Source organism: Coenobita brevimanus, chromosome 85 (assembly GCF_032717465.1).
Source record: "Coenobita brevimanus isolate Jiangsu-jjx chromosome 85, ASM3271746v2, whole genome shotgun sequence".
Taxonomy (NCBI): Eukaryota; Metazoa; Arthropoda; class Malacostraca; order Decapoda; family Coenobitidae; genus Coenobita; species Coenobita brevimanus.
Window position 1 is genome coordinate 12,112,022 of NC_137038.1, and position 144,179 is coordinate 12,256,200.

The 144,179-nt window shown below is 44.6% G+C and overlaps 1 protein-coding gene across 1 annotated transcript; it reads left to right on the plus strand.

Moving 5' to 3' along the window:
- Positions 1-19,873: 19,873 nt before the first annotated feature.
- bonsai (28S ribosomal protein S15, mitochondrial) lies at positions 19,874-112,253 on the plus strand. The gene is made up of 5 exons (XM_080280497.1): positions 19,874-20,086; positions 99,914-100,100; positions 100,824-100,957; positions 110,713-110,908; positions 111,508-112,253. Exons 1-5 carry the CDS (start codon positions 19,978-19,980, stop codon positions 111,755-111,757), a joined length of 876 nt encoding a protein of 291 aa, XP_080136623.1. The 5' UTR covers positions 19,874-19,977; the 3' UTR covers positions 111,758-112,253.
- The last annotated feature ends 31,926 nt before the right edge of the window (positions 112,254-144,179 follow it).

The window sequence follows — 144,179 nt, forward strand, 5'->3', positions numbered from 1 at the left end:
AAGCGACCCTAGAGAGAGGTCGAGACGGAGATTAGCTTTAGAACAGAGAGAGAGAGAGAGATAGCGAGACAGGGAGGTAGCTACCCAGGACTTATACTATTATACCTGTTTAATATTTCCAAGACAAATAAAAATAGTCCCATACTATTCTTTACCTCTCCCGTCACTACATGACATCTGGTGGGGAAACTACTACAAGATATAAAAGCCGCTCGACCACAAGTCTAAAATATACTTCTCTACAATTAACTACAAAGTCCTTATGACATTGCCAGTTAGGTAGCCTAGATTTTTCTCGACGTTTCCTGATGTTTACGGTAGCTAGTTCCGGTACGAGTCAGTTGCCAGTTTGCCTGCTGTTTGTGAGCGTAGTTATTTCGTAAGTTATACATTAACTTTTGTGCTCTTTTTCTTTCTAATGTTTTACTCAAGTGATTGCTTGTTAAATTATGTAAGTTCGTATGGTAAATGATTTAGAGTGTTATATAATGTAAGAAAACTCTGGCATTTTTTATATCTCCGAGTTGGCAGCTGTTGTTCCCATAGAATGTAGAAGTTTCTTGAACAATGCTAGCTTACAAAAGGATGGATAGGAGACTACAACAAGTTCAGTCAGTTTTCAGTTCAGTTTGAGTGTAGTGCAGTGTCAGTGTACAGGTAGTGTAGTTTGTATATTTGCGGTACTTGTGTGATAACAGTGAAGTGTTGTCAGGCACTAAGTGTAATAACAGTGAAGTGTTGTCAAGCATTAAGTGTAATAGCAGTTAGTAAAGTTTGTATAGATCCAGTGATTGTAAGAATAGTGAAGTTGGCAAGCATTAAGTGTAATTACTTGGAAAATAGACAGTGAACTTTAAGAAGCCAGTGTTTAGTTTCGCCTCAGCTGATCTTGTCGCTGTACACCTTAACCCGAGGCATCCCATCAACGTATGGGTACGTCACAACGTTTTGTCACAGCTAAACCCGTCGACATACTGGTACGTTGCGCAATTGCATGGTTCATAATTTGCACAATTTTCAATTTTCGTGCGTGATTTTTGGTATGTATACACGGGACACCTTCTTCTATTCCTCTACAAGATGCCAGGCAGGGACAATGCCTTACACTGCATAACCTTCCCCCCCTGCACACCACTGTCTCGTCAATTCACCTGTTACCAGTGACCTGGCCAATAAAGACATTCAGGGCCAGAGTGATTCCCCAATCGATGACAGTGTGGAGGACAAAGTTTACATAGCATTAGAGGAAGAAACAGTCAGAAATGATGATCAGGTAATGTCACCAAAAAAGGTCAGATATGTTGATGAGTTAGTGAGTGAAACAATGCCTATATTACTGTTTGAAAACCAATATACTCTCGTACTACATATAAATTTGTACCAAATAAATAAATACCGTTTATGAGTGGTGTGGAATAGTTACCCTCGAATAGAACTCGTTTTCTTTGGAGCCAGCCTGATAGAAAACCCAGTAAGGTAAGGAGGTACTGCTACCTGTATCGAGTATTTTAAACCTCAGGTGAGCGATTTTTCTATGAATTTTTGATGTTTCTCACCAAAAGCGGAGGTTTTAGCCAATTTTTTTTTTTCCAAAATAGCTCGGGATTGGGGGGTATCAGAGGTGCGAAATCGGTCGGGACGTGACGGGTTAAGGCTGACCATAAGAAGAACAACTCACTGGGCAACGTCCTTCCTATACTGAACTACTGCTGTTGGAGCCTGTGGCAGTATAGGGTGGGGACATAACAACAGGAAAGAGAACTGCTACAAGTGGAAGAGAGAACAGAAGATCAGAGGAAGCTTCTGGTATTGTGAGAAGCCAGGACATCAGAAAATGGACTGCTACAAATGGAAGAGAGAATAGAATATCAGAGGAGGTTGCTGGTTCTGCGAGAAGCCAGGACACAAGAAAGTGGATTGTTACCAATGGAAGAAGGAGCAAGAACAGAACAGTGCAAGGAAACCATGATCGCAACAAATGGGTATTGGACATATGGTGAGGTGGGACACTTCATCTATGACTGTGCAAATGAGAAAGACAACAAGAAGAAGGATGCAGAAGACGAGAAGGATGAGGGCAAATTAGTAAAGGTTGGTGACAAGAGGCCACAACCAGCCAGATTTTCCCAAGAAGCCCCACCACTTAGGTAATGCAAGAGAACCTTGATTGATAGTGTGTGAGAAGACAAAGAACAGATAGCAAGCAGTGTAGCAGGAAAGGGAATCCTTGCAAGAAATGCTGCCATACTGTAGTGACAGGGCCAGTGTCTGCTGAAGAGGACCTGAGGAGGATGCAAATTTACAACCAGAGCATGAGTGGCTGCAGTGGAGTACAGTACAAACATCTTGGGAAGAGATTTCCAGGTTAAGCCCTGTGACTAAGAGCTACTGGAGTCAATGGGACCTTCTTCACTTGAACAAAAGATTACTAGAGCGTCAGTGGGAGACACCTGATGGCCTCAGCAAGTATTGGCAATTGGTGGTTGCAAAGAGAATGAGGTCCGAGATCTTGGATGGGTACTATAACCAGATCACTTGTGGGCACCTGGGAGTGAAGAAAACTCTAAGTCAGCTGTGGCAGAAGTTACTGGACTGGCATGCATCAAGATGTTGAAGAGTGGTGTCGGGCCTTTGGTGTATATTGTGCCAAGAAGGGACCCAAGAAACTTAGTTGTGCCCCTCTTCAGCTGTGCCAAGGGGTGCACCGGTGAAAAGAGACATTGCTGGATGTCTGCCTTTCACTGAAAGATGAAACTGCTATACATGTGCTGCCTTGGACTACATCACAAAGTGGTCAGAAGCCTTTGCCATTCCCGATCAAGAGGTTGCGACTGTTGGTAGGGTGTTGGTTGACAAGTTTTTCTGTCGTTTTGGGATGCCAAAAGAGCTACATTCAGACCAGGGCAGAAACTTCGAGTCTGGTGTGTTCCGTGAGTGCTGCAGGTTACTAGGGATCAAGAAGACCAGGACGACCCCACTAAGGCCACAGTCAGAGAGATGGTGGAGAAATTCGATTGAACCCTGGGGTAAGAACTGTCTAAGGACTGTGTAGAGGGCCAGAAATTACCAGCATTGCTGATTGCATATTGGTCTGCATCCCATGAATCAACCGGCTACACCCCTGCAAAACTGATGTTGGGCAAGGAGTTACGCTTACCAGTTGACCTGTTAATGAGGAGCTGCCTATAGACACCTCCAGCTATCTTCAAGAAAAGCTGGTTCGAGGTATATCATCAAGTGTGAAGAGCCCTCAAATTTTCAGAAGCGATGATGCACAAGTATGATGCCAAGGCAAGGACGATGACAAAGGTTGGCAAACTTTGTCATTATCCTCCCTTCTTCCTCTGAGGAAGAAAGGGCAGTCACTTCGGTGACTGTTCCTTCATCCTCAAAGGAAGAAGGGACAGTCACCGAAGTGACTGCCACCAAAGCTGCAGAGCCCGTGGGATGGACCTTACACTGTGATAGACTGCCTGTCAGACGGGACGTACCGAATTCGGGGAGGCCGGAAATCTCGCCCAAAAATGGTTCACATGAATCGTCTATGGCAGTACCATGGGCCAGGACAGTACAGCTTGGACGTCTCTGAGGAATCGTGCTCACCCCCAACCAAAGATGTTGAGGAGGATTAAGTAGCTGAAGTACAGGAGGATGGTGACAGTTTCCCAAGGGAAGAGGTGAATCGGTAGGAGGATCAAGACATTCCAGGAGGAGTGGACTGTGTGGAGAAGCAGAGACGTCATTGGAAGCGGCATAGGCGGACTTGATATGTTGAAGGATTATTTTGTCAATAATCAGATGTTGCATTAGGATTAATGATTGTTTGTAAGTACTGTGTAGATTTGTCGGGATGACAAAAGGACTTGGGAGGGGGTAGTGTTGAGAAGCAGGATTTGCGAGAGAGGAGGTACTGAAAGGTTCTAAGTGCTTCTCGTATTTTTCAGTTACGAGTCAGAGTTGCCAGTTAGCCTGTTATTTGTGAGGGGAGGTATTTTGTAAAGTTGTGTCAAATCTCATGCTCATTTTCTCTATAATGTTTTATTTATGCCATTGTTAAATTATGTAATTTTTTTTCAGTTTGTATGCTAACTGATTTAGAGTGTTATGTTGTGTAAGAAAACTCTGAAGTATTTTGAATGTCTCCAAGTAGTAACTGCTGCTCCTTCGAGAATTTACTAGAACTCTGGGGAAGTAGGGAAGGATATATAAAGAGGTGGAAGAGCCTAGGGGAGTCAGTTTCGTTTCAGTTTTAGTTTCAGTGCAGTTCAGTGTCAGTTGAGCGTTAGCGCGGCCTTGTGAAGATTGTATAGCTTCAGTACTTGTGAAAACAGTGAAATGTTGTTGGCAAGCATTGTGTAATTATTTGATTAAAAAAGACCACGGACCTGAGAAGTCAGTGTTTATTTACCACGCCTGAGCCGATCTTGTTGTTGCACACCGAAAGGCTGACCACAGGAAGAACACCTCACTGGGATATGTCCTTCCTATACTGAACTAATGCTGTTGAAGCCTGTGGCAGTGTGGGATGGGGATGTAACAGAAACCAACTTCACAGCACGACTTTCTAATGTCGCATATTAAACCATAATGTTCTTTTGTATCCTATTTATTTGTTTAATATCGAGGCTTTCTACCATACTTTCTTTGGCTGTTGATGTGGTATATGACATCTTAATATGCTGCTGTTATTACCAAAGATATTGTCCGAGTACACATCCCCCATCCTCTTAGTGCCGTTCTTCAAGTCAATCGATGGGACTGTAGTCCGGCAGATCTTCCTGAACATGGATTCTTCCTCATGAACTTTAAACTTTATACAGATGACTGCAACTCCCCTCCCTTATCCTTTGTCACAGCGACCTATTTTGAATTTTTCTCAATCTGGTAGACATAGACTTTTACAGGTCAGCATAACGTCTTGTCCGCAGAACTCTTCACCACACTCCAGCCCGTTTGCAAGGAGGTATTCCAGCCACAGTCGATCGTCTTGTACAGTCGTCAGCATAAATTCGCTGCAAGTCTACTAGTGTGATGCGAGTTCTTTTGTCTGGCAACAGTGTAAAGGGATGAGTTGCCACATACATTTTTATACACTTTAACGATGTGTTTTTCAAAAGTGGTATAGAGACTGCCTAGAATACAATTCTCTGCATACCGTAATTGATTAGCGTAAAAAAACTGCAGGAGTTGAAAATGTTATAGAACGACGTATGAGCGTAATACTCTGGTATTCTTCATTATAACAGTGTGTAAGCTCCCTTCCCGTCTCTCCCCCTTACTCCTGATGTCCTCCCCCCCACCCCTCCCTCTCCCTCCTACCCCGCACTCACTTTCATGCCTCTCCACTGTCTGCTCTCCCCACCCTCTCTACCTTCATTCATTTATCCACGGCATTAACCCGATTGGCGCAGCTCAATTCTCTCTTGACTGTTTTCTAAACCCAGTCTGGTTTATTCTCAGCTGCTTGCAGTACTACCAATTATATCCAAGGTTTATTATCAATATTCCTTCCTGTTCTAGTCCCATTCTTACCCTCCTCGTCTTCTTCCCACTCCTTTCCAGTTGTCTTTCTGTTGTCCACCCTTTGTCACTACCAACAGCCGGGAGATACAGGAACATTGAGGTCTCGTTCTTGTGATGTATTCCTTGCTAGTATTTGTTTGAGTGAGCCTGGAAATCTGTGCCTATTATATTAGTAGGTAAAATTAAACACATTTGTGCCCACTCCTACTTCTCGCCCTCACTCTTCCCTAGGAAAATGTTCCCATTCTCCTCATACTGTTCACTGAATCACGAAGCAGTATCAGAAACACTAAAGTTTCGAACTGCTGCATCATGTGTGGAGTACCGAGTGGGAGAAAGAGACTGTTGCATGGCATGAAACTCTCGAATGTTGAGGAGCAAAAAGGTTACAGGAATAGACAAGAAATAGAGAAGAGTGCGGTTTATTACGTAGATTAGCGTCGTGGGTGATATAAGGTAGACAGGGCGGAGAGAGAGAGGAGTGGAGATGAAGGATAGCGGGAGAGGGAAGGAGGAGGGGAGGGTGGGGAGGGACAAGGGATGGATACGAGGGAGATAACAGAAGTTTCCCCATTCGACAACATTCATCTGTCGTCTTTTGCACATTTTTACGCTAATCAGATATAAAGAATATTGTATTCTGAGTGATTTATAATACTAATTCTTACAAACACGTTTTTAAAGCGTATAAAAGCCTGTGTGGAAACTAGTTCCCATACACCGTTGCCAGACAAAACGACCCACATCACATAAGCAGGCTTGCAGCGAATTTGTGCTGACGACTGTACATACTCTCAGTCCTCCTTTACCCTGCTTTTCCCTGACCACCTATAGTCCCCTGTTCGGGTCGTGCATGCCATGCTCAACCATCACTTCTTCCTTACCTCGCTCTCCTGGTAGTTCCATCTTCAGTGGATACTGTTATACTAGGACTTTTCTAGTCTAATGGGGTTCTTTCAAACAGGGAGGAACACCAAAGCAGGACTCGACACACCTTAAAAGTACAGGGTAGACACAGAAACTCCAGACGGCAAACCAAAAGATTCATTATTTCGCTAGCCTCTATTTACGGCTTTACCTCCAAGATCGTAAGGTATATCTATAGGAAATGATTGATTTGGGGGAAGAGGAATTGGGAGGGGAGATCTGGAGTAAAGTGTCCCGGATATTACACTTAACACTCGCTGCTGAAGTACTCTCTGGAAAAGGAAGTGGGCTGGGTTTTGGCTCTACGTCTGTAACTGGTGTTGTGGTGTATAATGGATCAATGACGATAGGGCCAAGGGGGAGACAGGCTACGACCCAGGCTTCAGAAAGTGGACGCCAGATGTCTGGCTCCTCTCTCTTAGCCTGGCGTTAGGGTTGTGTGGTTTGTGCCCAGAGTGGGTCTAGCAGTGAAGTTAGAAGGGACCCAAGACAGTCGGGACAACAAGTTATGTTACTAAGCCCAGGATTCCTTTTCCATGGGTAGGAGGGCACTCTCTACCTGTGGGAGGGGCTGTGTGTGTGGGGGGGGGGAGGGACCTACTCCAGCTTCAACACCACGTTGTGGAAGTCTGCCGGATTCCTGAGGGTGTGTGGTCTGGAACTCCTTCTGCATTGGCAAGCCGTCTCTAGCAAGCTCTGTCATGCCTCATCTAGCAAACACACTGGAACTGCATTGCCAAGCCACCACTAGCAAGCACACGGGAACACTAGAACTCCTGTACTGCCAAGCTGCCTCTAGCAAGCTCGGTTGTCCGCATCTAACAAACACACTGAAGTGCTGGAACTCCTTCTGAATTGTGAAGCCGCATCTAGCAAGCTCGGTTGTATTGTCTCTAGCAAGCACTAAGTTGACGAGCTCTCGCCACTGCTGGTACTGGTGACTTGGTTTGCGATGGGAGTGGTGTGGCAGTTCCGTGCTAGAGGGACTTCCAGCCACGGGATGTGCCAGCTCGCTGTGTCCTTCTTGGGCAGACACTCGTATTCCCGCAATTCGGTGGTGGTTTCTCCAGGTGCGCATATTTTCTACAATCTCCTTTGGATGCGGGACTGCAGTAGGTAGATCTTTCGGCCTGTTAGGTTGGAGTCCCAGGTATTTTACCACCTCACCATCCTGTAAGCCACATCTCTGTGACAGGAGGTCGAATATTTGTTCTTGGCTGGTGACGCTGGTTGGTTTGAGCTTGTGGAGGAGGTGTTACCAGTGGTGGGATCACTCCTCGGGTTCTCTTGTGAGGTCTTTGACGAAGATCAAGAAGCTGGGGTGGGAATAGCTAGTTAGTAACCCAGGGCAAGTGTTGAGGTTTCTGAATTCTTCTTTGTTGTCTGTCCTGCGAGGCCCAGAAGGCGTATCAGATGAACATGGTGGCTTGGTTCAGCTGTAGTTGGAGAGAGGAGATGGCGGCGATGGCAGCAGCTGTAGTTGTGGCAAGGAGATGGATGATGACCTTTGACTCATGGGTGAGCTTGTCGTATGTGGAAGCTGACACAAAAGTACTGCTGTGAGGGGACGAGGTATTGATGTAGTCGGGTGGGTAGGAGAGTGTGTTTGTGAGAGACTGGGTTCTGGGTGATGGTGGTGTTGTGCAGGTTGGTGGGGATGCCAGGGGGTGGGATTGTGTTGTGGGGCTGTATCTGTTTGGGGGCCATGATTGTCGACCTGATCTGGTGAAACCTGGAATGCAACTCCAATGATTGATCAAGCGGGAGAAGGAGGACGTGGAGCTGCCGGTTGAGTTTGGGCCATGAGGGGAGGAGACGGGATTGAGGAAGGACCTGGGGGCAATGTGGAGGCAGGTGAGGCGGAACTTGTGGTGAGGGAGGAGGAAGAATCCCTGGATGGAAGCACAGAGAGGGGTGGAGTGGTGGTGTGTTGGAATGGGGATGAGGCGGAGCTGGAGGGGATTGGAGAGAGGTGGGGTAGGGGGGTGGTTGGTAGGGAGTGTGGGGCTGGGGATCTGGTGGTGGCTAGTGTGGCTGGGTGTCTGGGGTTATGGGGAATAGGAGAACTGGTTGGGGATAAGGCAGAGTTAGGTGGCGACCAGGTGGCAACCCCGGTGACAATGGGGTAGTGGGACTAGGTGTCAGTGGGGCAGATGGGGAGGCAGGGAGTGAGGTGGTGGTGGTGGTTCTAGGCAGGGAGGGACGGGGTGAAAAGTTGAGTGAGGTGTGGGGATCAGGGTCAATTGGTGACAGGGTTGGGTGACAAAGGGGGTTTTTTGTTTCATTAGTCTCAGTGTTGGTCTGGTCATTCGGGAGTGGATTGTATCGTCATACCTGCCTGTTGTGGTAGTCCCTGGCTTTACCGTGAAAGTCAGTGATGACCTGGTAACAATTTGGCACTTGTGTAATTTTGAAGCACCCTAAGAATTTGGTTTGTAGTGTGTGGTTGAGGGGCAACCTAGCAACCATGTCTCTTTGGCCTACCTAATGGAGATTGTCCAGTGGAGTCTCGTCCTTCCGTAGCTCCTGGCAGGATTGCATATGGCAAAGCCAGTTCTTAAGGTGCGAGAGCGGATCCTGGGTGGCGGAGTTGGTTAGCAGTTGTGCTAAGTGCTGGAATGTGAGTAGCAGCGGGGGCTCTCCAAAGATGAGCTCGTGGGGCGTGATACCGTCCACTTGGGGATAGGTGTTCATTCCCCATTGTATGATTTTTACTTGGGAGGGCCAGTCCTCGGTATCCAGGGTGACTAGCCGGGTCAAGAGTTGGTTTATGAGGCTCTGGTGGCTTCTCTTGCAGATGGCGTTTCCTTGGGGATGGTAAGGGGACAAGTGGGAGTGGTAGTACCTGAACAGCTGGGACAGTCGTTCTCAGACATGGCCTGAGAATTCCAGGGCATTATCTGAATGGAGGGCCTGTGGAAGGCCAAAGTAGGTAGATACCTTGGTGCTGAGAGCCTCCGTGACTGCAGTAGCAGAGTGGTACTTGGCGCAGCAGGTGATTAGAAATTTGGAACAGGTGTCTAGAAAGGAAATTACAAATCAGACAGCAGTCTTTGATGGAAGAGGGCCCATGACATCCACGGCCAGCAGTTGCAGGGTCGGGTGGCTGTTAAGTGCCCGGTGGGTCCTGGGGTTCAGGAGATGTTCCCCAGTGCACAGGCCCGACAAACTTCTATGGCTCGTTTGGCAACGGCCAAAGGGTGTGGCATCCAATAGATGTCCCTGAAAGTTTATAATAACGAGGTGGATCCCATTCCCGTGGTGAAAGTGGGTCAGGTTATCCACCTCTTCCGGCTCCACGATGATATGGCCAGAAGGGGTATAGAGGTGGTTTCCTATCCTTGCCAACTTGATAAAGATATGGTTGGGCAGCCATGCCGGTTTTTGGCTGGTCTCCCACTGTCGCAGTAGTAGTAGTAGTAGTAGTAGTAGTAGCAGCAGCAGCAGATGGGGCGTAGCCTTTGTATCAGTGTCCGCTCCTTATCCTTCTCAGTATTTTTTGTTATGCCGTGCACTGATCACTTATTTTCTTTTCTCTTAGTTTCCACAGTTCATATATTGTCTTTCTATTTTCCTTCACTTGTTTTTTTTTTTATTTTCTCCAAACAGAGATAGGGTTTTGGTTATATCTGTTCTTTTCCCTGGAAAGAACTGTTGCAATAGGTTATTTTTGGTTCTCACTTCACTTAACTCTTCACAATCTGGTAGAAAGTGTTCTAATGTTTCGTTTTCATATTGGCATATTGGACTTTGGTGCGCGGTGTCCCGTTTTCTTTGTTACAAGAAGAGTATTTTTACTTGTCAGCGGGTCATCTGGTAGATCAGGAAAGTCTGCTTTTTTAGGAAATTCAAATCCTGAAACTGTTCCCTGTCCCAGCCGGGATTCAATCCTGGGTCCTTTAGGACTGCAGGCCACCTCTCTACTGATTCAGCCACCGCCTCCCCTCTAGACGTGGCATGACCGAGCTTGCTAGTGCTTGGAGTTCCAGACCACACACCCCCAGGAGTCCGGCAGACTTCCACAACGTGGTGTTGAAGCTGGAGTAGGTCCCCTCCCCACACACACATCCCCTCCCACAGGTAGAGAGTGCCCTCCTACCCCTGGAAAAGGAATCTGGGGCTTAGTAACATAACTTGTTGTCCCGACTGTCTCGGGTCCTTTCTGACTTCACTGCTAGATCCATTCTGGGTACAAACCACACAACTCTACTGCCAGGCTAAGAGACAGAGGAGCCAGACATCGGGCGTCCACTTTCTGGGGCCTGGGTCATAGCCTATCTCCCCCTTAGCCCTATCGTCATTGATCCACTACACTACAACACAAGTTACAGATGTGGAACCAAAACCCAGCCCCCTTCCTATTCAGAGAGTACCCCAGCAGCGAGTGTTAAGTGTAATATCCGGGACACTTCACTCCAGATCTCCCCTCCTAATTCCCCCTTGCCCTAATCGACCATTTCCTATAGATATACCTCACGATCTTGGAGGAAAAGCTGCATGTAGAGGCTGTAATGCTAGGTGTTTTAGGGTCGGCCTCCCATCCCCAGAGCACCAAGTGAGTAGGTGGGTTCTTTTTCTAGACCAGAGCTTAGACAAATAAGAGAGAGGCAGGACACAAAAACTCAAGGCAACACCTTACATGTGTATTACTAAATCTTACACAGGAACGTGCTGATGTCACTAATACAAATAAACTGAACAGTTAGAATTCCTGGACTGCAGATATGGAATACTAGTATCACGCAGGATACTGTACAGGACCAGAATCATTAGGGTGAACGACACTTGAGCTAGACATTTATGTTGGTGGGGGAATTTAGATTTCCTAGGCTGGTGGTGGTGGTTGTCTGATTTCCCTGGTTAGTGTTAATATTTTACACTGGGCCTAAGCGTGGTCTTACCGAGATGTGACGTCATTGTTGGATAGAGTGTTCACTGTACCTCGGCCCGTAGATCACTATCACACTACTTCACTATATACCCGGGTGGAGCTAGCAGTACTGGAATTTCAACACAGGGGCCTATGTATGATCTCCACGTGATACGGCGGCACTGTTCACTATGGTAGACCCGTCCTTCACTGTCTCACTATTGCACTATCTTTTTCCACCACATTCTTTTACGCTTCAACCACCGGCTTACTTTAGTCTGTCACTCCTACACTGTCTTTATGCTGTGTGTATTCACTTTCACTCACTGTCAAGTTGGACGTGTCACAGTCAGGCATAAGGGGGGCGGTGGAGTCTCAGGCTCTCTACTGACGGGGCTGGGATCTGCCAGGGGCTGCTAGGTCTCGGGGGCAGGGGACAGTGCATAGGGGCATCCTCTCTCGTCCAGGGCTGCTGGGGGCGTAGGGGCCTGAGGCTTGTGGGCTCGGGGTGGGAGTCTGGCCTTCTGGGCTGGGGCTGAACAGTCGCCTGAACTTTTGAGTCAGGCGCCTGACGGAGGATGAAGATCTCCAGTGTCTGGGTGAAGGGAGGTCCCGCCTGGGAGCCTGAGGGGCGGTCAGGAGGTGACGGGAGCTGCGGTCCCCAAAGGTCGGGGACACCGTCAGGAGTGAGCTACAGTGTCTGCTGACGTTGGGGTCCGTCAGGGGCATCTCCACCGGCTGTAGGGAGAAGAGCCTGGTGGTGGTCACAGGGCCTCTCTAATACTCCTCCAGGCTGGGGGCTCCTTCCAAGTCGTGGGTGGGTGGACTGGGCTCAGCACCTGACAAAGGAGCGGTTTCAGACCGTCTCTGGCTGTAGTGCCCAGCTACTGGCCGTGGCTGTCTCGGAGCACCTTCTGAGTGGCTACCGGCTGTCTCCTGAAGGAGGGTAGAGCGGCTACAGGCCGACTCTCCGGGGGCACCTTCAGACTGCCGGCCGTCTCCTGACGAAGATGGGAGCAGCTACCGTCCGTTTCCTGATTGACCTCCGGAGCGGCTTCAGGCCATCTCCTGTAGGAGGGGGAGCGGCTACAGGCCGTCTCTCCAGGGGCATCTTCAGAGTGGCTCCCAGCCATCTCCTGATGAAGGCAGGAGCAGCTATTGGCTGTCTCCTGATTAGCCTCTGGAGCGGCTTCAAGCTGTCTCCTGTAGGAGGGTGAACGGCTACAGGCCGTCTCTCCTAGGGACACCTTCCAACTCCTGACGAAGGCGGGAGCGGCTTCAGGCCGTCTCCTCGTTTCCTCCAGAGTGGCTACAGATTGTCTCCTGTAGGAGGGCTAGCGGCTACAGGCCATCTCTTTGTAGGGCACCTTCCGAGCGGCTGCAGGCCGTCTACTGATGAAGGCGGGTGCGGCTTCAGGCCGTCTCCTTGCTTCCTCCAGAACGGCTTCAGGCCATCTCCTGTAGGAGGGTGAGAGGCTACTTGCCATCTCAGGGGTGCTGTTTGGAACTGGAGAAACAGTTCCACCTCGGTCTGATTGATTGGCAACTCGCCCGGCAGGTCGTCTTGTATTCCTGCTATGGTGGCGGCCAGCGAGGTCCGTGTCATAGGGACATGCGTCCTGGGTGGACTTAGGCCATTTCCGCCCGGAGCTCATTCGCGCCATGTACACTCCTCCGTGGGCTCCTTCTAGTGGATTGTTGCTGTCTGCTTCGATGTCCTGCTGCATTTTAGAAGCCAAGGCAAACATAAGATGGTTAATAAATGTGGGCTTGAAATAATTAAAGCAAAAAGCAAATTTATTATATTCAATATGGATCGGCAACCAGAAAAAAATGAAGATATAGAAGTAGTTACATCTATAACGCACCTGGGAGTAGAAGTATCAAACTCAAAAGACTGTTTCAAAAAACACAGGCAAACCATAACACAGGCAAACCATGATAAAAAAAGGCCCATAAACTATCCAATATATACAAGTTACTCAGTGATAGCAAAAAGTTGCAACAAGCTACTCATAGGTAAGACATTCTGGAAGAGCCTTGCATTACCTAGCATCTTGTATGGAGCGAGCATAATAACATGTAGGCAAGAAGAAATAAACAAGCTACAAAAAATTGAAAACTCGGTATATAGACCTTGTAATGCTAGGTGTTTTAGGTCTGGCTTCCTGTCCCGTGAACGCCTAGCGTGTAGCGGGGCTCTGTTTCTAGACTGGAGCTTAGACAAGTAGGAGAGAGGTAGGACACAAATACTCAGGGCAACAACCTTACAGGTGTATTACTAAGTTGGACAGGGGAACGGGTAGATGTCACTTATACAAATACACTGGGCAATTACAAGCTCTTATGTTTAGATATAGGTTATCAGTATCATGCAGGATACTGCTCGGGTCACTGTGAATAGCACTTGAGGCAGAGTGTTATTAATTATGGGAAGACTGGGTTTTCTATATTCGTGGAGTTATTAATCTTATTCCCTGCTGGTGAGTGTTTCATTGGCACTGGGGTCTGATTATGGTCTTTAAAATGCGTGAGCTACAGCATAGTGCCCCCAGAAACTCCCCGACAGGTAACATGTGTGAGCTACAGCATAGTGCCCCTGGAAACTCACTGACACCCCCACCCAGACCCCATGGAGGAGCTGCACCCGAACTGCAGGATGCAGTGCAATAACAGCACAAGTCAGCCCGAGCCGTGCGCCCCTATGACACAGCCTCCTCACCGTCACCCTAGCAGGAATTCAACGCTACCTTCGGGGAGAGGTACCGCCGGATCAGATCGGGGTGAAGCTGCCTATCCAGCTCCTCCACCTCCGACCGAGACATGAGCCAGAGATTTCTGGACCTGTTTGGCCCCAGCCCTGAGGGCCACACCCCTGTACCCAGCCCAGAGAATACGGGCCCTTTCGCCACCTGCAGCCCCGGACGAGAGAAGACGCCCCTGCTAGTTGTCCCGTGCCCTGTTGGCACGCCCTCCCCTGGCGGTGCCCCTGTCCCGGCAGAATTGTCACCGGTGTGTCTCCCCGCTGCCCCCACCGTATAAGTGACTTATGTTAAGTGTGATGTTGTCCCAAAGTTAGTGTAACAGTGATACAGTGACTTAGTATATGTCGAATAACAGGGCAAATGTTCAGGAGAAGATAGCAGGAGAATACGCAATATCACGGGGCAGATTAATAAGGACGAGTGCAGAGACTAAGTTCTAGTGAATTAGACTCACGAGTGACACCCTTGTATAAAATCAGTAAGACTCCCAACACGAGAGATTCTCCTCAGTAAAATATCCAAACTTCCTTTGCTACCAGGAAATATTGAAAAGAAAGTGTTAATAATACCCTCCCGCTTGTATTACCATAAACATAACAATACTCTCAGTGCTTTCCACCCTCCCTTAACAAATCTCCTCTCAGCAGTCAGTGCGCATGTAAAAACCCGAACTAGCAATATAATCAATTATCAAAACCCCCCTGCTACCAGAAAATACCAGGTCAGAATCTGTAACCTCAATTCTCACCTAATATTACTATAACTATAATCAGACCCTAAGCACGTCACCCCTCCCCCCCCCCGTGTGAGACCCACGCCTACTCTCCCACGTGCATTGCGACCCTGTGTTCCAAGTAAACCTGTGCACTGAATCTAGAGTTTTAGTATCAGTGTCTGTTAAGCTAGTATCCTATGAGATACTGATTGTCTAGTTAAGGTTTTATTCTCCACCATATATTTTGTTGTACTATCTGCTGTTTTTGTCCTGTATCTGACTGTCGTAATATACGTGTAAAGGTTATTGCCTGGAGTTTTTGTGTCCTACCTCTCTTTATTGCACTAAGCCCCGGTCTCGAAAGAGGACCCCGCTACACGTTAGGTGTTCTAGGACCGAGGAGTCGGGCCTTTTGCACCTAGCATTACAGTCTTAGTATTAGGATGTATTTTCTGATGGTAGCGTATTCACTCTGTTAGATTCGACTCTCACTGGGTGGCCGTATTTGGGTTTACACTGACGCTGTGACTCACTCCACCACTTGGGTATTGTTGCTGACTTCTTTGAGAGGGGTAGTTCACTGTCCCGTCTTTTTATCACTAGGTCACAGACACTGTACACTGTAGTTGTTGTTCACTCCACCACTTGGGTATTATCACTGACTTCTGTTAGAGGGTTAGTTCACTGTTCTGCCTTTACATCACTAGGTAACAAACACTGTACTATTACTGTCACTCTTGTCGGGTCTGGGCGTCGTGGCAGTCAGGTGCAAGGGCGGAGGGGTGTCACAGCTCCGCTACTGACAGGGTTGGGCACCAATGGGGGCCTCTATATCCAGAGGCCACAGGATCATGCACAGAGGCGTCCGTTCTCGTCCAGGGCTGTGGGTGGCAAAGGGTCCTGTGCCCTTAGGGCTGGGAACAGGAGTGCGGCCCTCAGGGCTGCAGCAGTCCCCAGGGCTTGGTGGTGCCGACAGGAAGGAGCTGCGGCACCAGTCTGTGTCGGGTTCCGTCAGGTGGGTCTCCTCCAGATCCGGTTGTAGGGAGCAGACGCCGGGGTAGACTAAGGGGCCTCTCCCGTGCTCCTCTAGGCCCGAGACTCGCTCTGGATCGTGGGTCGGGGAACAGGCATCAGCTTCAGACGGAGGAGTGGCTACAGGCCGTCTCCTGCCGTAGGGCCCATCTACTAGCCGTGGCTTCCTGGGGGTGCGGCTACCGGCTGTCACCGAGGCCCGGCTACTGGCTGTGGCCTGGGGGAGTGAGCAGCTGCCAGAAGACCCAAAGGCACCTTCGGAGCAGCTACAGGCCGTCTCCTGGTTCCCCTCAGATCGGCTACAGGCCATTTCCTTCAGGAGGGTTGAGCAGCTACAGGCTGTCTCAGGGAGGACACCTTCGGAGCGGCTACAGGCCGTCTCCTGACGAAGGCAGGAGCGGCTACAGGCCATCTCCTTACTACCCTCAGAGTGGCTACAGGCTGCATCCTTCGGGAGGGTTGAACGGCTACAGGCCATCTTGGGGAAGGCACCTTTAGAGCGGCAACAGGCCGTCTTGGGGAAGGGACCTTCAGAGCGGCAACAGGCCGTCTTGGGGAAGGCACCTTCAGAGCGGCAACAGGCCATCTTGGGGAAGGCACCTTCAGAGCGGCAACAGGCCGTCTCCTGACGAAGGCGGGAGTGGCTACAGGCTATCTCCTTCAGAAGGGGTGAGCAACTACAGGCCGTCTCAGGGAAGACACCTTCGGAGCAGCTACAGGCCGTCTCCTTATTACCCTCAGAGTGGCTACAGGCCATCTCCTTCAGGAGAGGTGAGCGGCTACAGGCCGTCTCAGGGAAGGCACCTTTGGAGCGGCTACAGGCCATCTCCTGATGAAGGCGGGAGCAGGTACAGGCCATCTCCTTCAGGAGGGTTGAGCGGCTACAGGCCATCTCAGGAAGGACACCTTCAGAACGGCTACAGGCCGTCTCCTGGCAAAGGCAGGAGCGGCTACAGGCCATCTCCTTATTACCCTCAGAGCGGCTACAGGCAGTCTCCTTAGCAAGGGGTGAGCGGCTACAGGCCATCTCCTTATTACCCTCAGAGCGGCTACAGGCCATCTCCTTATTACCCTCAGAGCGGCTACAGGCCATCTCCTTATTACCCTCAGAGCGGCTACAGGCCATCTCCTTATTACCCTCAGAGCGGCTACAGGCCATCTCCTTATTACCCTCAGAGCGGCTACAGGCCATCTCCTTATTACCCTCAGAGCGGCTACAGGCCATCTCCTTATTACCCTCAGAGCGGCTACAGGCCATCTCCTTATTACCCTCAGAGCGGCTACAGGCCATCTCCTTATTACCCTCAGAGCGGCTACAGGCAGTCTCCTTAGCGAGGGGCAAGTGGCTACAGGCTGTCTCAAGGAAGACACCTTCAGAGCGGCTACAGACTCTCCTGATGAAGGCAGGAGCGGCTACAGGCCGTTTCCTTATTGCCCTCAGAGCGGCTACAGGCCATCTCAGGGGTGCTGGCAGGAGCTGGATAGACAGCTCCACCCACCCCGAAGCTGGCTGGGGAAGGCTCGCCTGGAAGGTAGTCTAGTATTCCTGCTATGGTGGCGGCGGGCGAGTTCCGGGTCATGGAGGTGCGCGGCCCGGGCAGACTTATGCCAATGTTGCTCCAAGTCCTGGCATGCTGTCATTGCTCCTCTATGGGCTCCTTGTGGGGGTGTCTGGGCGCTTTTGGGGGCACTATACTGTATTTTAGATATATTCTAGGTGCAGCAAAATATATAGTACAGCAGAAACTGATTTAAGAGGAGAAATAGGAGCATCCCTAATGAAAGCTAAAATGATGAAAATGAAACTAAATTACATGCAAAGTATCCTGATAAGAGAAAACAGTCTGGTTTATGAAATAACAGAAATAATAAAAGGAGGTAAGGAGAACAGGTGGATGAAAGAATGTAAGAAGAGCTTAAAAGAATTGAACATAAATTTTGACAAGCCTAAAAACATCAGCAAAGATGAAATAACCAGACTACATGACCGGAACACTAAAGTGTGGAGAACAGAAATGGGAACAAAAAGTACACTAAGAATATACAGAAAATGGAAGACAGAAATGGGAGGGGAAGATATGAAGTATGATAACACACCAGCCTCTATCACTTTCTTCAAGTGCCGCACCAATACATTGAAAATAAATGACGGAAAAAGGCACTTGCAAGAAGAAACAAAGTGCACAATGTGTGGACACGAGAATGAAGATATTGAACACTTTATATTAGATTGTCAGGATGAAATGCGTGCTCTCGCCACCAGACCCCCCACCCCACTACGGAGCTGCAGCCCCACCCCCACCCCAGGAGGACACACAGTGGGCCAGGAGAGCGCGACGCCGGCCCAGAGTGAGACGGGCTCAGGTGCGCCCCAACCTTGTGTCCCTCTTACCCTCAACCAGCCCAACCACGACGTCGCAGGGATGCGAGACTACTTCTCAGCTGGACCAGCCCTCGTGAGGATCGGGGTGGGACTGCTCCAGATTCAGTCCCAGGCAGCACCGCAGTAACGGCCACAGGACATACCAGGGAGGGAATGGCCAATGTATGTCCCTCAGCTATTTCCCCCTGCAGCACCGCGAGTACCGGCCACTGTACACATCGGGGAAGGAACGGCCACTGTACATACTTCTGCTGCAGCCACATCTGAACCCCACCTCAATGTGATGGCCACTGTATGCACACAGACAGGCAAAGGTAGGAGTGGAACTGTGACAACGGCCACTGTATGTGTCGGGAAGGGAATGGCCACTTTACATCCCTCATCCACCTCCTCCTCCTCTTATGGGAGTTGCACCACGGTAACGGCCACAGGACGTACTGGGGAGGGAATGGCCACTGTACGTCCCTCAGCTACTTCCTGTTGGGCAGGCAGACCCGCAGTGACGGCCACTGTACGTGCCGGGGAGGGAATGGCCACTGTACGTCTCTCATCTGCCTTTTCCTCCTTCAGGAGCAGCACCGCGGCGATGGCCACTGTACATGCTGGGGAAGGAACGGCCACTGTACGTCCTTCTGCTGCTATCCCAAGGGCCTGTGGAACCACGACGACAGCCACTGTACGCGTCGGGGAAGGGACGGCCACTGTACGCTCTTTGTCCACAGTCCCGAGGGTTCTCCCAGAGGAGAAGGTCCATTGCACGGCCCACTCTCCACCCTGTGGCTGCGCGAGATGCCCCTCTGTCTCTCCCTCCAGGTGTAGTTCCCCGGAGGTGCTGCCATTCCAGGAGTGGTGGCGAGGCCTGGTCGCTAAAGGCAGGTTCCTCACCCTCCAGCCTGCCCCTGGACAACGCTGGGTCCTGACGGACGCCCCACGGACGAGGTGCCGCAGCCAACCTCTGACGGCGCCCCAACCTAGAGGCAACCGCAGTCCCAGGCCTCCCAGGGCCAGTCCTCGGACCCCAGGGCGGGACCGCCCTGGCCCCACTCACCGTCGGCCCTCCGCCCGGAGTAAGAAGCGGCAGGCCCGACTCCTGACGCTGTTTGGCCCCAGCCCCGAGGGCCCCTCAACAGGTCGAGGCCCTGACAGGAAAGGGCCTCCCCGCACCCCAGACCAGAAACGCGCCCGGGCCGTGACGCCCCTAAAGCTGTCCCGTGCCTACTGCAGGAGGGCTCACCAGTAGGGCTCCCTGCGACTCCCGGGCGCCATCTCGACTAAGCCCAGACCTCCGTGGCCCAGTGACGACACAGTGAGATCCCAGTGCCCGTGTATTCTAAAGACAGTGAGACAGGAATACCACCATTAAAGTGTCTCTAACCCAACGTACTCAGTGTGCTGTGTCAGTGCCCAAGTTCCCAGGACTAGAGCAATAAACAAGTGTGTGGCGATAAGTGCAATCCAGCCATACATAGAAAGTAAAGAAGACGTTTTAGGACAGCTATTATTTGAAGTGGAAGATTTTGAAAGACTAAAACAGTGCTGGAAAAAGAGAGAGAAAAGAATCAAGGAGCTCAGCAACGAATAAATTGGAAAACCAAAAGAGAAGGGCACCGCAAACCCTCAAAGAAGAAGAAGAAGTAGCAGTGGAGATTGGTGCCAATAACACTGCGGTGTCCATAATCGCGGGTGTCGGTGATACACGACACTGCTACCATGAATTGAGCCAAATTCACTTTTGATTAATGTGTTCATCAAGTTGTAGGTGATGATGGCATTGCGACTGGCTGGGTGCGTGTGTAGTGCTGCTGGGAAGGCTGTAGTGGCAGCCAACAGAACACTGCCATCGAAAGTTGTTTCTCACTCTGTTACTGGTGGTAAGCTCGAGGCTGTTACCGTATTTCCAGGTCATGCCCCACTCTTTTGGCCCAATTCAGGTTAAACATTAGTTTTATTTGTAACAGCTGTTTATGTTAATTTCATATACCGGTATGATTCTTTCCAGTATATATTAATACGGTATCTACCTGGCTCAACGTTTTTTCGGTTCTATTATCGTTTCAACCCCTAAAGGAATTCATTATTTTTCTGTTCGCCATTGGATAGTTCTCTCAATGACAAGAACTTTAAGTACCAACACTTACCACCACAACTCAGTAATAATGACAATACAGGCAGCCCACCACATTTGCGGGGATTAGGGAACAGACCTCCGCGAATGTGGATTTTCCGTGCATTGTGTGCCCTCCTGTAAATGCCTCTACAGCCACAGATCACCCCATGTGAGCAAGTGTGCACAAAGGCTATTGTACCTGATAAACCATATCTGGGACCTAAAATCAGCTTAAAATATCACAAATAGCCGATGACTTGACCACACATGTGGAATAGGCTATATTAACTTCATACAGTCATACCCATTAAAGTCAGTCATGGCCCCACAGAAGGGCAATCGGTGAATCTGCGAGACCCATGAAAGTTGATTCAGCAAATGTGGAGGGCTGGCTGTACAAATTTTTTTTTCTGAAATTTTGGTTGGAAGCTGGTCTTGTTGCAGCCAGATGTGGTGAGTTATGAGTGCATGCATACCGGTACTTTGGTTTCCATCGCGCTCTACCAGCCTTGAGCAGCGGCCAATAAACAACCCGATGTGAAGGGTGGTCATTTTGAATGAATCACGGATTATGGCCAATGAGTGACCTCCTTACAATTTCCTTTAAGCCAATCATTTCAAACCTAATTTCCCTAAATAGGAAAGGGAGGCCCTTCATATGAATTTGAATTTAGTCTAGCTATGGCAACTGTCCAGTGCAGGTGTCTGTGTTGTGACTATGTGTTTTACCAATACATTGTAAATTAAGGTTAGTTCACTTATACAGGGTTAGGTTTGATTGGTTAGGTTAGGCTACATTAATGAAAAAAAAGAAAAAGTTCAGTTAATACATTACAGCCTTATATACTGTAAAGGTTAGGTTTGATTGGTCAGATTAGATTAGGTTAATGAAAAAAACAGTTAATCAAATATACAATTCTTTTTTTACCCTATTTTAGTGATTTGTGTACAATTTTTATTGTCGATTATTTTGCAAAATGCCCATTTCGGGGGGTTGAAGTGGGGAAAGGAGGGGGGGCATAACTCGAAAACGAGTAATTTGCATTAAAATTGATAATCAAAATCCTACAGAAAACACTAAAATCAGTAGGTTTCTGAAAAAATAAAATTAAAGGGGAGTTGAGGCTTGCACAATAATTTTACCATTTTTTCTGTCATCCCTAGTACAGTATGGTAGTCCTTTCTATATTTTACTTTCTTATGTAGGTTCTGTTCCTATAAGTGCAGTGATGTGTTCAGCATCGTTTTTGTCAGCTTCAGACCCACCATAACTAACCTTATTTGGATAAATTTGCTGTTTAGGACAACACCTCTTTGGAAGACTATCCATCTATCGTCACATGCCCCAGTCCCATAAGGAGTGGCCACAAACAAATCGCCTCCATGTCGCCCTGTCAAATGCAATTTCACTGCCCTACTCCCAGCTCACACCCCCCTCTCTCATATATCTCTCCACTCCATCCCTCCATCTCATCCTTGGCTTCCCCCTCCCTCCCCCTACTCCACCTCACTTGCATAGCCTACACTGTCCTAGCTAATATCTCACTCATCATCCATGTTGGCCAAACCACCTCAGTGTATTTCTCTTAACGCTTTCACATCCACATACACTCCACAAAGTTCCTTCATCTCCGCATTTGTCAGTCTGTCTCTCCATGTAACTCAACATGCTCCTCGCAGATAACTCATTTCCACTGCTGTCACTCTTGACTTGTGTCCTTCCAACAGGGTCCAAGCTTCACTTCTGTACTTTAGGGTTGGTATCAGAATTTTGTCATGCAGCGACCTTTTTACTCCATACTCACTTCCCTGTTCTTTATCACTGCTTTCAAAGAACCAGCAACCACTCTTCCCTGTTGTACCCTTTCAAGCACTTCACCCTCTAAACTTCCATCCCTATTCATCACACTACCCAAGTACATAAACTGACTCATATTTTCCATTTCCTCCTCATCCAGCCTCATTGTACGTTCAGTGGCTTCATTTCTCTCGTAAACCATAACTTTACTCTTCCCCACATTCACCGTTAGATTCTGTTTCTTACACAGTCTCCCAAACTAATTCACCAAGCCTTGCAGTTCCCCCTCGTCTTTACCTAACAATACAGTATCGTGCAAACAACAGTACAGGAAGTTTCCAGACACTGCCCTCTTTCATTTGGGTCACTCCAACATCTACTCCTCTGCCTTGTACATCTTTTATAACCCTATCCATATACAGATTGAACAACCATGGGGACATTACACATCCCTGTTTCAATCCAGCATTCAAACAGAAAAATTCACTCAGTTCACTAACCACACGCACTGCAGCATTAGCACAGTCATACATACTCTTCACGGCATTCAACAATTTCCCATTTACTCCATATATTCTTAATGCTTTCCACATTCCTTGTCTATCCACCTTGTCATATGCTTTCTCCAAATCCATGAAGGCCCCATACAACTTCTTTCCCTTCTCCAGAAACTTTTCCACCAAAGACCTAAGAATGAATATCTGATTTACACAACCTCTTCCCCTTCTTAAACCTCCCTGTTCGTCTACAATTAATTCCTCTGTTATATCTCTAATGCTGTCAGTAGGTATCCTACTGTATACATTTCCTATTACAGTGCACAGATTATATTTTTCCAGTGGTCTTCGTTGTTTCAGACGAATCAGACTTTCATTTCTACCAGAAATCAGTAGTCCTCAGACTCCATTTCAACCCCCCATCAATCTTAACCCCTCAAGACCGATGCCGCACGATCATGCTTTTGTGTAATTTGACACGCCAGCCTATCCCACACGATCGCTAAAGACACACAAAAATCTGGGGGAGGGTAACTCCTCCCCTTTGGTGATATATATGGGATTAGACCAATGAGAACTAGAGTGTCTGGGGTGGTATGGCGTGATTGGCCTCCTAATGTGAGGGAGAAGGAACCCCCCCCTCCTGCCACCGTCACTTTACCTCCCTCAGCCCCACTGCGTCATCTCCACATTGTCCCCTCCCAACCAACCATACCCCCTACAGCGGTGTGTGTGCATGGCAACCCTTCTCCCCTCTCCCTCCTCCCCCTCCCTCCTCCCTTATCCCCTCTCCCCTATCCCTCCATCCTCCTCCCCCCTCCAGCCGTAAACGCTGCACCTCCACTTTTCGCCTGGCTTGTTTTGTTGCTGTGTGCTTATGGCACAATGATTTCATGCCTGGGGAACACTTCACATTGACATTAGTCTATCTATCTATCTATTGCCAGACGCCTCAATCCCGTTTGGGGTGGCCACAAACAAATTGCCTCCAAGTCGCCCTGTCCCCCACCATTTCATTGCCCTGCTCCCAACTCACACCCCCCTCTCTCATATACCTCTCCACCCCATCCCTCCATCTCATCCTCGGCCTCCCCCTCCCTCTTCCCCCCACCACCTCACTCACATGCACTCTCTTCGTCAGTCTTTCACCCTCCATCCTCTCCACATGGCCAAACCACCTCAGTGTGTTCCTCATAACACTTCCTATCACATCCACACCACAATGCTCCTTTATGACATTAGTTATGTACCGTATATATAATTATTTACTGTGAATAATGCATTTTCCGTACATATTCTATTTTCACCCATGGAGGATCAGTAACTTTTTTGCATCTTTGACGGGCAATTGTGCAGTAACTGTTTGGTCAGTCTGGCTGAGACATACATTTTCAGGTGTGTAAATTCAGTCTCTTGAAATTTGGAAGAAAAATTTTTACCTTGGTGAAAGTCAAAAAATCAACCCTTTGTGGCTGGAGGGACGGACCTGCATTGTGAAATGTGTACTTGAGGGGGTAAAACCTCTCTAAAGTGGGGAGGGCTCTGAAGATCAGGGAAAATGAGGGGTTAACCCTTTCAGGGCTCAAATAGGTCCCAAGGTCACGTTTGACAGACGCATTTTTTGGAAAAAAGTCAAGGCTTGCAAATAAAGAAAAAAATATCATTCATGCACAAGGAAGTAATACACATCTGCTTATAAAACATAAGAGCTCTACTCACCATACAAGTGCTGCAAAAATGATGGGAAGTTGCATAGCAAGTGGTGTGTGGTAGCGTGGTGAGTATTGCCGTCTCGATGGGTAGGTGATTTCTTGGTGCATAGGCGACATGATTGCATTGTTTATTTCTATGTTTTTCCATAAAAAACAGTGCACTAATATATGTACTGTACATTATATCTCACACGATATATGACCGATTCTTGAGATGTTTTCTTTACAAACAACAAACTAAACAGTTACAAGATCCTTATAAAACTATCACTTACTAGTTATTACTAATTTATTTTACTTTGCTCTCATCTTGCTTAGTACTGTCCAAGGCTGTGGGGGTGAGGACATGAGGGTAAGCCTACAAGCTTGCCTTTTGTATGTACATATGTTTATTTCATTGTTGCTAACTATATCATCCTGTGTACTTACAGGCAACCGTAGAGACAGTGATCAAATACTTATTATTTCTCAAAATTGACGGTGTTATAAGTATAACCAGGAAATGTGAGAAACTCATGAAATATAAATCAGAAAAAGGTAAGGAGATACGAACAATTATTTGTCAGTGAAAAAGGCAACACTTGCTGCACATGTATGTCTGCCTGGTAACAAATAAATGCATGGTACATGTATAAAAGGCTACAGAAACAACCTTAGAAACCTAAAATCTTAAATCTGTATATATTTTCCCTCAATCAGATACTCTAACACCCAGGAAATGAATAAATATTGCGACATACAACGCAGCAATCTCTTGCTTGCCTGTGATGGGGTAGCTACAGTATGTGCGTAAGCGGGAGGCAGGGGGTGGGAGATTGGAGGAGGAGTGGAGGGTGGAGGGTGGGAGGTAGAAGGGTGGGGGATTGGTAGGAGGCAGGAGTGTGGAGGATGTAGGGGGTGGGGGATTGGAGGGTGGGAGGTAGAGGGGTGGGGGATCGGTGGGAGGTAGGGGGATGGAGGAAGGGGGATATGAAAGGGAGGAGGGAGGTGAGAGCTATGTGTTCTCCAGAGCAGTAAAAATATATTGCAAATAATATCCTTTTGCTAAATGAACTGTCTGATACCAAAATAGTTAAAAATATTGGCAGATCAACAGTATAATAGAACCAATACGTGCAACCCAACCTCCCTCCATGATTAGCTCTTCCCAGACTGTGTAAACTGAAATATTGTGATCTACACATGCCTGGTAGAAGCAGAGGGGTCTGGGGAGCAGCTTGTATCCTTATTTCATTCACCAGCCTCATGCAACAGTTTTCATTCATGCCTGAATATGCTGCCACAGGAGTGGCTAGGAGACCCCTACCGAGAAGCCACTATAGTGGCCAGGAGACCTGAAAGGGTTAAATAATTAGAAACTAGAGGAACTGCCAACTCCCGGTAGGAATGAAGTTTAAAATTTGTCCAGAACACAACGAAAACCAATAAAAGAACATAATTTCACCTTGACCTAACATCACATATGAACAGAATTAAATTAACCAAACCAAAGTGGCGACCATCATCCACTCACTTGATGTAGTGCTGCCTACTCTTCCTTAACCTTTATCATTCTTTTTCTGTGCCTGCCCTCCTCTGTTCCTATTTCTCCCATCTTTCCTGTCACTACTTAATGCTTTTCTTTCCATTACAGGTGGCTTTACATTGAGTGACAAGCCAAATGGTTTCCTGTAAGCCAAGAAACCATTTACAACGCTGGGTGGTAACCATATAACTAAACCATATGTGCTCCCTACGTGTCAAGTGGGTTTGTGGAGGGTTAGTGCCCCTCCCTGTAAAACAAGTAACTCAGAGTCAAATGGCCACCCCGTACGGGATTATGGCGTCTGGCAATAGATAGATAGATAGATAGACCTAACATCACATATGAACAAAATTAAATTAACCAAACCAAAAATTTTCTAACTGAACCAGACTTAACCTAAAGAAATTGGAGATATTGTCCAAAAGCACAATAGTACTCTTATTTGTACAGTACAACATGGTTTTTCCTCACATTTACTACCAGATTTAGTTGTTAAGTTTTTGTCCATCCAGCTATCTGTGGTATTTCTTTACCAAACAGGCATGACGATTCCCCCTGTGTTATAAGAAATTCAAGATCTGAAGGTAAGTAATTATGGTACATAAGCAACGCAGACAGTTAACTGTTCCATTGTGATTGCAGGAAGCGACTGGAAAAAGACAAAATACAGTAAAACCTTGATGTAACGGACTTCAATAGACTGGAATTCGCTTTTACGGAATCGGGGAGCTACCAGACTAAATTCCTGTACTAGGTGTTCAGTAAATACTGGCTATGTAGGGTGTGTATTCCGGAGACGATACTGAATGCAAATTACTAAATGGGCATATTGCAAAATCTCAGTAGTTTGGGAGTTAAAGCACATCACAGATCTGATACGGATGTGTTGGAGTCAGGGGATTGTAAATGAGATGTCAATCATTGACAGTGAGATTTATTAACAGTATCATAAAACATGCTTTACAGCAAATGTTCACAACTCAGGACTCCTTGCTCAATGCATACTGCAGCCCGTTGCAAAAGTGATTGTAGCATACGTTCCAAAGCCCCGAGATTGTTGCTGATATGTGCCTCACTGTCCTGTGCACGACACCATATTTCCTCAGGGTTTGGAACCTCTGTTTGCTTTTAATGTGTCTCCATAGGTGCTCTATTCCATTATGCTAGAATAACAAGGGATTTCCTAAATGCTGTGTTTCCTGAACAATGGATCGGGTGTGGTGGCCCAGTGCTGTGGCCACCTCAGTCACCTGACATCATTCCCTTGGACTTCTACCTGTAGGGGCACAGTAAAAGCGAGGTGTATGTTACAGAGGTTCCAAACCTTGAGGAATTGTTGCGTTGTGTGCAGAACAGTGTGGCACATATCAGCAACAGTCCTGAGGCTTTGGAACGTGTGCGACAGTCACTCCTGCAACAGGCTGCAGCATGCATTGGAGCAAGAAGGCCGGAGTTGTGAACATTTGCTGTAAATGTGAATGACATAGCTGTGTCAAGCATGTTGTGCAATCTCACTGTAAATGTTGGACGTCTCATTTACAATCCCCTGACTCCAACTCATCCATAGCAGATCTGTGAAGTGCTGTACCTCCCAGACTATTGAGATTCGCAATATGCTCATTTGGTAATCTGCATTCAGTATCGTCTCCGGAATACATCCCCTGATTTTTGCAACATATTCACTGAACAACCTATATATCAGAAAAAGTCCGATGAAGCCAGAAGCAATCCAGACTGCCTGACCATATCAACCATGTTCACCACAATAAGGCAAATAGAAGACATGTTTAACAGTGTACAGTACAGTATTATTTTATATATTATACCACTTTATTATTGCACAGTGATTCCTCATATTTCGCGGGTTGGATGTTCCGCCAAAACCTCGCGAAACGTGAAACGTCGAAGTGTTAAGAATCAATGGGAAAAACAAAGGAGTGTTCTGATGAGACATGTACCAGCCCTATCAGAAAGTACTATAACACCAAACAGGCCTTACCCAAAGTTAAATGAAGAGTGTTTGCTAGTGCTAAAACAGCATAACACAATAAACATGTACCTGAAAAGACATTAAAACTGTTATAAAGAGCAATGTTAAAAAAAGCAATGGCGTGTGGGTCCGTAGTACCACCGCTGTATCGGTAAAGGGCAGAGTGGTCACAAGAGGGCCGCCAGCAAATGAGCATCAGTACACATTGTCTGCTGAGTTGCTTACTGCCGGCTGGGAGCATCAAAGTGCGGGGAAACTCGCGAAGTGTGAAACAACTTGGAAACTTTTTTTCTAGCATGAAAAACGAGACGTCGAAGTGCAGAGCGTCAAAGTAAGAGGAAATACTGTAGTGAAGGTATAATACAGAACAGTACTGCATTGTTCGTGAAAACAGTTTAAAAACTGTTGGTGTGATCCGGACTAATGTCTGATAAATCGGAAAAAGTCCGGATGTCGCTTTTATCGGAATATCGCTTTTTTCGGAATGGTTTGGGCCTCAATTGGTCTGTTATAGTGAGGTCTTACTGTATACCTATTTTGGGGTATTTATGGATATGGCTTGGTCGCCCACAGCAAAGTTTACTGACAGTCTCTCCAACTGGCCGTTTTGTTTACCAACCATCGCTCTGACTGGACGTGTCAGTGTATCCCGTGCCAAAGCAGTGGGAAACTTACCAAACCTAACCTAACCTAACCAAACCAAACCAAACCAAACCTATTCCAACCTAACCTCACTTGTATTTGACAGCCACCTTTCAAATTTAAAAATGCACATTAATATGGCCAGCTGCTGGCAGACGTCGGTGGAATATTAATGCATTCTAAATCCTCATTTATAGCTTTCAGATGTAAGGTTATGGAAATCCCCAGTAACTATGGTAATTCAGAAATAATAACAAGTAACCTGTGAAGGACTCGTTTCAATAGAAAATATGGAAAGGTCATACCCGTTTGGTGAAAACTTAATTCTTTCTATAGCCAGACGCCATAATCCCTTATGGGGTGGCTGTTTGACTTTGAATTAGTTGTTTTACGAAGAGGGACACTTACTCTCTGCCAACCCACTTGCTGACACGCAGATAACACGTATGGGTTGGTTATATGGTTACCTCCCAACAGTAAGTGGTTTACTGGCTTACAGGAAACCATTAGGCTTGTCGCTTAGTGTAAAGCCACCTGAAAAGGAAAGAAGAGTTATAAAAAGTGACAGGAAAGATAGAAGAAATTGTAAGGGAGGAGGGCTGACACAGAAAAAGAATGATGCAGGCACAAGTCTTCAAAATTTCGCATTCAAATAAGTCTTTCACAGGGTGATTAGGATAGGTTAGGATAAAAATTTTGGTCTGATAAGAATTGTGGGGTTCCAACATTAGGTTTAGTGGCAATCCTAAGGGTTAGAATCATAGGGGGTATGGGGAACAAAATCCCCCAGTTAGATTGTTAGGCTAGGTGTGTTTTTGCTTTCATTTTCGTTTTCATTTTTAAAGGCTCCAACATGCTTCCATGTGTCGGCCTTGGTCACCTAATGGTGGCTTTCCACGCTGCACGATCCATTGCAGCCTCCCTGTTCAGTCCCTTAACCCTGAGGTCACACTTATGACCTCGTCCCATGTCTTTCTCGGTCTGCCCCCCATAACCCCACCGCCAGTATTAATACTTCTCACCTTCCTCACCCAATTATCATCCCCCATCCTCTCCACATGTCCAAACCATCTCAATCTACCTCTCCTCATCACAACACCAATACACTCCAGTCCCATCCTACCTCTCAATTCTTCCATCGTAAACCAGCCCCTCCAGGCCTTGGACGCAAGGATGCACAGCACATCCACCTAATCATTGTCATTTCTGTATGTCTGAGCCGGCGAACATCTTCCTCCTCCACTGCCCAGGTCTCACTACCATACAGCATTACACTCCTAACACATGCTGCATACAAAGACCCCTTAGCACGTAGGGAGAGTCCTCTCAATGTCAGGAGAGGCAAGAGCTTCCTGAACTTCTTCCAATCACTTCTCACCCTAGCCACAGAGCTAGCTCCAGCCCCACCTCCAGCACACAACATGTCTCCCAAATAACAGAACTCTTCCACACACTCAAGAGATTCACCAGCAAGTTCAGTCCTTTCATGTCTGACAATCTCCACCTGCTCACCCAGACACACCATACACATAAAATCAGCATTATCTCGCAGTCAACCTCTGATACCACTACATCTCTTATGCACCCATTTATCACAAACACCGCACAAGATGGAATTACTTCCCACGCCCTTGTGGCAAACTGCACATGGCCACTCTCCCTTGTCTTTGACAGTACCGCCACCAACCCTAGATATCATCATCACTTTTGTTTTATCTGCATTTACCCGTAAACCCTTGTGCCCCATACCATCTCTCCACTTCCTAAACCTTTCCTCGCCTCCCTTTCGTTCTCTGCAATCAACACCAAATCATAAACATATAACAACTCCCACGAGAGTCCGCTTCTAAAGTCACGTGCAAGGGCTTCAAGTACCACAGTAAACAACATGGGACTTACCTCAACACACTACACGAATGGTTCACCACAAACAGGCTCAAAATAGCCCCAGCCAAATCTACAGTGACTCTTCTCACAAACTGGACAACAGAATACAGTCACATCCCACACCGCACCATAAACAACACTCCACTACCACACACCCAAAATCCTTGGTGTAACATACAATACATCAATGTCATTTAAACAACACATCACAAACATTAAAAATAAAATAACACCAAGACTCAATGCTTTGAGGTCACTTGCCCATACAACATTCGGACACAACAAAGAAACTACCACCACAGTATACAAACAATACATATTCAGTGATGAATTATGCAAGCCCTGCCTGGGCTTCTAACCTCACCAAAACACACTACAACACTCTACAGACCATACAGAACAAGGCCCTAAAAATAATCACAGGCTGCACAGCTACTACACCCACAGACCACCTACATCAAGAAACCAAAGTCCTCAAAATCAAGGATCACCTAGACATGAGAGGCACCCAGTTTCTTGCTGCAGCCTCCACAAACCCACAACATCCACTTCGGTACATGGCAACACATCCACCCACACCAAGGAACATCAAAACAACACCCAGCACACGATACCATACACAAATACTGTCATCTCTCCTCCCTCGCCCACCTCAGACCAGCTTCCAGAAGCATATCCACACACAGATCACTCGCCGCTCCATTCAGTCACTTAAAGACAACACACAGCTGCATGCACGGCCTCCTGACATCCACTCTTCTGAATCCTATCTTTCTCGTGAGGACAGGGTCCACCTGGCCAGGCTGAGATGTGGGCACCATCCAGCCCTCTTAACCTGCGCCGTCCCGGCGACGTGAATTATCGCGGCAACATTGCAAGGTCCCTAATTTGCACAATTTTCAATTTTCGCAAGTGATTTTTGGCACGTATACACGGGACACCTTCCTCTATTCCTCTACAAGATGCCAAGCGGAAATAGTGCCTGACACTGCATAACCTCCCCCCACCCCTGCACGCCATTGTCTCGGCAATTCACCTGTTACCAGTGACCTGGCCAATAAAGACATTCAGGGCCAGAATGATTCCCTAATCGATGACAATGTGGAGGACAAAGTTTACATAGCATTAGAGGAAGAAACAGTCAGAAATGATGATCAGGTAATGTGGGAAAAAAAAGATCATGAATGGTGATGAGTTAGTGAGTGAAACAATGCTTATAATGCCTATATTACTGTTTGAAAACCAATATACTCTTGTACTACATATAAATTCGTACCAAGTAAATAAATAAATACTGTTTATGAGTGGATAAAATAGTTACCCTCCCACAGAACTCATTTCTTTGGTGCCAGCCTGTTAGAAAACCCAGTCAGGTAAGGAAGTACTCGTACCTAAATCCGGTATTTTAAACCTCAGGTGAGTGATTTCTCTATGAATTTTCGATGTTTCTCACCAAAAGCTGATGTTTGAGCCAAAAAAAAAAAAAAAGGTCCAAAAATGTCGGGATGGGGCGTGTTAAGCTACCAGAAGAGGCTGGATGACTCCGTTGCTGATGCCTGTCCAGGATGCAACACAGCACCCCATACTGTTAAGCACATTATGGAAGACTGCATTGGACACAATCACCTACGCCAACAACACAACATACACTCCTTGAGAGCGCTGTGGGAAAGCCTGGTCTCGGCCATGGCCTTCCTAAGGGACTCAGGGCTGTTCAGCCAGACTGCCTAGGGAACAACTACTACTACTACTACTACAACATGGGACTCAAGACTGACCCCCTGATGCACACCAACATTCATGGAAAACTCATCACTCAAATCTCCATTCACTCTTACCTGGGTGTGAGCACCCACATACATAGCCATAACCACCCTAACCAGCCACTCCTCCAAGCCAACCTTTCTCATTGCCCACTTCAAGACAGGATTGTAAACAAGCTGCTGCATGTGTCCAGGCTGCGTCCGTAAATAGCTACCCTAAAAAGTTTTTTTTTTTTTTCTACATACATTTCATAGTCTAAAATCAACAAGCAACTTTCTGTGTTGCATATCTTACTATAAGGTGGAGGTGACCATCATCAGCTCATTTGATGTAGTGCTTCCTACTTCTTCCTTCACCTTTATCATTCTTTTTCAGTGTTTGCTCTCTGATCCTGTTTCTTCCATCTTTTATGTCATTTTTTATTACTCTCTTTTCCTTTTCAGGTGGCATTACATTGAGTGAATAATCTAATGGTTGTTGAAGGCCATGAAGAATATGTATGAGGGTGGCTAAGGCTGCAATGCATGTGGATAGTGAACTGAGTGAATTTTTCTATTTGAAGCTTGGATTGAAACAAGGATGTGTCATGTCTCCATGGTTGTGGAGTCTGTAACCTATATGGATGGGGTAATAAAAGAGATACAAGGTAGGGCAGTGGATGCTGGAGTGGCCCTAGTGAGAAAGGGCAATGTACTGTTGTTTGCAGATGATACTGTGTTGTTAACTGAAGACGAAGGGGAGCTGCAAGGCTTGGTGGATGAGTTTGGGAGTGTGTGTAAGAAACGGAATCTAAGGGTGAATGTAGGGAAGGGTAAAGTTATGGTCTTTGAGAGAAGTGAATGTACAGTGAGGTTGGATGAGGAAAGAATGGAAAATGTGAGTGCATTTAAATACTTGGGTAGTGTGATGAGTAAGGATGGAGGTTTAGAGGGTGAAGTGCTTGAAAGGGTACAGCAAGGAAGCAAAGTTGCTGATTCCTTGAACGAAGTGATAAGAAACAGGGAAGTGAGCATGGAAGTGAAATAGTTACTACATGACAGTATTGTGATACCAAATGTAACGTATAGAAGTTATGCTTTGACCTTGTTGGAAGGACAGAAAACAAGAGTGAGAGCAGTGGAAATGAGTTATTTGAGAGGAGTATGTGGAGTCACACGGAGAGACAAACTGACAATGAGGAAGTGAAGGAGCCTTGTGGTGTGGATGTGGATGTGATAGGAAACGTTAGGAGAAACACACTGGGGTGGTTTGGCCATGTGGAGAGGATGGAGAGTGAGAGACTGATGAGGAGAGTGTATGTGAGTGAGTTGGAAGGGGGGAGAGGGAGGGGGAGGCCAAAGATGAGATGGAGGGATGGAGTGGAGAAGTATGTGAGAGAGGGGTGTGTGAGCTGGGAGCAGGGCAATGAAATGGTGGGAGACAGTGTGACATGGAGGCGATTTATTTGTGGCCATCCCTTACGGGAGTAAGGCACCTGGCAGTAGATAGATAGATAGACTTTTAAAAGTTAAAAAAAATAAAAGCTGATTTTATAGTATTTTCCCCTTTTTTGTAGGTTTATAAAGGCTTTTATAACCCCCCAAAAAAAAGGGGGGGGGACAAAATAAATGGCAAAACAGAATTTTTAAATGATACTGGTACACAATATTAGTATTAAACTAAAACATTTATTGATATAGTGGCCATAAAGAAATAAAAAAATGAACAGTGAAAAACACGATACATACATAATTCCCGATGTCATTAACCAAGGAAAAACTGCCACTCTTCACCAGATTATTTAATTTTCGACATCAAAGTTGGTCTACTAAACTCCGTTCATTTTATGTGTCCTCTGTGTCACTAAAAGGGAGGGAGAAATTATAACAACATTATTTTAGTCACTGCTACAAGAAAAAGAGGCTGTATTATAGTCAAGGAAAATAAAGAAATGGTGGCCTGAGTCTACCATCTCGGTTTGGGGACGGTTATTATTCTTTCCTTCCTTAAATATTGATATGCTTTACCAGTATTTTACTTCCATTTCATGTATTTGTCAATCAAAACAATAATAAACCGTGTTATGAGAAACATGTAACGATTCTCTATTAAGAAATATTAGCACGACATGGCTGAAGATCGTACGTTATGATTATAAACAATAACAAACACGTGTTTCTACTGCCCCGCTGGACCTACAGTACAAAGATCATGGAAAACCGTTGCAGAGAAAAATGGACAGTGCCTAGACTGAAGTATTTCCTGAAGGCTATAGGAATACCCAGTTCAGGGTACACCACTGGCGTGTTGTTTTGACTTTTTGTATGGTATTTTGGAGCCCTTGGCATCATTGGATTTCGGCCGGAGGTCTCGCCTCTGCACGATTTCGGCTTGAAACATTGTACAATTTTCATATGAAAAACTTTGTAGATTTTCTTCAGCATTTTGGAGATGAAGTATTGTTCTTTTAGAATGCTAAATTATATGGGTTTCAAACAAAATGTGCACCTGGAGACTTGTAAATATGTGATGAATGCTGTCACACCCGATTTGCTTTCATGGCTTCTATAGCAACGTTTTCCTGCATTTACTGCATTAAAGCATATCTAGGAAATTAGTATAACTACTAAAGAATAGTATCATGAAGAGCTCACGTACGGTATATCATTAACCCTTAAAACGTGGATCGTCGCATTTGCGACGGTCGGCCCAAAGGGCAGAACGGCGGATCGTCGCGTTTGTGATTTGAGTTAATTTTGGATAACCGCTGGCAAGCAGGCTCCAGCTGGTATTGTCTATCAGTCCCGCCACCTGTGAGCTACGTTTAGCACACTTGACCTTTGTACCTCTGACCTCGGTTGTTGCCAAGTATCATTTTTTTTACCCACCCACGCACCGATGCGCGGCCCTCCCTCGTCGTGCGATATGGCAACGCACGGACGGCTCATACGTGTCAATCTGCGCCGTCATCTCGCAAGCACTTTCTGTTATTGGGAAACGCTTGTTTCCCCAGTTGTCAAACTGTGATTTTTTCGCGCGGTTTGCCCCTGATTAGCGTCAGTCCACGCGAATCTTCCACGGTGACACCATGTCCAACTCGAGCTCTTCCGAGTCTGTGCCTTCCAGCCCTCTGAAAAAGGGTTTTGTACCTCAACCCCCTTCAAAACCTTACCAGGAACTTCTAAGGGCCTAAGTGACTCTGCAATAGCCAGTGAACTGTTGAAAGCCTCGATGGACTATGGCAGTGACGTCGGTGTGTGGTCAAGCCTGGCAGAGTCTGACACACAATCAAGTGCAGAGTCCGGGCCAGAAGTGATTGTTTCTGTGCCTGAAGTGAGTGTGTCAGTGCCTAGCACCTCATCAGGGAAGGCTCCTGTGAGAAGGGGCCTTGAATATGGGAAGGGGGCAAAAAGAAAAAGGAGTGGTGACCCCAGCTCACTGCCATTGTCCCCTACGCCACGTCACGCCACCGCCAGCCCGCCACGTACTCCCAGCCCCATTCTCTCGTCCTCCTCTTCTGCTGCCCTGTCTCCTGAGTCGTCTGAGTCGCCTTCACCACCTCGAAAGGGAAGTAGACGTGCTACTTTACATATTAGAGGTTTTCGTAGGCCAAGTGTTCGTGTTGGTAGAGCTAGAACTTTGTCCCCTAGTGTAAGGCTAGCTCGTAAGGAAACTCGCACTAGGCAACTTGGCAGTCACGCCACCGCGAGTGACCTTGAACCCTCTGATAATGTCCCCACCACCACCACCACCACAACACCAACACGACCTGGGATAGCCTCTGCCTCACATACTGTCTCACCGCCTGCCTCACCCACTCCCACACGACCTGCCTCACCCCCCGCCGCCCCCAGCACCTCCCAGCCTAGGCAGGGCACGCTGGATGCCTTCGTGTGGTCAGAGGGATCAGATTTTGTGCCAGAGGATCTGCCCTTTGATGACAGTGGGTGTGGAGTTCAGGCTGACTTCCCTGTCGACGAGGATGGTGAATGCATGGACTACCTGTTGGCCTTCCTTGACGACGAGGTTATGGAGCACATCTGTACCGAGACAAACAGGTACGAGGGGCAATGTGCTCCAGTTCGCGAAGGAGAAGGTGAGGCGGCCACGCCATCCACGTCGCAGATGGCAGCATGGGTGCCTCTTATGATCAGGGAACTTTTTGTATTTATTGGATTGATGTTACTAATGCCCCACAACTGGAAACACAAGCTAGAAGAATACTGGACTTCCGACGAGCTGTGCCCAACACCAATTTTCAATAAATACATGAGCCGCGATCGTTTTAGGCAGCTAATGACTTACCTTCACTTCGCGAACAATGATGAGCCTTCCCAAACTGACCCATTATGGAAAGTGAGGGGAATCCTGAACTTGATCAAGGATAAGTTTACGAGGTTCCTGCGCCCTTTCAAGAAAGTGGTGATTGACGAGTCCTTGGTTTTGTTCAGGGGCCGTCTTCGGTTTGTGCAGTACATTCCAAGCAAACGGCACCGCTTTGGAATCAAGTTTTTCGTGCTGTGCGACTGCAAGACGGGGTTCATCTTAGACTTCGTCATTTACACCGCCAGCAATGTCGATTTGGATAAGACTGACCCCCTTGGATTCTCTGGTTCTGTGGTGAAAGTGCTTTTGGAAAAGTACTTTGGCGAGAATCATGTCCTGTATACGGACAATTACTATACAGCTCCTAAACTCGCCAAGTACCTTTCTGAACACGGCGTCGGCTCCTGTGGCACTGTCAGAAGCAAAAGGGCACATTACCCTGCCTTCCCTGAGGCTGAAAAGTCAAAGCGGGGAGACGTGCACCTGAAGAAATCTGACAAGATGCTTGCGATCAGGTGGCATGATAAGAGAGTCGTGAACATGCTCACCACAGTACACAAGGGGGAAATGCTGGCAACAGGGAAGGTCGACAGAAGGACTGGTGAGCCTGTGATGAAGCCTGATGCTGTCATTGACTACAACGTCAACATGCGGCTGGTGGACAAGTCTGATATGATGATCGGAGAGATTGACTGCCTGAGGAAAAATCGTCGTTGGTACAGGAAGGTGTTCTTGCACTTGATTGATATGTGCATGTTGAACACCTTCATCCTGTATAAAATCAAGAACAGGAAGCCAGCAAACTACTCTCTCAGAAGATTTTCCAAGACTTGTGTCTACCAGCTGCTTCAGCGTTACGGCCAGGTTCTTTCAACAGGTCCCAAACGCCACCCTCAGACACCTCCAGACCGCCTACAGTGTATGGCCTACCTTCAGCGACACCGCCTGGAGCCACTGCCAGCCACTGCAAAGAGGGGGAAAGCACTGAGGAGGTGTCATGTGTGCAGCCACACTACCTGGCAGGACAGAACCTTTAGGCGCACCTCCTTGCAGTGCAAAGAGTGCAAAGTTCCCCTCTGTGCTTACCCGTGTTTCTTTGACTACCACAGCCTAAGTAGATTTTGAAAATAAGGGTAAGATTCTGTGAAATAATACTGAGAGTGACAGTGATAATAGTGTTTAGTTTTCTTTTACGTGCTGACAGTGACAGCCTGATGAGTGTAAATTAGTGTATGTACTTGTAAAAGCACTGACAGTGACAGTGTTTTTTGGTGTAAATAATTGTACATAGTAATAATATAAGTATTGCGAGTGACAGTCACTCCAGTGTAAGAAGATGAAAGCATATGTTCCTATTCTATGTTCTGACAGTGACAGTTTGTTGTGTAGAAAATATTATTTTTATAACACTGGTCAGTGACACTGATGAATAAGGCAAAAAAAAAGGACAGCTACAGTGAAAGTGAGCGATAGAATGAAGTGCGAGTGGCCGACCGGAGCGAGAATAAAGTGCCTGCCGTAAGGCTGAATAAACTCGCGCCGCGGTGGTCTTCCTCAGTCCCGATCCACAATACTGGCAGTGACAGTGATTTTTATGGCCGTAATAGTGACAAGCTAACGTTTGCGAAGTCCTATGATGGAAAATAATGTAGTATACGTGTTTTTTGCTGTGAAAAGGCAAATGTGACAATAGTGACGGGAAGATCGCCACCGCGCTGCATGTCGGCCGTGCGCTCTGTTCATTTTAGCCTTATTTTCAGTGCTTATTGTACAAATACGGATGCCAAACAACCTGTATGTTGTTGTATAAAGTGTACTGTGACAGACTGAGGCTGTGGTAGAAAGAAAACCGGGTTTCTGGAGGTGTGAAAGTGAAGACTTTGTTACCCAACTTTGCAAGTCTTCACAAGTCCTTTGGTAGTCCACGAAGGCTCAACATGTGTCTCAGGAGAAAGCTGAATGTAAGTACTATAAGCCATAAAAATTTTAATGCTCTAGGGTTAATCTATGATTTTTGGCAAATATTTTCCCACAGGTACTCAGACCCCGCTACAACCCCGCCACAGCGGGGGGATCGGCCGTACACAGCCGCGTTTTAGGGGTTAAATATCACGGGAGAGATTTTTAAAGATATGCGATTTCTGTGGTCTCTGCAAGAGTAGCCTGACTTCCATATTGAATTAGGTGGGGATCAATGGCAACTCTTGAGTTAGTCACAGTGGGAATTAAGTTTTTCTCTCATACAACACACAAAATTCGTAAATGTCTGCTGCCATGGCCAGGCTAAGGAAGATTAACCCCTTAACCGCGGGGCGTCACTTTCGTGAAGCTTGGGAGCAAGGGATCATACCGCGGGGCGTCACTTTTGTGATTCTGTGTTATTTTGAATTCGCCTGGGCTTTCAAGTGGTGGCTTGTATCATCTATCAGTACTGCCAATGTCCAACACTAGTCAGCACTCCTAATCTCATCTGTACTCCCATCCATTGTTGATAATTTAGCCATTTCTCCCCGTTCTTGACTCCCCTCCCTACCTCCCCTCCATTACCCTATCCTCTCGCCTGCCCGGCCGTGCTACTCTAAGTAAATCTTGCCTGGAATTTTTCACTGATTTCATCCATTGAAATAAACCCTATGCCCTATTCTTATACCAAATAATATATACAAGAAAGAAATAAGGTAAGTGAGAGTGCCATACACCTAGAATTGGCTAACTATCACCTGACAACACCTCACGTGCACTCGTTCGCTAATTTTCGCTGTTTATCTCCCCTTGAAATATGCCGTATAATCTATTTTCGTAATAAAAATATATATAAGAAAGGAAGGGAGAACCCAAAGTGATATTGACATTCACCTGGAACTACCTAATTATTGCAGTCCACCACACTGTATTCTACGCTAAGTAAATCTTCCCTGGAATTTTCCACTGATTTCATCCATTGAAGTAAGCCCTATGCCCTATTCTTATACCAAATAATATATACAAAAAAGAAATAAGGTAAGTGATAGTGCCATACACCTGGAATTGGCTAATTATCACCTGACAACACCTCACATGCACTCGTTAGCTAATTTTCGCTGTTTATTTCCCCTTGAAATATGCCGTATAATCTATTTTCGTAATAAATATACATATAAGGTGGGAAGGGAGAAGCCTAAGTGATATTTACATTCACCTGTGGAACTAAATTTATTATGTATTGTCTTGGTTTCCTGCCAATCATTTCATTGCTATATATTATCAGGTCTCACAAGGCTAAAGTTGGTAGTATTGCACTCACCCTAGCCAGGCGGTAGGAGGCCACCACTATCAGTTCACTGTCGTCTTTCAAAGTGAGGGTATGCCTGATTCGCTCCTGCTAACATCCGCCCCTTTTTAGCCCCATGCAAAGGGCCCTGTGACCTTTACCCCCTACTAAACCTCATGTGGAAAGAGGTAGTGGGCTGACAGTTGATAAAGAGTGACTACGATCTTTTTATTGAGTAAAACAGTGCAAGTGGAATTTTGAATAATGTGTAAACAGCAAGTGAAAGCAATGAATGTAAATATACGTGAACAGTGGAAAATAGTTTTATAAGTTACTTCAAGTGACAGTGCATAACAGTATAAATAAAATAGAAATGTAAATAATGTAAATAAAATAGAGAACGTAAATAGAAATGTAAATGAGTAGTATTATAAGAATACGAGTATATACCCTAGGAGTAATGAAAGTGAAAGCTTCACTCTAGCATGTAAGAATACTATGAGTTATGAGAGTGAAGGTGAAAGTGACATTCACTCTCAGTGCTAGTATACAGGACGAGAAAGTGAATGCTACGTATTTTACTGAAAGAAATTGAATGTCTACAGTGACAATAGACTACTGTTACTGAAGGAAACTTATGGATAAAGACTGTAGATATATATAAGTGTTATATAGTAATAGAAATATAAATTATGAGTGTTTATATGAATAAGAAATGACAGAACACCAGCGGCGAACTAGCGCAAGTGGGAAGGTCATACGCCCTCGTAATTTTCATTGCTTACACAGTGTTTTTTTTTGGAGTATGGATTCCAAACTATTTGAGAATCATAGAATATTGTTTCTAGTGATAATATCAGACTGTGGTAATATTATTACGGGTTGTCGGGAAGTGTAAAGTGGAGACTTTGTTACCCAACTTCAGAGGTCTCCACAAGTCATACGGTACTCGACGAAGGCTCAACAGACACCCCAGGAGAAAGCTGAAGGTATGTGCCTTAAGCATATATGATTTTAATATTCTAGGACTTATAACTGATTTTTAGCAAATATTTTTAGAGAGTCTATCGGAGCGCGAATATGCCCGCGGGAGCCGCAAGAAAAAGCAAAACAAGCATGCGGTTAAAGGGTTAAATAGAACAGACGTGTAACCAGTTATCCTATGCTTTTGGGTTAACAGATTTGAGTTAACGGAAGTTAAATGTAACAGAAGTTAATTAGTCCAATAATGATTTTCACAGTTACCTTGGAAGTTAAGTTAACAAAAAAGTTCTATCTATTGCCAGACGCCTTAATCCTGTACAGGATGGCCACAAACAGATCGCCCCTACGTTGCCCTGTCCCCTGCCATTTCACTGCCCTGCTTCCAACTTACACCCCCCTCTCATATACCTCCCCACTCCATCCCTCTATCTCATCCTCAGCCTCCCCCTCCACCTTACTCACATACACTCTTCTTGTCAGTCTCTCACTCTCCATCCTCTCCACATGGCCAAACCACCTCAGTGTGTTCCTCCTAACGCTTCCTATCACATCCACACCACAATGCTCCTTTATATCCTCATTTGTCAGCCTGTCTCTATGTGACTCCACAGGCTCCTCTTAAATCACTCATTTCCACTGTTCTCACTCTTGACTTGTGTCCTTCCAACAACATCCAAGCTTCACTTCCATACGTTGGAGTTGGTATCACAATACTGTCATGTAGTAACTTTTTCACTTTCATGCTCACATCCCTGTTTCTTATCACTGCTTTCAAGGAACCAGCAACCTTTCTTCCCTGTTGTACCCTTTCAACCACTTCACCCTCCAAACTTCCATCCTTACTCATCACATTCCCCAAGTACTTAAACGTACTCACATTTTCCATTTCCTCGCAACCCAACCTTACTATACATCCACTGACTTCAACTCTCTCAAAAACCATCACTTTACTCTTCCCTACATTCACCTTTAGATTCTGTTTCATACACTCACTCCCAAACTCATCCACCAATCCTTGCAGCTCCCCATTGTCTTCACTTAACAACACATTATCATCTGCAAACAACAGTACACGGAGTTTCCAAACACTACCCTCTCTCACTAGGGCCACTCCAGCATCCACTGCCCTACCTTGTACCTCTTTTATTACCCCATCCATGTACAGATTGAATAACCATGGAGACATGACACATCCCTGTTTCAACCCTACTTTCAAAGAGAAAAATTCACTCCGTTCACCATCCACACGCACTGCAGCCTTAGCATCATCATACATACTCTTCACAGCATTCAACAACTTCCCATCTACTCCATATATTCCTAATACTTCCACAATCCTTGTCTATCCACCCTGTCATATGATTTCTCTAAATCCATGAAGGCTGGATACAACTTCTTTAATTAACGATTAGTGGATTAACAGTTTGGTGCCCAGCTTTGCCGACTACGCACCGATGTCTTCCTGGTCAGGATTGGTGCTTCCCTCTCTCAAGTCTGGGAGGGCAAGGAGCACATTATAGCGTGTGCCAGTAGGACACTGACACTATCAGAAGTCAGCTATGTCACCAGCAAGTGCGAGTGCCTCGGCGTGATCTGGGCACTGAAGCACTTCCGATCGTACCTGCTGGGCACCTTGCTCACCGTCATCACCAACCACCAATCTCTACAGTGGCTGCGATGGTCCCAGACTATACAGAAAAAGCAATACCAGTGTTGCAACGAACAGCATTTTTATTATGTCCAGACGTTTCGACATATTCATCTATGTCATCTTCAGTGGATCAAAAAAAGATTAAAAAAAAAAAAGACCTGTAAGGTATTTAAAATCCTAAAAGTACTATTTGAGCATGAGCTCATCGTACTTAAATAAAAGAGAAAACTTAGTGTTAAATTAAAGGGGGACTTAACTGCACAATATATTCAGAGGGACAGCAGACAGACAATTGTTTAGGGCGGGTTTTCGTTTATAAATATGAATGGATTCTAGTATTCTTAGATTCTTACTGGTACATGTGTCTATTATACAGAAATTCTTTGGATCAACAGAAGTATTACAAATATATGAATGTTCCCTTACTGCTGAGTGAGGAGGGTTGCTCACAGGGAGACCTGACCTGCTCGACTGACCTCTATGCTCGTCAACCCTTAGCTTGAAAGCTGTATTGTGCTTATAACCTAACTTCAACCTACAACCTATTCCATTAGGAGGTCACATTTTTGAGGAATTTTTTTGCTAACAATGGATTCAGCACTGGTCTTTTTGATAACTGTGTTAGAAAGTTCTTAGCCAAAATTTACAATCCAAAGCAACCTGTATGTACAGTGAGTAAGGAGGAAATGTATCTTTCTCTACCTTTTCTTGGTACTGTATCAGAAAAGATAGAGAGGGCACTGAAATATAACTTTTCTATTTTCTATCCTCAAATAAAGTTCCAATTTGTTCATAAGAATGATCTTAAGATTCAATAATTTTTTCATTACAAAGACCGACTACCGACTGCCCTCCGCTCATCAGTCGTTTATGAATATAAGTGCCCTAGTTGCCATACAGGGTATATTGGAAGCATAATACAAGCTTTGAAGCTACGGGTTGACGAGCATAGAGGTCAGTTCTCCATGTGAGTGACCCTCCTCACTCAGCGGTAAGGGAACAATCATATATTTGTAATACTTCTGTTGATCCAAAGAGTTTCTGTATAATAGACACATGTACCAGTAAGAATCTAAGAATACTAGAATCCATTCATATTTATAAACGAAAACCTGCCCTAAACAATTGTCTGTCTGCTGTCTCTCTGAATATATTGTGCAGTTAAGTCCCCCTTTAACTTAACACTAGGTTTTCTCTTTTATTTAAGTACGATGAGCTTGTGCTCAAATAGTTCTTTTAGGATTTTAAATACCTTACAGGTCTTTTTTTTTTTTTTTTTTTTTTTTTTTTTTTTTTAGATCCACTGAAGATGACATTGATGAATATGTCGAAACGTCTGGACATAATAAATATGCTGTTCGTTGCAACACTGGTATTGCTTTTCCTGTATAAGTTGCAGTTCCCTCAGAACAAGCTTGTCTCAATAATGGTCCCAGACTACTGATGCCCTCTTACTATGATGGAGAGAAGCATTGAAGGAGTTTGATTTTGACATTTCACACCTCCCTGGCAAACTCCACACTAATGCCGACGCCTTATTGAGGCTCCCCCTTAATTTGCTCCTTGAAACAGAAAACGGGACACCGTGCACCACAGAACACCCCAATGCGACAATGGGAGACCAGCCAAAAACCGGCATGGCTGCCCAACCATATCTTTATCAAGCTGGCGAGGATAGGAAACCACCTCTATACCCCTTCTGGCCATATCATTGTGGAGACGGAGGAGGTGGATAACCTGACCCACCTTCACCAAGGGATTGGGATCCACCTCGTTATTACAAACTTTCAGGGACATCTATTGGATGCCACACCCTTCGGCCGTCGCCAAACGAGTCTTAGAAGCCTGTCGGGCCTGTGCACTGGGGAACATCTCCTTAACCCCAGGACCCACCGGGCACTTAAACAGCCACTCGACCCTGGCAACTGCTGGCTGTGGATGTCATGGGCCCTCTTCTATCAAAGACCGCTGTCCGATTTGTAATTTCCTTTCTAGACTCCTGTTCCAAATTTTGAATCGCCTGCCCTGCCAAGTACCACTCTGCTACTGCAGTCACGGAGGCTCTCAGCACCAAGGCATTTCCCTACTCCGGCCTTCCACAGGCCCTCCATTTGGATAATGCCCTGGAATTCTCAGGCCATGTTGGGGAACGACTGTCCCAGCTGTTCGGGTACTGTCTCTCCCACTTCTCCCCTTACCATCCCCAGCAAACGGCCATCTCCATTTTGGTTTTCAGTGTTTTTTTTCATGGTTTTCTTGGTGTTTAGCATTACTTTGGATATTCCTATGTGTGTTTTGATATCTAAATATGGCAGATTGACCTGAAAACAGTGCCAAAACTTGGAGGGGTACTGTACATATGGTCATGTATAGGTAGGGTGTTTTTTATTTTCCAGTGATTTTCTTTCATGGTTTACTTGGTGTTTAACATTACTTTGGATATTCCTGTGTGTATTTAGATGTCTAAATGTGGCTGATTGACCTGAAAACAGTGCCAAAATTAGAAGGGGTACTGTACATACATTGGTGTATAGGTAGGGTGTTTTTTGGTTTCCAATGGTTTTCTTTCATGGTTTTCTTGGTGTTTAGCATTACTTTGGATATTTCTATGTGTGTTTTGATGTCTAATTGTGACAGGAGGGGTACTGTATATACTGTACAGTGGTTTATAGGTAGGGTGTTTTTTTGGTTTTCAGTGTTTTTTTAATGTTTTTCTTAGTGTTTTCGTACTTTGGATATTTCTATGTGTTTTGATGTCTAAATATGCCTGAATGACCGGAAAACACTGCCAAATTTAGCATAGGTACTGTACAAATAAGTTAGATATAGGTTGAAGATGGGTATAGGTAGGGTCTGGGTGTGGTAGGGGAATAGTATTCATTATATGAGGCGTCTAGAACCAAAGGGGCATCGGCGCCAAAATGTACTTTTGAGTTATGACGCTTTAAAGTTGTGTTTATGGCAACGTCATAACCAGAAGGCAATAAACAAACCTTTTATACATCAAAATGATCATCAGCGCCTATGCTCTACATGTACAGCCAAAAAAACAAAACAGTAATAACCGTAACCACAAAATAGGCAGTAAACCAAACCCCCAATTTATAAATGGGCATAATAACATATTGTAGGGATTTAAAAACATAGCAGAAAAAACATCAACGAATGTATTAATGTACAAAACTTTATTAACTGAAGATTCCAGTTCACTTAATATTAATAAACGAATAATTATTACTGTAATTTCACGTTTTTGACAACTAAATCTGAAATCAATGCAGTTATTATTTTTCCTCTACCATAATAAATTGAAATAATAACACTAAAAAAAAAAAAAGTAGTGTAATGCATAAGTAAATTGAGAAGGGGTAGTGGGGGGTTAAATGGTGGGGTCGTCATCTAGGAGATCGACATCCAACTCTGCCTCCTCGGTGCCACGCCCCCTACCGCTGTCTCCCCTCACCACTCTCTTTTCCTCTTCCTTTCTACCTTTTTCCACTTCTCCACACACTTCTGACACTTACGAGATGTTATAGGCACCACCTCCTCACTGTAACTATGTGATGAACTCATCTTGACACCCCCCCTTCAACCCCAATAACAACAGATCATCTTGTCACCAATAATCTACGATAAATGGGGTAAAAATCCAATACGTAATAATTAGACACCTCAGTTAATACGGGAGGGAAGTCTCACCAGTACACCGGGTGGGCCACACGCTTGCTGATTGGCTGCTCTGGGGGAGTGGCAGAGAGTGAGAATGCTGATTGGTTTGGGCTGTGTGGCTTAGATGCTTGCCTGCTCTGATTTGTTCACCCGGCAGCATGGACAAACCCATGTGACTTTGAGCCCCTCTACCACTGTCCAGAAGGCCGAATCTTGTATGGCAACCAGTGCTGTCACTGAGAAGAGGGTTAAGCCTGTTGTCTCCCCTACCTAACTCAAAACCAGTATATTGGTGGGGATGCCCCTTTGGCTCTAGACGCCTCATATGGATGTTGCCACTATCCAGACATGCCTCTGGCTCCATCATGCCCGGATAAATGAGGGATTACTGTACAAGACAGTGGCGAGACATCAAGTCTGCCGGGACCACTGAGATATCAAAGCCCCGCCCATGGGCCTGTTTTGGGCCGTGACGTCACTACGACTGGGGTTTGGCTGGCACAGGCACCACTGTACTGTGAGGTACGGGTGCCGTCATACCGCTGCTGGGTCAAGGGCATCTTACACCTGAAATTCCCTTAACAGTGCAGAAATCTGTGGAGTGAGACCATATACTGTACATTATGCCGTGTTCTTGTGTTGTGCCCAGATGCAAGGGAAATTATAAACAGGGGCCTAAAGTACAATCAACAAGAGTTCCACGTGGACCACCTATAGGCGTTCTATTTTATGAAGGCAGTTTGGGTGGGGCTGCCTAAGACCTCACACCACTAGCTTTGTTGCCACATCACCGCCTCCACACTCGTGTAATTACGCCTGCTCACCTCTCCGTCTCTCTCTCTTTCCTATTTTAAGTTAGTAACTACTTACAATTGAATTTTAAATACTCTGTATAGATGTATTTAAAATAAAAATCCAGTATAGTATAAAATCCCATAAGACTTGTCAGAATTGCTTTTGCGACGTTGTCAGGTGGAGTGACACGAGGGATAGCCTTGTGTGTGCGGGTCATACTCGATCAGTCTTCCGCCATGGAAGCTTGCCCATCAAAATTCAAAACAAGAGAAAAAAATAAAGAAAATAAAATTACAAGTAGTTAATATAAATATAAATATGAGACAGAGAGAGGGGAGGGGGGGGACAGAAGCACGTGTGTGGCAGTGGTGATGTGGCAACAGAGCTAGTGGTGTGAGGTCTTAGGAGGCCCCACCCAAACTGCCTTCATAAAATAGAATGCCTATAGTCGCGGGATATGGCTAACGTGGCAACAGCGCGTGTGTGTGTTCGTGTGTACATGCCCAAAAATTTATCGAATCATCAAGCTTCATCATCTTTGCCGTATTATATTATTATGTGGTCATTGTATTATGCTGTGATATTGGCTAATAAATACTGTGTGATTGGGATAATGAGCTGTGCACTATGCTGTTTATAAAGTCTGATTTATATAAAATAATAATTCTCATCTTGTAGCGTGAACCATGATACAGGTTGAGTTGTGGTTCAGAAACATCATGCCATTCATGGGTGAACTTGCTCACTGTTTCTGAACCACAACTCAACCTGTATCGTGGTTCACCCTACAAAATTAAAATTATTTTATATAAATCAGACTTTATAAACAGTGCACAACTCATTATACCAATCACACAGTATGTATTAGCCAATATCACAGCATAATACAATGACCATATAATAACATAATACGACAAAGAGCATGAAGCTTGATGATTCGATAAATTCTCGGACATGTACACACGAACACACACACACGTGCTGTTGCCACATTAGCCATATCCCGAGACTATGTGGTCCGGGTGGAACTCTTGTTGACTGTACATGTATTTGGCTTTCCCAAAGCTTGTGATCTTGCAAGCAAATGGCTACGTGCCATTAAGAGACAGCTTTTCATCCAGCCAACATAGCAAGGTAAATATGGTACTATGACTCCTTTTAGTTGTTAATATTATGGATATTAGTCCTGTACAGATGGAAACTATGAACTTTCATAAATATAGCCATATCAGGTGGATAAACCAGGCTTGTTTGCAGGCGAGAGGGAACATTATTAGGAGGCTCTTGTCTTTTTTGAACATTATCAAACTCCTTTCACTTTTCCTCTGTCTCTCTTTTGAACATTGTCAAATTCCTTTCACTTTTGCACACAGTACATTTAATTTAATTGTCCACTTAACTCCCTTATACCTTAGTGTCATATAGTAACTGTTTTGGCTTGGTGTTAGCTTTTCAATTCAAATTCAAATTCAGACTCCATGAGGGAGGATGCCATGAATAATTTGTTGTACTTTGTAATCAAACCCATTTCTTTTGAACTGATACTGTAAACTGGGGTGAATTCAGACGATTTTTTCATTTTTTTGTGCAGTGTAATCTAGTTTTTAGTTCAGTGTGGGGCTGGTCCAATAGGATATCGAATCATAGCAGTAAAAAATTTAAAATGTTTCATATATAATTATAGCAAATATAGTAATAAGTGTTCGAATTTGTACTTAGACTTTGGTGACTTCAGACACGCTGTATAAATTCATACATAAATAGAAAATAAATGCAGATGACTACCCTGGGTTCCCAGTTTAGTCTCAGCTGTATGTGGGGCCATTTCGGATGTCCTGGGGCTTTTAAAAAAATGTTCTTCCAGTACAAAAATAATGTCACTCCCTGACAAAATAAGCTAATGACTGTCATGAGATACGAACACAACAGCAATTTTTTTTTTCCTTGGTTTAAACAAAACATATTAGAACACATGTAGATAATATATAAATCTAGCTACAAACCTTAGTGCTGTATATACTTAACCCTCTCGCACATGGCAAGTGTTGGTAAGTTTTCTGGCACACGATTTTATCTGCCTGGCTGCCCGGCCCGGCTGCCTGCGCGCGGCAAATAACACGTATTCTCTCCTTATTTTCACCACCCAAACATCATTATACTGCCATGAAACCAATCTCATCTTATTCGTCGATGTTTGTTCTACCTGATAAGCACCACAAAAAAACAGGAAAACACGAATAAACATTTCGCTACGTCACTTTCACTTCCTAACATCACCATTCGAATGCTTTCCATCATACAGGGAAATGTTATCAGAAGTTTTGATAGAGAATTTCATCAGCTTTCTAAAAAGGCAAGTCCGGTTGTGATACGATTTGTAGTTTTTGAGAAAATAGCCAAAACTGAAAGCCATTTTTTAACAAAATTCAAGGAGCTCTCATTCTGAACTTTTCTCGCTCACCTTATGTTTTTATTGCATAATATTATGCAGAATTTCACGAGCTTTCTCATGAGCACCAGATGGTTTTGATACGCCTCATAGTTTTCGAGTAAATCACCAAAAACGACTGGGAACTCACGTCTGTGCGTCACTTGTGATGCGCACACAGCATATGCAATATTCCCACCTATGTAACAACGAATTCTTATCATAGATAGTACATTGTTATGTCTTGTACGTACATAGAATTTACTGCTCTTTATCATGGTTCTTACAGGAAATTGATACATCCAATAGTTTTTGAGTAATTGGCCGACCAAGTGAGATTATTCCTCGGAGCGCTTTCAACTTTTACCACAAGCGAGGAAAAAAACATAGTCTGTTCCCTCGCCTTTTCCTACAAAAAAATGCTTCCAAAGGCTTATGTTTTGATACTGAACATACGTAGAATTTACTGCTCTTTATCATGGTTCTTACGGGAAATCAATACGTCCAATAGTTCTCGAGTAATTGGACAACAAACGTAAAATACTCCTCACCTGCACGTGAGATAAAAAACATTCTTTCCCTGCCTCACACACGCCTACATTTTTTCGCTCGTTGCGGTTTATTATTTCAACTCAAAGTATACACATAAAATATCATTAGGTTTTTGATGGTGCTCTCAGAAACTCGACATGACCACTAGTCTTTTTGCTAGGTACTGATACTGAAGCTGAACTTTCTTCCATCTCTTATGTGTGTATGTAAGAAACATTACTTATTTGTGTAAAAAATATTGAACTATAGAAATAGGTCAATATACAAATCAACAAAATACGGATAACTCACTTCTTCCAGAGGTTTTGAGATGCTGGCAGGAGACTGAAGGGTTGTTGAAAGATGAGGAGTTATGTAGTGTGTGTGTGTGTGTGAGCAAGTGTGCGTGTGTGTGGGTGAGTGTGCGCGCGTGTGTGGATGAGTGTGTGTGTGTGTGTATGTGTGTGTGTGTGTGTGAGCAAGTGTGCGTGTGTGTGGGTGAGTGTGCGCGCGCGTGTGTGTGTGTGTGTGTGTGTGTGTGTGTGTGTGTGTGTGTGTGTGTGTGTGTGTGTGTGTGTCTGTGTCTGTGTCTGTGGTGTATTTTCTCCTCTTCTTGCGATACATTTGCCTAAAACACATGTGATGCACACAATAGATTTCTCCATGAACATTCACTGCACGACATATGTATATATATATATATATATATATATATATATATATATATATATATATATATGTGGCTGTGGCATATTTCTTGTCTATGATACTTGTGCTATGTTCTCGCTAAGTCAGTCTATGCATGCAGTATTTCTCGATGAACACTCGCCACACTATTTTATACGTATGTTTCACACTAAACCATACACAGTGTAGCACTGTCTGAGACTGGTACAATACCTTTTCACTGAAGTCTGACTGTGTGGCATATTTGTTGTCTCTGGTACTTGTGCTATGTTTGAGCTAAGTCAGTCAATGCATGCAATATTTTTTGGTGAACACTCACTGCACTATTTTATACGTATGTTTCACACTAAACCATACGCAATATAAAACACTATCACGTAATTCCATCCCGACCTCCTCTCTTATTCCCTTCCCGACTATGGCGTACATGACCGCCTGTTTCCTTGGTGACTGTTGCATATCTCTATGGCGTACATAATGCCTGCTGTGATAGGTCAGTTGTTTCACCAATCCAGGCACTATATGTTTCACAAATATAAGTATTGGGTTCACTATAAAAAGGTAAGCTAGTCATCATTTACGGGCAGGGTGAAGGAGAGTAGAAACCCTGGTATAACAAACCAGACTCCTGCCTGTAGGTCTAATGGCTCATAATGGGTCCCAATGCTTTACAAACAATATATCTATGTTTCATAGACACAATCACTTCACATTATAGTAAAAAGCACTGTACAATCACAATATTTCAATAATGGCTTCTGCCTCGGGTGGGAGGGGGAAAATGGCGGGTTTAATGGGACAACTGACAGCCGCACAACCCTCCAGCCTGGCTGCTCATGAGATACTGAGGTTTTTCTCTCATCAGAGCTGTCACAGTGTTGCCAATGCCCTACCTTGGGAGATAGACGTGCCCACTAGAACGCACCAAAATTTCATGTAAATCGCCCGAAAATTTATTTTTTGGTGAATAGTTTTGTGCTTAGGGCCGCGATTAGCATGACTGAGCTTTTTCCTACCAAACCGCGTGTCATGCAATTCGTGTGACTGTTCCTGAGAGGGTTAACACTCATTTCTGACTAATAATTTCATTTTTGGAAGACTAATGGAAAATTAGTTAAAGGTGATCTGTAACAAGATTATTTGGCTTGCCAATTTTTTGCTTGCTTGGTTTTTTTTACTATGATAAGGACCTTGATCTCCACCAGTTCTTTTCTTAAATGTTCGAGTCATTGGGTGACCTTGCTTAAACAGGTAGTACCATAAAAACTTAAGATTATACCTGTAAATGACACATGAACCCAATTACACACAATATCCACGTTGATGGAGTGTGTGGTGAAATGCTGAAGCATGGGGGAGAGATAGTAGTAGAATGGATGTGGAAGATGTGCAGATTAGCCTGGGAGGAAGGTAGAGTCCCGGAGGATTGGAAGTCAGGTATAATTATTCCCTTGTACAAAGGAAAAGGGGAAAAAGAAGTGTGTGGTAATCATAGGGGCATTTGTCTTCTTAGTATAATAGGAAAAGTGTATGGTAGGATACTTATTGACAGAGTTAGAGAAAGAACAGAGAAATTAGTTGGAGAAGAACAGGGAGGCTTTAGGAAGGGAAGAGGTTGTGTAGATCAGATATTCATTCTTAGATCTTTAGTGGAAAAGTTTCTAGAGAAGGGAAAGAAGTTGTATGCGGCTTTCATGGATTTGGAGAAAGCATATGACAGGGTGGATAGACAAGGATTGTGGAAAGTGTTAAGAATATATGGAGTAGATGGGAAGTTGTTGAATGCTGTGAAGAGTATGTACGATGGTGCGAAGGCTGCAGTGCGTGTGGATGGTGAACTAAGTGAATTTTTCTCTTTGAAAGTAGGGTTGAAACAGGGATGTGTCATGTCTCCATGGTTGTTCAATCTGTACATGGATGGGGTAATAAAAGAGGTACAAGGTAGGGTAGTGGATGTTGGAGTGGCCCTGGTGAGAGAGGATAGTGTTTGGAAACTCCCTGTACTGTTGTTTGCAGATGATACTGTGTTGCTGAGTGAAGACGAAGGGGAGCTGCAAGGCTTGGTGGATGAGTTTGGGAGAGTGTGTAAGAAACAGAATCTGAAGGTGAATGTAGGGAAGAGTAAAGTGATGGTCTTTGAGAGAGGTGAAGTCAGTGAATGTACAGCGAGGTTGGATGGTGAGGAATTGGAAAATGTGAGTACGTTTAAGTACTTGGGTAGTGTGATGAGTAAGGATGGAGGTTTGGAGGGTGAAGTGCTTGAAAGGGTACAGCAGGGAAGAAAGGTTGCTGGTTCTTTGAAAGCAGTGATAAGAAACAGGGAAGTGAGCATGGAAGTGAAAAAGTCACTACATGACAGTATTGTGATACCAACTCTAACGTATGGAAGTGAAGCTTGGACGTTGTTGGAAGGACACAAGTCAAGAGTGAGAGCAGTGGAAATGAGTTATTTAAGAGGAGCCTGTGGAGTCACATGGAGAGATAGGCTGACGAATGAGGATATAAAGGAACGTTGTGGTATTGATGTGGATGTGATAGGAAGCGTTATGAGGAACACACTGAGGTGGTTTGGCCATGTAGAGAGGATGGAGGGTGAAAGACTGACGAAGAGAGTGCATGTGAGTGAGGTGGAGGGGGGAAGAGGGAGGGGGAGGCCGAGGATGAGATGGAGGGATGGGGTGGAGAGGTATATGAGAGAGGGGGGTGTGAGTTGGGAGCAGGGCAGTGAAATGGCGGGTGACAGGGCGATTTGTTTGTGGCCACCCCAAACAGGATTGAGGCGTCTGGCAATAGATAGATAGATAGATCCACATCTGGCAAATTTTAGGCAATTGTACGTTTTAAAAATTGTTACCATATTTCGTGGGGTGGAAGATGCACTTTTTTGTCTCAAAATTACCTTCAAATATCCCCCTGCATCCTGGAGGCAAGACTAAGACCTTGGCTTCATTTAGAAGAATCATTTACCCAGAGGATCATCTCAGTCAAGTATTTTTTAGAGTATAAACACCCTTGATTTATTGTAAAAAGTTACATTCATTCATTTTTCATTCATTGCCAGACGCCATGTATCCCAAACGGGGTGGCCAAGGGCTTAGAGTTAATTGTTTTACAGGGAGGGGCACTAATCCTCCACCAACCCCACTTGACACGTAGGGAGAACATTATGCCAACAGCATCTGGTGTTCCCAGGTGGTCACCCATCCAAGTACTAACCAGACCCAACGTGATTTTACGATTAGAAACACCCAGGCTCAAGAAAAAATTTAGGGTTGTTTACAGTTGGCCATGTGATGGTCTGGGGGTTTAGCAGTAGCAGTTTAGCAATTTAGCATCTAGCATACACCCTACTTTAGCAGGCTAACATGATCACTGGTGAACTCCCTGCTAACCTTCTGAAATGCAGTCATGATCACTCTGCTTGCCATCCACTCAGTAGCTAATAAGGGAATCATATTGGAGATGATGGCTAGCATGACATTTGAGTCATTGTAAGAGACGTGTATCTCATATGGAAATTCAATAACCCTTGTTTGGCTGGCTTCTCTTACTGATATTTTGTTTCATTGAGACAAGAATGTAATAGAAGGAAACAGTTTTACATTACCGATACTGAAAAACAGGAAAAACAACTGCAACATTAAACAGTGCTATCTGAAATTACAGCTTTTTAGCAGTTTAGCAATTTAGCAGTTTAGCACCTAGCATTCCCCCAACTCTCATAGCATGATCACTTCTGAACCCCTTGCTAACCTTCAGAAAGGCAGTAATGATCACTTGCTATCCAATCACTGACTAGCAAGGGAATCATATTGGAGATGTTGGCTGGCATGACTTTTGTTGAGTCATTGTAACAGACATGTCTCATATGGAAATTCAAAAACCCTTGTTAGGCTGGCATCTCTTACTGATATTCTGTTTCATTCGATACAAGAGCATCATAGAAGGAAACACTCTTATATTGCTGTCAGTGAAAAATGGGAAAAACAGTTGCAACATTAAATTATATATTTATCTATTGCCAGATGCCTCAGTCCTGTTCAGGGTGGCCAAAAACAAATTGCCTCCACGTCGCCCTGTCCCCTGCCATTTCACTGCCCCGGTTCCAACTCACCCCCTTCTCTCATATATCTCTCCATCTCATCCTTGGCCTCCCCCTCCCTCTTCCTCCCTCCCTCTTCCCCCCTCCACCTCACTCACATACACTCTCTTCGTCAGTCTTTCACCCTCCATCCTCTCCACATGGCCAAACCACCTCAGTGTATTCCTCCTAACGCTTCCTATCACATCCACATCCACACCACAACGCTCCTTTATATCCTCATTTGTTCTGTCTCTCCATGTGACTCCACAGGCTCCTCTTAAATAACTCATTTCCACTGCTCTCTTGACTTGTGTCCTTCCAGCAACATCCAAGATTCACTTCCATACATTGGAGTTGGTATTGCAATACTGTCATGTAGTAACTTTTTCACTTCCATGCTCACTTCCCTGCTTCTTATGACTGCTTTCAAGGAACCAGCAACCTTTCTTCTGCATTAACCCCTTAAACGCGGATCGTCGCGTTTGCGATGCTCGGCAAAAAGGACATAACGGCGGATCGTCGCGTTTGCGATTCTAGTAAATTTTGAATAACCGCGGGCAAGCAGGCTCCAGCTGGTATTGTCTACCAGTACCGCCACCCTTTAGCTACTTTTAGCACACTTGACCTTTGTACCACTGACCTCCGTTGTTGCCAAGTATCATTTTTTTTACCCACCCACGCACCGCTGCCCGGCCCCCCCTCGTCGTGCGATATGGCAGCGCACGGACAGCTCAGACGTGTCAATGTGCGCCTTCCTCTCGCAAGCACTTTATGCTAATTGGAAATGCTTGTTTCCCCAGTTGTCACACTAGCATTTTTTCCCGCGGTTTGCCCCTGTTTAGCGTCAGTTTACTGCAATCTTTGAAGGTGACACCATGTCTCATTCAAGCTCTTACGAGTCTGTGCCTTCCAGCCCTCCGAAAAAGGGCTTTGTGACCTCTACCCCGTCCAAACCCTTACTAGGAAGTGCTAAGGGCCTTAGTGACTCGGCTATAGGCATTGAATTATTGAAAGCGTCAATGGATTATGGTAGTGACGTTGAAGTGTTATCGAGCCTTGCTGAATCAGACACTCTATTGAGTGCTGAGTCTGAGGTGCCTGAAGTGACAATTCCTGTGCCTAGCACCTCAACAGGCAAGGCTCCAGTGAAAAGGGGAATAGTGTATGGTAAGGGGGCCAAGAGGAAGCGAAGTGGTGACCCCGGTTCCCAGCCATTGTCTTCCTCAGACCGGCCATTGTCCCCTACACCAGGTCACGCCGCCGCCATACCGCCTTGCACTCCCAGCCCCATTCTCTCGTCATCTTCTTCTGCTGTGCTTTCTCCTGAGTCTTCGGAGTCTCCTTCACCACCTCGGAAGGGAAGTAGGCAGTCTGGTTTGCGTAGAGGTTTTCGTAGGCCCCGTGTTCGTGCTGGCTTGAGTAGGAAAGTGTCTCCTAGTGTTAGAATTAGTGGTAAGGTTTCTCGCACTAGGCAGCTCACCACTCAGGCTACTGCGAGTGACCTTGAACCTTCTCCTTATCTCCCCCACCACCACCACCACCACCACCACACAGACACGACCTAGCTCACCCTCTGCCACACGGCCTGCCTCACCCCCCGCCGCCCCCACCCCTTCCCAGCCTAGGCAGGGCACTCTGGATGCCTTCGTGTGGTCTGAGGGCTCAGATTTTGTGCCAGAGGATCTGCCCTTTGATGCCACTGGGTGTGGGATACAGGCTGACTTCCCTGTCCCGGAGGATGGTGAATGTCTGGACTACCTGTTGGCCTTCCTGGATAACGAAGTCATGGAGCAGATTTGTACCGAGACGAACAGGTACGAAGGCCAATCTGCTGCAGTTCGTGATGGTGAAGGTGAAGCTGCAACGCCATCCACGTCGCGGTTGGCAGCATGGGTTCCTGTGACGATCCGGGAACTATTTGTATTCATCGGCTTGATGCTTCTCATGCCACATAACTGGAAGCACAAGCTCGAGGAGTACTGGAGTTCTGACGATCTTTGCCCCACACCCATCTTCAACAAGTACATGAGTCGTGATCGTTTCAGGCAACTCATGACGTACCTTCACTTTGCCAACAATGATGAGCCTTCCCAAACTGACCCCCTATGGAAAGTGAGGGGAATCCTGAACCTGATCAAGGACAAGTTTATGACGTTCCTTTGGCCCTTCAAGAAAGTTGTGATTGACGAGTCCTTGGTTTTGTTCAGGGGCTGTCTTCGGTTCGTGCAGTATATTCCTAGCAAACGCCACCACTTTGGAATAAAGTTTTTTGTGCTGTGCGACTGCAAGACGGGGTTCATCCTAGACTTCGTTATCTACACCGCCAGCAATGTGGACTTGGACAAGACTGACCCCCTTGGATTCTCTGGTTCTGTGGTGAAAGTGCTTCTGGAAAAGTACTTTGGCGGGAATCATGTCCTGTATACGGACAATTATTATACAGCTCCCAAACTCGCCAAGTACCTTTCAGAGCACGGCGTCGGATCCTGTGGCACTGTCCGGAGCAATAGGGCACACTACCCTGCCTTCCCCGAGGCTGAAGGATCAAAGCGGGGAGACGTGCACCTGAAAAAATCGGACAAGATGCTCGCGATCAGGTGGCACGACAAGAGGATTGTCAATGTGCTCACCACAGTTCACAAGGGGGAAATGCAAGCCACAGGGAAGGTCGACAGAAGGACTGGCGATCCTGTGATGAAGCCTGATGCTGTAATTGACTACAGCGTCAATATGCGGCTGGTGGACAAGTAAGATATGATGATCGGAGAGATAGTCTGCCTGAGGAGGAACCATCGCCGGTACAGGAAGGTGTTCTTGCACTTGCTTGATATGTGTATGCTGAATGCCTTCATCCTGTATAAGATCAAGAACAGGAAGCCAGCAAACTACTCTCTCCGGCGTTTTTCTAAGACTTGTGTGTACCAGCTGCTTCAGCGTTTTGGGCAGGTACTGCCATCAGGTCCCAGGCGCCACTCACACACACCTCCAGACCGCCTACAGTGCCAGGACTACCTTCAGCGACACCGCCTGGAGCCACTGCCTAGCACTGCCAAGAGGGGAAAAGCACTGAGGAGGTGTCATGTGTGCAGCCACACTACCAGGCAAGACAGAACATTTAGGCGCACCTCCTTGCAGTGCAAAGAGTGCAAAATTCCTCTCTGCGCTTACCCGTGTTTCTTTGACTACCACAGCCTGACTAGATATTGAAAATAAGGGTAAGAATCTTGTAAATAATACTGAGAGTGACAGTGATACTAGTGTTTAGTTTTCTTGTACGTACTGACAGTGACAGTCTGTTGAGTGTAAATTAGTGTATGTAGTTGTAAAAGCACTGACAGTGACAGTGATTTCAGTGTAAATAATTGTACATAGTAATAATATATGTATTGAGAGTGACAGTCACTCCAGTGTAAGAAGTTGAAAGCATATTTTTCTATTCTATGTTCTGACAGTGACAGTTTGGTGTGTAGAAAATATTATTTTTATAACTGATGACAGTGACACTGATGAATAAGGCACTAAACTGACAGCGAGAGTGAAAGTGAGCGATAGAAATGAAGTGCGAGTGGCCGACAGGAGCGAGAATAAAGTGCCTGCCGTAAGGCAGAATAAAATCGCGCCGCGGTGGTCTTTCTCATTCCCGCTTCACAATACTGGCAGTGACAGTGATTTTTATGGCCGTAATAGTGCCAAGCGAGCCTTTGGGAAGTACTATGAAGGAAAATAATGTAGTATACGTGTTTTTAGCTGTGAAAAGGGAAATGTGTGTTCAGTGACGGGAAGACCGCCGCCGCGCTGCATGTCGGCCGTACGCTCTGTTGATTGTACCCTTATTTTCAGTGCTTATTGTACAAATACGGATTCCAAACTACCTGTACATTGTTGTATAAAGTGTACTGTGACAGATTGAGGCTGTGGTAGAGGGGAAACCAGGTTGCTGGAGGTGTGAAAGTGAAGACTTTGTTACCCAACTTTGCAAGTCTCCACAAGTCCTTTGGTAGTCCACGAAGGCTCAACACCTGTCTCAGGAGAAAGCTGAATGTAAGTACTATATGCCATAAAAATTTTAATGTTCTAGGGTTAATCTCTGATTTTTGGCAAATATTTTCCCACAGGTACTCAGACCTCGCTACAACCCCGCCACACGGGGGAGATCGGCTGTACACGGCCGCATTTAAAGGGTTAAATAATACGTCCCGAAATTACGGCATTATTAGCATTTTAGCAATTTAGCAGTTTAGTGCCTAGCAATATGGAAATTCAATCACCCCATGTTAGGATGGCTTCTGGTACTTTTAGGGTACATAAAATGGTGTAAACGTTCCTTGTAATTGATTTTTGAAAACCTGGTTGTGTTGTCTGTGATTCTAAAATTCAGTACATGCAGACATTTGTGTTGGAGATATAGTGTATTCCTTCGCTTAATGGCCTTTGTATTTTCTTAAATGAATGAAAGAACGAGTTTTATTGAGTTTTGTTTTTTAAGTTCATTTCATGAAAAATAATATATATCTTTGTATACTGATACACATTTAATGTACTTTAATAGAGATGAACATCACGTCTCAAATTATTGTATGAATGGAATTGGACACTTTGGACTTCATATTTCATAAACAAACTGGTAGTGTTAAGATGGCGTTGTGGTATGGAGTAACATTTTATAAGGAAGGGGTTGTTTGTTTGTTTTCTTGTCTCGTACCCTTCTTTTACATAAAAATAAGACACCAAACATATATGTACAGTACTGAAGAGAGACTCTTATGTGTTAAGAGAGTGTCATGAAATGCAGTAACATTATGTAAGGAAGGGGTTGTTTTCATGTCTTGTACGCTTCTTTTACATAAAAATAAAGAAACCAAAGACAGATATACAGTACTGAATAGAGGTTCTGAAAGGTGAGTGTGTATTTTAGTGAAAAATACTCATATCAATTAACCTTTCTGTAGTCTTGGTCAAGCCATACTTTTTTTCTCAGAACTTCCCTTCCAGTATTAGGGTGCATCTTTCACACTGCAGCATCTAACATGCCACGAAATGTGGTATTTTTTTCGTTCATATTCCCCCTGTCTGAATTCACCCCAATGTCCGAACTGACTCCAATTTACATTGAAATTTTTAAAATTTCATTAACCCGCGGCGTCCTGTCAACGTTCTTTAACATCCACACGTTTTGTCACTGCCAATCCCGTCAACTTACATAAACACGAATCAATCAAGGTCCCTAATTTGCACAATTTTCAATTTTTGCGAGTGATTTTTGATACATATACACGTGACACCTTCCTCTACAAGATGCCAGGCAGGGACAATGCCTTACCCAGCATGACCTCCTCCCCCCCCCCCTGCACACCATTGTCTCAGCAATTCACCTGTTATCAGTGACCTGGCCAGTAAAGCCATGTTATGCCACGGTACGAAATTCAGGGCCACCGTGATTCCCCAATCAATGACAATGTGGAGGACAAACTTTACATAGCATTAGAGGAAGAAACAGTCAGAAATGATGATCAGGTAACGTGGCAAAAAAAGGTCAGGTATGGTGATGAGTTAGTGAGTGAAACAATGCTTATAATGCCTGTATTACTGCTTGAAAACCAATATACTCTCGTACTACTTATAAATTCATACCAAGTAAATAAATAAATACCATTTATGAGTGGTGTGAAATAGTTATCCTCCCACAGAACTCGTTTTCTTTGGTGCCAGCCTGTTAGAAAACCCAGTAAGGAGGTACTCCTACCTGTATCGAGTATTTTAAACCTCAGGTGAGCGATTTCTCTATGAATTTTCGATGTTTCTCACCAAAAGCGTAGGTTTGAGCCCCCCCCCCCAAAAAAAAAAAAAATCCAAAAATGGTCGGGATTGGGGGGGAGTCAGTGGTGGAAAAGTGGTCGGGATGGGGCGGGTTAAATGCCCAATTAAGAGATTAATTGAGAAGATAACGCCAATTACTTACTTTGCACTTTCATACTACGCATGAAAGTACATCTTGGCTCTGAAGATTTTTCCGCATCTATTCATTAACATTTCTGCCAAAGAAAGTTTGCCAATGTTACGAGTGTTATTCTTTTTATATCTGTTTGCAATTTAGCATATATTTAGTATGTGTCATGTGATATATTATATAACTTTATACACAAAAGTACAGTAATGAATTACAAACAATTGGGCACAAACAGATTTCTAATATGTTTATTCATTAATTATTAATTAATTTAAATAACTTTTTATTGCAATAATATCCAAATTCACCCCAGTTTACGATACATTAGACTTTGCAGCAACTACATGGAAATTTTAGCCTTAGGAGGGTATTCCTTAAAAAGTTGGAAATTATAAGACGAAAAGTTTGAAAAAAGCGCTCCAGAATATTTCACCTTGATTCTATCTATCTATCTATTGCCAGACACCTCAGTCCTTTGTATGGGGTGGCCACAAACAAATTGTCTCCACATCACCCTGTCCCCCGCCATTTCACTGCCCTGCTCCCAATTCACACCACCCTCTCTCATATACCTCTCCATTCCATCCCCTCATCTCATCCTCAGCCTTCCCCTCCCTCTCTCCCCCTCCACCTCACTCACATACATTCTCCTCGTCAGTCTATCACTCTCCCTCCTTTCCACATGGTCAAACCACCTCAGTGTGTTTCTCCTAACGCTTCCTATCACATCCACATCCACACCACAATGCCTCTTCACATCCTCATTTGTCAGTCTGTCTCTCCATGTGACTCCACAGGCTCCTCTTAAGTAACTCATTTCCACTGCTCTCACTCCTGACTTCTGTCCCTCCAACAGCGTCCAAGCTTCACTTCCATATGTTAGAGTTGGTATCACAATACTGTCATGTAATAACTTTTTCACTTCCATGCTCACTTCCTTGTTTTTTATCACTGCCTTCAAGGAACTAGCAACTTTTCTTCCTTGTTACCCTTTCAAGCACTTCACCCTCCAAACCTCCATCCTTACTCATCCACTACCCATGTACTTAAACGTACTCACATTTTCCATTTCCTCATCATCCAGCCTCACTGTACATTCACTGACTTCACCTCTCTCGAAAACCATAACTTTACTCTTCCCTACTTTCACCTTTAGATTCTGTTTCTTGCACACTTTCCCAAACTCATCCACCAAGCCATGCAGCTCCCCTTCATCTTCACTTAACAACACAGTATCATCTGCAAACAACGGTACAGGGAGTTACCAAACACTGCCCTCTGTCATTAGAGTCACTCCAGCATCCACTGCCCTACCTTGTATCTCTTTTATAACTCCATCCATATACAGATTGAATAACCATGGTGACATGACACATCCCCGTTTCAACCCAACCTTCAAATAGAAAAACTCACTCAGTTCACTATCCACATTCACTCCAGCCTTAGCACCCTCATACATACCCTTCACAGCATTCAATAACTTCCCATCTACTTCATATATTCTTAATACTTTCCACAATCCCTGTCCATCCACCCTGTCATATGCTTTCTCCAAATCCATGAAGGCTGTATACAACTGTCCCTTCTCTAGAAACTTTTCCATGAAAGATCGAAGAATGAATATCTGATCTACACAACCTCTTCCCTTCCCAAAGCCTCCCTGTTCTCCAACTAATTCCCCTGTAATTTCCCTAACTCTGTCAATAAGTATTCTACCGTATACTTTCCCTATTAGACTAAGAAGACAAATGCCTCTGTGATTACCACACACTGCTTTTTCCTCTTTTCTTTTGTACCTGACTTCCAATCCTCCGGGACTCTCCCTTCCTCCCAGGCCAATCTGCACATCTTCCACATCCATTCTAGTACTGTCTCTCCCCCATGCTTCAGCATTTCACCACACACTCCATCACTTCTTGGGGCTTTCCCCATTTTGACTTTATTCACTTCTTCCACAACTTCCATCCTACTGATTTCTTGCTGTATTCTCACCTCCCTCCTTCTCCCAGCCATTCCCCAGCCACTTATACTCGCATTACTTTCATTCTTTATGTTAACAATTCATTAAAGTGTTTTGTCCATCTGCTCACTTTTTCTCCCCTCTCAACTAGTAATCTACCATTTTTATTTTTCACTCTCCTACTGACTTCATTGCCACCCTATCTGACTCTCTCTACCTCTATCCAGAACATTTTCTTACATTCCCTCCACTTGAGACTCAAATTCCTTCCAAATTCCTCATCCACTCTCTTCTTACTCTCTCTTTCTAATCTTTTCACCTCTCTCTTCCTTTCAGCATATGACACTCTCTTCTGTCTCTCAACTTCTTCCATGCCCCAATTTCTCATCCATTCATTAAATGCATTTTTGTTTTGTGCCACAGCCTGTCTCACCTCTTCATTCCACCACGCTGTTCCTTCCACCCCCTTTCGTCTTCTCTTCACCTCACACACCACCTCACATGCTGCACATATTTCTTCTGTGAATATATTGCAACGCTGCGTGGTAACCATATAACCAAACCATACGTGTTCCCTACGTGTCAACAAGTGGGTTGGTGGAGGGTTAGTGCCCCTCCCCATAAAACAACTAATTCAAAGTCAAATGACCACCCCTTATGGGATTATGGCATCTGGCGATAGATAGATAGAAAATATTGCACACACCTTCCACATCCCCCATCTACTCCAATTCATATTTACCCAATCATTCCTCCACTTCTCTCTTATATTCTGCATTTTCCTCATCCTCTTGTAACCTCTCCACTCTCCTTGCATATGCTACTTCCTCCCTTCCTTCCCTTTTAATTCTCCATTTTACTTGGACCTTGATTCTGACCACCACTAGGTGGTGGTCAGAAAGTCCACTCCCCAACCTCTATATGCTCTTGCATCCATTACACACCTTCACAGCCTTTCATCCACACGCACATAATCATTGCCTTCCTTTCATTCAGTTCACCATCCACCCTTCTCATCACTCGCCATGTATACCTGTGGATCATTTTGTGCCTAAAGAGGGTATTTGAAATCACCAACCCCCTTCGACACAAATGTCCACTAAAGCACTGCCATTCTCATCTGTCTCAGCAGGCACACCCCACTCACCAACCACTCCATCCACCATCACATTCCCTACTTTACCATTCATATCACCAATCAAAAACACTCTCCTTTCAAACTTTTCCATGCACACTTCCACATTTGTCCAGAACTCTTCTCTCACTCTGCTTGCACGATCATACGTTGATGTATACACGCACACAATCGCCCACATTTGTAGTCCAACTTTCAGTCTTACCCACACAATCCTTGACCCAACTGATCCATATTTTCTTATATTCTCTTTCCATCTGTCACTCACAACAATACACACTCCTTCTTTTGCCCTTTTATTCACACCTACTCCTGCACATATACCCCATCCATACTCCCATTCTCTCATGCTATCATCTCTTCAATTAGTTTCAGTTAATCCACATACATCCACTTTCTCACCCTCAAGCACCTGGACAACCTTTCTCTCTTTCACCTCATCATTTGCCACTGCAACAGGGTCATCCGTATCATGTCAGGGTCATGTCACCATCCATATCATGTCCTTCGTTCAGTCCTTAGTCGTCATCTTTTGATTAATTTAGACATTTCCATAGTTTCTTTGTGTTGTTATTTTAATTTTCTTGAGTAATAGACTTGAGCAATACTTAACATCAGGTAATTATATATCTATTGTTTTCCACACAAAATACCGGTAGTATACAACTCTTTAAATTGGAGAAGTATCCAAATACACGAGTTACCCTAAATATTTAAATGCAGTTTTCTGTAATAGTGAGTAAACATAAACATAACCTAGGACTTCAGAAAAGTAGATTCTAATCACAAATCATAAGACACAGCATGAAGACTGTAAATGTCTTTTGTTCTCATGAAATATTATTTTATTTCTACCTATCTCTGTGAAGTATCTAGGTTACAGAGTAATGATGTTCACTATTGCAGTTGATGAAACGAATATAATGACAAAACTAATGAGTAATCTGTCCCATATATATATATATATATATATTTATGCAGTAACCTCATGTCCAACATGTGTTTGTCCAGCATGATTTGCATCCAGCACGGAGAGCAAAAAATTAAGATGATTTAATACGATTTGATTACTGTAACATGGGTGCGTTAGCATAACATGGACGAAGCTCCGAGAAGTGGGCGAAATCCGCAGAGTTCGTCTCTAGCCCGATCACCCCCGTTCCAACATGGTCATACTGGACGTTCCTGTGATGCTGACAGCCAATCAAAACTTCCGATCAAGTAGCTTCCCCTGCCCGCTATCGTGATGTGATCGTGATGTCAGCGCTTTTGCTCTCACGTGATGTTTAAATTTCCCTCACCACAGCGCCACTCAGTTGCATAATTCGCATTGGACAGTGCTTTTTTCTCGCTGCATTTTCTGCCCTTGTTACTGCATTTTACCCTGCTCACGATGCCTAGGAAGCCTTCTGAGAACTCCAGGAAGTGGTGGCACCTCCCTCAGGTCACCAAGCTAGAAATCATCAAGAGGAAGAAGAAAGAGGAGAGGAATGTGGACATCGTCAAGGCCTAAGATGTGAATGAAGCCAGCGTGAGGACCTTAATAAAAAACCAAGACAAGATCCTGGCAGCAGTGAAGGCTTACAGAGGCGGGCCACTTGACTCCAGGTGCAGGCCTACTGACCCAGCAATCATCATAATGGAGCAGTACCTCAGTATATACATACGGAGGAAGGAGGGAGAGGGTGTTCCTGTAGATCCTAAAAGGTTAGTTATCATTCATTGTACAGTACCATTTATTATAATCACAGTAGTACCAATATATGTATAGGTATATGGTAGATATTTAGGGTGAGTTTTCCTTGGGTTGCTGACATAATTATTCATTTTTCCCTATAATCTATCTATCTATCTATTGCCAGACTCCTCAATCCTGTTTGAGGTGGCCACAAACAAATCGCCTCCATGTCGCCCTGTCCCCTGCCATTTCACTGCCCTGCTCACAGCTCACACCCCCCTCTCTCATATACTTCTCCACCCCATCCCTCCATCTCATCCTTGGCCTCCCCCTCCCTCTTCCCCCCTCCACCTCACTCACATACACTCTCTTCGTCAGTCTCTCACCCTCCATCCTCTCCACATGGCCAAACCACCTCAGTGTGTTCCTCATAACACTTCCTATCACATCCACATCCACACCACAACGCTCCTTTATATCCTCATTCGTCAGCCTGTCTCTCCATGTGACTCCACAGGCTCCTCTTAAATAACTCATTTCCACTGCTCTCACTCTTGACTTGTGTCCTTCCAACAACATCCAAGCTTCACTTCCATACGTAAGAGTTGGTATCACAATACTGTCATGTAGTAACTTTTTCACTTCCATGCTCACTTCCCCTGTGTCTTATCACTGCATTCAAAGAACCAGCAACCTTTCTTCCCTGCTGTACCCTTTCAAGCACTTCACCCTCCAAACCTCCATCCTTACTCATCACACTACCCAAGTACTTAAACGTACTAACATTTTCCAATTCCTCACCATCCAACCTTGCTGTACATTCACTGACTTCACCTCTCTCAAAGACCATCACTTTACTCTTCCCTACATTCACCTTTAGATTCCGTTTCTTACACACTCTCCCAAACTCATCCACCAAGCCTTGCAGCTCCCCTTTGTCTTCACTCAACAACACAGTATCATCTGCAAACAACAGTACAGGGAGTTTCCAAACACTATCCTCTCTCACCAGGGCCACTCCAACATCCACTACCCTACCTTGTACCTCTTTATTACCCCATCCATGTACAGATTGAACAACCATGGAGACATGACACATCCCTGTTTCAACCCAACCTTCACCATCCACATGCACTGCAGCCTTAGCACCATAAAAGCTCTGTTGTTTGTCCAACACGTTTTTGGTCCGACATGGGACCCGTGCATGACAATATTACCATGTTGGACGCGAGGGTACTGTATATACATACAGGGTGTCCCAAAAAAAATGTACTCACACTTTGAATGACAGTAAATGGAGTGTTTATTGACATAGATACAAGAAAATTACATGTAATTAACCTGCCCCATCCCGACGTTTTTGGACTTTTTTTTGGGGGGGGGCTCAAACATCCGCTTTTGGTGAGAAACATCGAAAATTCATAGAGAAACCGCTTGCCTGAGGTTTAAAATACCGGATTTAGGTACGAGTACTTCCTTACCTGACTGGGTTTTCTAACAGGCTGGCACCAAAGGAAACGAGTTCTATGGGAGGGTAACTATTTTATCCACTCATAAACAGTATTTATTTATTTACTTGGTACGAATTTATATGTAGTACAAGAATATATTGGTTTTCAAACAGTAATATAGTCATTATAAGCATTGTTTCACTCACTAACTCATCACCATTCATGACCTTTTTTTTCCCACATTACCTGATCATCATTTCTGACTGTTTCTTCCTCTAATGCTATGTAACCTTTGTCCTCCACATTGTCATTGATTGGGGAATCACTCTGGCCCTGAATGTCTTTATTGGCCAGGTCACTGGTAACAGGTGAATTGCCGAGACAATGGCGTGCGGGGGGGGGGGAGAGGTTATGCGGTGTAAGGCATTGTTCCTGCTTGGCATCTTGTAGAGGAATAGAGGAAGGTGTCCCGTGTATACGTGCCAAAAATCACTCGCGAAAATTGAAAATTGTGCAAATTAGAGACCTTGCAATGTTGCCGCGTTAATTCACGTTGCCGGGACGGCGCGGATTAAAGAAAGCTAAATGGCTAGTCTACTCATTCCTGCGTGTTCGCAAATGTTCAAACTGATGACCACCATTTTCCAGACACAGCTGATAACATGGACCAATGGATTTTAGAACATTACGAATAATTGCATTTGGAATTGCGAGACACTGTCTTTCGATTTCCTCTTTCAACTGATCGACTGTGGCTGGTTTTGCAGCATAAACCTTATCTTTGAGATAACCTCATAAAAAAAAAAAGTTCATTGGTGTGAGGTCTGGGGAACGTGCAGGGAATTCAATGCCACCTCTGCACCCAATCCATGTGTTCGGATGAGTTGCATTGAGATAGGCCCTTACATCACAATGGTAGTGGGGAGGTGCTCCATCTTGCTGGAAGTAAATCTCTTCGTCACCAGACATCTCTTCAATGCGTGGACCGACAGATTCCTGCAGTAAGTTTAGGTAAATGGCACCAGTGACAGTTTGGTAAAAAAAGAATGGTCCTACGATGCCTAATGCTGATATCCCACACCACACCGTAACCCCTGGTAAGTTCAAATGTTATTCCATAGCAACATGCGGATTTTGAGGAGCCCAGTAGGTGCAATTGTGTCGATTAATTGAGCCATTTAACTTAAAGGTGGCCTCATCACTCCAGACAATTTTGTCTGGAAATGCTGCATCTTCTGCACTTTTGTCCGGGTACCATTCACAAAATTCTACTCTCCGGTCAGGATCATCTTCATTGAGAGCATGGATTAATGTCGGAATGTAACTTTTCCAATGGACTCGCTTCAGCATGCGATGGACGCTTGATTCTGGGATTCCTATCTCACACGCCGATTGTCGTGTGGATTTCTGTGGGGATCGGAGGAGGGTTTCCAGCAGTTGTTCTTCTCTTGCGGGGCTGGTGGATGTCCGTGGTCTTCCAGAACGTTGCTTATAGAAATCATGTACAGTTTTATCTGCTTCAAACTTATCTCTGATGCGAGCAATGGTGCGTTGCGTTGGTGGATCTCTGTGAAACTGTCTTCTAAATTGTCTTTGCACTTCCGTGACGTTTTCATACTTCCAGTAGCACTTTATGACAAATTTTCTTTCTTCAGAAGTTAGTCATACGTCTGCCATTATTTCACGTTAGTTGCACCTGAAAAAAAAAAAAAATGTATGAGTAATGGGCAGTCAAGGAGTGAGTATATTTTTTGTGGACACCCGGTATATATATATTTATATATATATATATATATATATGTTATATACAGTGCTCATCAGAAGTATTCAGCGTTGTCCGCCGGGCGCGCAATACTTATGGCCCAAAAAGAATCACCCATTTTTGGGGGTAAGAATTGAGCCATAAGTTTGAGCTCCGAGCATGACGTCACGGTAGCCTGAGGCCTTCTGACGCGCTGGTTGGTTCCCGCCTCAGTCGCCCACGGGCTGCCTGAGAGAGAGGAACTCCGCCGAGTGTCCCTCTCAAATTGCGCCATTTTTTACCGAGTGTCCCGCAGTGTTTTGGCCTTCAAAACTTTGTTATGGCACCTACCCGTGAACTATCGAGTGAAATCATATCCCAGATCATTGCTCTAAAGGAAGTAGGCCACCACACAAAGGAAATTAGTGAATTGGTTGGTGTGGCACGATCGACAGTGCGTCGTTGGCGTGCGCGGTTTTGGGAGGAAAACAGTGGCGAAGTTCCCACAAAGAAACCGAGGTCTGGTAGGCCTAGGAAAACTTCCCCAAGGTCTGTTAATGTTTTAAAACGTGCAGTGGAGTTTAATCCTTGTGTGAGTGCAAGGAAAATTAAGGAGAGCAACCCGGAAGTGTTTGGTGAGGTGTCAGTGAGAACAGTGTCTCGTAGGGTGCATGAGCTTGGTTACACAAGTCACAGGCCTGTGAAAAAGCCTCTTCTCTCTAGCAGCCAGAGAATTCGTAGGCTTGCCTTTGCTAATAAATATCTAAATTGAGGTGAGGAGCAATGGTTGTCAGTGTTGTGGTCTGATGAGGCAACATTTAGTGTTACCTGTAACAGAGGAGCATGCAAAGGTAGTGACCCACTTGACCCACGGTATGTAGAAAGCACAGTTAAACATCCTGATTCACTCATGGTATGGGGTTGTTTCTCAGGGAAGGGTTTGGGGAAGCTTGTTGTACTTCCCAAGAACCTCAGAGTGAATCAGGATGTTTACCTGGAGCTTCTGTGTGATCATTTACCAGACTCCTTCGAGCTAACAGGTGCACGAGTGTTTCAGCAGGACAGTGCACCTGCTCACAAGGCCAAATCGGTCACCAATTGACTTCTTGACTGCGAGGTATCATTCATGACAGACTGGCCAGGAAATAGCCCAGACCTCAACCCGATTGAAAACCTTTGGTACCTCGTGAAGAAGAGTCTCCAAGGGAAGGACGTGAGCTCTCTGCCTAAGCTGGAAGCCACCATTCGTGACTCCTGGGACAAAATACCCCTCCAGCACCTCAGGAGCCTCGTCCTTTCATTTCCAAGATGTCTCAGGTCCGTGAAGAAACGTAAAGGCTACCCTACGAAGCACTAAAGGTAAATAAAATGCATTATTTATATGTTTTTTCAATGTTGAAAGGTTTGTTTCTCAGGAGGGACGCAGGGCGCCCCATACTTCTGACGAGCACTGTATATATACAGTATATATTATATCAATGTATACATATACATTTATATATATATATATATATATATATATATATATATATATATATATTTCCGTTCATTGCCAGACGCCATGTATCCCAAACGGGGTGGCCAAAGGCTTAGAGTTAATTGTTTTACAGGGAGGGGCACTAATCCTCCACCAACCCCACTTGACACGTAGGGAGAACGATATGCCAACAGCATCTGGTGTTCCCAGGCGGTCACCCATCCAAGTACTAACCAGACCCAACATTGCTTATATATATATATATATATATATATATATATATGTTATATATATACAGTATATATTATATCAATGTATAAATATATATATATATATATATATATATATATATATATATATATATATATATATATTATATATATATATATATATATATATATATATATATGTTATATATATACAGTATATATTATATCAATGTATACATATATATATATATATATATATATGAGCCTCTGTGGTACAGTGGTAGGGTGTGCGTTTCACACGCTGGTGAGCGCGGGTTCACCTCCCGCCAGAGTTGTAAAAACTTTGGGAAGCGTTCACCAAGCCGCTTACTACTTTAGCAGAAACAAGGGGTGCTGTGGTTCAACCAGTGCCACATACTAGTATGCTTGCACCCAGTCGGCTTAAGGCGGGCCGATTACACTTGGTTCACAGACTACACACACATCCAAAGCCACTCCAACAGTACAGTCACACTCACAAGCACTTCTCACCTGACATACAGTCTCTGCCAGACAGCCTAAGCCTCTGGGTAGAAATACATTGGCTGTATCGTCCCTGCTTCGGTAGGGATAGGCCGATCCTGCAGTGGACCTCAACGGCTGATGATGATGATTTATATATACCTGTATATACATTGATATATATATATATATAGTAGTGCTGCCTACTTCCTTAGCCTTTATCATTCTTTTTCTGTGCCTGCCCTTCTCCCTTCCAATTTCTCCAATCTTTCCTGTCACTTCTTAGTGCTTTTCTTTCCTTTACTAGTGCTGCCTACTTCCTTAGCCTTTATCATTCTTTTTCTGTGCCTGCCCTTCTCCCTTCCAATTTCTCCAATCTTTCCTGTCACTTCTTAGTGCTTTTCTTTCCTTTACAAGTGGCCTTACATTGAGTGACAAGCCAAATGGTTTCGTGGAAGCCAAGAAACCATTTACAATGCTGGGTGGTAACCATATAACCAAACCATACGTGCTCCCTACGTGTCAGCAAGTGGGTTGATAGAGGGTTAGTGCCCCTCCCCGTAAAACAAATAACTCAAAGTCAAATGGCCACCCCTTACGGGATTATGGCGTCTGGCAATAGACTGATAGATAGATATATAAACATAGACATTGAAAATATATATATATATATATATATATATATATATATATATATATATATATGGAGCCTCTTTGGTACAGTTGTAGATTGTGCGTTTCATACACGGGTGAACCAGGATTTGCGCCCCACCAGCGTGTTCACCCAGCCACGTACTGTACTGCTTTGGCAGACACAAGGGGTGCTGTGGTTGAACCAGTGTCGCTTACAATAAAGTATGGTTGCACCCAGTCTGCTTGTGTGGGCCGATTACACTTGGTTCACAGACTACACACAAATCCAAAGCCACTTCAACACTACAATTACACTTACAAGCAACTCTCACCCTACATACAATTTCTACCAGACAGCCTAAGCCACTTGGTAGAGATACATTGGCTGTATCGTCCCGACTTTGGTCGGGATAGGCCAGTCCTGCAGTGGATACTCAAACAGCTGATGATGATGATTATATATATATATATATATATATATATATATATATATGTATATATATATATAGATATATATATATATATATATATATATATATATATATATATATATATATATATATATATATATATATATATATATATATATTTATATATTTATAATATATATATATATATATATATATATATATATATATATATTTATAATAGATATGCTGTACATACATACATATTAGTGGTAGGTGGTGGTGACCGTCATCCACTCACTTGATGTAGTGTTGCCTACTTCTTCCTTAGCCTTTATCATTCATTTTCTGTGCCTGCTCTCCTCTCTTCCTATTTCTCCCATGTCTCCTGTCACTTCTTCTTGCTTTTCTTTCCTTTACAGGTGTCTTTACATTGAGTAACAAGCCAAATGGTTTCCTGTAAGCCAAGAAATAATTTACAGTGCTGAGTGGTAAACATATAACCAAACTATACATGCTTCCTATGTGTCAGCAAGTGGGTTGGTGGAGGGTTAGTGCCCCTACCCATAAAACAAATACCATAACTCAAAGTCAAATGGGCACCCCTTACTGGATTATGGCATCTGGCAATAAACACTCAACCCTCGATTTGCCGGACACTAAAAGGGGGGGTAGAGCAGTCCGGGAATGGCAAAAGTCCGGCCCCACATACTATTTCCCGGACTTTTACCATACTTCGTCCGAATTCTCCAATCTTGTCCAGCAATTATTCTGATAATCTAGAGCATTCTGGAATGTATGCTACCTATACCAACATAACTAACATACACAGTACATAATAACACTGATGCAATAACAGTAATAATAACTGACACAATAGCTGTATTTTGGTAGCTACAACCCTAAGAATGGTTATTTAGACAGTTGTTGATGAGAATGTGGAGGGTATGATAGAAGATCAGAAAGCTGAGGAAAAAGAGGAAATTGAGCAAGGAATGGTACACCAAAAGGTCAGCCAACCACTAATCAGCTGACCGAGATACAAACACACAATATTGGACCAAATCAGCAATTTTACTTGGAAAATATTTTAATCTTTATCACCATATAGGTTTGCACACCCAATTACAGGTAAGCCCTTAATTCACGCGAACTTTTTTCATGCGATTTTGGTTATCCACGAATTTTTCGTACAATAATTAAAACATAAAATTATAGTATTCAAATAAATACTTTTAATATACAAGAGAAAGAAATAAAATATAAAAATGCCTACCTGCTGCCTGTGTGCATACATATATATGTGTGTGTGTGTGTGTGTGTGTGTGGGAGGTCGGTCTACCACGCACCACATAGTCAATTTGAATCCGACACTAGAACCGTGCGTGACTCGCGAATCGTTATTTGTGGCTTATTTTTCTGCCTTCCAGTGATTGCTTGCCTTGTCTCCCAACATGGGGCCTAAGCGTAGTGCTAGTGATGCATGTGGTAACACACCAAAACGGACTCGTAAAGTGATGTTGCTGACAGAGAAAGTTACAGTGTTGGACAAACTTAAGGGAGGAATGTCGGCGACAATTCTCCGTCAGGACGATTCCCCGTCATTGATTTTCATACCAGTTTATTTAGCAAGTACAGTACACTAGTTTTTTTACTTATATGAGTTATAAAATCCCCTTGAAAATTAGTTATTAAAGTATTAATTAACCAATAATAAGTATATTTATAGAATGACAGGGAATCGTCCATGTTTTGATGGTGAATTGCCTCTGAACTGTGTGTTTGGGGTGAGTCAACTGTTCTTCTAATAAAGAAGGCAGAACGTAGCATACGGGAGGCAGTGAGGGCTAGTGCACCAGACTGTGCTAAAGTGTCTCCACCTACGCCTGTAAACTGGCTCGGAACCGTATGTTTAGGGTGAACGAGTCAACTGTTTGGACAATAAAGAAGGCAGAATGTAGCATGTGGGAGGCAGTAAGGGCTTGTGCACCAGACTGCTGAAGTGTCTCCACCTACGCCTGTGCTTGTCAGGTTTCAGTGTTAAATTTCTTACATTTTTGTTGTTTTTCATACTTTATGCTAGTTTATAAGGTGTATGTAGTGCATAAACAGTATTATTCAGATGTAATATACTTAGTAGACATGCGTAATTATGTGCACACAAGGGCAGAATGTATACGCGAATTTACCACATACGCGAAGGGTCTGGGAACGTAACCCTCGCGTGAATTAAGGGCTTACCTGTATTTGAAATTCAGTAAAAAATTTGTGCATAATTTAATTATTAATAGAAAATCAGGATTCAGAGTGAAAATTTCTTAAAGTTAGCAGAAGTGTTTTGCCTCTAGCCTAACAAATCTCCTTGACCGACTTTTGTTTTGGATAAATATCGATTTACAATGCTGATACATTTTTTTTGTACTCAAAATAAATATTTATGCAAAACAGAAGTCTGTCACGGTATGCTGACGATCTGAAGGGGAAATATTCTAACACTGGCCAACCACCCATCAGCTGACCGGGATATAAACACTGACGACCTGAAGGGGAAATATCTGCTAACATTCGTGCATTTTAGCTCTGAAACCTAATTTTTAAATTAAGTTATATTAGGTAAAATTTTTAAAGTAGATATCAGATAATTAGGTGTGTATAAGCCACTGTGGCAAAAAAAAAAAAATCAAAATATTTTCCAGTGAAAAGTGCTGATTCGGTATTTAGTCACACAGAGTAGGGTGACCTAAGTGAGTAGAAATGGATCCCGGTGACTTCGTCCGTAAGAAAATATATATTTTTTATTACCTATGAATTTTATTGTGTCCAAGTCTCCCTTAAACTTTACTGTGTTATGCAATAAACTATTTGTTGTGGCATTTGAGAAAGGTAAGCGGCAAATGGGATATTGCCATGAGTTAGGAGCTGGTGGCATGAAGCAGGTTGGTGGCCAAGATGTATTTCATGTATAAAAATAATTTCTTGTGTTTTACAAATGGCCTTTATCGAGTCAAAACCATGCTAAAATTATACTAAAGTTGTGCGGCAGACTGCTTATAGTTTTATATGAGAGAATAATGACCGGACTTTTGTTGAGAATCCCGGACTTGTACAGGCATTTGTCTGGCATTTGATAATATTGTCCGGCCTCAGCCCGTGTCCGGGAAATCCAAAATCCGGGAAATAGGGGTTTGCCAAATCGAGGGTCGAGTATATATATACAGTGGAAGCTCGATTATCCAGGCTCGGATTATCCAGCTTTCGGTATATCCGGGCCGTGACCCAATGGTTCAGTGCTATAGTAATTCATAGAATTATCCGTACGATAGCTCCGGTTTAAACAGGAAGCATCCAGTTTCTAGGGAGAGAGGCATGGATAAACCAGAGAGAGTCTTGCTCACCCTGCCCCCACCCACACCTCCTGCTCACAACTCGATCACAAGGGTGGTAGGATGGAGTTTGGTGAGGCAACTGTTACTCCTGACGTAGCCTAACCTTGCTTAACTACTTAATAATTTAACCTAACCTGGGCTCCAGTTGGGAAATTGGGAAACTAAATCCACTTTTGTGTACGATGAGTTTCATCCATTATGCCCGAAGCAATCGTAGGTACGGCTTAAAGAACGTGATAAAAGAGAAAATCTTTCAGCAAGAGAAGGTAATTTACTACCCTCAAAATAGAAAAACACAGAAAACAAACTGGAGGAATATGAAGTGAATTGGTGAGGTCTTTAGGCTGTATGCTTAGACGAAAAGTAATGGGTTTCCTAGTTTTAGGGAACGAAATGAAACAAGAATGTCTGCTAATCAGAAAAAAAAAAAAAAAAAATACTCATCTCATGTGTTCTCGTAAGTTAGCATTGAGTTCTGCATTTTTCGTTAGGTATCGCGCCTCCCAACACATTTCGGACCAACAGAGCATTGTTATTTCTTCCTCTTACATTTACTGTTCACTCTTTTGTTCGTTCTTAAGTGTACTGTATGTGTGAAAGAGAGAATTAATACAAACAATAATGCATTCCATTAACCCCATCATAGCTGTCAGCCTCGAACAATGCTTTACTGTACCGGTGTCAGGGATGTTGGGTTACGGAGAGCTATAAAAAACTGCGAACAATTATGGGAAGGGAACGAAGGTCACTGGTATGTTTTCACGACCCTCCTCTACCATCTCAAACAGTCAGGCGGCCTGCCACTTCATCTCAGATGTTTTCGCCGATATGTTTAAATGCTAATGTAACATGCACCCTAATTATGAGTAAGTTTCTTCCAATATGCCGGAAACAAACGTAGGTAAGGCTTCAGGAACGTTATGATAATAAGAAAACAAACTAGAAAAATACAAAAACAAACGAGAATATGAATTGAATTGGTAAGGTTATTACGCTGTATGCTTGGACGAAAATTTAAGAGTTTCACAATTATAGGGGACGAAATGGAACAATTATGTTTACTAATAAGAAAAAATACTTTCATCTCAAGTGTTCTTGTAAGGTGGCATTCAGTTCCACATTCATTGTTCGATGTCGCTTCCCAACACATTTCGGACCGACAGAGCATACAGTTATTTCTGCTCCTTACAGTTAAGTGTACATTTATTGCACATTCTTTTGTTCGTTCGTGTATGTGTGAAAGAGAGTATTGATACAAACAATAATGTATTCCATTAACCCCTTATGGCTGTTAGCCTTGAACAATGCTTTACTGTACCGGTGTCAGTAACGTTAAGTTAGGGAGAGCCATAAAAACTGCGAACAATTATGGGAAGGGAACCAAGGTCACTGGTATGTTTATACGACCCTACTCTACAATCCCAAACAGCTCGGCGGTCCTTTCATCCCAGATGTTTTCGCCGATATGTTTAAATGCTAAAGTAACATGCACCCTAACTTTATGTTTAAATTCTAATGTAACCTGCCCCCTAATTTTCTTTCACGAATCATAACAAATCACAAGATGGGTTTAGGGAGGAGGGGAAAAAGCCAGGTGCACCAGACGAGTCTTTTCACATCTGTAAGAAAAAGAAACTGACTTTATAACTTTGAAAAAATGGTTTCAAGGTCTGCCACGGGAGTACACAAATTTCTGAACTCACGAACATTGAGTATTTGAGGGGGGTAAACATACGCTTTGCTGTAAGCAGTAAAAGCACCTTACCAAATCAGTTCATCCTGATAGTCTGTTATATTTTTCTGATTATTTCTGGGTTGGTAAATAAACATTTCTTCTTAAATCTTTCCCCGCTGTTTTTATCTGTTCTGGTGTGACGACTCTTTGATTCGTTAACGTAATGGCAGAAGACACTGTTCTAATCTAAGTGTTTAAACCTGGCCAAACCTAGCTTAACTGCACCTAATAATGTAACCTAACCTAATCTTCAGTTGGGAAGTTGGGAAACGAAGTTCACATTTGAGTACGATGAGTTTCGTCCATTGTGCTGGAAACAATCGTAGGTACAGCTTTAGAACGTGACGATACTAACAGGGAGGAAATCTTTCAGTAAGAAAACGTGATTTACCGAACTGAATATAGTCTGAAAAATACTGAAACAGGCTGGAGGAATATACATTGAACTGGAAAGGTCTTTCTGGTACTTAAGTGTACATTTACCGGTAAATAAATCAGTCTAACAGTACAGTACTTGTGTTTCCGCCGGTTTAATCGTGCTTTCGGATTAATCAGGCACCCCTTAACACCATATAGCCCGGATAATCGGGCTATCTCTGTATATATATATATATATATATATATATATATATATATATATTATATATCTATGTATCTAAATACAGTAATCCCTCCAATATCCGACGTAATAGAGCCAAAGGCATGTCCGGATAGTGATCCTGTCCGGATATTGGGCCCCAGCCTCCTGGACTTGTACTTATGGACCCTAACTCAGAAAAACACCTATACAACTCCCTCTGGACATGCATTGCACCTATTTAAGACCCAAATCACACCAATAAGGGACATAAAGATTGAAATAAATGCAAAAGAACCATAAAATGAGGTTTTAGAGGTGAGTTTATACAATATTAAACATTCTGGGTACTTACAAGTCCCTGGCTCCTGGACTGGTTTGAACTGCCAGTTTGCAGTCCTCATTTAATCTTCTGCACTCTAAATTCTAATTTCTTAACACTGCACAACACTGTAAATTCCCGTGTGTTCTAGTGGCGAGGTATTGCAATTTATTCACTGTTTATTCACAAAAAACAAGCACCTGTGGCTTGCACTGCTATGAGCATCTGCTCTCGATCTGAGTTTGGCTGTGACTGTTGATGGCGGCGGGGTAACAGAGTTGCCAGATTGCAACTGCCACATTACCAATCTCCTCAACTTTCATTACCAAATTTAACTTTTCATTACCATTTCGTAAAGCTAGCATTTATTCTTCACTAATTATATATACAAGTGAAAATACATGTAATCACCCTCCTTATAATTAACACCATGTTGATTATTTTCACACTATGTAGGGTAGCAGATTAATCAGAGAGAGCAAACAATCCACCATCTCCATCCTGTGTATCCTCATACATGTGAAAAATCCATTTGGTAATGCATTATTCTGATTACCAAACGAATTTTTCATTACCAAATTGGCCCACACTTGGTAATGAAAAATACCAAATGGCAACCCTGACAGAGGAGGGAGGAAGGGGTGAAGGGACCATGGTGTAACAGCTGTTCAGCGTCACGTGGCAATTTCAAATTACGGGAGGGAAGAAAGTCAGATTTTTTTTCGAATTTTTTGCGGTGTTTGGCCCATTTTGGGAATATTGGATCCCAGGATGATTATGTCTGGTTAGCGGGGATGTTCAGATATTGGGCGTTCGGATATTAGAGGGATTAGTGTATATCTATCTATCTATCTATCTATCTATCTATATGTATATATGTATATATATATATATATATATATGTATATATATATATATATATATATATATGTATATATATATATATATATATATATATATATATATATATATATATATATATATATATATATATATATATATATATATATATATATATATATATATATATATATATATATGTATATATATATATATATATATATATATATATATATATATATATATATGGCTGGGTGTCTTTGCTAGGGGCAGGCACTGCTCGTTGCTCAACTCACTGCAACCGCTCACCAAATTTGGCGGGGAAATACAGGGAATTGTTGAACTCTGGAGGCCGTAGGCGCTAGGGGGGCCTCTTCTCTCAGCACTGGGACAACGACCTTACTCCCGAGGTTGCTCGACACCGACTGACTCATGTAAGCAGGCTGGGCATGGCCCAAAATCAACGGTCGAGAGGCAGTGTGAGAATGACAACTACACAAAAATTTTCACTCAGTGAAACCCACTGTCTATACAGAAAGACTGTCACTTATGAAACAGTGACAAGGGTTATGAAACTCATTACGATCTGACTACAAAAGCGAGGCAGTTAACGGTGTGAGCGAAAGTTTATGCATGTCGATGAAATTCAGACGTGCCCTTATATGACACCAATTCAGTGTCGCAAATTAATTCGTGACATTACACCCCGTCAAAATGAAATTTTTCACAGAAATGTCAACAGTAGGTGATATTTACATCCTAACTCAGTCACAAGATTCACACTATGGTGTGTGTACTGTCCTGCAACAGGAGTGAGCATATAAACTTCGTATTTACGTTAATAGAAGTAAGATTCAGGGAAAAAACTCCATGACAACGGTGGAAAGTCCTGTACTCAGGTCAAACTGAGCGAAAAGTTTGCTACATTTACATTAACAACTAATTGTTATGCAGCGTGGTGTATGTAATACACGGTGTTGTTGTGACAGTTGTAGTGTAACTACCTATGTGTAAAATTATCTATCTGTCATCTATTGCCAGGTGCCTCAATCCCGTTCAGGGTGGCCACAAATAAATCGCCTCCATGTCGCCCTGTCCCCCGCCATTTCACTGCCCTGCTCCCAACTCAAACCTCCCTCTTTCATGTACCTCTCCACTCCATCCCTCCATCTCATCATCAGCCTCCCCCACACGCTCTCCCCCTCCACCTCACTCGCATACACTCTCTTCGTCAGTCTTTCACCCTCCATCCTCTCCACATGGCCAAACCACCTCAGTGTATTCCTCCTAGCGCTTCCTATCACATCCACATCCACACCACAACGCTTCTTTATATCCTCATTTGTCAGCCTGTCTCTCCATGTGACTCCACAGGCTCCTCTTAAATAACTCATTTCCACTGCTCTCACTCTTGACCTGCGTCCTTCCAACAACGTCCAAGCTTCACTTCCATACGTTAGAGTTGGTATCACAATTCTGTCATGTAGTAACTTTTTCACTTCCATGCTCACTTCCCTGTTTCTTATCACTGCTTTCAAGGAACCAGCAACCTTTCTTCCCTGTTGTACCCTTTCAAGCACTTCACCCTCCAAATCTCCATCCTTACTCATCACACTCCCCAAGTACTTAAACATACTCATATTTTCCAATTCCTCACCATCCAACCTCGCTGTACATTCACGGGCTTCAACTCTCTCAAAGACCATCACTTTACTCTTCCCTACATTCACCTTTAGATTTCATTTCTTACACACACTCTCAAACTCATCCACCAAGCCTTGCAGCTCCCCTTCGTCTTCACTCAGCAACACAGTATCATCTGCAAACAACAGTACTGGAAGTTTCCAAACACTACCCTCTCTCACCAGGGCCACTCCAGCATCCACTACCCTACCTTGTACCTCTTTTATTACCCCATCCATATACAGATTGAACAACCATGGAGACATGACACATCCCTGTTTCAACTGAACCTTCAAAGAGAAAAATTCACTCAGTTCACCATCCACACGCACTGCAGCCTTAGCACCATCATACATACTCTTCACAGCATTCAACAACTTCCCATCTACCCCATATATTCTTAATACTTTCCACAATCCTTGTCTATCCACCCTGTCATATGCTTTCTCCAAATCCATGAAAGCCGCATACAACTTCTTTCCTTCTCTAGAAACTTTTCCACTGAAGATCTAAGAATGAATATCTGGTCTACACAACCTCTTCCCTTCCTAAAGCCTCCCTGTTCTTCTTCAACTAATTCCTCTGTTCTTTCTTTAACTCAGTCAATAAGTATCTTACCATACACTTTTCCTATTATACTAAGAAGACAAATGCCCCTATGATTACCACACACTTCCTTTTCCCCTTTTCCTTTGTACAAGAGAATAATTATACCAGACTTCCAATCTTCTGGGACTCTACCTTCCTCCCAGGCCAATCTGCACATCTTCCACATCCATTCAACTACTATCTCTCCCCAGTGCTTCAGCATTTCACCACACACCCCATCAAGTCCTGGGGCTTTCCCCAATTTAACTTTCTTCATTGCTGTCACAACTTCTGTCCTACTGATTTATTCCTGTCTTTTCACCTCCCTCCTTCTCCCAGCCATTCCCCAGCCACTTATACTCGCATTACTTCCATCCTCTATGTTCAACAATTCCTTAAAGTGTTCTCTCCATCTGCTCACTTTTTCTCCCTTCTCCACTAGTAATCTACCATTTTTATCTTTCACTCCCTTGCTAACTTCACTTCCACCCTGTCTTACTCTCTTCACCTCTTTCCAGAACATGTTCTTACAGTCCCTCCACTTTACACTCAAATTCCTTCCAAATCCCTCATCCACTTTCTTACTCTCTCTTACTAATCTTTTCACCTCTCTCTTTCTTTCTACATATAACTCTCTCTCTTCTGCCTCTCTACTTCTTCCACACCCCTATTTCTCATCCATTCATTGTATGCTTTCTTCTTTTGTGCCACAGCCTGTCTCACCTTTTCATTCCATCATGCTGTTCCTTGCACCTCCCTCCGTCTTCTCCTTATCCCACACACCACGTCACATGCTGCACATATTTCTTTTGTGAATATCCTGCACACATCTTCCACGTCCCCCATCTGCTCCAATCCATATTTGGCCAATGTAAAATGATATGATACAAATTAATAGTATATGGAGATGACGAGGCAGAAGAGAAGAGGCGGCAGCATGCGGCAGAGACGATCAGCTGATCTGCACTGCAAAACTGCTACACCCGCCAACTGTACCTACAAAATCAGTCAAGGTGGAGCATCAAAAGTGTCAGTGCGACAAACAATTTGTATTAAATTAAAATTTCTCTCTCTCTGCCTAGTAGTCAGTACATATGCTACAAAAAGTACACTATTATTTTCTTAATGGATACATTATTGACCAGGAAACGTAGTCCTTGGATTGCATAAATCTCTGAGGACCCCTGTAGTTTACTGGCTAAACATAGATTATTAACCAGGAAACATGCTAGTCCTTGGATATAAATCTCTGAGGACAGCCAGTAGTTTACTGGTTAAACCTACATTATTAACCAGGAAACGTGCTAGTCCATGGATTGCTCAAATCTCTCAGAACGGTCAGTTACTGGTTAAACCTAACTCTACACGTATGATTAATATCAGCAAGCTGAGAATCCCTACGCAATCTCGGACAGGTCACATTTTAACACCCAATGTGGTGTGAACACTCATGTGGATAATGTGCATTCTCCGGGAATCCTCAGAGAGGCCCACAGCTCGAGACACCACAAGGTAATTCAGACACAGCCTCGGATTACCTCTGCGGAGGTCTCGAACTTTCCTCTTAATTTACGATACCTATGTATGTACAGACTCTAGACATAATGTGTCCTGTGGGGCCAGTGGGCGAGACATCAGGTCTGCACCCACATTACCACTGCCCTCTCCCTCAACTGACTCAGAGATTGTGGGTGTGGATTCAAACGGCACAGGAAGGACATGTCCCTGAGTGGTGGTACGTCGACACACATTGCAGGAATGCACAAACCTATCTATTTCTTGTCCCATTCCTGGCCAGAAAAAGTCAGCATGGATACGGCCTTGGGTTTTCCTTTTACCCATGTGACCTCCTGATGCTGAACAATGACCCCACACTAACACTGCTTGGCAATACTTAGCGGGAACGACAAACTGCAGTCGAACCTCTCCCTGGAGTGTTTGTGACTCACGGTAGAGCCGTCCTTGTTTACGAAGGAACCTGGCTTGACCTCCCTGTGAATACTTAATCACTTTACCCTTTTGCTTCTTCTGCACAGCAGCAAGTGTGAGGTCAGAATGTTGTTCTTGAACAACATTTTGGCAACAAATCAGATCTTGCGGCGATGCAATGGTCCCCAGGGTGACAAAGTTTGGAGACTTGGCCATGGCTTGTGTTACTGCAGCCGAAGTCTGAGTAGCGCCACGTGACACCTTGTATGTTGCCTATTATTAGGTTAAACAAGGGTTCTGGCATGACAGCTGCAAGTGTCATACCAGTATGAAATGGAAATGCTACCTGGATATGTGCCTCAGGGAAAAATCTCACTGATCCATCAATAAGCTGAGCTTGGATTGGTCGACCTGTATACTCTTCAGGCCGAACTAGACTCTGCCTGACAGAGCAACCTGAGGAACCATTGTCTCTCAGAACCTTTACAGGAATGCCTCTCACAAACCCTGGCTGAACAAGGAAGGCACTGTTACCTGTGGGAGGGCCTGTGGAGGAAGCGGCCAGCCACTGATATGGCTGCATAGCGCACAACTTTGCGAATGTGGTGCCGTGATAACTAGATGCCTGAGCGGTCGTACTCACTGTCTGGGGAGTTGGTGCGTTGACCACCTGTGGAGGAGGGCTCACTGTTGCAGGGGGACTAGTGAATTGTGAAGGAGGACCTGTGCTGCTAGGGACGACACTACCGTGCGCTTGTCGGGGAAATAGGCTGCATTTGCCTCCTGCCTCCGATACACTGGGGCTGGTGCTGAAAAGGATTGTCCCGACTGTCGATCGCATGGCTGATACTGCTGCTGGTTAGGGTACTGCTTGTACTTCTTCCAATCGGGTTTCTGCGTATTTTGCCCCTGGTCCTTCTTGTGCTGTTTCTTTGGATCGCGGCCATTATTCTGAGAACGACCTTGATGCTGGGGTTCAGTCTGAGATTGCTTCCCAGACTTGGCAGTGTCCTTCCTGTTCCAGGTCTGTTGCTTACAAGTTTGGTACCCGTATGTAGTGAAGAATACATCAGCCTTTTCCACCATTTGGCTGGCAGATCTTAAGCTGAGCCATAAGCTCAGCAGGCCGTAACTTTTTTAGGTGTGAGCACAGCATAAGGTCAATTATCCACTCACGCGTGCGAGTGGTCTCATCTTTCTCCATCCACTCATCTAAGTAAACAGTAAGCCGGTCGAGGAACTGAATAGCAGTCTCCTTTTCTTGGAGACGCGCCCTCATGAACTGACTCCTGGCGTCATCAACTGTGAGACCGTACGCTTTGATGAGTGCAGCCTTCATCATCTCATACGTGAGATTGTCTCCACGAATTCTGTGGAGAATATCGAGGGCAGGGCCCTCAAACAAGCTAAGGAACTGGAGCCGCTTTGCTGCCTCATCCAGCTGGTACAGCTGCACCATGTCCTCAAAAACGAGCTATGAACGGCTCGATTCACTCGCCTTCCTTGTATAAAGGAAGCTTGATGCATGGGGTTGCCAGAACATGTGCAGGGGGAGCACTCGTTGAGCTCGGATCGGCTTCACCAGACATACCTGAAGCCGAGGAGTCTCGCTTGAACTTTAGCATCTCAAGTTCATATTTCTCACGTGCCTCGCGCTCGGCACGCTTGTGTTGACGTTCTCTCATGTTGTTCTCGCTCGTGTTCACGTTCTCTCTCACGTTCCTCGTGCTGTTCTCGCGTGTGTTCGCGTTGTTCTCGCTCATGTTCACGTTCCTCACGCTGTTCTCGCTTGTGTTCGCGTTGTTCTCGCTTGTGTTCGCATTGTTCTCGCTCATGTTTGCGTTGTTCTTGCTCATGTTCACGTTGAATTATCCGCTCTTCACGGGCATTATTCTCACGTGAGAGCACACAATCTTTAATTTCCTGGGGATCGGTAAACCCCATATCCTTGGCTTCTTGTATACATAAACTAGTAGCCATGATGCTGACTCAACTAAGACTGAGTGGAATAAAGACTGAGTACTGACTGCTGTTTTGCAGAGAAATGCTAATAATAAAAAGTAAAGAATATAGACACAGGCTGGTGGTGACCAGTTTTATCTCCTGTGGAGGAGGATTTTTCAGTAAGTTTTCTGGCGCACGATTTTTTTCTACGGAGCCGCCTGGCCCGGGAGTGCGCGCGGGGCAAATTTCGGCGAATGAAACACATTCTTGCCATTCTTGCCTTATTTTCGCCACCCAAAAATCCATTTATTCCCATCCAGCCTTTCTCAGGGTAGGCAGCGATGTTTGTTCTATCTGATAAACAGGACCAAAACACAGGAAAACACCCCCCAAAAAAAAGTTATTAGCCCCGGAAGCATGGTAAATGGACCGTTTTTCACTTCCCAACATCGCCGTTTGAATGTTTTCCATCATACAGGAAAATGATCTAAGTTTTTATAGAGAATTTCATCAGCTTTCTAATGAAACAAATCCGGTTGTGATACGATGTTTACTTTTCGAGAAGATGGCCAAAAACTGAAAGCCATTTTCTGAAAAAATTCACGGACCTCTCAAGGCTAAATTTTCCCAGACACCTTGTGTTTTTATTACATAGTAATATGCCCAAATTCACCAGCTTTCCCCATCTCCAAGTAGAACCCCATACACCTCATAGTTCTCAAGTAAATCGAAAGAAAGTACTAGGCAGTCCGTCTGTGATTGACTTTCGTGATGCGCGCACAGCGTACGCAATGTTCCCACCTATGTAACAACGAATTCTTATAAAAAATATTACATAGTTATATATTGTACATACGTAGAATTTACTGCTCTTTATCATGGTTGAAACGTGAAATCGATATGTCCAATAGTTTTCGAGTAATTGGCCGACAAAGTGAGAGTATTACTACGAGCATTTTTCAATGGTAACAGCCGCGAAGAGACACTCATTTCCACCGCCTTTTCTTGCACAAAACGTAACATAATGCTTACATTTTGGTATTGATCATACGTAGAATTTAGTGGTATAGATCATGGTTGTTACAGAAAATCGATGTCTAATAGTTTTCGAGTAATTGGCTGACAAAGTGAGGTTATTACTCCGAGCGCTTGTCACTGATAACAAACGCGAGGAAAAAAAACATTTCCCTCGCCTTTTACCCCCCAAAACGCTACCAAAGGCTTACATTCTGGTATTGATCATACGTAGAATTTAGTGGTATTGATGATGGCTGTAACAGAAAATCAATAAGTCTATTAGTTTTCGAGTAATTGGCCGACAAAGTGAGGTTACTCTTCCGATCGCTACCAACTTTTACACACACTGTTTTTTCCTTGCACACTTGCCTGAAGACTATACTACCAATTTTTTTTCCCCCCTCTGTACAGACTGTTACATCTTCCATGGATGTTTTCCTATTGTTATAACCTACTACACATAAACCTAACTCTTCTGTAGTTACTGCTGTGGAGATTTACTTTCTTTCATATGTGTAATCTGTAGGAGAAAATGGTTATTTGTCTGAAAGTTGGATAGGTAATGGTAATAGATTATTATGTATATCAAAAAAATTTGCAGAACTCACTTCCTCCAGGGGCGTTGATCCAGTTAGACCAGGGATTTGAAGATGAGGAGTTATGTAGTGTGTGTGTGTGTGTGTGTGTGTGTGTGTGTGTGTGTGTGTATGTGTTAGTGAGTGTGTATGTTAGTGTATGTGTTTGTTAGTGTGTGTGAGTGTGTAAGTATGTTAGTGTGTGTCTGTGTGTTAGTGTGTGTGTGAGTCTGTGTGAGTCAGCTTCTCCCTGAGAGTATGAGGCAACGCTATTTTTGGCACACACCACACTCATTCACGGAAACTCGCAGCATGTTTGACGTATATTTCATACAATTCCATACGCATTTACACTATCAGAATCACAATAATTCCAGCCCTAAAACACCGGTAATTCTCCCCTCCCGCCTTCAGGTTTGCCCCTTCACAACACTCTGTTTCATGCCGTACATAACGCTTGCTGGCTCCTTAATTTCACCAAGCCATCCACAGTATCTTTCACACAATATATATTTAGGCCTTGGCTTCATTTATATACGTATTTCCACTCACGCCATACGGCCTACAGGGAGGCTGAGTGGCGAAACCCCGCTACACTGACCATGCGTCTGGCTCCAAGGCCCAACGATTGCTAACGGCCAGAATTGCTTTTCAATACATATATGTATGTTCCATCGACAATATCACGTCAGTATATGTTCACATACAATGTATTATCTCACTGAGTCAATAGGGCCTTTGCCTCGGGCGAGAGGGGGAGAATTATGGACGATTTAAAGGGAACCACGAGCTGTCAAACCCACCGCCTGACTGCTTGACAATGACTGAGGTTGGAGGGAGCGGGCTGAGGTAGATAAAGCGATGCAGCGTTGCCAACGACTTGCCTCGAGGGAGGACTGGCAGCGGTACCACGCACCAAAAAATCACGTGAATCGGCCGAAAACTTTTTTTTTTTGACGAATATTTTTTTGTGCTTAGAAATGCGATTCGAGTGACTGCTTTTTCAGCATGCACACCACCTCACGCGAATCGCATGACTGTGCCCGAGGGGGTTAAACTGGTAGGATTCACTGTCGTAGGGAGACTAGTGAATCGGGACTAAGCTTATCTAGTTAAACTGGTAAGATTCACTGTCGCAGGGGGACTAGTGAATCGTGACTAGTGCCTGTAGCCTTTAATGATAACAGATACGTAGGTGCAAGTGAGTGAGTATTATTTAGTTAATAACTATAGAGCTAGGAATTAATATCCTGGAATGAGGTCGCCAGATGTCACGGGGTGATGTAAAATTACTAATAAATGCTGATATTAATCAAAGGTAAACACAAGGAATTGACTTGTGAAATCAAGTAGTAAATTTTACTTTATGCAGGCTTACTTCGCTGATTCTCTAAGGACAAGAATTTTATAAACTTTCTCAGCAGTACACAGCAGAGACTATCTACTCACGAATGCTGTATCATTAGTGCTGTTAGCCTCTGAGAAAGTATTCTTACCCCTCGACAATCAATGACTAATACTATTAATGGACAGGTCCTTGCTGGTGCATAACTCTTAGCTGGCACAACGGATTTAAGTTTTAACATGGAAGAACTGGCTTTAATACCAGTCATGAATAATGTAAGGAGTTTGTGCAAACTAGGAGCGTCAAACTAAAGTAAGTTCAATGTGGAGAAATCAAACATCATTAATACATTACATTAAGCTCAAAGAAAAGAACTGTAAATTTATTGATTACATTAAATATATTTACTTTACATAAATCTCAAAAATTAATTCAAGCAGGGAATTCACTGTTGCAGGGGGACCAGTGAATTCAAATAACAAAGGAAATACACTCACTCACTCATTCAGAAAGCTAATCAGACTTAAGGCTAAGAAAACGAACGAAAATACTGGTCAGTGAAAGGAATGGAGCTGAAGCTACACAAGACCGGGTGTCTCTGCTAGGGGCAGGCACTGCTCATTGCTCAACTTGCTGCAACCGCTCACCAAACTCGGCGGGGAAATACGGGGAATCATTGAACTCTGGAGACTGTAGGCGCTAGGGGGGCCTCCTCTCTCGGCACTGGGACAACGACCTTACTCCCGAGGTTTCTCGACACCGACTGACTCATGTAAGCAGTCTGGGCATGGCCCAAAATCAACGGTCGAGAGGCAATGTGAGAACGACAACGATACAAAAATTTTCGTTCAATGAAACGCACTGTCTATACAGAAAGACAGTCATTTATGAAACAAGGACAAGGGTTGTGAAACTCATTACGATCTGGCTACAAAAGCGAGGCAGTTAACAGCCTGAGCGAAAGTTTACACATTTCAGTGAAATTCAGGCGTTCCCTTATATGATACTAATACAATGTTACGAATTAATTCGTGACACCTAGCTACTAATACAATGTCACAAATTAATTCGTGACACCTGGCTTGACCTCCTCGTGAATGCTCAATCATATTACCCTTTAGTTTCTTCTGCGCCATGGCAAGTGTTGGGTCAGACTGTTGCTCTTGGACAACATCTTGACTAAGGTTACGATGAAGCCATGCATAGCACCACTAATGTTCCTTATGATTAAGTCAAAGGCTCTGGCATGATGTGGTTGAGCCAGTATAAAATGGAGATGCTACCTGGATATGTGCCTTAGGAAACAACAGATCTGCGAATTAAACCCCATACCCTTGACTTCTTAATGAAAAGGTTAGGAGCCATGGGACTAACTCAGACTGAGACTGAGTGAACTAAAACTAATGTTACCGATAATTAGGTCAAAAAGAGGTTCTGGCATAACAACTGCCACTACTAAACCTGCTTAAAGTGGAGATGCTACCTGAATACGTGCAGGAAACAATCTCACTTTCCTGGCGATCATTAACCCGCCCCATCCCGACGTTTTTGGACTTTTTTTTTTTTTTTGGCTCAAACATCCGCTTTTGGTGAGAAACATCGAAAATTCATAGAGAAATCGCTCACCTGAGTACCTGAGGTTTAAAATACTCGATTTAGGTACGAGTACTTCCTTACCTGACTGGGTTTTCTAACAGGCTGGCACCAAAGAAAATGAGTTCTATGGGAGGGTAACTATTTTATCCACTCATAAACAGTATTTATTTATTTACTTGGTACGAATTTATATGTAGTACAAGAGTATATTGGTTTTCAAACAATAATATAGGCATTATAAGCATTGCTTCACTCACTAACTCATCACCATTCATGACCTTTTTTTTCCCACATTACCTGATCATCATTTCTGACTGTTTCTTCCTCTGATGCTATGTAAACTTTGTCCTCCACATTGTCATCGATTGGGGAATCACTCTGGCCCTGAATGTATTTATTGGCCAGGTCACTGTTAACAGGTGAATTGCCGAGACAATGGCGTGCAGGGGGGGGGAGAGAGGTTATGCGGTGTAAGGCATTGTTCCTGCTTGGCATCTTGTAGAGGAATAGAGGAAGGTGTCTCGTGTATACGTGCCAAAAATCACTCGCGAAATCACTGGCGAAAATTGAAAATTGTGCAAATTGGGGACCTTGCAATGTTGCCGCATTAATTCACATCGCCGGGACGGCACAGGTTAAACCCCATATCCATGGCTTCCTGTACAAACAGGAAGCCATGGTGCTAAGTCTTTGAGACGGAATGAACTAAAAATTGATGCATGAACTATGCTGCTTCGCAGTCGAATACTAATAATACAAAAATAATGATATAGGAACAGGCTGGTGGTGACCAGTTTAATCTAGTTAAAACTGGTAAACAAGATAAAGAAATCCACCAACTAACTGAGGAAAGACTCACAGTAATTGATGATTTGGGTACCTGCGGTTTCCCAGTGGTGAGTAAAATCGTCTGTCATTAGCCAGAGTAAAATACTAAAATTGAGTTACGTACTGTAAGGGTTAATAAAGCAGGATATGACCTGCTAAACAGTAACCATCAGTAAGCTTGTGCCTATAAACTTTAGTGGTTATAACTAATAAGTAGCTAGGAGTGAGTGAGTTTGTTATTTTTTTGTTAATAACTTTAAACCTAGGAGTTATTATTCTGGAATAGGATCCTGCTAAGAATTATTATCCTGGTATGAGTTCTTATGCTAGGAGTTATTATCCTGAAATGAGATCGCTACTAACCTAGCCATGAGTTATTATCCTGGAAGAGAGTACATGCTAGGAGTTCTATCCGGAAATGAGGTCGCCAGTTGTCATGTGGAAAAGGCAGATTGGTATAAATCATAGCCAGTTCTCCAAAGATGAGAAATTTATAGTTTCCTTTACAAACTCTCTCTTCAGTACACAACGGAGCATAATCACTCATGAATGCTGGATTAATAGTACTGTTGGCCTCTGCAAGAAAGTGTCCGTATGCCTGACAATCAGTAATTAATTATACTTCGAAAAGAGGTCATTAATAACTTAGTAATCCTGTTCCAAGCCTTTGCTTTTGCTATCTCCTAGCTTGTCCAAACGGTGTATCATGAATTAAAATGAAAGAACTGGCTTAACTGCCAGCCATGATTAACATCAAGGAAAATTTGTGCAAACTGAAAGCAGCAGATTAACGCAAACAGTATGGAAAAATGAAACAGGATTATTACATTTCATTAGGCTCAAAGAGAAGAACTGTAAATTTATTAATAATGGCAAGAATAATTCCTACATTACAAGAATCTCAAAAACAAGTAAATTCAGAATCTCAATTAAGCAAATTCATTCACTCAGTCAATAAAACTAGCTAATACAGGTACACCCCGGTTTAACGATGCAGTTGGTTAACCTGTGGATTGGGCAATTACCTTATTTTATCCCATCCCGTGGTGCGCAAAAAATGAAGAAAAAAAAGTTGTTTTTTTATTAGTTTCTGTTTTATTATAAACTTGAAGATAAATATCCATGGTATCATCTGGTGAAAGAAAAAAAATAATCTCTGTGTGTGTCTCTCTCTCTCTCTCTCTCTCTCTCTGTCTGCGTAGGACCATGCGTAAGTTTACATAGGGGAGCAGTGAAAAAAAAAATTGTTTTTGTTTATTATAAACTTGAAGATAAACATTCAGGGCATCATTTGGTAAAAAGAAAAAAAAATTCTTCTCTCTCCGTCTTTGCGTAGGGCCATGCATAAGTTTGCATAGGGGTGGAGTAGTTAGCAGTGATGCACAGTCAGCACAACCTGAACTGTGGCTCGCAACGCGACACTACCCAGCCTGAGCTGTGGCTCGCAATCCACGGGTTAAGTAAAAAAAAAAAAAAAACATCGCTAGGCAAGGTATTGTATATCGGGGTAGAATTAACACAAAGTACAGCAAGCTCACCCCCAACGCGTGGGTTTCGTTCCTAACATGGCGCGTTCGGCGCGAAACCGCGTAAGTTTCAACCACTCCTTATTTTGTTCCCTAGATCTCCTAAATGTTGTATTTTGCTGTTATCTGCCATTGGTAATCAATATGAAGCACTTTAAGTGATTAGAAGGTTTATTTAATGTTATAACTTACAAATACAGTACTGGACAGCAAAACTTCAACATACAATTACGTAAACACAAGGCAACATTCCAATGCCGAAACCAATCGGCTACGGAATGTTGCCTTGTGTTTACATATTTGTATGTTGAAGTTTTGCTGTGCAGTACTGTATTTGTAAGCTATAACATTAAATAAACCTTCTAACCACTTAAAGTGCATCATATTAATTACCAATGGCAGATAACAGCAAAATACTACGTTTAGGGAGTCTAGGGAACAAAATGGTTTCGGGACTATTCGCTGTCAAGCCAGTTCGCTGTCACAACAATAACAAGACAACATAGACTTTGATGGATCCCCCTGAAATATAGTTATTAAAGTATTGATTAGTTAATAATAAGTATATTTATAAAAGTACTGATTAATTATTATAAGTATATTTATAGAATGACGGGGAATCATCCAGGGTGCGAATTGTCCTGACGGGGAATCGTCCATGTCTTGACGGGGAATTGACATGATGGCGAATTGTCTTGGAACCCACTGAGCGTGTGTATTCTATAAATCAGGGTAACTGGTTACAAGGCTTTATTTAATGCTTTAACTTTCTTAAAGTGCTTTAACTTACAAGTACATACCAGAATAGTAAATATTTAACTTACAAATACAGTACTGTGGAAAAGCAGTACAGCAAATATTTAACAAACAAATAAAAAAGGTAATATTCTGACGCCTATCAGAAAACTGGTTATAAGACTTTATTTCTTGCTTGAACGTTATTTAACCCGCCCCGTCCCGGAGACATGAATTCACGTCCTCACATGATGTGCACTCATATCCTGGGGACGTAAATTAACACGGCAACTTTGCAAAGTCCCAAATTTTCACAATTTTCAATTTTCGCGAGTGATTTTTGGCACATATACACAGGACACTTTCCTCTACAAGATGCCAGGCAGGGACAATGCCTTACCCAGCATGACCTCCCCCCCCCTGCATGACCTTTTCTCAGCAATTCACCTGTTATCAGTGATCTGGCCAGTAAAGCCATACTCATGCCACGGTATAAAATTCAGGGCCAGAGTGATTCCCCAATTGATGACAATGTGGAGGACAAACATTAGAGGAAGAAACAGTCAAAAATGATGATCAGGTAATGTGGCAAAAAAAAGTCAGGAATGGTGATGAGTTAGTGAGTGAAACAATCCTTATAATGCCTATTTTACCGTTTGAAAACCAATATACTCTCATACTACATATAAATTCGTATCAAATAAATAAATACCGTTTATGAGTGGTGTAGAATAGTTATCCTCCCATAGAACTCGTTTTCTTTGCAGCCAGCCTGATAGAAAACCCTGTAAGGTAAGGAGGTTCTCCTACCTGGATCGAGTATTACTCCTACCTGGATCGAGTATTTTAAACCTCAGGTGAGTGATTTCTCTATGAATTTTCGATGTTTCTCACCAAAAGCGGATTTTTGAGCCAAAAAAAAAATGGTCCAAAAATGTCGGGACTGGGGCGTACCACTGCCCAGAAAACGTCGGGATGGGGCGGGTTAATAATACTTTAACTTGCACATAAACTTACCAGAACAGTACTGTAAATATTTAACTTCCAAATACAGCACTGAGGAAGAGCAGTACAGCGAATCACATCATGTGATCAAAACAAACCGTGCGTGCTGAGCTGATGTTTGAGGATTTGGCCTTTCAAAGGCCTCTCTTGCGTAAATTTATAGTTTTCGTAATGGTTCTTTAATCTTACGTTGTCTTATACGTATCCCAACACTAACCGTGTATAATTGTGAGCGTGTTTGTTGAGAACGTGTTCGGGGCGAGTTTACTGTATATGAATGCTTTTATGAGCCTTGGGTTTGCCCTCCAGCCAAGTTCTAAACCCACTTAAATGAGTCCAAAAACAAGTTTCTAGCTCACCTAAACCCCCAGATAGCTTTAAAACAAGCTGAACTAAGCCTAAAAGCAGTTTATAACACCTAAACCAAAAATAAAATATGAACATTGTCAAATATACTGTAAGTCTGGAAAAAAAAAACTTAGTAAACTGTACCCCGAAATGACAATGTTCACCCCACCTATGACTAAAACATATTAATAGAGATCTAATAACAATTTATAAATCAACCTAAACACTAAATTTAAATCTAAAATATAATCAGTGTCAGTAAAAAAATCTAAATCCATTCCTAATCTGGGGTTTGACTATCGTTAGGCGGGGTATGGTGGTACTGGCATTTCTACCCCCATCGTCAACCTGGGGTATCGCATCTAGGGGTATCGTATACAGTCACTACTCATTATACGTTGAACTTGTATACGATAATTCACTACAACAATGATAAAAAAGTTACACCCCACATCCAGTTCACGATGAATTTCCCACTATAAAGGTATTGCCATCGGAAAATTTTGCATGAAGCGCCAGGCACATGCAAGATGACCTTTGCTCGTCTCAGACAAGATGGCAGCCCCGGCGTGCAGAGCATTGTTTTGGTTCAGTTGCTCAGTCCCACCACCTTCAAAACCCTGTCTTTTCCACTCATTCACATGTGCCGCCCCTGCTATCTTCACCTCTCAGCCAAGCATCATACTGCAGTATACATCGTGTAGCACCACGCCAACGTTACGCAAATGTGATTATTGTGTTGTTGCAGCAATTTACTGTACGTGAGTAATGCTACCTGTATTGGTGTGATAGTGTTTGTTTTGGTCTTGGAGATGACTTGGACCGACACAGGAAGTGATTAAGGTGGGTTGTCATTTTTGTTTCAGTCTTTGGTAGGTGACTTTGGTAAGTTGAGTTGATGTAACCACCCTTTTTATAATGTATTTCAGTCTCCCGATTTACGATAAACTCATTATACAGTACTTTAAGGTATGACCTGATGTAACCCCATTGTATAATGAGTAGTGATTATTGAGGTATACCTATGCTCTTAACCTAATCAACAGAAATGGATACTGTTAATTGGAACTGTGGAGTCACAGGGCTGTAAACTGGAGTCACTGCTAACACACTATCAGACGAGGGGTTTGATGATTCTGCTGGCTGCTCCTCCATTGCTATATCCACCTCCCTGGGCTGCCAAAGGAGAGATGGGCAATCTCCGGGAATCACAGACGATCCACAGATCGAGACATGTGCTATACGTCTCTCTTCAGCCATCCATCACTAAAATGGGGGAGGCAGTAGCTCAATTGGTAGAGAGGTGGCCTGCAGTCCTACTGGACCCAGGTTCAAATCCCCGCTGGGGCAGGGAACGGTTTAAGGATTTGAGTTTCATGAAATCAGACTTTATTGATCTACCAGAAGACCCTCCGACATGTCGTAAAAACACCCCTGCCAGTACCAATACAGTCACTACTTGTTATGTGTTGATTCAGTATACGATAATTCGCTACAACAATAGCAGAAAAGTTCCACCCCAAAATCCAATTTTCGATGAATTTCCTGCTACAACGATATTGCCCTCGGAAAATTTTGTACGAAGCGCCAGGCACACGCAAGGTGACAGTCGCTTGCCTCTGACAAGATGGCGGCCCCGGCGTGCAGAGCATTGTTTTGGTTCCATTGCGGTCCTGCCACCCCTTCAAAGCCCTGTCTTTTCCGCTCGTTCACGTGTTCCCCCCTGCTATTGTCACCTCTCAGCCAAGCATTGTGCTACAATAGTCCTATACATCGTGTAGCACCAGGCAAACGTTACGCAAGTGTGATTGTTGTGTTGTTGCAACGATTTACTGTACGTGAGTAACGCTGCCTGTATTGGTGTGATAGTGTTTGTTTTTGTCTTGGAGACGACTTGGACCGACACAGGAAGTAATTAAGGTGGGTTGTCATTTTGTTTCAGTCTTGGGTAGGTGACTTTGGGAAGTTGAGTTGACTTAACCCCCCTTTTATAATGTGTTTCAACCTCCTGATTTACGATAAAATTGTTATACGTGATGTAACCCCATCGTATAACGAGCAGTGACTGTACACCAGTCCTGTATGAGACAGCCCTAGCATGTATTCAGTATGGACAGTGGATGTTAGTGCCATGTAGAGAGGTGTATGGTATGTAGGAGGACTACTGGGCCTTGAGAGCAGGCTGTGAAGCCTATGCCCAGAGTTGGACACACACACACACACACACACACACACACAAAAATGGTGAGTGGAAAGGCATGGAGTTGTCAAGCTAAGGCCCACAGCTCGGGAGTAGACAAATCCTCGGGAATCCTCACCGCGACGCACATCTGTCCTGCAGTGATGTCCCTTTCCAACTGATTGATGTTCTCACGCCAGCCATGAAGCAATATATGGTCCCCGAAAGTAGGCGTGGCCTAGCATTAACCTGCCACATGCCGGCCACTCACAGCCCTAAGTGTCACCACCGTGCCGGCCATTTTTTTTTTTTTTTGGCTAAAATGATAGATTTTGATGTGAAAAAAACAATATGACCATAAAAAAAACTCACCGGGAATCTCCAGCGGCGGTGAGAGAAAACCCGTTTTCTATGCAAGGTAAACTCAGGTATTCTCGCCAGCGTGACTCAGGGAAGGTATAGGAATGATCTTAACACTTTTCTGTCCACTTCTCACCCACACACACACAAAAAAATCTTATTATTTCAAAAAGAATCGTGTATTTGGGGGGAAAAAATCACTTATTCAACACTATACGTATCACTGTGAATGCATTGTCTTGCAGTTACGAGAAAATATGCATAACTTGACCACAATGTACAGCCCTTTCACTTACGGTAAATTATTTACAACATGCCTTCAGTATACACAGACATTACCAGAGTATCTGTGATCCTCTCACTGTGAATGTATCATCTAACACTTATGAGAACATACGTAAAACTTTACTCCACAACGTTCAGTCCTTACACATACGAGAAAATATTTACATGTCATCATTGTATGCAGTACTTATTATAACACTTCCTGAGCGTCTTTTTTCATATTTACGACACTTTTTGAGCGTCTTTTTATCGCTTGTCATTACCACACTATTGTTTCTCAATAGTTAGCGAGAGTGTGGTACTCCTCAAAGCATGGGTATACGCACAGTCCTACATCACACTCGGCACACATATATCTTGATTTCATCCTCTGAGTACGTGGCCTTACAGTGCTGTTTGCACACGGGACACCTCCGCTGGGGATTCTGACATGTTGTACTTGGAGGGACGATTTTGGGGAAGTGTCTAGAGGTGAGGCGAAGAGGTGTGGCGTTGGTGAGCAGCACTTCTATCTTCCCCATATTCCCCCACTATCTCCCGCACCAGCTCGCGAATATAGCCCTTGAATGTCTCTTGGATGCCAGTGGTCTGTGCGTGGAGATAGTGAGCATTGAGGACGGTGATGTCGAGGAGATGGAAGAATAAGTTTTTATACCACTTCATTGTGGGCCTGGCACAGTCAACGCTAGAAATCATGGCGTCTGATTGATCCACCTGTCGCATATTCACTTTGTACACCAAGATAGGTTCTGGTTTCCAAACATGGCACCGCCCTTCTGCCCTGTAATCTATACTGTCTGTGCGGTGTACAAGGGACCGATGAACAGATTAGAGGAGGAATACTTCGTGGTTGTGGTGCCATGCTGTTGTGAAGATATTATGTGCTTTGTAAAAAACAACCTAATTTTTCTGAAGCTTCCTCCCCACCTTCACCATGTGTCGACGGTTCTTCTTTACAGTGCCGCACAGACCAGTTTCGTGCAGGTGAAGGTACCTGGCGAGATGGGGGCTTGTGTACCAGTTATTGAGGTATAAGATGTGCCCACAATGAAGGTATTCCTCGATCATCATTTTTACCACAGCCCCTGAGATTCCCAAACTTCTGTCTTCTGTGATGTCCGTCTGAACACCTTTGTACAGGACTATGTCCTGCACATACCCAGTCTTACAGGCGCACATCACGAAGATTTTGAAGCCAAACCTGTGTCTTTTGCTGAGGATATACTGACGAAAAACAATATTACCTCTCCATAGCACTAGACTTTCGTCTGTGACGAGGTCTCGGTATGGAGAGAAGGAGGTACGGAATTTGTCTTGAAGGTGATAAAAAAACAGACATATCCTCCTCATCCTGTCCGTGTTGTTTGCATTAGCAGGGTCAAGGGTGTCAAAAAAAATGAAGACGGCTCAGGATGTACTGAAAACGATTCTTTCCCATCACTTTACCTAAAAATGGTGTCACCATTACTGGATCCACAGTCCAATATGAGGGAAGCTGATTTTTTTTCAATATTCCTGTAAAAAGCACAAGTGCTAGGAACACATACATTTCACCCAGGGTCACGTCAGGCTCAAACAATCGGCTGTGTCATGTCTGTGTTGTTCTCCCACGTTCAAATGCAGCAAAGGCGTTGGTCAGGGCCACAATCTTCAAAACAAACTCCACAGGAAAGTAGTTCCTGAAAAAGTCAAGCCTACTCGAGGTATGGTGAAGTTCACCCGGCCTCATTTTCGTGGGTGAATGTGGGGGACAAAGTCACTATCGTCCTCCCACTCCCATGTCGTTTCCTCATCATCATCATCATCATCGCCTCCGTGTTCCTCAGGCTGTGGGGAAGCATGGGGAAGTGTGGGGAATGGGGGAAGAGTTTCACGTGAGGTGCTGGGTGTGGGGAAGGTGGGAAGACTGTCCTGAGGTGCTGGGCTGAGCTGGGTCACGGGGAGGCAAGGGAGAGCGCGGGTGAGATGTGAGTCATTCTCCCCCAACAATGGAACTTTCCCAAATCTTCCACGCTTCCTCCTCACACTTTCCTCCCCATGTGGTGAAATTCTTTGCCTCCCCAAGCACCCCTCAACTGCAGGACTACCTTCCTCCTCCCTTTCCTTCTCATCATCGTGATGTGAAAGGCGACGACGTGCAGGTGGCCTCCTACCACATGTTGCCCTAGTGTAGCCCACATACCTGGATTTTCTAGGTGAGGGAATTTCGTCATCGCTACTACTTTCCTCCTCTGGGTGGATGTAGTCCTTATCCTGTGTGTCGTAATCCTCCAGATCATTTTCCCCAGTGTAGGGAATCCTCAGGAGGTCCTGAATCTCCTCGTCAGAGAGACCACGGCGAGACATCACTGCACTGTATGACTGACACAAGCAGAGTAAAGCAGAGCAAACGTGAGGCGGGAGCGCGTGAGTGTATGGGTCAGGCCGCCTGAGGGCAGATAGAGGAAGGGTTACCCTACAAGCACACCAATTTTTGCGCGCCTAGCTTGAAAATTGCGGTCACAATGAATTTGTGAAATCGAGACTGTTTTAAAACGGCACTGGCACTGAGCACGTAATTATGTGAGACCGCTTTAAAGAGGCACTGGCACAGGGTGGGTTAATGGCTAGAGAGGCAGGGCGGAGGAGCAATAAATACGCAAAAACATCAATCACTCAGTAATGCACTAAGGGCATGCATAAAAGCAGTCACTAGTGGAAGAATGACGGAAATTTTGACATTCTTTTCCAAATCTGAGTGCTAAAACGGGTGGTTAGGTGAGCAAATTACTCTGGGCTTTCACTATAGTTCATGAGTTTGCCTAATAATACTGTACAATGTCACTAATTGTTATAATAACACAATCGCGCTAATCCGTGACATTACAGTACAGTATTGATTTCAGACAGAAGTGTCATAGAATAGGTGTTCGCACAGGTGAGGTCAAACTATGGAACACGCATAAAATAGCTGTACTGATTATGGGTGGAAATGAGAATAAGTCATTCTTATTTTGTGCATTATTATTCTACATCGTCCATCATAGTTATGGTATGCTCTTTTTAATGCATAGCTGCAATATTATTCACCATCATTCATCCATTTTTGAAAACAATTACACTGTCATTTCTTAAGGTCTTCAGTCCAGGTATAGTACTGTCCTTTTTTTATTTATTTTTTTTATTATTATTTTTTTTTCAAAGGTCAGATGATGGTATTCATATTGTTAAGATATTCCCAGGCTGTAGGGAGTAATAACAGTCTTAGTACTGTTACGTCTTAAGCTTGGATATGTCTGTTTTGCTCAGTTCTTGGGATTGTCAGATAGTTATACTGTATTCAGCTTTTGTATGATGTCCTCAGGTTATAGAGTTAGAGAATTATTCATCATTATGAATCTCTTTTTAATATTCATTCTTTATACGCTATTTACTGTCATCCTTCTAAGTACCAAAATAACTTGATTCCAGGTGGCTGTGAGTCACGACGAGGGTACGCTATGCGACTAGAACTGACAGAGCATGGCATAGTGTGGCGACGGCCTAAGTATGTCCCCTCGTGGCAGCCTGAAAAGAGTGGCGACCTTAAACCATACCAGCCACCCAGCCTGGATAGACTTCGGTTAGATGTTGTACCAGCTGCTTCATATCTTGACCAGTGAGTGTTTTGATTGTTTAATACAGTATGTGTAATTGTGAATATCCTTTGTTTCTTTTTGCTGCAATCCCTTATAAATTAACTCTTTCACGACGAAGATGACTGTAGTCTTCTGTCAATTTTTATTAATGCCAAGTGATTATATGCAGCTGAGTGAATCACAGGAACCTTAATGTCAGCACTATACCTGACCCTTTCATGGTCAAGACAACTCTAGAACAATATTGTATCCTTTTGACTTATTTTTTTCTAAGCCCTTAATAAATTAACTCACATGACCAGAACATTTCTAATATTCTGTTCCAGTTAATGCCAGATGATTATATTCAGCTGAAAGTGAATCATAGGAGCCTGAATTTTAATACTGTTACCTACCCCCTTATGGTCAAGACAACTGTAGCTTAGTATTCAGTTCTAGCTAATGCCTGGCAACTTTGTTCTGCTGAGAGTGTGTCACTGGAGCCTAAGAGTGTTAAGGAAAATTTACCTGTTAAACTTTCTCTTTTACCTGTGAACTTGATTTGTCAGAGTCCTCCAGTTCTCAGTACTGGTGTAACCAGGTTGTTTCATTCCTCTGAAAGGAGGATAGTCAGCTGCAGGAGAAGGGCAGCTTCAGCCTGGAGTCCACCAGGTTTATAGTTTTATGAGTCTGGGGTTGCAACTACTGTACTTCTGCTACTGCTACTACTACTACTGCTACAACTCTGCCATGTTGCCTTCCAGAGTTGGCAGTGTAACAAGACAGCTGCTGACTCTGCGGTTCAGCAACAAACAAGAACAGAAACGGGTGGGGATGTATGATATGGTGAGGAGAGTACAGCGGCACCAGTATGATTCTAAGTCCATTGAAGTTCACAGTAAGTATTACTGGGTATTTTAACATTCTTTCAACCTGTTGATATACTTTTTAGCCAATTAAAGTTAACAGTACAGTATTTGTGGTAGGTGGAGGCACTCATCATCCACTCATTCGACGTAGTGCTGCTCTGAGGTGTCTACCCTTTTCTCTCCTCCATCCTCCTTTCCTTCCTTCCTCTTCTGTCTTTCTTTCCTTCATTCTTTCCTCTCCCATCTGCCTGTGGGTGACTACACTGAGTGACAAGCCAAATGGTTTCCTGTACACCAGAAAACAGTTTACTACGCTGGGTGGCAACCACATAATCAGATTTTGGCGCCTGGTGATGTAGTGGGTAATTATGGCGCTCCAATTGGATTGAGCCGATGAAGGTTTATATCCAAGGGGTGGTTGGGGTTTATTACAGTCATTACTCATTTTACGATGGGGTTACATCAGGTCATACCTTATCATATACCGATTTTATCGTAAATCAGTAGATTGAAACCCATTATAAAAGGGGGGTTATGTCAACTCAACTTCCCAAAGTCACCTAACCAAGACTGAACCATAAATGACAACCAACTTTCATTCCTTCCTATGTTGGTCCAAGTCATCCCCCCTGAGGCTGGGGGACAGCCTGTGCTTACAGGCACTAGTGGTCAGCCTCTGAGTCAGACAGGAACAGGTTAGGGGGAGGGGAATCCGGCCCATACCTGCACCAGCCTTAGCACTGGGACCCATACCTGCACCAACCATAGCACTGGGGCCTGCACTGGCACTGACCTTACCACTGGGCACACAAATCCACAGTAATCCCTTAATTCACGCGAACTTTTTTCACGTGATTTTGGTTATCCACGAATTTTTCGTACAATAATTAAAACATAAATTTATAGTAATCAAGTAAATAATTTTAATACATGAGAGAAATAAATAAAATATAAAAATGCCTACCTGCTGCTAGTGCACACACATGTGTGTGGGTGGGTGGGTGGGTGGGAGGTCAATCTACCACGTATCACAGTCAGTTTGAATCCGACACTAGAACCGTGCGTGACTGGCGAATCGTTATTTGTGGCTTATTTTTCTGCCTTCCAGTGATTGCCTGCCTTGTTTGTCAACGTGGGGCCTAAGCGTGGCGCTAGTGATGCATGTGGTAGCACACCAAAGCGGGCTCATAAAGTGATGTCACTGACAGAGAAAGTTAAAGGTTGGACAAACTTAGCAAAGGAATGTTGGCGACAATTCACCATCAGGACGATTCCCCGTCATTTATTAACATACCAATTTACAGTAAAACCTCGATATAACGGACTTCAGTAGACCGGAGTTCGCTTTTATCGGACTCGAGGAGCTACCAGACTAAATTCCTATATATCGGAAAAAGTCCGATAAAGCCAGAAGCAGTCTGGACTGCCTGACCACTTCACGTATGTTTACCATAATAAGGTAAATAAAAGACATGTTAATCAGTGTAGAGTACAGTATTATTATATATATTATACCATTTGATTAATGTAGTGAAGTTATAACACAGTACAGTACAGTACTGCAATGGTAGTCAAAACAGTTTAAAAACCATTCATGCCCTCCGGACTAATGTCTAATATATCGGAAAACGTTCGGGTTAGCAGGGGAAAGTCCGGATGTTGCTTTTATCGGAATTTTGCGTTTGTCAGACTGGCTTGGGCTCCAATTAGTCCGTTATAGTGAGGTCTTACTGTATTTAGCAAGTAGAGTACTCTAGTTTTTTACTTATATGGGTTATAAAATCCCCCTGAAAATTAGTTATTAAAGTATTAATTAATCAATAATAAACATATTTATAGAATAATGGGGAATCGTCCAGGGTGCGAATTGTCCTGACGGGGAATCGTCCATGTTTTGACGGTGAATTGACTTTACGGGGAATTGTCTCGGAATCATACGTTTGCGGTGAATGAGTCAACTGTTCATACAATAAAGAAGGCAGAACGTAGCATACGGGAGGCAGTGATGGTTAGTGCACCAGACTGTGCTGAAGTGTCTCCACCTACACCTGTGCTTGTCAGTTTTCAGTAAGTGTTAGGGATTATTGTACTATAGTACGATGTTTGGCTGAGAGGTGACGATAACGGGGGCACACATGAACAAGTTGAAAAGCACTGGGCTTTGAAGGGGACCTGAACCATAACAATGCGCTGCACGCTGGGGCCGCCATCTTGCCTGAGACAAGTAACAGTCACCTTCCATGTGCTTGGCGCTTCCCGATGGCAAAATTGTTATACCAGGAAATTTATCGTAAATCGGATTTTGGGGTGGAACTTTTCTATTATTGTTGTAGTGAAATATTGTAAACCGAAACATCGTAAAATGAGTAATGACTGTACTCACATAATGCCACTCAGGGATGAGTGAGGCTGGTCACTTTCATCTTAAATGTCAGGACCAACTTGCCTAGCCCTGGGCTCCTACACTCCTCATGGGGCAGCATAGGATTGGATGATGGATGGATGATGGGGGCACCTGCCATCCATTCACTTGCTGTTCAGGCAGACTCCGAGGTATGATACCCCTATATGCGAGACCCCATAGTAGCGATAGGGTAGAAATACCACCCTACCTCACCTAACAATGGCCAAACCCCAGTTTAACAATGGGTTTTGATTTTTGAAAACCAACTTTGATGATATTTTAGACTTAAATTTTGTGTTTAGGTTGATTAATAAACTGTTTTTAGACCAAGATTAATGTGGTTTAGTCATAGGTGGGGTGAACATTGTAATTTTGGGGTACAATTTACCAAGTTTGATTTTTTCCAGACTTATAATTGATGATTTTCAGATTTTACTTTTGGATTTATGTGAGTTATAAATTGCTTTTAGGCTTTGTTTAGCTTGTTTTAAAGCTATTTGGTGGTTAAGGTTAGCTAGAAGCTTGATTTTGGGCTCATTTGGGTGGGTTTAGGGCTAGGTTGGAGGGAAACCCAAGGCTCAAAAATGCATCCCAATACTTTCCACGTTAAATCTACCCCGAGATACTATACCCCGTTTACCGATGGGTTTTTACATAACCAATTGCATCGTTAAACTGGGGTATGCCTGTAGTACTGATACTAGTTTTGATTGACTTTACACTGAGCGACATGTCAAGTAGTTTCTTGCAACCTAGGATACCCCACCATCTGCCTCTCTCCTGGTGACGACTCAGTGAGCTGCCTGGAACCATTGTCTGACAAAATTTTTCATTTCAACAACATTTGCAGCCTTTCATCTAACTTTCGCTCTGTTGAGCACCACCTCTCCTCTAAACCTCATCATCTTTTCCTAACTGAGATTCAGCTGTCTGAGGCAGCTGACAGCAAACCCCCTTTTGCATCCTCCTACTTTCTCTATACTCATTCCAAAGCCAGAGGTGGCTGTTGCGTATATGTATGCAATGACTTATCTTGCTTTTGTGTTCCTGAACTTGATTCTTCTGAGTTCTCTACTCTCTGGCTTCGGCTCTCCTGTCATTCTCTGACTAAATATATCTGCTCTGTTTACTTATCTCCCAATTCTACTGACTATCAAAAATTCTTCGACTATCTTTCTTCTGCGATGGAACACATTCTATCCATTTCTCCTTTCTCTGAAATCTCCATTCTAGGAGATTTCAGTGTTCACCACCACCTTTGGTTCTCCTTTCTTTTCATTGATCCACCTGGTGAAGAAGCCTACATCTTTTCTATCCTTAATGACCTAGAGCAGCTTGTACAGCACCCTACCCATATCCATGACTGCCTTGGAGAGAGCTCCAATATACTTGACCTCTTCTTTACAACTACTTCTGCTTACACTGTTAACCTTTCCTCTCCATTGGGGTCCTCCGATCACAACCTTATTTCCTTAACCTGTCCTATCGCTCCGGTATGGCCTGTGGACCCTCCAAAGAAACTTTGACTGTGGCACTTCGGAGCTGCGGATTGGGAGGCCCTCAGGCAGTACGTATTTTCCTTAGAATGATTATTGCTTCCATGCCCATGAGTCATCTGAGTGTGCCTTATGCATTATAGAGGTTACTCTCTCGGGCATGGAAGTATATATTCATTTCTCATATCTTCTGACTAATGCAAGAAAGCCTTGGTTTAATCACACCTGTTCTAATGCTGTCTGCAACAAGGAGAGAGCCTATAAAAGGTATCAAAGCCAATCCATCCCTGAATCACATCTTTTTTCATGTTTCTGCCCGGAATCATGCTAAGTCTGTTCTTCACTCTGCTAAAAATAATTTCATCCATACTAAATGCTCTCAACTCTCCAACTCGAATTCTTCCCGCTCCTTCTGGCACCTCGCCAAAAACCTTTCTAACAACTTTTCTTCATTATCCTTCCCTCCTGTTTTCTGCTCTGATGGTTCTGTAGCTATTTCTTCTTCTGATAAAGCAGATCTCTTTGCTCAGACTTTCTCCTCCAATTCCACCTTAGATGACTCCGGTGCTGTTCCTCCATCACTTCCCCCCTCTGACTTCCTCATGGCTGACATAAAAATTTCTTCAGCTGATGTATTTTCCACCACTAACAAGGCATATGGGCCTGATGGAGTCCCTCCTGTTGTCCTCAAGAACTGTGCTTCTGTGCTTACACCCTGCCAAGGTAAACTCTTCCGCCTTTGTCATTGAACTTGTACCTTTCCTTCTTGCTGGAAGTTTGCTCTCTTCCAGCCAGTCCCAAAGAAGGGTGACCATTCCCAGCCCCCTAACTCTTGTCCATTTTCCTTAACATCCTGTGTCTCAAAAATTTTCAAGTCTGTTCTTAACAGAAAAATTTTAAAGCATCTTCCCTATCACAGCCTTCTTTCTGATCGTTAGTATGGGTTCCGTCAGGGACGCTCCACTGGTGATCTTCTCACTTGCCTTTCAGTCTCCTGGTCATCCTCCTTTCGGGACTTTGGTGAAAGCTTTGCCATTGCACTTGACATCTCAAAGGCTTTCGATCGAGTCTGGCATAAATCTTTAATTTCTAAACTGCCCTCTAACGGTTTCTATCCTTCATCTGTGCCTTCATCTACAGCTACCTTTCTGGTCGTTCTATAGGCGCTGTTGTAGACAGCCATCGTTCTTCTCCTAGATCTATCAACAGTGGTGTTCCTCAGGGCTCTGTCCTATCACCAACTCTCTTCCTTATATTCATCAATGATCTTTTAATAAAAGCTGTACATCTAACCCTATCCACTCTTACGCTGATGAGTCCACCCTTCGCCTTTCCATTCGGTTCCTGCAACGTCCATCCCAGCAGTTACTTCAACAAACAAGGGATGAGGCTATGGCACACCTAATGTCTGACTTGGCTCTTATCTCTGACTGGGGTAAAAATAATCTTGTTTTCATTGCATCAAAGACTCAGTTCTTACACCTATCAACCCGACAAAATCTTCCACAGGAGTACCCTTTAATGTTTAGTAATATCCACGTCAATCCTGCATTATCCTTGAACATTCTTTTCTATCGTTACTTTCATAGTCACTGCTCCTGTGAACTGTCTGCTTGCATCATTCCACCCCTACGATGGGTGCGTAGCACTCGTCTTGCAACAAACTCTCATCCCTTTTCTGTCCATCTCTCAGATGCAAGAGTTAACCGTTACTCCCATTCCTTCATTTATGCAACAGGTCAACTCTGGAACTGTCTCCTTCTGTCTCTATTTCCTACTTCCTATGACCTCCTGTCTTTCAAAAACAGTGTGTCCAGGCATCTCAAAGTGAACGGATCTTGAATTTGGTTCTCTTTTGTATTGTTTTTGTTTTTTCTTGGAAGGAACTGTTATGCGGGCTCCTTGCCTTTGGTTCCTTCTTCCTTACATAAAAAAAAAAAAAAAAAAAAAAAATGCACTTCCGGGTGTTAACCATATAATCAAATAGACACGTCAAGCTGCATATGATGCTCCAGTGTGGTAAGGTTTCGAACGTATTTGCATCCAAGGGGTTATTGTTGATCAGTCCTGATCTGTCTGGCTGAGCAGACAAGCAACTGCCCCAGCAGGGCTGTCCTGTAATGAAGCATGCAGAAAAGTATGGAAGTTTTGTTTCTAGACTTGTGCCACATTTGCATCTCTGCACCAAGTTAGCAGGAGCATCATTGTAGGCTGCACATCACCTCATTTTCAGGTTATATGGTTACCATCCATTGTTGTAAATGGTTTCCTGGGCTACAGGAAACCATTAGACTTCCATGTCAAGCCACTTGAAGTGGAAAGAAAGTAATGAAAAGAGACAGGATGGGAAGGGAGAAGTAGGAAGAGAGGAAGATAGACTCATAAAATGATAAAAGTGAGGAAGAAGTAGGCAGCACTACATCACGTAAGTGGATGTTGGTTACCACCACCTACCATGCATGCAAGAGGTAGTTAGGTTTAACTGCTCACATAGTACCACCTAGAGATACAAATAGCCACTCTTGCCGTAAATGACAGATTTAGGCTGTACACTCCATAGAGGGAAATAAGTAATTGTTGAAACCCCAGGTTCATCTGATTGTGAGCCCAGTAGACTGCAGGGTGAAGTTGTCCCCCTCCTTTAGTCTTCCACCCCTTTGAGGGGATAGGGGAGGAGCATTTACATAACCATGCAGTGGAGCCATCCAGCTATGTCAGTGCCACTGCATGAAGGCGCCCCTCTCCAGCACCAGAGGACAACAAAAGAATGAATGAATGATGGATCAGTAATGAGTATTATGCTTAACACTTTTCAGTTCGAAGTTGTATTTGTAATGTAAAGTTAACAGCGAGTATCAGTTTAACTCCCTCTCAGTTCAATGATGTGTTCATGATGGATCAATAATGAGTATTATGTTTAACACCTTTCAGTTTGAAGATGTATTTGTAATATAAAGTTAACAGCGAGACTCAGTGTAACCCCCTCTTAGTTCAATGATCTGTTTATTAATTTATTGGTGTTACCTTCAAGACAAACATTATTCTGTTTAGGGATTGAAATCTGGTTGTGAAGTAATAACAGAGACATTCTTAAACCATGTCAATACAGACAGTATCTCCAAAGCTTGACAAATTCATCAAAGTTCATGTAACCACAACTTAGCACAGTACCAGTTTCAGGTTGTGGGAGTGGTCCAGTTCCTTCAGGTGAAAGCAGACCTACTCTAAGCAGTCCTCTTTATATGTCAGGGATGACTTTCATAATATCAGCTTCAACTACACAAGTGGCACAGTAAATTATTGGAGACTGGCAGATCACCTTAGTTGGTAGCAGCAGCAGTTTAGTTGACAATTCCCTCGGTTTCTGTATGCATGAAATATTTAAAAAAAAAAAAATAAATAAATAATAACATACATATAGACTATCTGTTTTTAACCCAGTAGCTGCTACGTACTTCATATTTCGTTTTCGTTTTTAAAGGCTCGAACATGCTTGCATGTGTCGGCCTTGGTCACCTGATGGCGGCTCTCCACGCTGCATGATCCATTGCAGCCTCCCTGTTCGGTCCCTTAACCCTGAGGTCACACTTAATGACCTCGTCCCATGTCTTCCTTGCTCTACCCCTCATAACCCCACCCCCAATATTAACACTTCTCACCTTCCTCACCCAATTATCATCCCCCATCCTCTCCACATGTCCAAACCATCTCAATCTATCTCTCCTCATCACAACACCAATACACTCCAGTCCCATCCTACCTCTCAACTCTTCCATCGTAAACCCAACCCCTCCAGGCCTTGGATGCAGGGACGCACTGCACATCCACCTAATCATTGTCATTTCTGTACGTCTGAGCTGGCGAATATCTTCCTCCTTCACTGCCCAGGTCTCACTACCATACAGCATTACACTCCTAACACATGCTGCATGCAAAGACCCCTTAGCACTTAGGGAGAGTCCTCTCAATGTCAGGAGAGGCAAGAGCTCCTTGAACTTCTCCCAACCACGTCTCACCCTAGCCACAGAGCTAGCTCCAGCCCCACCTCCAGCACACATGTCTCCCAAATAACAGAACTCTTCCACACACTCAAGAGATTCACCAGCAAGTTCAATCCTTTCACGTTTGACAATCTCCACCTGCTCACCCCGACACGCCGTACACTTAAAATCTGCATTATCTCGCAGTCTACCTCTGATACCACTACATCTCTTATGCACCCATTTATCACAAACACCGCACAAGATGGAATTACTTCCCACGCCCTTGTGGCAAACTGCACATAGCCACTCTCCCTCGTCTTTGACAGTACCGCCACCAACCCTAGATATCACACTTAAACCCTTGTGCCCCATACCATCTCTTCACTTCCTAAACCTTTCCTCTGCCTCCCTTTCGTTCTCTGCAATCAACACCAAATCATCAGCATACAACAACTCGCACAGGAGTCCGTTTCTAAAGTCACGTGAAAGGGCTTCAAGTACCATGATAAACAACATGGGACTTAAGACTGACCCCTGATGCATACCAACATTCACGGAAAACTCATCACTCAAATCTCCATTCACTCTTACCTGGGTGTGAGCACCCACATACATAGCCATAACCACCCTAACCAGCCACTCCTCCAAGCCAAGCTTTCTCATTGCCCACTTCACCACCTCTCTAGGGACTCTGTCAAAGGCCTTTTCCAAATCAACAAAAACAAAATAAAGATCCCTTCTCCTACCAATATATTTTTCCTGAAGCTGTCGAACAATGAATATAGCATCAGTGGTCCCCCTACCTGGCATAAACCCAAACTGCATCTCATCAATATTCACTCTTTCTCTAATCATACCTTCTAAAACTCTCTCCATTACCTTCATTATCTGATCTAAAAGCTTTATACCTCTGTAATTTCCTCTTTCCAGGGCATCACCCTTCCCTTTATACACATTTACAATTACACTCTTGAGCCAATCATCTGGAACAACACACTCATAAATCTATTTATCAGGTCAGTGACTAACCTCACCCCTGTATCGCCTGAGGTCTTCAACATATCGGCAGTCAACCCAGACACACCTGCTGCCTTCCCCATCTTCATCATATGATGGAACATATGTAGCTGCCACGTTCGTCATATAAGCAAGCCTTTTTTTTTTTTTTTTTTTTATTTGTATATTACTCCCATATATCCTCTAATGCCATTTGGCATCTCATCTGAGCTATTTCCATCACCACCTACACCTCCCGCCACCACCCACGCATCCTCTATATCTCCTTTGCCAGTATGGAGGGCAGTGGTCAGTCACCGCTGTGGGATCCACAACCCTCCATTTCTCGTGGTGCTTTTTCCAATACTTTTCCATGGACTCTTTCATTTCATACAAGCAAAATTATTTTTGAGATTTTTTTTTTTTTCTTTCCCCATGGAAGGGTAGACCAGGAAACCTAATGCAGCATTTATTGGGTCAGGTTGTGGCCAAGTTTGTTCATCATCATCATTATTTTTCGTGTTTTTTGCACTGGCCTGGTTCCCACAGGTTCATCCAATAGCAAGTCACCTTGCTTTTTTCTGCACCAGCTCTTTAGTACTGTAATATTTCTCTGGTTCCAGTGAAATCAAACAATACTCAGGGCTGTTTCTGTCATTTTTGCAACACTTACTGAACCTGTGTAGGTGTATATCCAAGGGATGGTTGGGGTTTATTGCTCATGTAATGCCACTCAGGGATGAATGTGGCTGGTCACTCTCATCTAAAACTTCAGGACCAATTTGCCTGGTGTCCTACTTGTCTTCCTTTCCTGATTCTCTCTTCAGCTTAATTTCTGTACTCTGTTCATACTTAATTTCATGCGTCACACATTTAATCTAACTCTTGTCTGCTCTCCTGAACAGTTGCCAAGCTCACTGTGACGATTCGCAACCTTCAGGTCAACACTTTCCGCAGCAAGAAAAATAAAAGAGAGCGGATTAGGCTCCAGGAAACCATTGACAGGCGCAAGAAGCTGCTGAAGATATTACGTGGGATTGACTACAAGCGGTTTGAATGGCTGATTGAAGAACTGGGGATACTGTATCGACCCTTACCCCGGTACAGTACATGCCCTTTTATAAGTTGATGAAGTGGGTGGATGTCTAAGGGAATGGTTCAGTGTTGTTGTGGCGGTGAGTCAAGAGTGTGCAGTATCCCGCTGTTGTCAGTCTTGACCTTTCACATTCTTGCCATGCCAGTCATACACCTATCTGTATATATTTTCTATCATGCCACTCAAAAACAGAACTCTATACCAGTCTGCATAGTGCATGAGCAGTATTATCAAGCAGCATAGTGTTGTCTGCTTACATGGGACAAAATGTGGCCATTTTACTGAAATTCAGCATCCTCGCAGTTCTTAGTTATGATAGATTGCCTTTAGAATGGAAGGTTTCTTCCTGTGGGTTGAGTTAATTAATTTTTTAAACCTGAGTGATGAGTGAATATGGTAGATGTTTGTCTGTTGTTTGATTTTACTGGACATTGTGTTCATACATTAAATCCTATTTGTGTTTTACTTCATTTATGTATCTTACCCCCCCAATTTCATTGATGAGTAATAGGGTTAAGACACATTAATGATGATGTAACACTTCCAATTTATATATGCCCATTCTCTGTTTTTACATTAATGCCTTGTCTGTCTTTTTCTTTAGGAAGTACATCAGGATAACTCGGAAGGAGTCACTCCAGAGATTAGTTGAGCTGCATGGAAAGGAAATTCGTGAGAAGCGAATGGCTGAATATCAGGCAACTCAGGAAAAACAGAAAATTCCCTTCCTGAAGGAGAAAGAGGAGACTCTTCGCTGGATTGCAGAAACAGAATCCAGCCTTGGGCTTCCTGTTACTGTATCCTTGCTTGAAAAAACAAAAGACTTGGATCAGAAAGGTTTAGTAAAATCATGAATTCAGTGGCAACTTCTATCTGAAATGCCAGTTGGTGAGTAGTTATGCAAGATTACTGGTATCCTTTTATTTAATCCTTATGTAGGCCAGTTGTCTCATAAAGAAATGAACTATTAGAATTTCGTAATGTCTTATAACCGAAGATAGCCATAATTATCATTTCCCAATTTTATTTCCTTGTCCCTCAGTAAAGGCATAGTTTTCCTGTGCAACAAAATTTGGTGGGCATATGAAGAAGGCAGTACAAAACATATCCATGTTACCATGAACAAATATAATTTTTGGAAGAGCCGAATCCATAATAATAGAACAAGGTGATATCAAGATCTGATTGAAGGGAGTATTACGGCATATGTACAGGACGTCTTGAGGTGAGAATGTCAGAATAAGATGCCCTAATATCATTTTGGTAATTTTGCTGTACAGGACATAAAATTATGGATGGAATATCTTTTATTATACAGTGTATCATTATATTTAATGTTTTACAATAAATCAGAAAAAAAAAATTAGCAGTTACTTTTCATAATCCTCAGTCCTGGTTTATAGTAGCTAACAGAATATTATTGACCATGAAAGTGCTTATTTTTATTTGCAGAATAGAACCGAGCTGCAGTATGTTAGTGTTGTATGTGTCCACAGACTCGGTAAACTCACGGAATTACCAGTATACAAAAAATATATCCATCATCCATCGTCCAATTCTATGTTGACCCACAAGGAGCGAAGGAGCCCGGGGCAGGGCAAGTTGGTCCTGACATTTAAGATGAGAGTGACCAGCCTCACTCATCCGAGTGGAATTACATGAGCAATAAATTCCCAACCGCACCTTGGATATAAACCTGCACAGGCTCAGTCTGGTTGGAGTGTCTTAATTACTCACTAAACTACAAGGTTATATGGTTACCACCCAGCATAATTGTTTCTTAGTGTACTGGAAACCATTTGGCATGTCAGTGGATGTACAGTCACCTATAGGTAGAAGGAAGAGGGAAAAAATGAAGGAAAGAACGACAGAAGAGGGAGTGAAAAGTCACCTGCAGATAGAATGAAGAGGAAAGAACAACATAAGAGGAAGGAAGAGAGGAATTGGCAGAAAATATATACCAGTACAGGCAAACCTCGATTTACGATACCCAGGAATAGTGGTGGGAGTAGAAATGCCACCCTACCCCATCTATCGTACGCCTACCCCTGATTTTGCGATGGGTTTTGATTTTTTTTTTTTTTTTTTTTTACTAATTTTGATGAAATTTTTAGAATTAAAATTTGTGTTTTGGTTGATTTATAAACTGTTTTTAACTTAGATTAATGTGTTTTAGTCACAGATGGAGTGAACACTGTCATTTGGGGTATGGATTCTCATCCATCAGACGATGTACAAAACGGTGTGGACAACTAGGCAACTCAATGAAGAATATTTCGTGTTTGACCATTGAATTGTCATGTAACCTATCGTGGAATACATAATAATGATTTTAAATAAATAATAATTATGAACACTTTATAGAATAAATAATTCATGCATTGATGAAAACTGTGACACTGATCAATCATGTGTTTACATTTGAGCTGTTCAAGGAAAAATGCTTCGAAAATACAAAGGAATTTCTAAATAAATGTTGGAAAAATAAGAGTGTAATGCTAGGTGAAAAAGGCCCGACTCCTCTGTCCTAAAGCACCTAACATGTAGCGGGGTCCTCTTCCGAAACCAGAGCTTAGTGCAATGAAAGAGAGGCAGGACACTAAAACTTCAGGCAATAACCTTTTACACGTATATTACCACAGTCAGACACAGGATAAAAACAGCAGATATTACGACACAATAATTTAGCCGCATTTTGGCGGCCCAAGTTACAGCTTCGGATTCGAAGCTCGTCTAGGGGCGCTTGGTTTCTGTCCGTCAAAACAGAAAGCCGAAAAATTACACTTGCCGATCGCAGTGTAAACAGACGGGGTCGCCGAAAAATTCACTTGACACGTGCACGCACTCTGCACCATCTGACCTGAACAGTGTTCTTCCTACACCCGGATCTGAACAACTCCACCATCTGTGATCAAAAAGAACACTACCTGACTCATCGTGAGGGCTGCATCGGGCTGTACGTCTGCTGCTACAACCCTACAATCAACACCAGCCTATTCTTACCTGTACTTTCATTCTAGAGATTACAGCAGGCCTGCATTAAGGCCGGTTCACACGAGCAAAATCGCGGCAGTTTTTTGCCGGAATTTTGCTTCCCGGTAGAAATTCCGGCAACTTTTTTTGCCGGTATGGAGAGACCGACATGTCGGTCTTTTTTTGCCGGAATAGGGAGAAAGTTGCCGGGCCGATTAAAATGGAAGCACCGAACAAGACAAAGCTCTGGGAACGAAGACGAATTCGACATCTTTGTGTGTGTACAGTACCACCATTTCGACTTCATCACCCGTGGCCAACACAAGTTTATTCATCATGCCTGCCGTTCTCCAGCAGTCACAGTTTCCCTCATCTGCATATTTTGTTTTTCAGTGAAGGGTGTCACAAGCCCCAGCAAGTGGTGGTACTGGGTCTTGTTAAGACGGATCCACTCATTTAAAGTTTGGGGATCCTCCAAGCTGAGCTCCCTCACCAGCCTGTAATACCCACTCTCTTCTTTTCTAGACAGTCACGGACGAGTCCAGATGCGTGACGGCTCATCTTGAAGTAGAGAAAGTGCAAGTGCAAGGGCTGCACACCTGGTACGACTACGGCGGTCCATCTTTGTAAACACTGTTGCCGCGTTCCTGCCTCTCAGTCCCCGTACGTGTGAACACCTTTCCGGGGAAAATGCCGAAAATCGGCATTTTTCTCCCGCAAATCGGCGAAGAAAACGGCCGCGATTCAGCTCGTGTGAACCGGCCTTTAGGCAAGACCATCACAGAGAGTTTCTACCAATCAAAATTGTTTTTCATTCCCGTGCAAGAGTGGAAATACCTCGAGAATTAATCTGCTTGATGTGATATTAATTCACAATTCACAGTCTGCCCTAATGATTATTGTAATGCTGGGTGAAATTAGGCTCGACTTCTCGTTCCTATTTCACCCAACGTGGAGCGTGGTCCTCTTTCGAGACCGGAGCTAGTGCAATAAAGACAGGCAGGACACAAAAACTCTCGGCAACAACCTTTACACGTATATTACCACAGTCAGACACAGGACAAATCAGCAGATATTACAACACAATATAGAGCAATATAAAACCTTATCTACGATATGTGTATCTCGCAGGATACTTGCTTTTCTGATACTAATGACAACACAACAATCCTATTGTGTATCAGGAGTGCAGTAAATATAGGTGCGCGCGGGGCACGGGGATTTTTTTTTTTTTTTTTTTTTCGGCCTATCAACCATTGGGGCCGAAGCCCCTGGTTATTAAGGCCGTGCATATAATTATATATATATATATATATATGTATATACATTTAAACATATATACATATATATACAAACATATATATATATATATACATACATACACACACACACACACGGTATCGTCGGCATCGTCCGATGTGGACGTCTGTACTGGCGCTCCATACAAGCTCAACACGGCCAGAGGCATTACCTAAATAAGTATCTTTGAATGAGTCAAGCTCTGTACCAGGTTAGACTAAATGATTTTTCATTATTAAAAGGAAAAGAAATAATAAGTTTAAATAAGACTTTCAAACAACAAAGAACCACGATGCGTTGAGTCAGCTGGGTTTGTTTATACTACAGAAAGACCGGGAAAGCGTGCACACTGTAAGTACATACTCTGTTCATTTAGTATTACAAAATGGATACATACTTCAGTAAAACAAATTTGGAAAAGAAAAGGGATGAAAGTAAAAAGCAAAATGATGATTTCTACCAAGAACTAGTTGAAGTGGAGACTCACAATAGACTGGTTGAACGTGTACACAAACTAGAAATGGCTTTCAAAAATGAAATTGATGAAATAAAGAAGCAAATGCACTTGCAAAAGGAAGAGATAGAAAAACTGGGAAAGGAGGCCAATAAGAAAGACACAACCATCAGTGAACTAACAGTGGAATTGAATACCCTTAGGAAGAAAGTGAGTGAAATGGGAAGTACAGTAGTTAATCACGAGAGTGTTATGGAAGAGTTAAAAAATGACACAGAGACAATTAGACAAGCAAGCAGTCTTATGGACCAGAGCAGTGATATTGAGGAGAAGATAATACAGGTGAATGAAGCTGTGCAAAGCTACAAAAATGATGTAGAAACCACGTATGCTGAAATGGTGAAAGTAAAGAAAGACTTAGAAACAAGGGTGGAGGAAAAAAACATTAAAAAGGAAGTGAAAAGAATAATCCAAAACAATCCAAAGTTAGTCAGATATTTAGTAAAAATAAATAATAGTAATCACTGGTATAGAAGAGGAAGAAATTAAAAACAAAATCACTAGAGACAAAAAGGAGATGGCAAATGTAATGAACTTACTGAAAGAAGTATCAGAGGAAATCTGTAGTAAAGACATAGAGGAACACAAAAGGTTAGGGAAATACGAGAAAAGCAAGACAAGACCTCTAAAGGTGACTTTCCAGAGTGTAAACACTGTGGAAGAGATACTAAAAAATGCAAAGAATCTTATGGAAAAAGAGGAGTTCAAAAATGTATGGATAAAAAGATGTCTAACACAAGAGGAACTGGAATTACTGAAAGAGAAAAGGGAGGAAGCAAAAACAAAAAATGAGGGAAGATCAGAAGAGGACAAGAAGAAATTTTTTTACAAAGTAATAGGATTGCAGGTACGAAAGTGGTACACAAACAGGATGGAAGAAAAAGGAGGAAGTTAGTAGAACCATGTCATGACAAGTATATAAACAAGATGATAAAGTTGATGTACTCAAATGTGGATGGAATGGTATCTAAATTACTAGAGATGAATGATTATGTCAGAGAAAATGAACCACAAATAATATGCCTGAGACAAAATTAACACCAAGGATATCCAATGACATACTAAACTTAGAGGAATACAGAAATTTAAAAAAAGGAGGAGGAATTATAATATTAACTAAGAAAAATCTAAAAGTCAAGGAAATAAACCTAGATATACCATCACAAGTAGAACTGATTGCAGTAGAGATCGACACATCTGAAGGTAAAGTAATTGTAGCCAATTTGTATATGCCACCCAGATCAAACACATGGGAAAGAGACGAATATGAGGACCTAGCAGAGAGTACAATTCAGAGTATAAGATCCCTGCTACATAAAATGGAAGAGAAATCGGAAAGAATTATACTAACTGGGGATTTCAATACAAATATAAATTGGAATACTCTAGATATAAATAGCCAAGAAAGCTGCTGGGACCAAAAGCTCCTGGATCTCGTACAAGAGTTTTTCTTAACGCAACACGTGAGGGAAACCACTAGAAAAAGAGGACTTGATGTACCTTCAGTGCTAGATCTAATATTTACTAGGCAAGAAAATGACATTGACAGTTTAATATATCACCCTCCACTCGGCAAAAGTGATCATGCAGTACTAAATTATAACTTCAGGATAGCATATGACATAGTAAACAGCACTGACAGTTACAAAAAGAGCCTAAACTATAAAAAGGGAAATTATCAAGACCTAAAGAAGTATTTCTTAGAAGTTGATTGGGAAAATGAGCTTAGAGGACAAGATTTAAATGCTGTATATAAAAAATTTTGTGAATTTTATGAAATAGGAGTCCAGAATTACATCCCACAGCACAAAGAAGCAGATAAGAAAATACAGAAATGGTTCAATACAGAATGTAAAAAATCAAAAGAAAGAAGAGATTTGTTGTGGAATAGATACAGAAGACACAATAGTGAAAGGGCGTATAATAATTACAAACAGGCAAGAAACGATTATACAAGAATAAGGAGGGAAGCCCAAAAACAGTTTGAGGAGGATATAATAAATAAAAGTAGTGATCAACCAAAGCTGTTTTACAGCTATATCAGAAGCAAAACCAAAGTAAAAGATATAATACAATCCATCACGGACGAGGGAATCACTTATACACAAGAGAAAGGTATTTGTGAAGCACTAAATAAGAATTTCCAATTAGTTTTTACAGAAGAAAAAAATTTTGAGAGAGACTATGTGGAACACGCATGTCCACACATACTACCAGATATACAAATAGCAGAAAAAGTAATACAAGAGGAGTTAAGTAGATTAGACAGAGGAAAAGCAAGTGGTCCTGATGAAATTTCATGTTGGGTGTTACAAGAATGTGCAAAGGAGTTAAGTAAACCATTATTTTTAATTTTCAAGAAATCTTTGAGTCAAGGGAAACTACCTGATATTTGGAAAAAAGCAAATATAGATCCCTTATTCAAGAAAGGTAATAGACAAAATCCTCTCAACTACCGACCAGTATCACTGACTAGTGTTGTAAGCAAGGTATTAGAAAAACTTATAAGAAAAGCTTGGGTAAATCATCTAGAAAAACACAGTATGATAACAGAAAGACAGTTTGGTTTCAGAAAAGGAAAATCATGTGTTACTAATCTGTTGAGCTACTATGACAGAGTAACAAACACAATACAGGAAAGGGAAGGATGGGTGGACAGTATCGATTTAGATTTCAAGAAAGCTTTTGACACAGTACCACACCAAAGACTTTTATGGAAGCTGTACCATCAAGGAGGAATTCGAGGCAAACTGTTTTGTTGGATGCAAGACTTTCTCATAAAAAGAGAAATGAGGACAGTACTAAGAGGAAACTACTCATCATGGAAAGAAGTGACTAGTGGAGTACCACAGGGTTCGGTGCTGGCACCAATCATGTTTTTAGTGTACATAAATGATATAAACAGTAACACTGGAAATGAGAGCTATCTGAATATGTTTGCAGATGATGCAAAAATACAAAGGAGAATTACTAGCACAGACTCTTGTAGGGAGCTACAAGAAGAATTAAATAAACTTCATGAATGGAGTAGTACATGGCAAATGGAATTCAATGTGGACAAGTGTCATGTAATCAAGTTTGGTAAAAGTGGAAAAAGACCTGATTGGGATTATAAGTTAGGAAATAAAACCCTATACACATCAGAAAGAGAGAAAGACCTAGGTGTGATTATCAATAACAGACTATCTCCGGCTGACCACATCAGCGAGAAGGTACGGAACATGTATACACTGCTTGCAAATATGAGAATAGCATTCACATACATAAATGAAGACATGCTAAAAAGGATAATAACATCATTCATTAGACCAACCCTGGAATATGCATCAGTACCGGGTAGTCTGGAGTCCTCATCTCAAAAAGCATATAGACAAGATTGAAAAAGTTCAAAGGGCCGCTACAAGATGGATACCAAGCTTAAGGGACCTAAGCTATGAAGAAAGACTAAATAAACTGAATCTACCAACACTACAGGAGAGAAGGAAAAGAGGTGACATGATAATGCTATATAAGTGCATATCAGGAAAGGAGAAAATAGACATAAATGATTTATGGGGGAGGCGGTGGCTGAATCGGTAGAGAGGCGGCTTGCAGTCCTGATGGACCCAGGTTCGAATCCTGGCTGGGGCAGGGGACAGTTTAAGGATTTGAATTTCATTAAAAAGCAGACTTTCCTGATCTACCAGATGACCCGCCGACATGTCGTAAAAATACCCCCGCTAATACCAATACACCAGTCCTGTATGAGAGAGCCCTAGCATGTATTCAATATGGACGGTGGGTGTTAGCGCCGAAGTGGTGACATGCGGAGGTGTAGGAGGACTACTGGGCCTTGGGATAGGCTACTGCCCCCAAGATACAGGCCCTGAAGCCTTTGCCCAGAGTCGGACACATAAAAAAAAAAAAAGAAAAAAAAAACTTAACATATGGAGAAGCATCAGCAAGAGGACACTGCAAAAAACTGCATAAGAAGAGAGGTGATAAAGACGTAAGGAAATTCAGTTTCCCAAACAGAGCAATTGATCAATGGAATGCACTACCGAATGAAATAGTGTGTGCCAAAACAATTCACAAATTTAAGGATATGTACGATAAATATGGTCTAAGACACGGGACAATACGAGCTTGACTCATTCCTGTAAAGATACAATTAGGTAAGAACAATTAGGTAAGAAGACACACACACACTTCCATGCATACATACAGACACACTTTCATGCAAACGTACATATATATATAATAATTTTAATCTTATTTATTTATTTATTTATGTTTTTTGTATTTTTATTTTTTTAATTTTTTCTTGGTTTTTTATTTTTTATACCTTATATTATAAAGGAACACTAATCTAAAGACCCTAAAACTAATCACCTAACAGACAAATCGTTAACCTATACTAAATCCTACAGAGATAAATAGCTAGACCTACACTAATTGTAAAAATACCTCGACTAACAGAACATCATCGACTGCAGATATGTAATGCTTTTCTACATTACATACCTGCACTCATCACCTGGTAACTGTCAGTCGAGGCACAACCTAATATAGGGGACATCAATATATGAAAGGGAACCAGACGAGTCAGGAACATTTCCATATACGTCAGCTGTCGTCCCTAATTAGAATAACTTAAGCAAGATAATATAATGTATTTACATAATTTGTACAAAAAGTGAAGAACCTCGCCCAGCAGACCACCATCGACTGCAAGTGCCCAATACCTTCCTATATTGCACACTTGCACTCATCAGCTGGTGACTGTCAGGCGAGGAACTTGGCTTAATGTAGGGGACATCTATATTAGGAATAGATCGGTGGGAGGAGGAACTATTTAAAATATGTCAACTGTCAACCCTAATTAATATTACAATATATACATATTTACTGTTCATAAAAACCATAACCACGCAGTAAAAAAGTCACATCACTCTGATCAGTCCGGTCTCTCTCAAGAAAGCCATCAATTTATCAGTCATAACAATGTCCCCATCACCCAGGATGGTGGAAAGGGTGAAGGGGACGTCTACTGCGCCGCAGTAATTTATAAGTGAAGCGCGTTCACGAATAAATCGCCGACAGCGCAGGATGATATGACTAATAGATAACACCGCATTACAGATGTCACAGTGCGGTGGGAAGCGTCTTTCCATATATGGTTTTATGTGGGTTACAATGGTGGCATTAAGCCGTAACCGTGCCAACACTTTTTCTTCTAGGCGACTGGGACGGTTGGCAGTGTCCCAGTCGCCCAGGTACGGCTTACAAGTTGGAATATTTAGTCTGGTCCACTGACCTTGCCACAGAAGATTTATTGATTTCTTTGCGAGAGATACTCGACCGTAGATCACGAGGAACGTCCCAAGTCTCCTCGAGCTCTCCAGCCGACTTTGCAAGTAAGTCAGCCTGCTCATTGCCGTAGATACGACAATGACCAGGCACCCAGATCAGCGTGAATGACTTGTTGCATGAATGCAACTTATTAACGATGCGGCCCTGGATCTCATGAGAGTCCGTAGTGCAAGATGCAATTGCCTGAAGGGCTGATTTTGAATCTGAAAATATGACAAATGAGTCATGTCTAGAATTGAGAACATAGTCTATGGCTTTGTCAATAGCAAAAAGTTCTGAAGTAAACACAGATGTATGAGTCGGCAACCGATACCTGAGGGCACATTCAGTCGACCACACACTTGCACCCACACATTCACTCGACTTGGAGCCGTCGGTGTACAATTGATGGGACCCCAAGTGACGAACAATGATGTTACGAAACAAGTGGTGGACCTCCGCCTCCGGCGCCTTGGCCTTTGGTGCTGGGAGCCATGTAACATCGACTGTAAAGCCGGGTGGCTCCCAAGGCGCTATATTTTTAAGCACCAACTTGTCACAGTCACTGGGGTCCACATCAAGCTCCTGAGTCAGTAAGTGGAGGCGAGCGGCAAGTGGCCGACGCACCCCCCGCAGAAGGTGGTGGTATTGACGCAGGGGGGTACAGGCCACATTGCCGATATTGCTTTTCCTTAATGTCCTTACGCCGTAGGACAAGGCCAGGTGGTCACGGCAAATACGGAGGGGAGGCACATTCGCCTCCACTTCCATACGAGCCACACGGGTACACCGGACAGCTCCAAGACACATTCGCAAGCATTTATTCTGTAACACATCCAATCCTTTCAGCGTGGCATCAGATGCCGAGCCATACACCTGTGCGCCATAGTCTAGCTTTGATCGAATAAGGGACTTATACACCATTAATAAAGATTTTCTGTCGGCACCCCAGGTAGTACCCGCTAGGTACTTGAGGACATTTAACGGTTTATCACAACGAGCAAGCAAAGGATTAACGTGAAGTTTAAAATTCATTCTACGATCAAAATGTATTCCTAAAAATTTTTCAGAATTTTGAAAAGGTACCGCCTGATTATCCAAAGTTAAGCACAAATTAGGTACGTTACGATTAGTGAAAACTATAGCGGCACACTTACGTACGGAAAACTTAAATCCCGACTGCAAGGCCCATTGGTGGACGGAGTCAAGGGCTGCTTGAATCCGCCCAGCCGAAAATTGTGCATTACGGGAAGAGTGCCATATTGCACAATAGGACGAAATGAAGTGGGATTCATAAGACGACTAGCCTCTTTGGGTATCGGTATGACGTGCGCAAAGTGCCATGAGTTTGGGAACGTTCGAGACGCCCAAATCTCATTGTACAATGCTAACATCTTAATCAGGTTGTCCTGATTAAGATGCTGGATCATACCGTACGTGATGGTGTCTGGTCCAGGGCTGGTGTCTTTACAGGATTTAAGGGCAAGGAGCAGTTCATCTAGCGTAAACTCTTGGTTGTACGGGGAGTTTACGTCTTCTGTGGCAAAGTCTAATATCTGTAGCTCAGCCGTGCATTTATGATGTTGGAAACGCGGGTCATAATTGGCTGAGCTACTTACATGAGTAAAACTCCTGGCGAGGATGTTAGCAACGTCCACGGGCTCGTCATAGATGTTATTATTTACTTGCAAGGTGGTAATGGGGAAATATGGGCCTTTATTATTTAATATTCTTATGGTGGACCAGACTTTATGTAATGGTGTTGTACGAGTCACCGTGGACACAAAGGACCGCCAGGAGTCACGTTTGGCCCTTCTTATTATTCTCCTTGTCTCAGCCCGTGCCTGTTTGTATGCAATAAAATTTTTCTCAGTGGGCTGACTATCAAAAATTTTGTATCTCCTATTGCGTTTTCTTAATGCTTGTCGGCAACCCGGCGTCCACCAATGTGCTCTATGCTTCGCATGAACTGTAGAAGTCTTGGGAATAGCAGCCTCAGCTGCGTGTAATATGGATTGGGTTATATTTTCGACCTTAATATCTATGGTCTCCCCAGATATATCTAAATTGGCGATCCTTGAGAAGGATCCCCAATCTGCTTTCTTATAGTTAAATTTTGGAGGTGGAGTGTCTGAAATGATGTCGCGTGTATAAGAAAGACAGATGGGTAAATGATCACTTCCCAATGAGTCGTCGTAAGGGTCCCATGAGAGATCTTGATGTATACCAGGGGAGGCCAAAGATAAGTCAATGGCCGAAAAGTTACCAGTACGATCATCTACATGAGTCGCTCTACCATCGTTCAGAAGACAGAGGTTGGACTGTAGTATTAGGTCGGCTACTTGCTCCCCACGACCATCAATCCTCAAGCTACCCCATTGATAGTGATGGGCGTTAAAATCGCCCAACACTAACGTATTTCCAGGCAGATGTTCCACTAGTGAATTTAAAGCATCACTATCAATGGGGCCATGTGGAGGACAGTACAGAGAGCAAATAGACAGATACGTGTTATTAAATTTTACTCTGCACGCGACAGCTTCCAGAGTAGAATTTAGAATCACTTCCGTTTGTGGGTGTGATTTGTGTGTGTAAATGGCAACTCCGTGACCTTCATATCTTCTGTACGAGTTGTAGTGTTTGAACTGTGGAGGATCAGGATGATCCTCCAGGCGCGTCTCCTGTAAACAGATAACGTCTGGCCTGTGTATAGAAAGCAAGATTGCTATATCTTGTAACTTATTCCCAATACCTCTACAATTCCACTGTAATACAGTGAAAGCAACGGTTTAAGATTTTCGTTGGGGGCCAGTGTGCTTTGTCTTTTTTTGTTGCCCGCCAGTAGGCGAGCGACTACCGGGGGACCTATCCCGGTGCTTGTTGATGGAAACCTCCATATTATCATCAATAACTAGGTTCCCAGCCTCCCCCGAGGAAGAGCTAACCTTTCTCTCCCTCGCTGGAGTAGGAACCGGAAGGACATGAGGACGTGACTGTTTCGTGAGGGTGGTCATGTTATTTTTAGTAAGCTTGTCAGGCTTCGTTTTAGGCCGTACTGATGGAGAGGCAGCAGCAGCCTGAGAGTAAGTTGATGCCTTAGGGATGTCAGTGAGAGAGTTGGAACGGACAGGAGGTCGAGATGGAGATGTACTGCGAGCGGCAGGAGGGAGAAAGACAGGGTCAGTCTGCGTCTCGACAGAGCACATCACAGGATGGGACATTACCGCCGAAGCATAGGACCTATTCGGCGTGGGAGTTGCATGCAACTCCTTCACCTTTTTCCTAGCTTCGTAGTAGGAAATACCCTCAGTTGCCTTCACTGTGCAGACTTCCTTCTCCTCCTTCCACTTGGGACAATCCCTAGAGGAAGTGGAGTGAGTACCCTTGCAGTGAAAGCAACGTACTGTCTCTGATGTGCAACTTTCCGCATCATGACCCTGGCTTGCACACTTGCCGCACACTGGCTGGGAAGCCCGACAAGTCTTTGTACCATGCCCATACAGCTGGCATTTCAGGCAACGCAAAGGGTTAGGGATGTACGGCCGAACGTGAATAATTTCATAACCAACTTTGATATCACTAGGAAGAGAAGATTTGGCAAATGTCAAGATGATAGTTGCTGTCTTCGTCCTTATGCCTTCCGAGTAGCGAGTTATGAATTTAGCCTCGATGACATCTTGCTGCGCCAATTCACTTACGATCTCGTCCTCGCTCATCACCATGAGATCCCTGCAAGTGACAACACCCTTGCAAGAATTCATGGAGACTGGGATTTTGGCTTCGACATCGTAACAATGGAATTTGCGCAGTTTCAACAAATCCTTTACTTGTGCCGAGTTTACAGTTTTGACCAGGAGATCTCCATTAGCAAGTTTTTTAACTTGTTCGACTTCTCCCGCACAGTGGTCAATCACCTTCTTGATAAGGAAGGGATTGAGACTGGACAGGGGAGTGGAACCTAGCGCATGAAGGATAACGTAGGTCGCATTAGCTACAGGGATGTCAAGTGGAGCTCGAGTCTGGCGTCCGTCAGTCTGGGGGTGGTCAGTCGTGTCATGCCTAATATCGTCAGGACCACCTCCCCCCCGGGAGGCAGCAGGGGCGTCCGTCATAGCAACCACTTCCCCCTCACGGGGGAAGTGGGAAGAAGGAGAAAAACAAGCAAGGGACAAGGTACCTGGGAAAGACACACCTAGCCTGAGATTACCCTCTCAAACCACTCTCGGGAGGACGCGCCCGTGTATAACTCACACCCCAGAGCGATCAGTGGGGGGTACACTCCAGAGGTGAGTAAGCAAAGGCAATCTCAGGAAACAGATATAGACACTTACTATATCTACTAAGGCCAGGGAGGGAAATGAGATCTAGCTAACCTAACTTTATAGAAAAAGGCCCTAGTGGCAAGAAAAAGAAAAAGCTAAGGCTGGTGAGGTAACCCTGCAGCTAGAGGAGAGCCAGAGAAACACGTCTGAACACTCCACAACCATCCATCAAAGTCCCCAGGATTTGTGACTCACTAGGAGGAGATAGGGGAGGTGCGGGGAGTGACTTAGAACGGCTAGGAGAAAGTTATGATAATACTGGAAGGCGGCAGATGTTAGCTGTGAAGTTTATATGGTTTCCACTAGCCAAGGTACTTTGGCAAATAACTCTGGTCCTTGATTTACTCTTACTTGAGATTTGGGAGCGAGAGCGAGTAGTAAATAAGATTTTATGGGTAGCGTGGGGAAGGAGAGAATACTGTTAATATTTCTTTTCACGATATTCCTTCACCGTAATGGGGGCATGACTTTATAGGCACAGGCTTATTAATTATAGAGCAGAGATGTCCTAACGGGTATAGTCCATAGATCTCGCTTCACAGCGTGGGGAATGATAGAATACTATTAATACTTCTTTTCACAATATTCCTTCACAGCTAGTCAATAGATCTCGTTTCACAGCGTGGGGAAAGATGAATACTATTAACTCTTCTTTTCACAATCTTCCTTCACAGCAATGGGGGTATGTCTTTAAAGGCATAGGCTTATTACTTATATAACAGGGATGGCACTCGCACGTATAGTCATTCAGATCTTAGTCCACATTCTCGCCCTTTAACTTCTCACTGTGATCTGATTTGCCCCGATATGCACTACATGATTTCACTGCACAATACTTACTCTAGGGGAGAGTCACACTTAACCTAAATCACTCATGTTACATTATCACTCGCATTCATCAGGGAGATAGACAGGAACATGACATCGGTGATCCGGCTGAGCTAGGGGCACCGTCAATGCAGGGTGTGCCGAGAGGGCACGGGGCGGCTCGCAAGGGCATCCTCTCGTGTCCTGGGCTCCCTGTGGCTCCCGGACTTGGCTCCGGCATGTGGCCCTCGGGACTGGGGCCGAATAGCTCCAGGAACCTCTGTGACAGGTCCCGGCGTCGTGGGGGCGTGGAGAGGTCTCGCCCGGGTGTTCTGGGGAGAACCGAGAGAGATGGTGGGCTGCGGTCTCCAACGTCTAGGGGCGCCGTCAGGGGAGGACTGTGGCAGCGACTTTCACTGGGGTCCGTCAGGTGTGTCTGCTCTAGAGCCAGGCGTAGAGAACAGAGACCAGGGGAGGCTGGGAGGCCTGTCCGGGATACTCTGGGACAGAGAGCCTGGACTTCAGTCTCCGGCCGTGGGGACGTCCCTCTCGTTTGCACGCCCTTGGAGCGACCATAGATCGTCTCATGAGGCTGGGAGCGACCATAGATCGTCTCTACCTGAACACTTTGGGAGCGACCATTGATCGTCTCTACCTGGACACTGTGGGAGCGACCATTGATCATCTCTACCTGAGCACTGTGGGAGCGACCATTGATCGTCTCTACCTGGACACTGTGGGAGCGACCATTGATCGTCTCTTCCTGAGCACTGTGGGAGCGACCATTGATCGGCTCTACCTGGACACTGTGGGAGCGACCATTGATCGTCTCTACCTGCGCACTGTGGGAGCGACCATTGATCTTCTCTACCTGAACACTATGGGAGCGACCATTGATCGTCTCTGCCTGGACACTGTGGGAGCGACCATTGATCGTCTCTACCTGAGCACTGTGGGAGCGACCATTGATCATCTCTACCTGAACACTGTGGGAGCGACCATTGATCGTCTCTACCTGAACACTTTGAGAGTGACCATTGATCGTCTCTACCTGAGCACTGTGGGAGCGACCATAGATCGTCTCTACCGAAACACTGTGGGAGCGACCATAGATCGTCTCTACCAGAGGGGGCGCCGTCTGGAGTTTGAGTTCTAACTCCACCCCTAGCTAGCTCAGCAATTCCGCCACGCGAAAGTAGTGTCCTTCTCCTACGGTGGCGGCGGCATGGTGGCTGCATGTCACAGGGGCGCAAGGCCCGGGCTGATATGTGTCGCTGTTGCCCGGAGTGGTGGTGGCTGGTGGCGGCTACCCCGTGGGGTCCGTGTGGGGGTGTCGGCATGTTTGCGGGCAAACTCTGTTGTTCTTGGTTTGCCCTGTCGTCGGGGATACTATGGTATTCTTCGGGGGCACTGTTCAAGCCACGCATTTTAATTATATCAACTGAACCTCTATATAATTATGTCGTTGGTATTTGTCACCAGCAACCAGATGTAAGTATGGATAATTTCATGATATATTTACTTACTTATCATTGCTGGCCATTGTGAATTGCTACACCAGAGTCTTCTCCTTCTTGTGTGTCCACCAAGACTGCTCCCAATCACGCTTCGGTGAGATACGAAGACGCGCTTGGTTTCTGTGGCCTTGGATTGGGCCGAGCCTTGTATCCTTTGGTCCGCCAAAACGGGGTAGTTCGGTTTCACCGTAGACCAGCTTCGAATCCGATCTGCCGCTTGGTCCGCCAAAAGCTGTATTTTTAAGTGACATAGAAATAAAACCTTAACTAGGATATTAGTATTTCGCAGGATACTGACTTAACCAATACGGTTGCCAATACAGAAAGTCTAGTAAACAGGTGCACAGGGAACACGGGCGCGCGTGGGAGAGCGGGAAGAGGGAGTTCACACGGGGGGGGGGGAAGGACTCATTACGAGCTGGAACAGAGTTATGGTAATATTGGGAAAGGATAAGTATTACTAATTCACTCTTAGTATCACCTGATAGCAAAGGGGTTTTGACATTTGATTCTATCTCTCGTTTACGTTACGTTAGCTATGGGGAGGAGATTTTGTAGGAAGCGAGGGAGTAGAGGGACACTAGATATTCACTGTGTTTACGGTAATATAAAGGGGAGGATATTACTCTCACTTCTCTATTATTTTCTAGTAACAAGGGACATAGGTATATTTTCACTACAGAGATTTCCTCAGGGGAAGAGTTCTTACTGGTTTCTTATAAGGGCATCACTTATGAGTCGGATTCCTCAGAACTCACTCACTGTACTCATTCTAACTCATTCACCCATGATTTCACTCACCCCGGCATTTGACATACATTAAGTCACTATATCACTGTAACCTGTTTTCTAGGGCAACATTACACTTAACATAATTTCCTTCACTAGTCCTGGGGCAATACTGCACTTGACATAATTCACTCATGTCGTGGGGGCGGCGGGGAGACACGCCGGCGTCTATTCTGCCGGACTAGGGGCAACGCCAAGGGCTTTGCCCTTACATTGGGCTAGATGAGCTTGTAGTGCCTAACATCTTCTAAGATGGGGGTGCGCACCTTGCTGGATGCAAAGTTTCACTGATGAAGCGGGTGGTTACTGTCCTCCTTGAGCAAAAGGATGAGTGTGCGTGTGTGAAGGTCAAGGCTTTGCCCTTAGATTGGGCTAGATGAGCTTGTAGTGCACTTATTGTGCACCACACAGCCTTACTTTGCACCATGCAGCCTCCGTACATAATCACCACATTTCCTCCACACTTTGCACACAGCACCAAGGCTGGGGTGACCCTCCTAAAACCGCAAACCCACCCCGAGGGTGTCGCTCGTGCCTAATCCAATCAGGTCGCATATAAGCCAAGCCGTGAGGTGCGTCTTCCAATTGCCTACGACCAAAGGTCTAGCTGCCCAATCACAGTCAACCTAGTCATGTGCACGGCACTAGAGGCCTATGTGAGCATCGTGCACAAAAGCCCCTGGGGCGTTGCCTGAGGCCTTCTTCCCACACCTGACCCTGTCCAAGCAACAGCTGTGCCCCTCGCCTACACATACACCATGGAAACACTAAAGCACTTATAACTATCTCACACATTACTGAGTTTTTGTAATCCACCCCTCTCTCAATAACTGCAGTCATGATATTTGCTCCAGCTCAAATACTGTGTAATTGACCCCTGTGAACCAATTGTGAATGTGTTGGATACAGTGTTAAGACATCTTGTAATTGAAATACCAGCGCAGCGGGATGAACACAACACCACCACCCCAGGAGGAGAGAGTGAGAGGGTGACACCCACCCCACAAGGAGACAACGGAGGGGCTGACTTACCCGGGTGGATGTCCAGGCAACAACGACAGATCTCCCTCGTGACCCAGCGCCCCTCTTCCACGCAGCCAGACCACGCAATAGTGTATGGAAAACGTACACCACTCTCCAGCAGAGGAAGTGCTCGTCAGAATCGGGGTGCAACTTGCAGTGGCAAGTTCCCAGGGACACCCTCAGATGCTGAGTCTTCTGGATCGGCTCCATATTTAAGTGAGAACTCAGGAGGAGCTTCTAGGGTTGCTGTTCCCCTGCCTAGACTGAAGGAGGGCATGCTCCATCAGAGCTGCGGGGAAAGCCAAGAAAGTTCGTCTGGCATCTTCCTCCCAACGTTACAAGCACAAGACCTTCCCAGACGGAAGGAGGGCATGACCCGTCGGAGTTGTGACATTAGCTGAGAGTGTACGTCCAGCCTCTTCCTCCTGATGTCCCTGGGACAGATAACCCCAACCCAACAAAGGGAGGGCACGCTCTGTCGGAGCTGCGGCATTAGCCGTGAGTGTACATCCGACCTCTCCTCCCGACGTCTCCAGGGCAGGAGGCCCTAGCCCTACGACAGGAGTGCCTGGAGTGCCCTTGTACCCCTGTTTCATGTAGGAGCACAGGCAGTGCCCGATGGGAGTCACCTCTGGCTCGCCTCACTGCCCTGGTGTTAGAGCGAGGTACCACTCCTTCCAGCTCTCTCCTTGGAGGGCTGGAGCTTTTTCCCCTACAGGTTCCCCTCCTGAGTCCAGACCAGACGAGACGGCCCGGAGTCCAGTCCCTGCAGCGCGGGTCATCCCAGACACTGATGGGCTCCACCAGGACCAGAGGCCGCAGCTCTCCCCTGTTGACCTCCCCCTGCAGCAGAGGTCGCAGTCCCCAGAGCCAGCGGGCCTCCCCCAGTGATAGCCGAGACCGAAGGACCTCCCCCGATGCAGGCAGCCGCAGTTTTCTCCTAAGAGCCACCCCGGACTGAGGTATAGGCCGCCCTACCTCGGCAGCATCCTCCCCCCGGCCAACACTCGGGCCGGGTCTCCACCAGACCCTCCCTCAGACCCCGAAGACGACAAAGGGCCAACGGCGCACTGCCCGACTTCTGGCCCTCATCGGGCCCAGTCCCAAGAGCCCTGCCTCCTGCAGGGCCGTTTTGGCAAGGAAGCCGCCCCATCACCCCCGGACTAGTGGCAACTCCACGGGCCCCACTGTCCCGCACAGCTCCCCAGACGCCCCACGTCCCACGCCTGGCCGCCACTTGGAGCTCCCTGCATAGGCCCTTTCCCCCAGGGGCCATGGCCTCCTCTTCATCAGAACCGTGAGTGACAGGTCTCGTGATAATATACCTCCCCAGTGTCATGGACCCTCCCCCTCCAATGAACTACCAGCAAACTGTTCTCCTGTGTTCCTATCCCCATACACAGCACATTCTTTCCCCCCGATTATAGTGTTCCCCCCTGTTGATGAATTGAGCCCCTGTGAATCACGCCCCAGTCCCGGGTCGAGACCCCCCCCCCCCAGACAGTGACAGACAAGCCCACATCATTCACATAACACAGCAAGATCTCAGGGCTATATCCTGCCCCCCCCTCTCCTCCCAATCCCCGGCCCGGCTCCCTAGAGAGTAACCCTCCCTATCCTCATTAAGCCCCTCTCCCCTCTACACCCCCAGTGTGACCTATGGTATATTCTTGGCCTGTGTGACATGTGTATAGAGGCTATGTTAGCTAGGGACTTCCATATGTCACGCGGAGATGATGTGTTAGCTAGGACTCGTCTACGTCACGCGAGCAACTAGGCTTAAGAACTGTCCCTGTGGGTATACTGGATTGTGTTATATGTAAATCTGTCTTTGTTAATGTACTACCTATATGGGTGACATATTGCTTGTGATATGGTGAGGGAAATAGCCAAGATGTGAGACAAAGATGCTGAACTAGATGGACAGTGATTGAGATCAATATCAGTGTAAAGCACTGAGTAACTTGGACTTTGATCATAGAACACTGTGTATGTAATTGTTCTTTATTAATATACAAGTGTATTTGTCTACCCGTGGTGTTTGTGTTTTCCCTTCCTTGCTAGAGCTGACCTGGTCAGGAATTAAGGACCCAGAGTTGTACCGTAACTGGACCCGAGAAGTCGGGACACAGAATACACTGCATAACAGTAATACATTCATCACTCTCCCAAACTGAGTTTAGTATCAATCCCCACTGTGAGTACCAAGCATGTAAAGTAGCTAATTATCACACTTGCTAAAGTGCTACCAAGGTAACTAGCTCACATACCTAAATGCTATATATTAGCTAGTGAGCAACCTCTTCCCACAAAAATCGTTACAAGCTCTCAGCTCTCTTCCGGGAGGGTAAAAAGCTGATGATCACAACTATCACGTGATCCTGACCGACCCGGTGAATTACACACACACACACACACGAACATACACTCATGCAAGCACCAGTGCAAGGCCTGGGATGGCTAAAATGCAGCAGGACGTCAAAACAGACCTCAACGAGCCACCAGAGGGAGCCCATGGAGGAGTGTACATGGTGCGAATGAGCTCCAGGCAGAAACGGCTTAAGTCCCTATGACACAGAACTCGCACTCCACCACTGTAGCAGGAATACAGGACGACCTGGTGGGTGAGCTGCCCACAGATCAGACCAGGGTGGAAGTGTTTCTCCAGTTCCTAACAGCACCCCTGAGATGGCTGATAGTTGCTCACCCTCCTACAGGAGACGGCCGGAAGTCGCTCTGGAGGAAACTAGGAGATGGCCTTAAGCCGCTTGGAAGGTGCCCCTCGGAGAGATGGCCTGCAGCCGCTCGCCCTCCTACAGGATACGGCCTGAAGCCGCTCTGGAGGAAAAGAGGAGACGGCCTGAAGCCGCTCGGAAGGTGCCCCTCAGAGAGACGGCCTGCAGCCGCTCACCCTCCTACAGGAGGTGGCCTGAAGCCACTCCGGAGGCCAATCAGGAGATGGCCGGAAGCCGCTCCCACCTTCGTCAGGAGATGGCCGGAAGCCGCTCTGTAGGTGCACCCAGAGACTCGGCCTGTAGCTGCTCTACCCTCCTGCAGGAGGCGGCCAGTAGCTGCTCCGAAGGTGTCCCGAGACAGCCACAGCCAGTAGCCAGGCCCTACCACCAGAGAGCCTGAAGCCGCTCCATCATCAGGTGCTGAGCCCGGTCCACCTACCCACGACTTGGAGGAAGCCTCCACCCTGGAGCAGTATTGGAGAGGCCCTGTGACCACAACCGGGCTCTGCTTCCTACAGCCGGTGGAGACACCCCTGACGGACCCCGATGCCGGCCGATGCCGCAGCTCACTCCTGATGGTGTCCCCGACCCGCGGAGACTGCAGCCTCCCAACCACCCCTCAGACTCCTGGGCGGGACCTCCCTGCACCCAGACGCTGGAGATCCTCATCCTCCGTCAAGCGCCTGACTCAGAAGTTCAAGCGACTGTTCAGCCCCAGCCCAGAGGGCCGGACTCCCACCCCAAACCCAAAAGCCTTGGGCCCCTATGCCTCCAGCAGCCCTGGATGACAGAGGATGCCCCTACGCACTGTCCCCCGCCCTCGAGACCTAGCCACCCCTGGCAGATCCCAGCCCCATCAGTAGGGAGGCTGAGACTCTGCCGCTACCCCTGTGCCTGACTGTGGCATGTCCGACCTGACAGTGACTGAAAGTGAACACACGCAGCATACAGACAATGTAGGAGTGACAGAGTAAAGTGGGCCGGTGGTTAGAGCATAAAAGAAAGTGGTGGAAAAGATAGTGCAATAGTAAGACAGTGAAGGACGTGCCTACCACTCTGTACAGTGCTGCCGTAAGACAGTGAAGATCATACAAAGGCCCCTTTGAAGTTCCATTACCACCATCACCTGGGTACATAGTGAAGTAATGTAAAAGTGATCTATGGGCCAAGGTACAGTGAACACTCTATGCAACAGTGACGGCACATCTCGATAAGGTCATGCTTAGGCCCAGTGTAAAATATTAATGCTACCCTGGGAAATCAGATTACCACCACCACCGGCCTAGGAAATCTAAACCCCCCCACCAACATAAGTGTCTAGCTCAAGTGTTGTTCCCCCTAACCAATCTGGTCCTGTACAGTATCCTGCGTGATACTATTATTACATATCTGTAGCCTAAGGATTATAATTGTCCAGCTTGTTTGTATTTGTGACATCAGCTTGTTCCTGTGTAAGATTTAGTAATACACATGTATGATATTTCCTTGAGTTTTTGTGTCCTGCCTCTCTCTTATTTGTCTAAGCTACGGTCTAGAAAGAGAATTCAGCTACTCACTGGGTGCTCTGGGGACGGAAGGCCGACCCTAAAACACCTAGCATTACACTGGTGGACAGCAGTGGTCCTTGACCTGGGCATACGAAAGAGGTGATCAGGAAATACTATCAAAATGGTGACTAAACCACATGCGCAATTACCAAAATTTGACCCTGAACAGTATGATGTTCACACATACCTGGCAACTATTAAACCTTTGCTGGATATCGGATTCGAGGACGATAAGCAAAAAATCGCAGTCACGCTCCCATTTCTAGGCAAATCGGCAGCTAATATAGCACCGAAAATCGTTCCGGGGCTCGCTTGGCAAAATTTAAAGAAACTCTTGATTCAAGCTATCACTCCCTTACTAGGGAAAGTAGTAGCGCTGTCCCAGTTGGACAGCCTAACGTTCGATGGAAATTTGGATGATACCCTAATCCAGGCTAGATGCGTGGTCACTGCTGCCTACCCGGAGGCAGATGATGACACCCAGGAACAGCACACCTTCAATACTCTCCTGAGAGTGCTCCCTAGTATGGTGAAGGAGCATATCACAATCCATGACTCTACAGGAGACATGGATAAGGATATCCAATGATACACTGCCTCCTGATCTCCCGCCCTGCACCCCTGCAAATCAACGTGGTAAAAAAGTTTCCCACAAATGCTCCAGCTCCCCCAGCCAAGCCATGCCCACCTATGCCCCACACCAGCCCCACCCCGGGCACCCAGCCTACCTAGAGCACACCCCGCCCACTGACGCCCCAGTCACAAGGAGAACCCCAACCTCATCCTAGTCAACCCCTGGGAGTTCTCTGCTTGCAGCTTCCAATGCCCCCTGCACGATATCAGGGACCAGTTAAGGGCTGTCAGATGAAAAACCACCACCCCGGGCAGGCGTAAAGTCTCCTCCCTAGATAATGAGGAGCCGGACGATGAACCTGGCCCCGTAAAGGAAGCTGAACCCGGGGAGCAGGAGCCAGAGGAAGAAGAAGGAGGCCCCCGACAGTTGCACCTTCCCACGGCAGTGGGGACCATTTCCCCCAAATACTGCCCCCCAGTTTACCACAAGATGAAGCTGAACGGGGTAAAAGCCAGATTGCTGGTCAACACGGGAGCGGCCAGATCTTGCCTATATAGCCACTACTTCTCCCGTCATAAGTCGTCCTTTGGCCCGTTACATCTGATGGCTACTCACCTGGTGGACGCAGGGGATGGCCCCCTGCCAATCCGTGGGGAAACACGGGCCCTGCGTGTCGACACCCATCAGCCGGCATCAGCGATGCACAAATTAATTGTATTCAACTCTTCCTGCCAAAACTACAACAGCTATCTGGGACTGGACCTGCTGCAGAAGCTGGGAGCCACCATCAACTGCCAGAATAGACAGCTCCAGTTCCGGAAACCCTCCTGCCCCCCCCCTCCCACGAAGGCCGTCTGCACTTGCACGCCCCGGCCCCGGCAGGAAGACTCCCTTCCCCCCCTTTCTTGCCCCCCTCCCCCCTTTCTTGCCCCCCTCCCCCATCTCTCTACTCCCCCTCCCCTCCTTCCCTGCTGCCACCTCCTCGGCTGTCACTATCCCCCCTCATCACGAGGCTTGGGTGCCCCTTAACCGGCTATCAGGTACCTTCGTCCTATTCTCCCCTCTCCTTCCGCCCGTAACCCTCTCAGCCTGCCTCCTACCTCCAACCTTCCTTCTCCCTCATCACTCAGCAGTCTGGATTGCAAATCTTGCTCCATCGCCCCTCACCCTCTCGAAAGGGCTCATAATCAGAGAGAGGGAAGAAGCCAAGCCCTGTGCCCCTTCCCCATCCTGCTCCCCAGCCCCCTATCCCCAACCATCTGTCCGCCCACCAATCCGATACTCTCTGCTGCCTTCTTCTGGACTTCCAAGACCTATTTGCGGCAGGACCCACCAACATTGGACATACCACCTACCTAGCTCACGACATCCATACGACGGGCCCACCAATCCAACAGCCATCCCGGCGGAAAAACTCCAAGCAACGGGAAGAGGAAGACCGCCAGGTGCAGGAGATGATTGAAGCCGGAGTTGTCTCCCCCTCTACCTGCCCTTGGTCCTCCCCCGTCGTCCTCGTGAAGAAAAAGGATGGTATGATGCGGTTCTGCATCAATTACTGCCCACTCAATGACATCACTACCAAGGACACCACTCCGCTCCCGCAAATAGACAATTCCCTAGACTCCCTGTACGGCGCATCCTGGTTCTCCACCCTCGATCTCCAGTCGGGGTACTGGCAGGTTCCAGTGCGGCCAGAGGACAGAGGCACAACTGCGTTTTCCACCAGCAATGGGAAACATTAAGAATTTAATGTTTTACCTTTTGGACTCTGTAATGCCCCTGCCACCTTTTCAAGACTCATGGAATCCATCCTCAGCGGCCTTACGTGGGAGATCTGTCTGGCATACTTGGACAACCTCATTGTGTTCAGCCAGACCTGGGCCGACCACTTGCCGCGCCTCTGCCGGGTTTTTTCCTGAATCCAACAGGCAGGCCTCAAACTCGGGCCCTCCAAGTGCATCCTGGCTGCCAGAACTGTCTCATTTCTGGGGCATGTCATCTCCCAGGCTGGTATATCTCCCGACCCCAACAAACTCCGCACCATCACGGATATCCCCCCACCCAGCAATGTCCATGGAATCCGAACATTCCTCGGCCTGACTTCCTACTACCACTATTTTGTGAAGGGATTCGCGCACATCGCCAAGCCCCTCCATGACCTGACCCGAAAGGGAGAGCCGTTCATCCGAAGAGACGAGAGACGAGCCGCCTTCCAACAACTTAAGGATAAGCTCGTATCCACCCCTGTCGTCGCTTTCCCCAACTACACCCTTCCATTTCGGCTTTACACAGACATCTCCCTCATTGCAATCGGGGCCGTGCTGGTGCAGGTCCAAGAGGGCCGTGAACACATCATCGCCTGCGCCATTTGTACCTTAAATCCAACGGAGAAGAATTACGCCACCACCATGAGGGAGTGCCTGGGTATTGTCTGGGCACTCGAGCACTTCCGGGCATACCTATCAGGGACCCAGGTTACCATCATCACTGATCACCATTCCCTCCAGTGGTTGCGACAGTCCGACACCCACAACACACAGCTCATCAGGTGGAGCGAAACTCTGGAGGAGTCTAACTACGAAATTTCGTACAGCCCCAGCATACTCCATACCAATGCAGATGCCCTTTCCCGACTCCCTATCAGTGCCGCCCAGTCAGGGGCTGACCTCCAACAATGGCATCGGAAGGAAAGGCCACCCTGGATCCCTCAGCCCCTCTTCAAAAAATTGTACGGCCAAGGTGACTATCTGCTAACTCCATCTGAACACATCATTCTGGCCTTCAACGCCACCCTACAACACCTGCACACCCACAATGGCATTCATCTGGACACGAAGAAACTCCTACAGGTTTTCAACAACGCCAAATCCCTCCACCCTCACCAAGGAGATTATCCAATCCTGCCGAGCGTGCACCCTTGGTAAGAACATTACCTGTACCGCCAGCCCAGCTGGGCGTATTATCGTCCACAAACCTTGGCAACTCTTGGCACTCAAAGTAGTGGGACCTTTGCTCCCGAAATTGGGCTATAGGTACGTGATTACATTCATTGACACATACTCTAAGTTCGTCGTAGCCTGCCCAGCGAAAGAACACCACGTTGTCGCAGTGGCTGACGCCCCGATCCGACATGTTTTTCCTTACTCTGGTATCCTGCAGGCCATCCATTCAGACCGCGCCAGAATTCACCAGCAAAATCTGGGAGGAACTCGTCCATCTTTTCGACTATAGCATCTCCCACTCGTCCCCTTACTGGCCCCGAGGAAATGCCGTGTGCGAATGCAGCCATCGTACACTAATGAATCAACTCCGCACACGAATAGAAGCCACCAAAAACGACAACTGGCCTGCCCCCGAAAAATTGTGCAATGGGGCATTAATTCCTGCCCCCGAGAGGATGGCATCTTGCCCTACGAGCGAGTGTTCGGAGAAACACCCCTCCTCCTGCCCCTTTGGCAGCACTTGCAACCCCCCATTTCTACCTCAATCTCCAACCCCTTACATCACCTCAAACGACGACTGACACACCCAAAACAACCTGGACCTCTGCCCCAACACTGCCTCCAACCCCTACAAGCCAGGCGATACCGTGATGATCGCGCAGCTCCCCACCTCCCACAAGCTTGCCCTGCACTTTACGGGGCCACACACTATCACTCACGTCCCTAACCCCTACCAGGTGACCGATGAATACCACGGCACGTCCTGCACCCTCAGAAACCGGAATGTCTGCCCCTTCCACGTCCCCACCTCCCCGGCTCCGACCCCACGCCCCACCCCACCCCCACACAACCTTCCTCTACCTCCTACGACTCCTATATCTCCCCCTCCCCTTCTCTCTCTCCCTCTCCCTCCCCCGTCACCCTCACCTCACCCCCTGCCACGTCCAGCACCTCACCTGACAGCTCACCAACACCAATGAGCCCCCACACCTCCCCCACCCCATCACCACCTAGTACCCAGGCAACCACACCTGACACCAAGTGTCCCACCCACGCCCCCGCACCCTCGCCTCCCACCACACCCCAGCCTCAACCTCCACCCCCCTTCGACAACCAGACCCACCAACTGCCGCCTGCCCACACCCCCTCGGTCCCACCCACCCCAGCTCCCATCCCTGCTTCCGCCAGAGCCACCCACACGCCCACCCCACCACCAACCCCTACACCTACCCCCTGCTCCCCGCCTGGCGCTATCAATCGGTAGAATTGGCCTGCAGTCCTAACGGACCCGGGTTCAAATCCCACTGGGGCAGGGAACAGTTTTAGGATTTGAGTTTCATAAATATCAGACTTTACTGATCTACCAGAAGACCCGCCGACATGTCGTAAAAATACCCCCGCTAGTACCAATACACCAGTCCTGTATGAGACAGCCCTAGCATGTATTCAGTATGGACGGTGGGTGTTAGCACCGAAGCGGTGACATGTAGAGGTGTGCAGTACGTAGGAGGACTACTGGACCTTGAAAGCAGGCTGTGAAGCCTATGCCCAAAAGTCGGTCACAAAAAAAAAAAAATACACACACCCAAACCAACCACCCGTGCCCCGCACCCATCACAAGCGGGCCGATGACGCACACCCCCATCGCCACCCACACCCACCCTCAGAACCACCACTACCCGTTCTGGCCGCCTCTCCTGGTCACCTGCCCGATACGCCCATCCTCCCACCCCACCCACCTCACCGCAAATTCACACGCTGACCTCTACCTTAAGCCCACTCACATACATGATACACCAAGTTCAGATCCCGACCACCTATACTACCTAGAGACTTCATGCCTCATTACTCTGGCACAAAACTCCACACTTGCCCTCCATCTCCAGCATTCAGCACAGCCCAACACCTGAGACGACACCTACCATGAAGATCCACCGAGCTGTATGGGCACCGCCCTTCGGGTACAAACAGCATGTCCAAGGACCTCGTCACCTCTGTTCCTCCACTGACCAATCCACTCTGTTCATCACCTGCGACGAACAGCACAAAGAAAATCATGCTACCACAGCCTGGCACGCCCTTCTCCAACACCTCCAGCCAGTCTACACCACCTACGATACAAGAGTTTATCACCTCCAGTCACAAGGCCGTGACTTTTTCCCAGCTGATGGTGGTAAAATACAGCAAGACATCAAAACAGACTGCAACGAGTCACCACGGAGGAGTGTACACGGCGTGAATGAGCTCTGAGCGGAAACGACTTAAGTCCACCAGGGCTTCACGCTGCTATGACACGGAACTCGCCTGCCGCCACCACAGCAGGAATACAAGACGACCTGCCTGGTGAGCTGCCCACAGATCAGACCGGGGTGGAACTGTTTCTCCAGTTCCTAACAGCACCCCTGAGACGGCCGAAAGCCACTCATCCTCCTACAGGAGACAGACGAAAGCTGCTCTGGAGGAAACTAGGAGACGGCCCGAAGCCGCTCCCGCCTTCGTCAGTAGACGGCCTGAAGCTGTTCGGAAGGTGACCCTCAGAGAGACAGCTTGCAGCCGCTCGCCCTCCTACAGATGACCTGAAGCCGCTCTGGAGGAAAAGAGGAGACGGCCTGAAGCTGCTCGGAAGGTGCCGCTCGGGGAGACGGGCTGCAGCCGCTCACCCTCCTACAGGAGATGGCCTAAAGCTGCTCCAGAGGTCAATCAGGAGATGGCCGGAAGCCACTCTGAAGGTGTCCCCAGAGAGTCAGCCTGTAGCCACTCTACCCTCCTGCAGGAGGTGGCCAGTAGCCGCTCCGAAGGTGTCTTGAGACAGCCACGGCCAGTAGCCGGGCCCTACCACCAGAGATGGCCTGAAGCCGCTCCTTCGTCAGGTGCTGAGCCCGGTCCACCTACTCACGACTTGGAGGGAGCCCCCAGCCTGGAGGAGTAATGGAGAGGCCCTGTTACCACCACCGGGCTCTGCTTCCTACAGGCGGTGGAGTTGCCCCTGAGGGACCCTGATGCCGGCCGACACCGCAGCTCACTCCTGATGGTGTCTCCAACTTGCGGGGATTGCAGCCTCCCGACCGCCCCTCAGACTCCTGGGCAGGACCTCCCTGCACCCAGGCGCCGGAGATCCTCATCCTCTGTAAGGCGCTTGACTCAGAAGTTCAGGTGACTGTTCGGCCCCAGTCCAGAGGGCCGGACTCCCACCCCAAGCCCAGAAGCCTCGGGCCCCTACGCCCCCAGCAGCCCCAGACGAGAGAGGATGCCCCTACGCGCTGTCCCCCGCCCCCAGGACCTAGCCGCCTCTGGTGGATCCCAGCCCCATCAGTAGGGAGGCTGAGACTCCACCACCGTCCCTGCGCCTGACTGTGTCACATCCAACCTCACAGTGAGTGAAAGTGAACACACGCAGCATACAGACAGTGTAGGAGTTACAGAGTAAAGTGGGCCGGTGGTTAGAGCATAAAATAAAGATGTGGAAAAGATAGTGCAATAGTAAGACAATGAAGGACGGGCCGACCATAGTGTACAGTGCCGCCGTAAGACAGTGAAGATCATACATAGGCCCCTGAGTTGAAGTTCCAGTACTGCCATCTCCACCCGGGTACAAAGTAAAGTAATGTAAAAATGATCTACGGGCTAAGATACAGTGAACACTATGCAACAATGACAGCATGTCTCAATAAGGTCACGCTTAGGCCCAGTGTAAAATATTAACGCTATCCTCGGAAATCGAGACAACCACCACGACCGGCCTAGGAAATCTAAACTCCCCCACCAACATAAGTGTCAAGCTCAAGTGTTGTTCTCCCTAACCAATCTGGACCTGTACAGTATCCTGTGTGATACTAGTATTCCATATCTGCAGCCCAAGAATTATAATTGTCCAGCTTGTTTGTATTTGTGACATCTGCTCGTTCCTGTGTAAGATTTAGTAATACACATGTAAGGTGTTGCCTTGAGTTTTTGTGTCCTGCCTCTCTCTTATTTGTCTAAGCTCTGGTCTAGAAAGAGAACCCACCTACTCACTTGGTGCTCTGGGGACGGGAGGCCGACCCTAAAACACCTCGCATTACAATGGCTTTTATTAATGTAATTGTTTTACTGTCAACATTATATTTCATTAATTCCTTGCTGCAGTGTGTTTATAGTTACATTTATAGCTACTTCTTATGTATCCTAGTGTTTTATGTTTGTGTATTAGTAATGTGACCTTGAGCATAAAGTACTGTATGAGGTTAGCTTGAGATGTAGGTGGCTTGGCGGTTTTGCAATGGCGGACCTCACGGAACAAAGAACCTGTTTAAAGTTCTGCATCAAGATCAACAAGACGGCTGCAGAAACTCACCGGTTGCTTCAGCAAGCCTTTGGTGTCAATGCTATGTTCCAAAGCAGAACATTTTTCTGGCACAAGTGGTTCAAGGAAGGACGAACGTCTGTCGAAGACGATGACCGTTCTAGACGACCGTCAATGGCAACACCACCAGAAAACGTCAGAAATGTTCGTCAGGCTATCCTTGCATATCTCTGACGAACTAACCATGATGTTTGTGATATCGTAGGACTGTTGTATGGGAGTGCGCAATTCATTTTGTCAGACGTGTTGGGCATGAGACGCATCACTGCAAAATTTGTGCCAAGATTGCTGAGTGACAAGCAGAAGGCACATCGCATTGCAGTTTGCAGGGAGCTCAAGAATCAGGTCAGAGGTGATGCCACCTTCATCTCCAAGGTCATAACTGGTGATGAATCATGGGTTTATGGTTATGACCCGGAGACAAAGCAGCAGACATTGCAATGGAAGTTTCCAAATTCAACGAGGCTGAAAAAAGCGTGTCAAGTTTGCAGCAGTGTCAAGTTGATGTTGATCGTTTTCTTCGACATTCAAGGGATTGTTCACAAGGAATTTAACTCACCCGGTCAATCTGTCAGCGGAAAGTTTTACTGTGAAGTTTTGCACCATCTGAGGGTGAACATCTTCTGCAAACGTCCAGAACAATGGAAGAACAAGGACTGGGTCCTGCATCATGACAACACCCCTGCCCACACATCAATTGTTGTCCGGTAGTTCCTGGCTTCCACTAACACGGTAGTCATTATTCCCCACCCACCCTGTTCACCTGACCTTGCCCCCTGTGACTTTTTCTTGTTTCCTAAGCTGAAATTACGACTGAAAGGGAATCGATTTGACTCGATTGAAGAGATCCAGACAGAATCGCAGGAGGTGCTCAAGACCATCATGCCTGAAGCCTTCCAGGGATGCATGGACTCATGGAAAAAACACTGGGACCACTATATACATGCCCAAGGGGACTACTTTGAAGGCAAAGTGAGAACTAGGAAGTAAGGTAACTTATTTTCCTACAATATTCAAACTACTGGAACTTTTGGGTACCACCACGTGTATAATATAATATATTATATATATATATATATATATATATATATATATATATATATATATATTGCCAGACGCCTCAATCCCGTTTGGGGTGGCCACAAACAAATCGCCTCCACGTCGCTCTGTCCCCCGCCATTTCACTGCCCTGCTCCCAACTCACACCCCCCCATCTCTCTTATAGCTCTCCACTCCATCCCTCCATCTCATCCTCGGCCTCCTCCTCCCTCTTCCCCCCTCCACCTCACTCACATACACTCTCTTCATCAGTCTCTCACCCTCCATCCTGTCCACATGGCCAAACCACCTCAGTGTGTTCCTCATAACGCTTCCTATCACATCCACATCCACACAACGCTCCTTTATATCCTCATTCATCAGCCTGTCTCTCCATGTGACTCCATAGGCTCCTCTTAAATAACTCATTTCCACTGCTCTCACTCTTGACTTGTGTCCTTCCAACAACGTCCAAGCTTCACTTCCATACGTTAGAGTTGGTATCACAATACTGTTATGTAGTAACTTCTTCACTTCCATGCTCACTTCCCAGTTTCTTATCACTGCTTTCAAAGAACCAGCAACCTTTCTTCCCTGCTGTACCCTTTCAAGCACTTCACCCTCCAAACCTCCATCCTTACTCATCACACTACCCAAGTACTTAAACGTACTCACATTTTCCAGTTCCTCACCATCCAACCTCACTGGACATTCACTGACTTCACCTCTCTCAAAGACCATCACTTTACTCTTCCCTACATTCACCATTAGATTCCGTTTCATACACACTCTCCCAAACTCCTCCACCAAGCCTTGCAGCTCCCCTTCATCTTCACTCAACAACACAGTATCATCTGCAAACAACAGTACAGGGAGTTTCCAAACACTATCATCTCTCACCAGGGCCACTCCAACATCCACTACCCTACCTTGTACCTCTTTTATTACCCCATCCATGTACAGATTGAACAACCATGGAGACATGACACATCCCTGTTTCAACCCAACCTTCAAAGAGAAAAATTCACTCAGTTCACCATCCACAAGCACTACTCTTCACAGCATTCAACAACTTCCCATCTACTCCATATATATATATATATATATATATATATATATATATATATATATATATATATATATATATATATATATATATATATATATAATATATATATATATATATATATATATATATATATATATATATATATATATATATATATATATATATATATATATATATATATATATATATATATATATATATATATATATATGGATATATATATATATATATATATATATATATATATATATATATATATTATATATATATATATATATATATATATATATATATATATATATATATATATTATATATATATATATATATATATATATATATATATATATATATATATATATATATATATATATATATATATATATATATATATATATATATATATATATATATATATATATATATATATATATATATATATATATATATATATA

Bases quoted from the DNA above. Each gene is read 5' to 3' on its own strand.
- bonsai (XM_080280497.1), top strand. From the start codon at position 19,978: ATGATGGCATTGCGACTGGCTGGGTGCGTGTGTAGTGCTGCTGGGAAG. The intron at 20,087-99,913 runs GTAAGCTCGAGG...ACTTGATTCCAG, and splicing joins TTCTCACTCTGTTACTGGTG to GTGGCTGTGAGTCACGACGA. The intron at 100,101-100,823 runs GTGAGTGTTTTG...GTTGCCTTCCAG, and splicing joins GCTGCTTCATATCTTGACCA to AGTTGGCAGTGTAACAAGAC.